Source organism: Sitophilus oryzae, unplaced genomic scaffold (genome assembly GCF_002938485.1).
Source record: "Sitophilus oryzae breed Bouriz unplaced genomic scaffold, Soryzae_2.0 scaffold_172_pilon_pilon, whole genome shotgun sequence".
Taxonomy (NCBI): domain Eukaryota; kingdom Metazoa; phylum Arthropoda; class Insecta; order Coleoptera; family Curculionidae; genus Sitophilus; species Sitophilus oryzae.
In genome coordinates this window covers 9471238-9615416 of record NW_022146424.1, presented here as the reverse complement: position 1 = coordinate 9615416, position 144179 = coordinate 9471238, and the positions used below count along the sequence as shown (strand labels likewise).

Here is a 144179-nt window from a genome sequence, read left to right as displayed (position 1 = left end):
CCCTGCGTACGCAATTAACTGCTTGGCGCTTGGAGTTAACGAGTACTTACAACAAGCGACGGGCGAAAAACCGTATTTTTAAATATGAGTGATATTTCGCTCGAGTGATCACTCGGTTATTGCAATCGCTTGAAACTCGAGTACTCGATTATTGAAATTAATCGGGTTTTCTCATCACTATTTACAACCACATATTCATAATATGCACAACTGAGGAGTCATTTTATAGTTGTTTTTTAATATTTTTGTTTCTTATTATTTATTTTAATTTTGCTTCAAAATGTTTAAACCATTTTGTTTGTTTTTTTAGTGTAATCGTAAAATATCTATCTCTATCTATTCGGCCTCTTCGGTCCATCGCTGGACTAAGGCCTCCCCAAATCTCTTCCACTCTTCCCTCTCTGTCACCGTGCTCATCCATCTTGTGCCTGCATGTTTCCTCAGATCGTCCGCCCATCTCATCTGGGGTCTTCCTCTACTTCTTCTATTCTCCCAGGGCCTCCAGTTTACGATGCATTTGTTCCATCGATCATCCTTCTGTCTGACATTGTGACCGGCAAACTTCCCTTTCAATTTTGCTACTTCACTTCTAAAATCCCTTACTTTAGTTTTTCCTCTGATCCACTCATTCCTTTTTCTATATGCCAGCCTTATATGAAGCATTTGTCTTTTCATAGGTCTTTGAGATTTTGTTACCTTATCCATATTTGATTTTGTCAGTGTCCAGGTCTAGGATCCGTAAGTAAGTACAGGGAGTACACATTGATTATATACTTTGGTAAAATATATAGTGTCTTAAAATATACAGTGTCCAAATATAAAGCAGAGGACAGACTTCGCTCGCACCGGGTGGCGTAAAACATTTGAACGAATCCTTTTCTCATGCTAACATTGCCATCGTTCTTTTTAGAAAACTTTTTAGAACTGCCTGTTCACCGCAAATTTTCCCACAGTATAGAGGGTGTCCCAATATTCCGTGGACATAGAACTACTACGTTTTTTTGGAATCGAAATTTTTTGATTAAGAAGCTTCCAGATTATGGAAGCGCATAAAATTTTGTATGCTCCAATAATCTAGTTGGCGAAAATATGGTATTTTATGTTAGTATCACAAATTATATTTGACGATAGCTTCATGAAAAGCTTAAAAACTTTTGGGTTTATCTTTGATTGATGCCCTCTAACGGACAAACGAAGCACTGGAAAAATAAACTCTCGAATTATGTTTCTCAAAAACTATGCGATGTAGTGATTTTTATAAGAGATAAACATGTAGTAAATACTAGAGGGACCATTCTACGAAAAGTAAATTTGTTTTCGGTGGAGTTGAAAAGTATTTATACTAAAATTTATATAGGGATGGGGTAGTTTTCACCCTTCCCGTACTTTTTCTTGATTTTTGTGAAAGCCATATGTTAAAGCACTTAGCAAAAGACGACACCCAAAATCTCATTCAAATCGGAATAAAGGTTCCTAAAATATCTGAAAAGATGTGTTTATTTTTTTAAAGTTTGATACCCCCTTGCGGACAAACGAAGCACTTTTGTATAGAGGTAAAATAAATAAAGGTACCCAATAAACTTATTTTAATTCCAAAAATACGTAGAAGTTCTATGTGTACGGAATATTGGGACACCCTGTTATTTCCCTAGACCATACATATAATTTCTTAACCTCTGATATCGGCACTAAAGGGATGCAAATATAGAAAAAATCCCGTAGCTCTCAATATTTTCTAGAAATAAATCAATATTTTTAAATTTTTCAAACTTGAATAACTCGGTTATTTCGGACTTATTTGAAAAACGGCAAAGAGATAATACGTTTCTTTTATCGAGATCTACCAGCTCTGAAAATATTTGCACTATTTCAGATTCACCCTGTATTATAGCCAGGTCCTGTTGCAAGATTGTTGCTTTATCCAAAACGAAATTTGTGGTTGAACGAACAAAAAAAGTGCCGTGAATTGTTTCGGTGGTGGTTGAAAGTGCCTGGAATTGTTTCGAGAAAATTATGTTGTAGAATGTAGAATATAGAAGTAGGAGAGGAGTTAATCACCGCGACCTTACAGATATATTGTGTGTTCTCATTTCTTGAGTTAGAACGAGTTATAACTCATCATACAGTCTCAGGGCTTTAAAAAATAAGCCAGTATTTGAAACGGCTCCACAGAGGCCAGCTCTCCATCATCGACAACAGCCGTACCAAATTTCATGGCACGAACGGTCGTCGTCTCGGCGCACTCAGTGTTAAGGTGTTCTGGTGTTTCCCCATTTTCCCCACAGAATCTGCATTCGCCGTTGTTTCTCAGCTTCAGCCTACTGAGGTGTTCGTTGAGGAGGCAGTGTCCTGTTAGAAACCCCGTGGACAATCCGAAGATTGATTTTTCTCGGTGGTAAGTTCTGAGGAAATTTTTCGAGTGTCTTAGCCCGTTTGAGGACTCCCATTTCAGGTTACGGAAGGAGTCATCTAGATTCTTCAGTTCTGCTTTTAGTTGGTTTCCGCTTGGAAAACAAAACGGTTCTGGTCCAATTAGTGGAGTGCTCGCTGCTTTTCTAGCTAGGGTGCTTGGCGAGCGGGCACCTAGAGTAGGAGGACTTTATTTTCTTTGCCTAATTTGTTCAGCTTCTCTTGCCATTCTTTGGCCAACTTCGAATTGATGGTTACTGAGTTGATCGCGTTTAGTGCTGCTTGACTATCGAATAAGATGGCTATTTCCTGTTTTCGATAGTTCCTATATCTACCTAAATTATGTTTAAAAAATCAATATTATTGATAAGTTATGACTCTCTATGTATACTTATATCTCTTAGTCCTATTCCATTTATTAAAAATATCATGGAATTGCGATGTATTCGTCTCTTCGCGCTAATGAAAATGCAAGCAAATAGTGAAAGTAGTTTTTTGAATCGTCCGTCGTGGATCCCTCGCTGACTAACATATTTTTTTCTTAGGTGCCAATTGCGTAAAGGGTTAATGAATCTAATAAACAAGCAAAAAGATGCCTTTTAATCCGTACAAACGTTTCGAAATGACCACTAATTAAGTCATATTTATAATAGGTTGCGTGCGTGAATTCTCTTTATTTAAAGATGTGTCTCGTTAGTCAAGATCGTGAGAAACAGTATTTTTTTCATATATGTAGCCATATTTATAACAATAAATCATGGAATTAATTTATACATGTAGCTTCGAACAAATTCACTAGCTTAAATTTTGTAGTGAAAAAGAACAACTGTTATTATGAAATTTAAACTAGAAGTTACACCCACAGGGTCCTGTAACAATGTTGAATTTCTTATAAGGTTCTATGGAGTGTACAGGTGGTGTGTCTCTACACTCCATATAAGGTTCAAAACAATGCGTTTTCATTATTACTAAGTATTATACAGGGTGGTCCAAACTGTATTCCGGAAACTTCGGCAGTGTTTTCTGTAGATAAAAATAAGTAAAAAAGTTCGTATACCTAAATTGTATGTCCTAAAATGCTTAGTTTCTGAGATACAGGGTATAGAAGTTTCATTTTTATTTCAATTTTTTCTAAATAATTTCTGATAACGTCAATATTTGTTACATGTTTTTTAACTGTTTTGAAGAGTAATAATTTTTCCAAAAAACTAGTGCGTGAAATAATATACATTTCCTTGATTTTTTAGGTAAAAAATGTCTCTTGGTAAAAATCGCTACGAGCAACCGTTCTCAAGATATTTAGGATGGGAATTGTCAATACCTCTCATCATTGACATAAATTAAACATGTTGACTAAATAGATTTAGACTGAAATCCTAAATTTGAAATGTTTTTGTGCCAAAAGTTCAACAGAAACTGTTTTATCATCATTTTTTCGAAGAAAAATTTTTGATTAAATTAAAAAAAAGTAAATTCCCAAAAACATCATTTGAGACAAATAACTATCTACTCAACATTTCCATTCTAAATATCTTGAGAACGGTTGCTCGTAGCGATACTAAAAGACTTTTTTACGTAAAAATCATTGAAATGTATATTTTTTCACGCAGTAGTTTTATACGGTACATTACAAATAGGAGTGATATTGATATCAGAAACAAATTTCTCAAAACTAAACGTTCTCTAACCCAGTGTGAGTACATATTATCAAAGCAAACCCTTTGAAGGCGGGTATAAAAGGTCAAATAACTCACAATCTTTAAGTTGTTTAATTTAAATTTTAATGCTTAAATAGCAAGGGGGGCGACATGTTCCGGGAATTTAAACTATTCCCATCATCAGGCCCAAAAGCTAAAACAATTACAGAGGTCAAATTTATAAAATACAATCACAACAAGTTAAAAAGTCAAATTTTTTTTATAAAGTCAAAAAGTTATATCTATCACAAAAATTGTTCATTCACAGATAACAATATGGTATGCTAAATTTGAAAAACTAAAAAGAACTAGACCAAAATCATAAGGTGAGGGGAGCCGTATAATCAGCTATAATTAGATAAATTGAAAGAAAAAATCATTGAACAAGGCAATATTCAAATCATACCTCAATGCACAATTCAAAGAAATTTACTTAAGCATTAGTTAAATGTATTTTGAGTGATATATTTTTTATTTATTTTTTGTATTAGTAATGTAAGTTGAGAGTAAATTATTTCAATCTGTATATGCTGATATTCAATTTTGTAGGATAATTTTTTTTAGTTATGTTAGTTAGGAACAAGTTAAGAATTATGTTTATTTTTTTAATTAGTATATGTTGAATTTTAATTTATATTTCAAATTTATATATTGTAGAAAATTAATATTTATGAAATGAACAAAATTCTTACAGCTTTAGTGTATATTAATAAATAATATTTTATTGCTTTTAGCACTCCCACAACCGGTTTCTGGGCCTACCCTTCTTCTTTTTACTTTTTATTTTTTTTTAAATTTTTTCTCTACTTTCGATTTTTCGAAATTAGAAAAAATACACAGCTAAAGGCAAGAAAATATTATTCATTAATATACACTAAAGCTGTAAGAATTTTGTTCATTTCATATATTTGAGCGGGCCGAAAAACGCTCTTTACCATCTTTTGACGGGAGATGCACTAATATCTCACCGACACTTTACGACATCGTCTGTTGATATAGAAGAAGTTTTGCTTGCCGTATCGGTGAGAACCAGCCCCTGGACAGTCCACCTGATGAAGGGTAGGCCCAGAAACCGGTTGTGGGAGTGGAGCTTGGTTCCCCCCTTTACGACAAGCAAAACAATTTTCTTTTTAATTTTTAATTTTTTTTTTCTTAATTTTTTCTCTACTTTCGATTTTTCGAAATTAGAAAATATACACAGCTAAAGGCAAAAAAATATTATTTATTAATTAATATTTATTTTAGTTTAATTTTAGAAATTTAATATTTATTTTAATTTATATATGTACAAGAATTATTTTTTATTTTAATTTAATTACACTTGTGTTCTTTAAAATAAAAGCATACTCACACAAAAGTCAACCTAGGAAGTACAACCACTCGGAAGAAATAAAATTAGTTGGAACTGTTAACATTTACACAACTCTCTCATTGTAATTATAAATTGTATAACTCTTCAAGAAGGAAGCCTTTCGTTGTAATACGAAATTTCTCATGTTAAAAAACTCCCAGACAACAATTTTCATCCAAATATTCACTATACTTCAGAAATTATTTGGAAAAAATCGAAATAAAAATAAAACTTCTACACATTATATCTCCGAAACTAAGCATTTTAGGACATACATTTATACGAACTTTTTTACTTATTTATGCTCCCGAAGTTCGGAATACAGTTCGGACCACCCTGTAAAATGTAAGAAACTCAATCATATTCAAATTTAGAACTCCTCCACACTCCATTTTATCTAAAATAGAAATTTATTAAATTACAAACCAAAACAATGTAAACTACCAGATCACATGCAAAACTTGGATACTTAAAACGGACATTATAAGGAAACTGCAGGTCGCCCAACGCTCAGTGGAACGAAATTATGCTGGAAATAACCAAGAAAGACCGTAAAAGAAGTGAGTAGATACGACAAAAGACTCAGGTAATAGATGTCACATACACAGAATCAAATCCCTCAAGTGGCAATGGTCAGGACACATGGCAATAAGGACGGACAACCGATCGACCACAAAAATTACAACATGGTACCCACGAGGAATTACGAGACTTAGAATAAGACTAAACCAAAGATGGGATCATCTTCTTCTTCTTATAGTACCATCTTCTTTTAATGAAGGTTGGCAACAATCGCGGTGAAACACTGTCTATCCTGTGCAGCTCGAAACCGTTCGTGTGAGTTCAGTCCAGTCCAGTCTCGTAAGTTTTTCAACCAAGAGTGCTTGCGTCTCCCAAGTCCTCTTCTGCCTTCTACCTTTCCTTCTATAATCAACTGCAGAAGCTTTGCTCTGTTATTGCGCATGACATGGCCCAGGTATGCTGTCTTTCGTTTTTTTATATTTGCAAGTAATGCCCTTTCCTTGTTAACCTCCCAAGAACCTCTTCATTGCGTATATGATCTGTCCTGGGTATTTTCAAGAGTCTTTTCCAGATCCACATTTCAAAAGCTTCCAACCGTCTCATGGTGTTCATTTTAATTGTCCATGTCTCACAGCCGTTTAAGAGGATTGAGTATACATAACAATCGACAAAACGCAGACGTATGTTGATGTTGAGTGATCGGTTACATAATAGGTTTCTCATTTTGTTAAACGTTGATCTAGCTTGTTCTATACGCGATGTATCTTCTAAGTCGGGGTCAAGGTTCGATGTTAGCCAGGATCCCAGGTACTTGAACTTATTTACCGTGTCTACGCATTGTCCGTATACTCGTATGTTGGGTGGTGGAATATTTCTCCTACTAACGACCATTAGCTTGGTTTTTGCCGTGTTTATTTTAAGGCCCAATGGATCTCCTACCCGAACTATGTCGTCTAGAAGTTCTTGAAGAGCCTCAGGGTTGTCAGCGATAATCGCGGTATCGTCTGCATACCTAAGGTTGCGACGACATAATTATTAATTGGGACGCCATTTATTTTTATGCCAATGCCTTTATCTTGTAGGGCCTTATCGAATATATACCCGAGTATATATTAAACAATAGGATAGGGAGACAGTACACATCCCTGACGAACTCCACGTTGTACTGGTATTTTGTCTGTTTCGTCTTGACCTAACCTTATGTATGCTGTCTGATTCCAATATAGTGGTTTTAAGAATTGGATATCGTTCTTGTCTAGACCTTTTTCTTGCAAGATGTTAAACAGAACTGCGTGTTCTACTTTATCAAAGGCCTTTTCGTAGTCGATGAAACAAATGTATACGTCTTTTTGTTGGTCTCTACATTTCTGTAAGAGAACAGACAGGTCAAACATTGCTTCCCTGGTCCCCATTCCTTCTTGAAAGCCAAATTGACCAATGAATGAAATCAATTTCACATTTTTTGAATATTGTGTGTTGAATTATTTTAAGAAGTATTTATAAAAAATGGCTCATTAGGCTTATTAATCTGAAGTGTTCGCATCTTTTTGCGATGTTATTTTTTGGGGTAGGGACAAAAATTCACTTCAGTCAATCTTGTGGGATCTCACTGCTTTTGTAGATTTGGTTTAACAGTCTAGTTAGGATAGGGATGTTTTCTTCACTTATCAACTTGAGCATCTCAACATGTACTTCATCCGGGCCGCAGGCATTTCCTACTTTACTCTCTCCACTTCTGAAGTTAAGATATCAGGGTGCCTCTTCAAATCCATTTTTGATGTTGAAAACTCTAGGGATTTGCGGTGCGAACAGTTTTCCCACATATTGTTCCCAGTGCTTGCAAACTTGATTTGCTTACATTATAGGTTGATTGTTATTACCTACTAATTTGTTTGTAAAGCATTGTCTTCCTTATCCTGTCAATTCTTTGACTTTCTTATACACTGCAAAATAGTCGTGTCTTTGTTCTAGTTCTTCCACCTCCATACATTTTCTTTTCATCCATTGTTCCTTTGCATCCTTAATCATACTTCTTATTTGTTTATCTATTTTTTTGTACATAGATGTGTTTTTATTCTTGTATGATCTTCTCTTATCCATCATCCGTAGTATTTCCTCGGTCATCCATTCTTTTTTTTTTTGTTTCTTTTGGGCCTATGACTTCTTTTTCTATGGCGACAATTGTGTTCTTCAGGGTGTCCCAATCTTGCTCAATACGATTTCCAAAATCGTGGGTGTTTATGGCTGCTAATTTCTGATTTACTATGCCTTTGACCTCAAATTGTTTAGGTAAATGTCGAAGCTTGGTAATATCAAATGGGATCATAACATTAGGAAATTTGCAGGGATAACTTGGGCCCGCATATCAAACAATAGACAACCAATGGGCCCAGCTACAAAGAGAGTATCTAGATATGCAAGGGAGGCTACACCATAACTGGAAATGGTTGATTATCCAGCATATTCATAAATTATGAATGATGATGATGTTTATAATATTGTTAATTACATTTATTTATTTTCAGGTCTTGTTCAATAGTCATTATCTCTTATTAGCTTATTTATTAAATCCGTAAACATCCGTTGAATTAAAGTCACATCATAGATTCGAGAGTCTAAGTTCTCGCAACACGTTTGAAGTACCCATATACAAGAATCAAAAGAGAACTGGCGATGAATTTATGCAATCGAAAATTATACTGAGTGTTTACCTTCGTTTCTTTGATAATCTCATCTCGATAATTTACCCTCATTTTTCATCATACCTGTTTAATTAAATTATAAAATATTAATTATATTTGTAGATATTACAAAATCACACATAATGTTTTCCCAATTTATACAGGGTGTCATAAAAATATCGGTGTGGGTAATTCTACAGATAAAAATAAGACAAAAAATTCCTATAAACATATGCCCTAAAACGCTTCCCGAGGAAGTTACAGCTCTCAAAAAAGTAAATAAAAATTATACATTATAATATGAAAATTGATCAACCGTTTTTCTTCAAACTTAGTACTCTTACACACGTTTTAATGCCAAACCGAATGGCGATAGTGTAAAGTTCCGTAACAGCCGTAGGGTTTCCATACGTCCGGATTTTTAAAGTGTCCGGGGCGGTCTGGCCCGGATTTGGAAAAGCGTCTGGGACACCTGACTGCGAAAATAATTTGACTTAGTAAAATATATTACAGTTATAGTTGAATTAAATTCTCAGTTACTCAGTTACATTACTGTATATTTTAGTCTCTACGATGCTACAGCTCAGGGCCGTATCTAGACCAAAATTTCGGGGGGGGTTTGGCCTTGGGGGGTGTAAAACAGCTGCTAGGAAAAAAGCATAATAAAAAAATCGCTTTGGGCTACACTCAAATCTTAAATGAAAATAAAATTTTAAAAAAGTAACAGGTAAAAATTATTAATCTTAAAGGATATACTGGTCTTTTCCCTGGAAAAACGATTGACTACCTCTTCGATATCGATATTTATTTCTCTATGTACGCTTAATAGAGCAAGTCCTGTCAATCGCTCCTGACCTGTAGAGTTACGTAGGAAGTCCTTCAATCGTCTTATGCCGCTCCGAGCGCTCATCAACTACCGAACGCTCGTGATCGGACTTCGCCTTTCCATCCACACATGCGGGCTCTGATAGCAACAACATAGAGATGAGCGCTCGTTCTCGTAGCCGATCGAGTCGCCGAACTCCGACTTCCTCATCCACAAACATAGGAAATCGGCGAAGCCCCGATCGGAGATCGCCGAATACCGCATGCGCGGTTGCGGCATTAGGGTTGAAAAAGACCTTTCTGGTGTAGCTGTTGACGCTAGTACAGTTGCTAGGATCATTAATAAAATGTATATATTTGGAAATATACACTGGTTACACTCCGATTATCGTTTCGATGGCGTTTTTAGGTCGGTCGACTGCAGGTAGCTGCTTCCATTTTTCCCGTCACAAGTCTAGTTCTGCCGCTAAAGTGTCATAGTCCAAGAATTCTTTGTCTAATAGCAGAACAATAACAAATGTTAATCACGTTAATGACCAGCAAAACACACAACATTCAAAATCTTGTCCTTGTCAAACTTTTGCTGTTTTAAACACTTGAATGTTGAAAGTCGAAAATCGAAAATAACATTTGCTTTCAAAGTGGAAAAGTGAGGTTAAGGTGTATAATGTATATTCATCAATGACTAAAGAATACAAGGACAAATAGCACCCGAGACCAAACTGTGACCATTCTTCCAAACAGTGCCGTGGCACATATTTTACTTAACATTGCCGCTTGAAGGGATATTTATATATTTGATATTATATGTTTTCACTACGCCTATGGTGTATCGGGTAGTATCATACTAATTAATTACGAAAAAAACGTATTAAAATGTTGACAAAAGGTACATAACTAGTATCGACGTATAGTACATATCAAGTACATATAATATCAGAAAAATAATTATCGAATTCAATAAAAAAAACGCTAAAAAGGTGTAGGGGACTAATTATTTCCCTATAAAACGTAACTTCTGGCTCTTTCTTATCATTGCGCCTTTTACACTTGAAAGCTGAACAAATTACCATTGTAATAAAGTTTATACAAAGTTCACTACACACAACCAACTATTAAAAATCGCTAAAATTGTCGCTGATGACCAGCTGATATTCATTCGTTATGTCTAAAAAAGTTGGCGTCTAAGGTCACAAATTCTGCTGCAGCCCGTATATGGGCGTTACATGTCCTTGTATTCTTTAGTCATTGATATTCATCCATCTTCTTCTTCTTCTTTTTTGTTTCATTCTTACTTACTTAATGATCATTACTTTTTAAAAATTTTCGGCCATAATTTCGGGGGGGGTTGAACCCCCAAAACACCCCCCCAGATACGGCCCTGCTACAGCTCTACTTAACCGACGCATTTTCGAAAGTACCCATTTCTATACTTTTGCGCCCAAATTTTTCGCTTTTGGTGCACTACTGAAAAATTAATGTTTATTTGGTTTAATATTTTGTTGATTCCGGGGCTATTATTTGCGTCCTGTAAAAGTTTATAAATAAATTTATAGTTAATTTTTTGCGGCGGCGTATTTCAGAGCTCTTTCTTCAGACTTTGTCCGGAAACCCTACCTGAAAAAGTAATTTTTATTAAGGTAGAGAATATTTAGAGTATTGATTGAGCTTGATTTACAAATATATTCTTATATTGAGTAACTAAATATAGCAAAATATAATATAATAATAGCTCCCGTATATAGCGTTTAACGCCTTGGGAGTAGCAAGGTACAGCTTGCCATACTAGAGCCGTTCGGTATACAAGGAAGGTAATGTGGCTAGCACTACGCTTCTACCGCCTATTATTACCTCAGGATTGTGAATCCCAAGTACTCATTTAAGGCTGAGTCGACCTAGGTACCCAAACTGAAAAAAATGATGAAATGCCGGGTGTGTCGAACACACTACCTTCAGATTGGTAGACGAGAGCCTGTACCTCTATGCCACCGGGCACCTTAATAATAATAAATAATATAGCAAAATAAAACACTAAATCACTACAATACACAATGTTAGCATGATGATCAAGACAATCATCAGCATATGATCAGTCTTGATCATCTGCTGATGCTATGTGTAAAAGTAAAATTGTTTTGGTGTATTGTGGTGATGTAGTGTTTTATTTTGCTGTGTAACACCAAAGGTTCCAACACCCAACTGTAATAATTAAATATAGGAACTACATATTTATAATACCACTGTCTTATTAGTCCATTTTTACGCGGTCCCATCTTAAGCCATACCCTATTTGGTACGAGACAATACTTGACAAAGTACTTGGTACCGACAATATTTGGCAAACATTTGTCATTTGCATACAGGATCCGGCGGTAGTGCGTCGTATATATAGCTTTTAGTTACGTAATCGAGGGCGCGATTTTCAAATTCATTGTTGCCAACCATGGCAATATATTCGTCGCCGGGTTGACTAACTGGAATTTAAATTTCCCGCTGGGGATTCACGTGGTAGCTCTGCTGTAAAAAATGTCAAGTTGCCACATTTATTTATTTCTTGACACTGTCATTCGTTTTAACACTTTAGTTTTGTATTACGAGTTTTTGGTTTAAAATAATTGGGTTGTGATATTTGAGCTTAAAAATATTTACTAGCAGACCTTGCAGTCCAACGTTGTTCTTTTTAGAACCTCTTTTAGTACGAAGTGGTACAATATGGCTTAATAGCCGTAAAAAACTCATCCCAACTTTATTAGTATATTTTGAACGAGAAAGCGGTAGTAATGGCCCTTTATGTCCGTTAAGTGCTGTTAAGGAGGTGAATTTTTTGATGTAAAGAATAACTGTTTATATATTTATAATTAATTTATTTTTGTTACCTAAAATATTTTAATTAACCAACTTGAAGCCGTTTTTGAATGAGGCAAATGCCTAATGTATAGATAATACAATTTGCCATTAACAAAATCATAGGTTGATGAATTAATGAATGTTGGCATTTGCCTGGTTTTGCATTCTTACCTGTTCAATTTTAATTTAAAAATAATAGTTACATTTTTTCTTATATAATGGTTAAAATCGGCTTGTTCAAAGCTGTTCAAATTTGGCATGTGCATTCAGAATACCTAGACCTTTAAAAAACTATTACTTGCCTGTTAAAGGTCTGTTCTCAGAAGAATCCCTGACTAGTCAGCACGTTTCTCATTGGTTAAAATGCCTAGAAACCTGATTGTTAGTCTGGTTTCTACACATTTCAACCAATAAGAAACGCGCTGACTAGTCAGGGATTCTTCTGAGAACAGTGCCTAAATCAACAGGGGTAGTTCCAAATTTTCATGCGATCTCTAATATTTCGATAACTCGACTATGTCGCTTATTTATTTAGATTTTCTACAGATTTGAAATTCTGAAAAAAATAATAATTTTACACTTAATGAGCTATAAATTTTTAAATTACATTTTTGCCATTTTCGTGCAATTTCCTATACAAAATTGTCAGGAATTAACAAACAAAAGCTTCAAAATTAATACTTAGTTCAACCTTTCCGCTACATTAGTGAAAGCAAACATCCTTTTTTCTTTTCGCCAAGCATTTAGCCGTTAAGACATAAATATTCAATTCCACCCAACATCACAATGATTAGCACGGATTTCTTTTAGTAGCCATAAAAATTCTTTGAACAACATATCTGCAACGTCAATACATAGTACACTATTAATCATAGAGGATAACAATAAAAAAAACGAAATCACCATAATAAGGAAAGCGTTTAAAGTTTGAAAAATAGGTTAATAGTTCTGTGGTTATAGTTGATGTTGCGAGAAAATTTTTTTCGTGATTTAACAATTATCTAACTTTATTATTGTCGGATTAAAAACTCTATTGAATCGTTACTACTCGTATATTGCATCAAATAATATTCTATATCGTCCATACAAAGATAGTTAAAAAATAAGTCTAAAATTATATTTACTGGCATCCCAGAAACACGCCCTTGAGGTTTTTTTACTAAAAAAATAGGTGCGAATGTTTGAAGTGACACTTCTTCTTACTTCTGTCTGTCTGTCTATCCATTTGCCCGTCTGTCCATCTGATAACTTCATTCGGGTACCTCTACAGTAAGTCTGTCCGTTCTGTAGCTATGGGGTATCCGTGAGAGGAGAAACGATATTTTCTGGATCTTTTTCGTAAAAAATTAGACGACGCCTCCCATCAATAAAAATTCGACTCGACAAATTTGCAAGTAGCCAATAAAATGAGTGGGCGGAACGATTTGCGGTGACGTACTCGTCAAGTCGACGTATAAAATATATTGCTGTTTATTTAAATGTTTTTGTCCGCATTTCTTTCGTAGACACAGATCCAGCAGACGTACTGTATCCACGTGCCAAGTTTGGTTCCAATCGCCACATAATTAAGAAAAATCCTGATAATTTCGTCCAGTTAAAGGCACCGCATCGGTTCGAAACGTGAAGGCGTCATCCTGTGGCCCGTCCCCAATTATGCCGAAAATGACCCACAGTTTTCTTCAATATCAAATCCTTAGTCCCACCCTGATGAAGATGTGAACGAAACGTCGTATCCGAACTTTGCATGGTGGGACCATAGATAAGTGAGTAGGATAGATTGGAGACTCCCTAACGAAAACCGAAATCTCTGTTTTGCGCCATCTGTCGGGTTGAAAGCATACTACCCGGGATACTTTCGGCGGGATTTTTGATTTTATATTTAGCTTTTAGTTAATAAATTAGTAAGTCCAGTTTTCTAACCACCGGTAAACTTCAGAGTGGCAATAAAACTTAACATTTACTATACTAAATGTTAAGTTAAACTGCCATTCTAAGGTGAATCGAAAAGTATATGACCGGACGTTAGCTGTTTTTTATTTCTTTTAAACACCAATACAGGTGAAAGAAACAAACATCCATTAGTTTTAGTGGGTAATTTTTTATGGGAAGGATTGTGCAAAATAATTACTGTTAAGAGTTGCCTTGCAAAAGTTTTAGCGGCACTTTAACCTTTAAGGTATGTTTAAGAAACACAAATAAACAATAACAAATGAATAATAATTTTTAATCAAACTACACTATAAAAACCCTCGTTCGCATACACTAGATATATTTTAAAGATTTCACAAATAAAGAAACAGTTTATAACTACTGACTAACTGGCGATTTATAAAATCGCCGACTGCGGTAACGACAAATTAATGGTACCGTTACGACTAAGAAATTAACACACAGGAACACTAATATCGATTTATAAACGCCGCGCCGCGCCGGCGCCGTCTGTAGTACCGATACCGCTGCTTGCCGGTACAACAGAAGAAATTTACCAAAACAGAAAACGACACACGTGGCCACACGGATCAGCTGGGACTTGGCTTCTTTCTTTGAATTTCCACAAGTTGACAGATGACACTATTACAGAGCACTGTTGGCATAAAGTAGCGATACAAGCGCCTCAGACGGCCAGAAAGCCAAAAAAATTGTTCACATAGCCTATCCACCAAAATTCCATAAACTTTTGACGTTTCTTATGTCAAAACTAACTGTCACAGTGACACGTGTCGTACACGGTAAAGTTGGCCTTGGTACAAACTATCATACCAAATTTCAATTAAATCGGACGATTTTTTTGATTTGATTCATTGGTGATGGGGTTTCGTAGTCCACAAAACGTCGGGACGCGTCGTCAAAATATCATGAAAAGATGGGTTCTTTGAGCGCCGTCTACATTCCGAGTTTTAGCCCCTAGCTCACATAGCGCCCGAGTTACGACGCTGCAAGTTTGTTACCACTTTTCCTCTCGCGTTTCGTGTGTCACGGCCTTGTATATTTACTCCCATCGCGCGTAAAGAAGTTTGACTTCAAAAAATGTTGAAAATTTTATATTTTTCTTGACATTTTCCGGAAAATATTGAAAAACTTTTGAGTGTCCCTTGTTCAGTTTCCGGAAATTTGTTTATAGTGCTTCTAAACAAATGTCTAATGTCTATACCTCTGTGCCGGATTCATCTCTTCAAAAAAGTCCTCTGTGTATTTTGCCACTTACACTGTAAGAAAATCTACAAAATAAAATAGTTATTTTTTGTAAACACTGCTGCGCAATCTAACGGAGATCAACTTGTCAGTAGTGATTTACTAATAAACAAATTTGCCTAAAGCTTCATTCAGAACCTCCCAATTAGTGGAATAAATTAGTGGTTTCATCGAAAAAAAGCGAAGCGTCGAAAAACCGACTGGAGATGGCTCGCGATAAGCTGTTTCCGCGCAAAGCGCGCGCAACTTGTAAACACGCACCAATAGAGGCTAATAGGGGTGCGCGTGCCGCGCGTTCGTGGCGCAGCGCGCTAATTTATACGTACCTTTATACGTACCATTATAAAACAATAAACTTTTGATTTCTAACCAAAATTTTTCTTGACGGGTGATAATAAAAGGCCAAAATGACATGCCTCGCAAATTTTGAAGTATAATTTTATTAGCGGAAAAGTCAAAAGTTTATTAACTTTTTCCGATAATTGAAAATTACTACCACTAATTATGACGTTCTGAATGCTTACATTAAAATTAGGTGAACAAGCTTCTACGTCTAATTGAAACTACTAATTTATTCCACTGATTTCGAGGTTCTAAATGAAGCTTAACGGACAAAAAAATACTGAACGAAAGTATATCTCTTCCAGTCGTCGGAAGCAAAAAAAAAATCACAAAGAACAAAGAAAAACTATTTAAAATATCTAATACAGTGTGTCCCAGAAATAAGTGCAAATATTTTAATTGGTAGTATATTTCGGCCCCAGAAACACATCCATGAGTTTTTTTTGCGCGAAAAAAAATTGATGAAAATTCTATATTTTTCTTCACATTTTCCGGGAAATTCCGGGCGTCGAATAAGCTGAAAAACCTCGTGAAAAAACTGGCTATCGGTTATCGCCAGCGGTATCCAAAATGTTGACATTATTTTTTTAAAATTTTCAAAGTTAAATACATCGGCTATTTTCAATTTATTTTAAAAATGGTAAAGAGAAAAGATGTTTCTTCTGACAAAATATACCACCCCTTAAAATATCTGCACTTATTGCTGGGACACCCTGTATAGTTCTATGGTTATACTCGATGTTACATATGACTTGTTATTTTCAATTATTTTTATTTTATATGTGGCGAAATACTCAGAAGACATTTTTGAAAAGTATTCAAATTTAACAATTTTCTCAAATAAAAAATAATTACTAAACATAAATAATCTGTAATAAAATGTTGCGTTGTCACCATTTTCTATTTCTCAAAATTCGCCAATCGTTTAGCATCCTATTTTTCTCTATTTTTAAAACCTCGCAAACCCGCGATGAAGAAATTTATGTGGACAGGTTTGTTTTGTTTATTAACGCCATTTTTATACCATCACTAAAAACTTATTACAAATTAGCAGCTAGTTGCTAATAGATATAATTAAAATGTTATTGACAAATATTTTCAACGAAAGTAACTAGGTATATAATAATTTGTTTTTTAGGTTTTTGAACTTTTCAAAATGTAATGAACTTAACATTAATATAAAGTTTACTGTAAACTTTGTTAATAATATGTTTGAGAGCCATAAATTTATCACGGACTTGTCTTATGTCACGAGATTTATATAGACCAGGCCGTCCTCTGATGTTAAAAAAATATAATTGAAAAGTTTTCAATAAAAATTAATACTATTTTTTGGCGTGTTAGATATTTCGATTTACTTAAATACCTATAATATTTGCATTTCTGAAGAATTTTTTTTTCTAATTCCTTTCAAGAAAATAGCTTACTTCGGGTTTTTCTTATTACCGATTCTGAACTGGGCTAGAACTGTGATACGCATGCATAGAAGGAAATATGTAGAATTTATTTCCTTGGCGCATGCGTTGCAGTGTTCTAGGACGGTTCAGAATCGATAATAACAGGAACCCGAACAAAACTATTATCGACTGGTTTGAAAATCCCTTCCGGGTAAGGACGGGATTTTCGAACCATTTTCAAACCAGTAAACCGGGTAACGTATGCATCATCTATAACGCATATTGAGGGAAATTCGTACAGAATGGACTACTGCAATTTGAATCTAAATCGACCAACGATTATCATGAAGAAATGACATCTGATGTTTTTGAGGATTACTTTTCCCAAATGATTACATTACTTTCAGAAAACCTGCTTCGGTTGTGAGCTTTAGAGGTGGGAATTCTAGTTCCTTGGGAGGAACTAGTTCCTTAGTTCTAGTTCGTCCAGAGGAACAGTTCCTTGAACTAGGTCTTTAGTTCACAATAGTTCCCGACTAACATTGACATCCCCGTTGCTTACTAATGGGTTTCGTTGTCAGTCAGAACTATTCACAATATGATCTGTATAATTTTTATAACGTACGAAATATAACGAGACGTGTAATTGCGTATGTTTAAATAAAAACATATAGGTACGTTTTATTGCAGATAAAAAAAATAAAAAACAAACTCAAGTCAGAGTTTAAAAAACTATAACACAAATTAATTGGAGCAAATAATACGAAAAATAGCATTTTTCCTCATTTCAAGCTTTTTGTTTTTGTCTCAAAATTCAGAATATCTGCTTCTTTTTATAAGATATTTCTTAATTTTAGGGACCTAAAGTGAAACATTTTCATAAAATATTCAAAGAACAAACTAAAATCAAAAACAGTATCCACGACAATTTGCTGTGGTAATTACGCCGGCCGGCTCTGGCCATAGACAATACCGAATCCATCATCATCGCTTTGTATTATATCTCGGATCTGCTGACTGAATAGATTCCCGTGAACTAGTCTTTTAATTAGTTCCTCTAGTTCCTTTCGGTCTGGGACAGGTAACATACGGCTGGCAATCTCGCCTAGCATCGGGCGAAGATCGCGCTGGCCGATCCGTACGTAAACTAGTCTTTTATTTAGTTCCTCTAGGTCCGGATCCGATAACGTACCCAGTCCCGCCTAGCATCGGTATACGATCGCGCTGGCCGATCCGTCGCCGTCGCATATTATTATATATCTATCACAGTCTCGATCCCGGAATAGATCCTGAGGAACTAGTTCATTGAGAAACCGGGAACTAAGTTCCTTTCATTCCGGGGTCGGGATAGTTCATTGGAACTAGTTCGTTCACGAACTACACACCTCTAGTCAGCTTACCATTGTGAATTAAATCTCATCGAACTTATATGGGCACCAATAAAAACATTTATAGCTCGGAATAACACAACGTTTAAGGTAAAAGATGTCCGAGAACTTATGAATATGTCGATAACATAAATCTCTGCCGAAAATTAGACAAATTCCATAAACAACGTCATAAAAGAGGAGCAAAAATTTGGGATCACAATCTCTTGGAGGAGACAGTAGACGACTCTGACTTCAGCGAGGATGATTTATAATTACATATTATGTATTTTAATTATTGTAAATACCTAACATTAATTGAAATGTTTTTCTAACACGTGACATTTATTTAACAATAAAAACTTTAGATTTATTTACTAATATGTACGATAATTGAGTGTACTCGTATAATCCAGTGTTACTGAAGATTCCAATGACGTGTAAATAAATATTTGAATTGTCATTATCATATTATCTTACCGTTGTGTAACAAAATATATTTTAACAAAACTTAAAATAAATCTTAAAACCCTAATACCCGACAAAACTGTCGGTCACCAGAGTTGAACCTGCGGTCAGTACCTAAATATCTTTATTACCCTACTAGCGTATACCAGCGACTTCGTTCGCGTCGAATTAATCATTTGTAATGGTGATGATAAAGCAAAGCAAGAATTTCCATTAACATACAAACTGGATAAAATTTTCTCACATTTATGTCAGGATGAGAAAAAAACAATATGGCGATATTATTATATAACTTGGTAATATTTGAGGGGTAGTTTCATCTCGTTGGAATTTGACTTTCGAAAAATCCGTTTGCCAAAAATAAGCAATTTACGTCAAGCAGTTTAAGCAGAATCGTGGTTAAGAAATTACCCAACTTTTTGGAACACACTGTGATTTTTTAAAAAATTTCAAAATATGTAAAAAAACCAAATAAATTATGCTTGTCCAAGCGTTTTCCCGAAAGACTAGCAGTTTTTTAAATAACAAATATTGTAATATTTGAGGGGCGATTTCACCCTCTTGGAATTTGAGATTCGAGAAACCCCCCCTTATCGAACCTTTACATCCTAGAGTCAATCCGTTTGCCAAAAATCAGCTTTAAACGTCAAGCAGTTTAAGCAGAATCGTGATTACTCAATGGTCATATTTTATGAAACACGTTGTATAAATTTATAAAAAATCTTAAAATATGTAAAATAACAAAATAAAATATACGTGTTTAAGAGTTTTTCCGAAAAACTCACCGGTTTTTAAATAAAAAATATTTTAATATTTGAGGGATAGTTTCACCCCCTTAGAATTCGAGTTTCGAAAAATTTCTTCTTATCGAACATCTACACTCTAAAGTCAATCTGTTTTCCAAAAATCAGCTTTTTACGTCAAGCACTTTAAGCAGGATCGTGATTAATCAATGACCAGATTTTTCGAAACACCCTGTATACATTTTTAAAAATCTTAAAATATGTAAAAAAACAAAATAAAATATACGTGTTTAAGCATTTTTTCGGAAACTTAACTGTTTTTTAAATAAAAAATATTGTAATATTTGAGGGGTGGTTTCACCCTCTTGGAACTGGAATTTCGAAAAATCCCTTCTTATCGAACCTCTACACCTTAGAATCAACCTGTATGCCAAAATTGAGCTTTTTACGTTGAGTGGTTTGAGCAGGATCGTGATTAATCAGTATGTCAGTCACTTAAGGATTTTATATATTAGTATAGATTGTTAACGCACCGGATGTGTACATCTACAAACGTGTTAAAGTTGTCTGAATTTCATTGGAAGATATACCCTTAAAATGAAATTGGTCCCATCTTTTGGCATGTCAACTTGTACACAAGAAAACGCCTTTTGCATTTATAATGAGAGTCTTGTGCTCTCACGCCTTTAGAAATAGAGTATAGTCCTTTCCACTAAATCCTATGACATTTAACTTTAAAATCAAGAAATTTAATAGCTATTTATGTAACAAGTTGCAAAATGAATGTGTTTTAAACACGGGACGCAAAATTCAATGCGGGACAATGCGTCGAGTGCTTAAAACACTCTTTTCGCAACGAATTTCATACAAGATTTTTTGTGAAAGCGGATAATTTGAGATTTTTATGCTATTTTTATTATTTATTTTTAAACATTTTTTAAAATGTTCTGGTAATTGGTAAAGGCATTGTTTATGCATTGTTTAATGACAAAGTTCTCTCAGGTTCAAAATGGGTTCAACGTCGCCGTATTTCCTAAAAAGTTTCGTAAAAAAATGAGTGATAATGGAGTCTTTGGATATTTAACAAGCTGCTGAAACTAGTGCCCGAGAAGTCAAAAAACTTATACGAGACCACCTACAACAAGTTTGAAACCTGGGTCAAAGAAAAACATGTTGAGAATTTCACAGAAAAGGTATTGTTAGCCTATTTCCTGAAGTTATCCACTACCTTAAAGCCGTCAACTCTGTGGTGTAAATATTCGATGCTCCGCGCCATGATTTACCTGAACACTGCAGAAACGTATATATTAGCAAATACACAAACCTTATTGCATTTTTAAAAAGAAAAGCCTCCAGATATCAAGCAAAGAAATCAAAAGTATTTACAAAACTGGAAATAAAACGGTTTATGAAAGAAGCCGATGACAAAGAATTCCTGTTAGTTAAAGTTGTCTTAATCGTTGGAGTATTTGAAGCATGTAGGAGGGAAAAAATCACGTTTTTGATCGTAGATACCATTAAAGATTGTCAGTCATTTATTAGTGTAAAGATTCCAAATAAAAAAACTCATTTTCTAAGAGTATTTACGATAACTGAGGGACCAATAGATGGTATCAATTTTTTACATGTATTTCGTAAGTACGCAAAACTTCGACCACTCAATGTGACACATCAATGATTTTTCTTGACGTATCGAAAAAAGCAATGCTGTACCCTGCCAGTTGGAATCAATACAATGAGGAAGATGCATATATTTTATTTTTCGCCAGAAACTGTTCAATTTATTAGAATAAATATGTGTAAATGCAAAAAAAAAACTTTTTTCTTGAAACCAGTACCACAATTTTATAAAACGGGCCATTAAAATACTATGGATAATGCAAACGACGCCTCGCGAATTGAAACGATATTCTATTGGTCTGACGTCACCAGCCGTTCTCGTCGACGCGCGATGGCCAGCAGCAGCCAGACGTGTTCTGTTTATGTACGTATTTAGGTGGCGTACTAAGATATTTTTGTTGCTTTTAGCGTTGATTGAAGAAGCTTTTTATGCTTTTATTGTGCAGTTATTATTTGTGTGTTGTGTGGTCTGAAAATTTTTTAAGTAATGGCAGATTTCGGTTTTGTAAAAGCACAATCAGATAACTTGCCAAAAGTCGATGCTTTTACAATATGTTGGCTGCTTTTATAAATACAAATTCTTAATTTATTGGTGCTGAATTATGAGGAAAAAAAACAGAGAGGTTTGTAACATTTATTCTTTGTAGTACTGAGGCATATTTAAGTACATATAAGTAGGTACCTAGTGTTACGAACTTTTGTATAGTTATAAATTAATGTTATAAACTTATTTTTTAGATCAGGTAGGGAGACGTATGGAGATAATGCTGTAGGTTATGTGGAAGGGTGAAAAGAGAAAACTATTTGTTTAGTACGTGGAAAAATAACTCCAGAGCATAGCGTGAAAAAGAAAGTTTTTTTTATATATTCACACCCCCCTTACCCCTTAAATTGAATTTTTTTATCAGTAATGAAACTATTATACAAGGTGTCCCATAAGCAAACGTCAAAATTAAGTTACTTTTAGTGAAACACTCTATATATTTTTGGATTCTTCGGAAATTTCTAGATATTCTAGATATATTTCATGTATAATATCCTATACCTATCTTCAAATGTTTACGAAATATTGACAGTTGAAAAGCGGCCACTTTCCTTTGACACTTTGGCAAGCTCTATAATCTAAGTCAAGAGAGATCGAGGATAAAGGTTTGCACATTTCTACTCTAGTTTTTCATAAGCTATCTAATAACACTAACTTTAACTTTTAGTCCGCTTAAATTCGCCCGCTTAAATTCGAAGTTAGTATCATTCGGTAGCTTATGAAAAACTAGGATAGGAATATGCAAACCATTTTCCCCGATCTTATTTGGTTTAGATTTTAGAGCTTGTCAAAGTGTTAAAATGACCGCTTTTCAACTGTTAATATTTCGTAAACAGTTGAAGATAAGTATAGGAAATTATACACGAAAAATACCTACAATTTTCTGGAACAACTTTTTTGAGACACCCTGTATAACTAGAATTATTTTTAAAAGAGAGTATATGAAAAACCATGCAACTTTTGTATTTAATGTTTTCTTCTAAATCTTGCAGTTAAGGCTGTAGGTGGGTGTCAAAATATAATGAATAACCCTCTACATTCAAATTTCATATACTTATGTAAGACAATATACATAAATATATAAACTTACATCAAAATGATCGTCACAACAATAAATCGTAGAAATAGAGGATAATTCCACGTTTTTATTTTCATCTCTTCTTCCTTCTGCCTTCTACCATTTTTTTCTGTTTTCGCTCTCATCCATTACTATTTATAAATATCACTAATTACTAATTATGTATTAATTGACACAAATAACTAAAATTTTGACTCGGATTCAATAGCGTTTAAAAGCAAACTGTGTAAAATAAACACGCGGGTGGCTCCACTCAACCAGAAGAACGGCGGGTGACGTCACAGCGGCAAGGCGCGGTAAAGAGCGCTTGCCCGGCCATTTAAATTAACAATATTTAATTATTTTATATTAGAGGCATTTCTTAACCGATATCAACGATTTTTTTTTCTTCAATTTGTAATTATATGAACTATTTTTTAAAACCATTATTTAAACACATGCATTTTCCTCATTGGAGGTTTGGCCAAAATGCCAAAAAATATGCGCAGCTCTGCAACAATGCTGGCAGATTCAGGAGCGGACATAACAGTTTTAAAGCGACATGGAGGATGGCGATCAAGCTCCGTTGCTGAAGGTTACCTACATTGAAAGTTCAATTGAACAGAAAACCGAAATAACAAAAAGAATCATGGGACAGAAAGATACGCCAAATAAGAAATTAAAAGCAGTTCACGTAGAAGCAGAAGCTACCAGCATTGCCAGTGCAAGAAATTTACTTATTCCGACTCCTACAACTTCCATTTCTCTTAGAAACGAAAAGTTGGATGCCTCTTGTATTCACTTTAATAATTTAAATAATTGTACCTTTAAGATTTATAATAAATAAATATTTTCATTGTTTCTAACGTTTCATTTTTTACTTTAAGGTACTAACAAACGTACTAGTTCCTAAACAAGTGTCACTTTTAGATACTAGTGCCTAAAGAATGTCATTTCGAATCTCAAATAAATATCAAAAACTGTTAATTTCGAAACACTTTCACAAAAATTAATTAAAAAAACTTTTAAAATGTTTCTAGTTAATTTATATCTTTCCCTAACGAATAATTATCCGACAAACACAATAAAGAATACACCAAAAACAATCAAAAACGTGGTGATGATTAATTACATTGTTCTTATAGCTTCTTCAGTCTAGAAACAAATTTATTGCAAAACGACTAATTTATTTTTCATTTCCTACGCTAAATTATTCAAATATGCCACTAATACACTTGGAAATCTTTTAGATATTTAAATCAAGAAGAATCTCACGTCTGGCGAGCTGAATACATTATGTAACATTGCGATTTTATTTTGATTTTTTTACTTAATATTGTGGCGCATCTTTCGTAACACTGACACTGCATGGGTATATTCATGTAATGGGTGTTTTATTGGTACCGGTGGATTTACGCGATGGTGTTGCGTTTCTTACGCTCACCGCAAATGGTCAACAGAAGAAATACGACTCGGTATAATGTGCCATTACTACCGGATTCGATGGCCGATAGAGGTTATTATCCCATTGAGAGTTCAATTTTCTGAAGTGATAACAAATCAGGACGAAATATTATATTGAAGTAAATAATTTTATTAGTATAATACGCATAATTGGGTAGGTGTCTTGACTGAAAACTGTCCCACAAGGGTAAACCTCCTGAGATGGAAGATTTCCAACAACGAATACTGCAGAGAATGCGAAGAGGAAGAAGAAACCATAGAGCACTTGCTGTGCCACTGTCTGACACTGGAATACCGACGATTTAAACTTTGGGGCGTGGTTTTTTTGTAGGGACTACAGGAAGTAGTAAAAGCCAGCATTAGCGACATCTGTAACTTTGGAAAGAGCTGGAAGTCTGTGGCTGGAAGCAGGGGGGTGACAGTAAACCGGAAAATTGGAAAAAGTTGTGGCGCGGTTCTACCCAGGCAGAAAGCATGGCCTTCTAGACTGTCCGAGACTGTCCTAGACAAAAATCTGAATATTTCTAATATTTCTATATGATTTCTGTCAATTTCTGCTACGGAACATTTTTATGCACGTCGGCGTCCTGTTCTTTTGTCTTTTGTCTGTGTGTCAGCGTCAGCTCCCGAGGCCTCTGGCAAGGTCGGGCGCCATTTTAATTTTTGCCGTTTAGATTTGATTGGAAGTTTGTTTCTAATATTTCGGCTGAAATTTATAAGTACAAAGATGTTTTTTGATATAAAGTTCCTTGTTAACACTTTAATAAAGTATATATGATATTAATTACATGAAGAAAATGATGAAATCGACGTTTCTGCGTGTAGTAGGTATGGGCCATATTATATGTAAAAATAGGTAATATATTACTGTTTTTAATATTTTTTTAGCTTCAAACCCAAGGATCTTGGGATATTCTTTGCCAAGGATTTTTCCGTATCTCTACTTTAAAGACTGATCGGTGATTTTGAGCAATTGAAAGCAAGTTATACAAGGTAAATTATGATTATTGAACTATTATTAGCCTACATTAATTTTCTACAAGATGAACAGAAATGCGTAATTACATATCACAGGTACCTATTATGTATTTTCATAGCAATAATGCTATAAATCTATGTATGTAGATTATTTTTAAAATACAAATGAGGTATTAGATGTATATGTATTATATTTTTTATTCATTTTATTTTCATTCAAGTCCTGTTTGATTTAATTCACAAAAGTGAAAAGTTTTTGATTCCAGGTTTTGTGTGGGTTCCGGTTGCCTTTTTCCTGCTTCCAGTTATTTAGTTTTATGCCCGTGAAGCTGTGAAAACATTTATTTATCTTCAAGTTTCTGTAAGTCAATGCACTGTTACTTTACTAATTCACTTTAACACAGCATCTCTGATATTATTTAAATATTTGATATTGATACAGTAGTTTATTGGTTTATAACTCTTTAATTGTGTTGATTTGCATATTTACATTGTTCTAAATTCCAAATAAATATTTTTGAGTAATTTTGTTGTATTATTTACTACTAGAAAGAGTAAAAAGTATATTAACCCTCATTTAAACCTCCTGAACAGCCCGCCATTAAAAACCGCAAACGGAAATAAATTTCATAAAATTGAAATTGTCCCAGCCGCCATACCTGAAAATTAGTTACCCAGGCAGCCACGCTGTTTCCATAATTTAACATTGACTTGACACTTCTTCTTGTATTTATTATTTTATGGCTGGAAGTGCTTTAACGCAAATCAAGAATGAGAGGAAGGTTTGGTACAATAATACAGGGGTATCGCAATGTGCCCAAGGCCTCCGAGTGAGGGATCAAACAGAATCTCAAACCCTAGCAACCTAACCTAACCTAAATAAGTTTATTTAAACAAATTATAAAATCGATTTTCGTCTTATTATATGGCATATAATAACACAGCTTATTATTTGGCATATGATTCATATCATTCACTCATTCACGGCCATGGTAGACGTTTATGGAGAACTGGTGATTTGGATTTTTGCACAAAAGCACCTGTTCCATCTGTCTAAACTGATTTCAATATTACAGTGTTGCCGCTTCATACTAAAAGTGGAAGCATCTCTGATACTTCAAATAGAACACATTTTTGAATAAAAGAAAATATGTTTAAGTGGGCAACGCTGTGCCGATCAAGCTTAATCACGTGACTAAATGTTTATTTCAATGACTGAAGAATACAAGGACATTTAACCTTCTATTCTTTGGTCATGGAATTAGACATCCGAGACCAAATTGCTACTATACTTCCAAACAGTGCCGTGGTACATACATATTTTTCTTAACATAGCTGCTTGAGGCTATATTTATAAAAAATGTCTATACCTATGTGGCGGATTCATCTCTCCAAAAAAAATCTTTATGGGTATTTCGCCACTGCACTGCAAGAAAATGTACAAAATAAAATAGTTATTTTTTGTAAACAGTTCTGCGTTAAACCTAAACGGACGCTGCTTGTCAGAAGTTATGTTTACAGTAATACAAATTTGCCTAACAAAGAAAAAAATGCTTAACGTTTCGGAAAGTTATCTCTTTCCGTCGTCGGAATCAAAAAAATACAAAGAATAAAGAAAAAAAACTATTTAAAATATTTAAATTCGATTATTCGAGAACACTTTACTTTTTTAAAACAGATACGTCTACAAGAAACCGTTGATGTTCTGTTAAAATGGCATTATATCAAGTTAAACTTCAAAATTAACAATTACTACCTGATAACAATTACTTAATAAGGCAAAAACCAAAAAGCCCCAAACTTTCTGTATGATTATTTTTAAATTTTACGTATGTTATGTTTATTTATGTTATGTTCTTTAAAATCAAAGAAGCGATTGCCATACATTACTAACATCTACAGATGCATGAGCAATACATTCATTTTTATTAGATTGAATTAAAAAAGCCTCTTTTATTTTTCTTTTAGAGGCTATCGCTTCTTTCATTATAATTTTGGCGTTATTAAAATTTATTCTGTGCCCTGTCTTAAGCATTTTTTTCTTTGTTAAGCAAATTTGTATTACTGTAAACATAACTTCTGACAAGAAGCGTCCGTTTAGGTTTAACGCCAGAAGTGTTTACAAAAAATAACTATTTTATTTTGTAGATTTTCTTGCAGTGCAGTGGCGAAATACCCATAAAGAATTTTTTTGGAGAGGCTATATTTATATTTGTGATAAATGTTTTGACTACGCCTATGGTGTATGCGATGGTATCATACCTTTGTATCATACTAATTAATTACGAAAAAAACGTATTAAAATGTTAACAAAAGGTACAAAACTAGTAAATATCGACGTATAGCACATATCAAGTACATATAATAGAAGCAGAAAAATATATAGCATCAGATAGCATCAGAAAAATAATTATTCAATAAAAAAAAGCTGAAAACGTGGAGTGGGTTGTTTATTTACCTATGAAACGTAACTCCTGGCTCTTTCTTATCGCTGCGGCTTTTACACTTAAAAACTGAATAACCAATCACCATTGTAATAAAGTTTATTTAAAGTTCACTACACACAAACTATTAAAAATCGCTAAAATTGTCGCTGGTGACCAGCCGATGAGTCATTCGTTACATCCAAAAAAATGGCGTCTAACATCACAAATTCTCCTACAATCCGTATATGGACGTTACTTGTCCTTGTATTCTTTAGTCACTGGTTTATTTGGTATGATCTATACATAACAGACGTGTTTGATGCTTTCAAAAATTTATAATTGCTTTATTACTTCATAAAGAAACATGTCAGATGTAACTTAACCGTTAATATAGAAGATGTGAGAAAATAAAAGAAAGCTAATCAACCTATAAAAAAAATGTTTATAATTAATATAGTGTAGGCAAGGTCGCATCTTCACGATGATTTCTCTGAATTTTCCCTTTTTGCATAAAACATTGACTAACAAAGGTCTAGGCCCACATTAAATTGATAAATTATAGCTAACCTAACATTACAGGACATAATAATTTGTATTTACATATAATAAATTGTTAAAGAAATTGACAAAATGCTAATATCTGATCTTTCCTAAACTATCTTTCAAATAAACATAAGATAATATATGTCTTTTGCGTTTTTCTCAGAGTATTTATATTTTTTATTTCTTTATTAATATAAATTATTATTATTACCACACACAATGACTCGTATAATAACGCATACTAGTGTGCATTCTTAACACATTATACAGGGTGGTCCGAACTGTATTCCGGAAACTTCGGCAGCATATTCTGCAGACAAAAATAAGTAAAAATGTTCGTATAGGTGTATGTTCAAAAATGCTTAGTTTTGGAGATACAGGGTGTTGAAGTTTTATTTTTAATTCGATTTTTTCCAAATAATTTCTGCAGCAACGTCAATATTTGGATTAAAATTGGTGTCTGGGAGTTTTTTGACATGAGAAATTTGATTTTGATGTCAATATGACTATTACTAGTAGAGGGCGCTACCTACGTATTTTTTAAATAGTTTGAAGAGTAATAACTTTTCGTCCGTACCTGTATAAAACTACTGAGTAAAAAATATACATTTACGACGCGTTTTACGTAAAAAAGGTCTCTTGGTAAAAATCGCTACGAGTAATGGTTTTTGAGATATTTGGAATCGAAATTATGAATACCTGTTACCACTGACATAAATTAAACATGTTAACTAAATAGTTATTAGACTGAGATCATAAATTTGAAATGTTTTTGTACCAAAAGTTCAACAAAAAGTGTTTTATCATCATTTTTTTGCAGAAAAAATAGGATTAATTAAAAAAATAAATTTCCCAAATTTTATTATTTCAGTGAAATAACTACTTATACTCAACGTGTTTATTTTTCGTCAATAATAGCATGTATTGACTATTTCCATTCCAAATATCTTGAGAACGGTTGCTCGTAGCGATTTTTACAAAGAGATATTTTTTACGTAAAAAAGCACAGATATGTATATTTTTTCGGTAGTTTTATACAGCTACGGATAAAAAGTTATTACGCTTCAAAACAGTTAAAACACATGTAGGTGGCGCCCTCTACAAGTAGGAGTGATATTGAAAAAAAAATCAAATTCCTCATGTTAAAAAACTCTTATATACCAATTTTCATCTAAATATTGACGTTACTTCAGAAATTATTTGGAAAAAATCGAAATAAAAATGAAATTTCTACACCCTGTATCCCCGAAACTAAGCATTTTAGGACATACATTTATACGAACTTTTTTACCTATTTTTATCTGCAGAATATGCTGCCGAAGTTTCCGGAATACAATTCGGACCACCCTGTATACAGGGTGCTACAAATTCGAGGTACGAGCATTGGTATCTTGGAAACTCTAATAGATACGAAGATGGTTAAATTGGGACAAAGTTGCGCCTTGGGATGTTCGCCAACATGCTATCAAAAAAGTTTCAAAAATTTCAAGGATTGCTGAATTTTTTGAGAAAAACGGATTTTTTGAAAATCAATTTCACTTTTTCCTGTCCCGTTACTTTTTAGAGAATCAAAAAACTAATTCCACATTCTCATAGCCAGTTTATCAGGGCTATATGTTAATATTTTTAGATTTTCAAATTAGCTGATAATTTGTGAGATACATAGACCAAGTTATTTTTTTTAAATACGGACCTGCATTTTTTATTTGATGTATTAAAAGAATTCAGTCTCCTGAGTACAACGATATGCCACACTTTATATTTTTTTGGATACTTCAACAACAACAAAACTGTAATTATTATTTAAAATAATTTCCAACTCTGGATTTTTAAATTATTTAACCTGATTATATTCATCGCAACAATAATGGCGGGCGTTAATTAACATTGTATAAGGAAAATCGAGCCAATTGAAAGATTCAAATAAATAATATCCAGGTCAGCAATTTAAAATATATTATTTTTAACTTTTTTTGTGAATTTGGAATCTCAATGTAAGATCTAATAATATTGTCTAATAATATTAATCGTAGTTCTTATAAATATATCAACTTCTACAAACAAGTTTCTAATGCTCTACATGTTTGAAAGGGTTTATTTAATTACCACCCTCCGTATTTATTTATTTCTTTATTTACCTCGCTGGCCATTATACTGCTCTACCATTTTCAATCCATCTTCTGGGGAAATAATTTGATTGTTTATATTATACTAGCGTGTACCAGCGACTTCGTTCGCGTCGAATTAATCATTTGTAATGGTGATGATAAAGCAAAGCAAGAATTTCCATTAACATACAAACTGGATAACATTTTCTCACATTTATGTCAGCATGAGAAAAAACAATATGGCGATAGTATTATATAACTTGGTAATATTTGAGGGGTAGTTTCATCTCGTTGGAATTTGACTTTCGAAAAATCCGTTTGCAAAAAATAAGCTTTTTACGTCAAGCAGTTTAAGCAGAATCGTGGTTAAGAAATTACCCAACTTTTTGGAACACCCTGTATGATTTTTTAAAAAATTTCAAATATGTAAAAAAAAACAAATAAATTATGCTTGTCCAAGCGTTTTTCCGAAAGATTAACCGTTTTTTAAACAACAAATATTGTAATATTTGAGGGGCGTTTTTACCCTCTTGGAATTTGAGATTCGAGAAACCCCTCCTTATCAAACCTCTACACCCCACAGTCAATCCGTTTGCCAAAAATCAGTTTTAAACGTCAAGCAGTTTAAGCAGAATCGTGATTACTCAATGGTCATATTTTATGAAACACCCTGTATAAATTAATAAAAAATCTTAAAATATGTAAAACAACAAAATGAAATATACGTGTTTAAGAGTTTTTCCGAAAAACTCACCGGTTTTTAAATAAAATATATTTTAATATTTAAGGGATAGTTTGACCCCTTTAGAATTCGAGTTTCGAAAAATACCTTCATATCGAACCTCTACACCCTAAAGTCAATCTGTTTTCCAAAAATCAGCTTTTTACGTCAAGCGCTTTAAGCAGAATCGTGGTTAAGAAATTACCCAACTTTTTGGAACACCCTGTATGATTTTTTGAAAAATTTCAAAATATGTAAAAAAACCAAATAAATTATGCTTGTCCAAGCGTTTTCCCGAAAGACTAACAGTTTTTTAAATAACAAATATTGTAATATTTGAGGGGCGTTTTCTCCCACTTGGAATTTGCGATTCGAGAAACCCCTCCTTATAGAACCTCTACACCCCACAGTCAATCAGTTTGCCAAAAATCAGTTTTAGACGTCAAGCAGTTTAAGCAGAATCGTGATTACTCAATGGTTATATTTTATGAAACACTCTGTATAAATTAATAAAAAATCTTAAAATATGTAAAATAACAAAATAAAATATACGTGTTTAAGAGTTTTTTCGAAAAACTCACCGGTTTTTAAATAAAAAATATTTTAATATATGAGGGATAGTTTCACCCCCTTAGAATTCGAGTTTCAAAAAATCCCTTCTTATCGAACCTCTACACCCTAAAGTCAATCTGTTTTCCAAAAATCAGCTTTTTACGTCAAGCGCTTTAAACGGGATTGTGATTAATCAATGACCAGATTTTTCGAAACACCCTGTATGCATTTTTAAAAAATCTTAAAATATGTAAAAAAACAAAATAAAATATACGTGTTTAAGCGTTTTTTCGGAAACTAGACCGTTTTTTAAATAAAAAATACTGTAATATTTGAGGGGTGGTTTCACCCTCTTGGAACTGAAATTTCGAAAAATCCCTTCTTATCGAACCTCTACACCCTAGAATCAACCTGTATGCCAAAATTGAGCTTCTTAGTGGTTTGAGCAGGATCGTGATTAATCAGTATGTCAGTCACTTAAGGATTTTATATATTAGTATAGATTATCTTTATATTATTTATTTTATATTATTTTTTATTTTATTCTATTTGATTTTCCGTATTGAATGTTTTATCTCGTGATTGTTTGTGTCATTGTTAAGTTTTAAAACTCATCAATATTGTAACAATGAATAGATTAAATATTAAAAAAAACAGAGCCGGACTTGAAGTTAGTTTAAATAAATTGTGTTTAAATGACCGAAACAAAAAAATATTAAGTGTGGCATATCATTGTACTCAGGAGACCGAATTCTTTCAAAATCTGATATAAAAAATTCAGGTCCATATCTGAGTGTACATAATAAGGTACCGTCTTTTCCAAGCTCAACATTTTTCGTTAGACACTACTTGGTTATAGACTTCTCCTGTACATACACGATGGGTACCGTGTTATCTAAGCCTAAAACAGAACCTCACACATAAATTACCCATAACAAATTCCCATTATTAGCCATCGACAAACACATACGAAAAAAATACCTTTAGACCGATAGATCAGATAATAGTAAAAGTAAGGATTTTCGAGTGAAGGTACCGAGATGCGTGGTTTCTGGTACCGCACGCCGGGTACAGACAGCGTCTATCGGCGGGGATTCGCTACTATTTAAGAACACGGGCGCATCTTCTTCTCATCGTTTGACCGTTGTTGGTGTCATCGTCGCCATGAAACCTTTTCTGGTACGTAACAACCCTTATCGTCACCGAAACTGAATTTAAGTGAATGCTCGTGGTTTGGTGCTTGATTTCTGACAGAACAAAGCTCGTGTTAGACGGATAACAAACAAAAATAAAAAAAGATAATTTGCATATTATAGTAATATGTTAAACCTACAGTGTATTAGAAAAAAACTTGTAAGTACTGTCTATAGTTTTGTGGCCAAGTTTCTAATTACCTAAATTTACTTATTAGAAATTCTACTAAAATTTATAATTATTTACTCCACGTAGAACAGATAAATAAACTGTTGATGTATTATATGATACGCTCTAAATAATATATATAATATTACTATAAAGTAGTTTTAAAAAGTATCGTTACTATTATCCTTACGAAAAATGGTATTAATCATTCATAGAATCAATTTGTATACCCAGAACAGATAAATTATCTGTTCTGAAAAATATTATCTGTTCTAAATATCAAATATTCTATTTCAATCTCAATAGTTTTGGAGACATCATTTATTTTATTTGGAAAATTATTTATAGAACAGATAAAATTATCTGTTCAATACCAGAAATGATGGAAATTTATCATTGTTCTAGTGACAATTCTAAATTCTGATTTAAAAAATAGTTATCTCTCTATACTAAAGAATTAAAATCTGTTCTGTAATAGTGTAAAATTTTACTATATTCTTAAATTTATAGTTGTTATATACAGTGTGTCCCCGGTTTATGTTTAAAAAATATTATTCTTGACATTTTGAGCAAACTGCATTTTTCATAAAAAAATTGCTTGTTCTAAAATGGTTAATCCCGCTTATACTTTTCTAAAATTATATATCGTTTTTGAGAAAATATTAAAAACATAAAAATATACTAGAATTTGTTATCAATAACAATATAACAATCTATCAAACAATGAAATCAAAATTATATTACCATAGAAACGCCTTTTGATTTCTCGGATATTTTTATTTATTTAGGACGTTTTATTTTCTTTAAAATGGTACGGAAATTTGGAAAAGTAAAATAACGGGATTAAAACCATTTTAGAACAAGCAAAATTTTTTATAAAAAGAACTGAGATCTTTCATATCATTCTTTCGTATTTTTCGGTTCTCTCATATATCTTTCCTATAATATTTTTTTATGATAATTTTTTGTACAAGAGTAGCTTTTTGAGTACAATGTGTAAGGCTAAAGTGTTTTATTGAAAATAGTTACACTGCAGTAAACAAATAACAAATACGTTGGATACAAAATTTCTATTAATATTTTTATTAAGGAAATATAGGTCGAAAAATAATAAAATGGTCAAAATAAGACTGCAGGTTGTTGTTGTGGATAATTAATTTATTCAATTCAATTATCATTTATTACTTATTGTTATTTCTTCAAATTTTTATAAAAACATACAGGGTGAGTTGAATAAGTGCAAATATTTTTAGGGGTAGTATAATTCGACCCCAGAAACACGATTAAGAGGTTTTTGTCGCGTTGAAAATTTGGAACTTTTTGAAAAAAATTTTGGAAATATTTGTAGTTAAAAAACATAATTTCTTGATAATATGGCAACATAGAGAGTAGATTAAATTTACGAGAAAAAAAAGCAGAAAAGATCCAGCGGTTCTCAAAATTTAAGCAAACAATATTTTTTTTTAAATTTTGAAAGTAACATAATTCGGTTATTTTGGACTTATTTTAAAAACGGTAAAGAGAAAATATTACTACTTTTATCGAGATCTACCAGCCCTAAAAATATTTGCACTTATTTAAGACTCGCCCTGTATAGGAACAGATAATATTGTCAGAATGCCAGAACAGACAATTTATTTGATCTGAGCAGGTATTTTACTTCTGTTCAAGATATAAATAAAAATCTCGGAGCAAAATAATGGACAGTACTTCCATAAATTTTTATTTAACGCCATAAGAATTTTATTATTCTCTATATTAATAATCTGTTTTAGTTATGTTTTCAATTTAAGTGTAAATATTGTAATATCAAGGATTTTTTTAACTGGGTATTTCTAATGCATCAAAAAATGAAGATCGATGTAAAATTATATGGGAAATGTCATCGATCGTCATTTCGAATTTCGAAGCCAACTGGACGCTGTTTTTTTTTCGATCATACGGTATTAAACAACATGACGTCACAATATACCATAGCATACAATTTGTGTACGTATCGTAATAGAGAGATTATAGTTGGAGAGCCGGGTGCAAAAACATGCGAGAGTTTTCTGAAGGCTCCAAAGATATTTAAACTCTGTTAGGTTGAGTTTAAATATCTTTGGAAGGCTCATATTTTCAAAATCAATTGCATTTTAGTGTCTCAAAATATTTTATTTTTTTTTTGGATTTGTGACTATCTATTATTGATATTTAAATATAAATATTATGAGAAAGATATATTTTAAAACATGTAGTTACATGCATAAAGCAGTTTTTACATTAATTATTTTGTTTTGTGTGAAAATATCGATATATATTGAGTTAAAGACCTGTCTATACGCGCGCTGTTACCTGTGCTGTCACTATTCTCACTTCCATCAGCTGCTGACGGGGTTCCATTATCGACGAATTCGATGAATTCACTATTACCTCGCAAAGTTTCAGTCTTCAGAAATCACTCTGAGTGACAATTTTTTTTTGACAACCCGTTTAAGGTCGGGCTGACGCTTTGTGTCCCCATGCTGCTCTGTCTGACTGTTATTTTTTTGTTTTTCATTGCATTCAAATGTTATCTACAAATTTTCAGCCTTCAGAAAACAGTCTGAAGTTGTTAATTAGAATTACACCTTTCCGCGCTTCTCAGGCGCCAGGTGTTCCGGAACTGGAACTGCTGACTGTACCTTTGCATTTTAACACTAAAATGCATTCGATGTTGAAAATCTGAGCCTTCAGAAAACTCTTGCATGTTTTTGCACCCAGCTCTTGGACTATTAGCAATAAACGATGGCAAGTACCGACATAAAGTAAAGTAAAAGTGATTTTCACATAAAGCACATTTCCCTGAGCACGCCGTTTATGGCACCGATTTAACGATAAAAGAAAACAAACCCACATTAGCGTGTTTGCTTGAAGCATCACCACATCGGCGTTACATAATCTTCTATTTAATTTGGTCTGATGCCACTTGTGGATTTCCCTTAAACTGTTAGCACCAATTAACAAGGATGTAATAAATCGAAAGTTAAAAGGTCTATTTTGGAGTTATTTGCTTTAGAAATATGAGGTTGATTGTTAGAATTATTCTGCCTAAATATTGGCGAATGACTATAATTTCTTCTTTGTCTTGTTAAGTCGTTTTAAGTTGTAAAAGAATCGATTTGTTTGTTTTTAAATCAATAAAATTTGATATACAGGGTGAGTCTTAAATAAGTGCAAATATTTTCAGGGCTGGTAGATCTCGATAAAAGAAACATGTTTTCTCTTTACCATTTTTCAAATAGGTCCAAAATAACCGAGTTATTTAAGTTTGAAAATTAAAAAATGACTTTTTTTGGAAAAATTTTGAGAGCCACCGGATTTTTTCTGTATTTGTATCCTTTTTAGTGCCGTAACCAAGATGTCTTTGGCCGTAACCATAGAGTAAAGCTGTAACTATGATAATATCAGAGATTAAGAAATTATACCGTGGGAAAATTGGTGAACGGGCAGTCCTAAAAAGTTTTCGAAAAATGTACAGGGTTATTTAAAAGAAAATTCACGATTTTCAGTATTTTTTTTGCAAAAAAACCATAGGCGTGTTCCTGGGATCGAAATATACTACCCCTGAAAATATTTTGCAATTTTTTTATTACTTATGTATTTCTTCTTTTCTACTAAATAAAGTCCTTTATTATTATTATTATTATTATTATTTAAGACTCACCCTGTATTTCTAGTTCTGCTTACAAAATTTTCTTCATCTTTGCAAAATTCTATCTCAAGCAGTCAAAATTGTCTTCTTTTGTTATAAATAAGGTGATACGAGTATCAACAAAACAACAAAGTCGGGTTTGATTAAAATTAATTAAAAGGTAATTATTACTCTATTAAATAATTCTTTAAAAGCTGCTAAAATATATTTATTAAATAGTAGTAGCCCAAATTTCTTGAAGCGTTATCAGCTAGGCGTTATCAGAACGCGGGACATAGGAAATCCCATGTTAATTTTGGAAAGGTCAAATATTATCTCCCTAGATAGTTTTATGCAAAAATTCTATTAGACTTTTTTGAAGAGGCGTTAAAATTGTAGTGTTGTCTAGAATTTCGTTTTATTTGGAATAGGCGTCTAAAATTCGTCCAACCTTCAAATTATATAAAATTATAATACGGCCCAGAGAAGTCTACAATTAAAATACTAGCAAAAATATGATTTTGTCGGTGTCAAATTCGATGTCACATTTTGTTTACAAAAATTTGTGTGGTTCTGAAAGAGTGGTTAATATTTTTCTGAATTGGAATGATCATTTACAAAAGAATTAGTTGAACTGAGAATAGTATTCGCGGTCTATCACTTGTTTGCTGTTCAATACTAGATTACTCTCGGGCCTTGCTCATACCACATACATCCACAATAACATAAGAAATAATCGAAGTATTTGTAACAAAGCAACTTTATTAAACAACTAAACTATTTAATAAAATGTTCACAATCCCTCATTCACAGTCAAACAATACCCGAAATGATTGTAAAATTCACGCCTCGCAATAAAAAGCTGTTAAGGGGAGAATCTTTAGCATTCCACCGATATATCGTTTTCAGTTCATCTAAATTTCTGTATCTAATATGCCCGTCAAGACGGGTTTTGAGTGTGCTCTACAGGAAGAAGTCATTCGGCGAAAGATCCTCTTGTCTTTTCCTACTGTATCTCCAAAAGACGGGAGTCAATATTTTTCTTCTCTTCAACACGAAGAAGAATATTCAAGTCTTTGTTGTATTTCTTCCTGTTTATTATTTTTGTCTTCACACTTGTATGTGCTTAAAACAATATGTAAATTTGACAACGACAAAATCACACTTTTGCTGGTATTTTAATTGTAGCTTTCTCTGGGCCGTATTATAAATTTTACTAATTTGAAGGCAGATTTTTGCAAATAACTTTTAAATGCCAAGTCTAAATAAAACGAAATTCTAGACAAAAATACAACTTTAACGCCTCTCCAAGAAAGTCTAGAACAACTTTTGCATAACATTTTGTGGGGATATAACATTTGATCTTTTCAAAATTTCCATGGGATTTCCTATGTCCCGCCTTCCGATGGATCACACGGCATAAATCTACAAAGAAAAAATGTGTTTAAAGTGAAGTACAAAATAAAAAAAGCGATAGCCCACAATGAACTCGCCACAAGAGTATACAGGGTGCTACAAATTCGAGGTACGAGCATTGGTATCTCGGAAATCAAAAAAGTTTTTAAAAATTACAAGGATTGCTGAGTTTTTTGGAAAAAACGGATTTTTTGAAAACTAATTTTATTTTTTCCTGTCGTTACTTTTAAGGAAATCAAAAAACTAATTGCACATTCTCATAGCCACTTTATTAAGGCTATCTGGTAGTATGTTTAGATTTTCAAATTAGCTGATATTTTGTGAGATACGGAGGCCAACTTATTTTTTTTTAATAACGGACCTGTATTTTTTATTTCAGATTTTGAAAGAATTCAGTCTTCTGAGTACAATGCCATACTTTATACTTTCTTTTTGTTTTGGGTACCTTAACACCAACAAAAGTATTTAATTATTATTTAAAAAAATTTCAAATCCGACTCTGTTTTTTAAATGATTTAATCTGATTACATTCATCGCAATAATATTGATCAGTGATAATTAACATTGAATAAGGAAAATTGAGCCAACTGAAATATGAAAATAAATAATATCCAGATCAGCAATTTAAAAATATTATTTTTAACTTTTCTTATTGTGAATTTGAAATTCTCAGTGTACGATCTAATAATTTGCATAATATTAATCGTAGTTATTATGAATAAAGTAACTTCTACAAACTAGTTAGTTAGTAACTGCCGAGATGTGTTGATTTCTCACTTTTTTGTAAAATTTGGACCTGTCGAATTACTTGACGTCATCAGACGGTCCAAGTACCTCGCTGGTTATTTATACTGCTCTACCATTCCCATTCCATCTTCCGGGGAAATTATTTGATTGTTAATATTACATTTTATTTATATTATTTTTTATTATTTTATTGCATTTCATTTTCCGTATTCAACCCACATCACTATTAAGTTTGAAAGCTTATCAATATTGTAACGATGAATATATTAAATATTAAAAAAAAACAGAGCCGGACTTGAAATTATGTAGTTTAAATAATTGTGTGCAAATTTCCAAAACAAAAAAAATATTAAGTGTGGCATATCATTGTACTCAGGAGAGCGAGTTCTTTCAAAATCTGATATAAAAAATGCAGGTCCGTATTAAAAAAAATTAAGTTGGCCTCTGTATCTCACAAATTTTCAGCTGATTTGAAAATCTAAAAATACTGTCAGATAGTCCTAATAAAGTGGCTATGAGAATGTGCAATTAGTTTTTTGATTTTCTAAAAAGTATCGACAGGAAAAAATAAAATTGATTTTCAAAAATATCCGTTTTTTTCAAAAAACTCAGCAATCCTTGAAATTTTTAAAACTTTTTTGATGGCATCTTGGTAAACATCTCAAAGCGCAACTTTGCCCCAATTTAACCATGTTCGTATCTATTACGGTTACCGAGTTACCAATGCTCGTACCTCGAATTTGTAGCACCCTGTATACATTATTTTTAATGTATTTCCATAGATTTAGGAAGAACAGATATCACATTTTACATTTTAACCCGATCAAACAATCGAAGGTTGACTACGTACTGTAAAAACCAACTGAGATAGAGAAGGCGACATTGCCACATCTCAAATTTGCGCCTATCTACTTAGTTTGATTTGCAGAAAAGGTGACTTTAAAACCTTCACCGGATATCAATAAATCTCAATTTTGTAATTAAATTAATAGTTTATTTTTAAAGAAGCATGCGTAATAATATGTTATTAACCAGAGGATATATGCGTTACTATTAAAGGACATGTTTACTGTTTAATGTGCTGAAACGTCTAGAACTATTGGCAACGTCGCTGCTAATCTTCCAGAATGAAATGAGCCGTCCGTCCCACCACCCCTCGCGACGGCCCTTGGTCCGTTATAGCGTACTACGTTTATCTTACGGTATGTTTGAAGTCGGAATCAAGTTCGAAGTGAACTTTTCAGTGTTTTTCAGTAGTTTTTGCTTTTGTTTAACGTACTTTTGAATCTGGGAATTTTCAATATGGTACGACAGTGTCAAATGTGTGGAAAAATAAGCTCAAATTACCCGAATTTGTCTTTTCACAGGTAGGTATTGTTTCCGCCGCGCCATAATCGCCGTACATAAGCGTCTCACAAGGGAGCCTCTCACAATTAAAATAATTTTTAATTATATTTGTTGAATTTTGAGCTATTTAAACAAGAACGTAGTAGCCGGTAATTATAATTCGTCTCAATTACTACTTAACTGTTGTAGATCATAACAAATTTGAATATAAACGTTGCATTTGAAACTTTATTATAAGCCAGAAAGTGACATTTTTTTTCTTAAAATTGCGTCATATTTTGGTCATTATATACGATATTCTAAAGGAATTTTGCTCAACAAATAAACAAAGGTGTTTACTCGCCCTTTTTACATTTTATTGCATTATTATATCTGCCCCTTCGGCCTCGTTTAAATTTTTACCACCGTACAAATACTTCTTCCTAGAGTTATTTGTACGGTGTGTTTATCTTTTTTAGAATGGGACCAACTGTAAACAATTCTTAGGCTACTAGTTTTATACATACCTATATACAGAGTGACCCAGGCCTCCAAAAAAGCTTTTTACCTATTACGTTTTTGGTTTGTAATTTTTATTTTAATTTTTTACATAAGATGGGGGCCATTGTAACGCACATTTTCAAAATATTTTTGTCAACATACAGGGTGATTCTCGGGGTGATTCAAACCGCAATATATATGCTTAATACAGTTCATGAAGATTGGGACATTTAACTAAAATTTGATTGTCTGATGAAGCTACCTTTAAAAGTAATGGATTTGTAAATAAACGTAATATTCATTATTAAGCGACAGAAATCCCATACTGTAGCACACAGATTTGATACTTTTAGTGATAAATGCCTTCTATTGAGAGACTAAAAGGTAATTGTCTCGTATCAGAGCCATCATAATACAAGAAGAAGACCGAAAGAGTCAAATATTGTCTTATATTTTCAAAAAAACACAATTTTCTCATTAAATATTTATTTTGGGTATAGGAAGTTATTAATAATACAAGATTAAACATCTATTACACAGTACTTTACAGGAAGCTATCGATTGCGAACTAACTAAATCGTTACTAGTTACTAATTTTAAAAAGTTCTTTTTAAGATCAAAAAAGGTAAAACTAAAACCTAAATTATCATTTGAGATTAAATGGGAAGTTCTAAATAATGTTGCCTATTTTAAACAAGAAAAAATTATTTATAAGTTTTATAACATCTCTAATTAAATTTGGACGAAAATAATATTTCTGTTTGCTGTAGGTAATTTCTCAGGAAAATACGTAAATAAAAATGACTTTTAAGTCAAAAAAGTCAAAAGGACAAGTTAGTCCAAAAAGGACTGTCCTTTTCAAAAAAGGACAGGTGGCAACCCTAGGTATTTCTGGAATGGAAATTTAATGGCAAATCTACAACTTTAGTTTGAAAATATGTTCCGGCCACCTATGTTTACAAAAATGTCTAAAATGTGCTTTACCATTGCCTCCATATTCTGGAAAAAAAATTGAAAGAAAAGTCACCAACCACAAATCTAATATAGAACTGTTTCGGAAGCCTGAGTCACCCTGTGAATATTCAAAAGTAACTGAAAGTTTATATAGAATTAACTGAAAGTTTAAATTGAAAATGGACGTTGGAGCGATTTTCGAAAACTACCTACTAATGTTTCAACATAAGTATATGTGGGATATTAATTATATTATTATATTAGACCTTATAATAAAACTCACCTGACGAAAAAGTGTTAATGTAGTATATTAATATGGAGTAAACATTTTACTAATTACTTTACTTTTACTTTACTAATTAAATTCGTTCCAAAAAACGATACGCCACTGGCCATTAGAACAATCCAAATGAGCCTAGTTGCCGGGGTCGGAAATTTTAGACTTCTCTGTCTCTTCTGTCCTTGTTTGACACATTGGAATGTTTCATACACTACCAACGAGTATTTATGAATGAGATGTTCGGTCTATATTTATAATGTCTTTGTGTATTTCTTATAACACTTTAATTTATGTTATGCAAAAACCATTTTTAATGATATTTTTTCAAATATTTATTTTGAATCAAATTGTTAATCTATTATTACAAATTGTTTTAAACATATAGGTTGTAAAAGTCCTAATGCAGTATACTAATTATTTACTTAGCAAGTAAGTGCACATTAATATATTAACAAACAGCGATAAATATATAACAAAGCCCATATTTAGAAATCCGCACCTATATAATAAACAGCGCCGTTTAGTAACTCGACCTGACGAAGTTTCGCATGACTGATGCGAACGGGGGAATTTAAGACAAATTGTTCTTCATCTCTCGAATAATAACGTTTTTATTATTTGAGATGTTACGAAAATCACAGTTCCCACGATTTCTCGTTGCCAAGAGATCCAATGAGATTTTGCTCACATTCTATTAATCTTCTCTTGACTGCTTAATTTATTTTTTTAAACTACATATTGTATTTAAATTGCTCCCCTTTTTTCTTAATTTTGTTGTTATTATTTACGTAATAAGAAGTTACTACTTTCTTGACATATACAGGATGTCTCAACATTTCGTAGACAGACCACCACTATGTTTTTCTGAATCAAAAGAAGTTAATTAGACACAATTTATCAGCATATATAAGTTCTTTTGTCCGTTAGAGGATATCAAGAAAAAAAAATAAACCAATCCATTTTAATAACCAGTATACTTTGATTTGAAAGAAATTGGTATGTCTGTATTTTGTTAGGAACTTTTGACTTCACAAAAATCCAGATAGCTTCCACTCCTATATAAATTCTACTAGAAACTTCATCGACAACTGATATTTTTTTCGTTAAAATAGTCTCCTTCTAGTAATTACTATAACAGGCGATAATAATATATTTGGGGAAAATGTTGAAGGTTATTGGTCACTCTACTGGGTGCGTCTGAAAATCCCCCTATAACTTTAAGGCTCATTAGCATATTTCGAAAAAGCATTTTTTACGAATAATTTAGTACCACACACTTGGTATTTCGGGTCAAATTGTTGTTGTGAACTGCATGTTACAATTTCAAATAAACCATATTATGCAAAAATGTCAAAAGTTGACATATGATATGTCATTCTATTCACAGTGTCATTTTTTCTCGAAGATAGTCATTTTTTCATTTTTTCGTCGAATAAAGTAGAAATATACCGAGGGTGCCATTTGAAAATCAAAAGTTGTAGTCGTTTCCGGTAAAACAGGAAGTGACCGAAAACAATTGAATACGTCAATCAATACTAATTTATGTCATATGCTAACATACCAAATCTCGTTTTTTTAACTGAAAAAATAAAAAAGTTATAGGGGTGAGCCACTTTTGAGACGCACCCGGTATATAATAAATCTTTGAAAATATGTTGCATACATTTTAAATTAATTAACATCAGAGTTTATTTTTATTGTTGCTGTTTAACGGATGAAATAAAAACACTTTTGTATAGGGATAACCCAAAAATTCATGTACGTCATTTTTCGGGTTTTAAAATTAAATTTAATCTCCATAGATATTTATTTGTCTTTTTTTTCTATTGTTCTTTTTTTAGTATTTTATTTTTTTTTGTCACAAAGGATTAGACATGATTTAGCACAGTTCTTTATTTACAATTTACAAGTTAAAGCTCTAGTGTTTTTGCTTTATTTTCTGTCACATTATAAAGAATAATACTTGTTTATTATTCTGTAGTTAAATCAAATTGTAAATAATAATACAACCATCCAAAAGATCGAATTTAAAATAATCTGTTATAATTTGCCCTCTCCTTAAGAGGGAAGTTATTGTTTTCAAAAAAAAAGAAGAAACTAGATCTGAAAGGAATCAATATAAGACAGAAAACTAAAATAAAAATCAAATAAAATAGGATTGTCAAAACAAACGAAATACTAGGTTTACTATACATATATGATTCCTGCTTATCAAGGGGTTTTACAATTTATACCTCCTGGCATCTATCGTTGTCATAAAAAATTGTGTATTTAGAGTTATACAGTTTATTTCTTTTGCACTTGCTGATGAGCTTGAGAATTACAAATATTCTAATATAATAAATCTTTAAAAGATAGTTTATTTTGGTCCTATGTAAAACCAACAATACAAAAAATCAAATTTAAAATAATTTATTACAAAACCAACGGTTTGATTATATTTTGCTTGTATACGTTCGGTCAAAACATATCAGTGTATATTATTACTTTTTAAATTGTCATTATGTATATATTTTGACAAAAAATTTTAACATTTGGTATTTTCAAATCAAAGCACCTTTGGAATTAAACCGCAATTCTACTCCAAGCCTGGCTCATTTTGGAATTAATTTGTCTTAATAGTAATAATAATATACATAAGCCACAGCTAGCTAGGGCGGGGCAACTCCCCAAGTAGCCCCACCGTAAATACGCCCATGCTCCGTATATTAAAGAATACAATAGTAACCCAATTAATATAACTACTTCCTGAAAGTATTAGTAATGCCTCACATAATTGTATGTTTATTGTTTAAGCTTATATAAGGTGTTAACTTGTCAACAAAATTACTTGTCCTATATATTGTATAGAAAAATTAAGAAACATTGAATTTCAATTTGCTCAAACATTTCCTGAAAATATCAGTAATGTACATCCTGCATATTTAAGCTTTTATAACCTGTTAATGTGTCAAAAGAAATTACTTATGCTAATAATTTTGATAGATGAAAGAGAGAAGAAAACGTTTAATTTTCATCTCTAATATTAAACGATCGAAAATAGAAAGTTTCGTCATATCGAACAATGAAGTCTCCTCTTTATGTGCTTCTCTAACTGTCGCGCTTACTTTGTTCAAGTAATACTAATTGGCCATTCAAGTGGTGAAAATAGAAATCTAATACGTGATTCTCTGTCTACGTGTGTATTCTTCAGTCAAATTTACGAGTAATGCACGAAAACGTACATATTTTTTATAAACTTAAATCACTTTCTTTTCTATGACAAAACGGAACGGGCTAGCTAGGAAGCCAGTATAGGTACTCTTGTCGTGACCTCCTCGTGCTTTTACTCGTGACCTATTGACTGTCAAGCGCACGAAAAACAGGTACCGAACAGTAACAGGTAGCAAGTAGACTTGATGCATGGTGCATGTATACCTATAGATCATGTCAGACTGCAATCGAAATATCATTGCAATTATTATGAAACATAAATGCATATATTTGAAAATATAATATAAGACTAGAATAGCGTTAACATAATGCCGTTAATACTATTTTATTAGAATAGCAGAAAGGTAGACATCAGAAACTATAGACCAATAAGCCTATTACCAGTAACAATCAGGATATTCACAAAAATAATAAACAGAAAAACAAAACACATTAGATCTTACACAACCATGGGAGCAAGCAGACTTTAAAAGAATACGAACTTCCACTAGGCATAGCGTTTAAACTTCGAGAAGGCTTTCGACTCGATATATACTAAGGCGATAATAGAAGCCCAAACGAAACAAGGAAATAGACATGCCTTATACATATTATAGAAACTCTTGACAATATACAGGGGGTTTCAAAAAACATGGCCATCTCTCTTTGGGAGATTCCTCACGTAAAAATAACATTTATGTTTCATATCAATATAGGTCCCATTCTACTTTGTTTCGTAGCTACAGGGTGTTAGTCTTAATATTTTTTCGATTTATTATAATTTTCTGCAGATAAAAATAAGTAAAAAAGTTCATATAAATGTATGTCCTAAAATGCTTAGTTTCGGAGATACAGGGTGTAGAAGTTTCATTTTTATTTCGATTTTTTTCAAATAATTTCTGAAGTAACATCAATATTTGGATGAAATTTGGTGTCTAGGAGTTTTTTGACATGAGAAATTTGATTTTGATGTCAAAATAGCTCCTATTTGTAGAGGGCGCCACCTACATGTATTTTAACTGTTTGAAGAGTAATAACTTTTCGTCCGTACCTGTATAAAACTACTGACTGAAAAAATATACATTTCCATGACTTTCCACGTAAAAAATGTCTCTTGGTAAAAATCGCTACGAGCAACCGTTCTCAAGATATTTAAAATTGAAATAGTCAATACATGTCTTTATTGACAAAAAATAAGCACACGTTGAGTATAGTTATTTGACGGAAATAATAAATTTTTAATTTTTTAAATTAATCATAAAATTTTTTGCAAAAAATTGATGATTTAACAGTTTCTGTTGAACTTTTGGCACAAAAATTGTCAAATTTATGATTTCAGTCTAATAACTATTTAGTCAACATATTGAATTTATGTCAATGATAACAGGTATTGATAATTTTGATTCCAAATATCTCGAGAACCATTACTCGTAACGATTTTTACCAAGAGACCTTTTTTATGTAAAAAAAGTGGTAAATGTATATTTTTTTACTCAGTAGTTTTATACAGGAACGGACTAAAAGTTATTACTCTTCAAACCAGTTAAAAATATGTAGGTCACGTCCTCTACAAGTCGCGCCCTCTACGAGTCCTATTGACATCAAAATCAAATTTCTCATGTCAAAAAACTCCCAGGCACCAATTTTCATCCAAATATTAAAGTTACTTGAGAAATTATTTGGAAAAAATTGAAATAAAAATGAAACTTCTACACCCTGTATCTCCAAAACTAAATATTTTAGGATATACATTTATGTAAACTTTTTTACTTATTTTTATCTGCAGAATATACTGCCGAAGTTTCCGAAATACAATTCGGACCACCCTGTATATATTTATAAATAGATGCCATATCTGGAATATCCATACATTCATCGCTAAAGATATTATTATTGTTAGATATAAAAGCGCTTCTTTAAATTTACGTTTTTTTCAATGATTTTCAACTCTTTTAACATACGTATCTTCTTTGTTTACAGCTGCTCTCAGCTCTAATTGCGCTTGCCAGCGCACGTCCTGAAGCTGGTTACAGCTACAGCCCCCCTAGCACTTCGTACGGAACGCCATCAGGAGGTGGTGGAGGTGGATTCTCTAGTTCGGGAGGTGGATACTCCGGTGGAGGTGGTGGTAAGTCATTGTTACACTATAATTGATTATTATAATAACAACACACCAACGTATAGTAGAGTAGACCATATTGAGAAAATCTAAACAAAAATATAATTTGATAAATATAATAAGCGTTGAATGTTAGATACTTTGATTAATATTAATCACCAACTGAGCGTCTGTGGGGGCCATTAAATAAAGTTTGTGTAAGATATTGGAAATGTTTTAATTCATTTATTATGTTCTTTCAATGAAAGTAGGTTTCTATATATATATATATATATTGTACCGTTGAAATTGTTTTAGGTGGATTTGGCGGAGGCGGAGGCGGAGGTGGAGGATTTGGTGGAGGTTTCGGAGGTGGCGCCGGAGGCGGATTTGGCGGAGGCGCTGGAGGTGGATTCGGCGGAGGAGCAGGAGGTGGATTCGGAGGAGGTAAGTATTTTCTTAACAAAAAAAACTTCCATAATATAGTTTTATTCTCTGTATATTTTATTGCGCTGTAGCTTCTCTGTTATGTTAAATACTTTAAACACAATTTTGCAAATTTATGTTCAGATATATAGTTGAAACCAAACTAAGGTCTTGGTCTTGATCTTGGTTTTGAACTTGCCTCAAGAGTCTTGCCAATCTTGCTTGTTTTTAATAATTTTTATTAGAGGTACTTTCGACATAGAAAAAAAACTTGAAATGAATAGCATTCGACTTGCAAGACCAACACGATGATCGAAAAAAACGGCGTCAGCGATAGTTATGGAATGAAAATCGCTGTCTTTTTATATGTAAAATTATATATCATCTTGTAAATAGTAGTGATGAGCGAGACTGGTCTTTGTCTTGCAGTCTTGATCTTGGACTAGAAGACCAAACCCAAGACCAGCGTTAGACCTGCAAGACCAAGACCAAGACCGACAGGTGCAAAATTGCACAACAATTGCAATGCAAACATTTACGCAAAACCAAGACAGGGCATGCAAGACTCTTGCGTTCTTGCATTTTCCTATACATTTTTTATTTACTCGCATTTTTCTTTATTTTAGAACGAGCAATTTTTCTTATAAAGTATCTATTTGTCTCAAAATGTTAATAATAAAAAAGTTTTTCCTTTTTTAAAAACGATCCGGGGACATACTCTATATCGTACGATCAATAGATCAATATTAAAAAAAACATGGGCATATGAAGATAGTAATCTAAAAACTTTTAATATCTAATATATATTCTTTTAATACGTAATTACCAATAAACTCAGTTATGTGTAATAACATGTTAAAAAAGGTAAAACGCACGTTTAAGTAAAATAATTCGAGTGTTAACACAGAACTCAACTCTAAAGTATACACATAGGATGGTTCGACATTACACTGACAACGCGGCATTTAAAAACAGCAGTATAAACTATAAATACAGTATAAATCATAAATACACAAGATGATTCATTATTAGATTGAAAAATTTCAAGAAGTGATACATAAACTGGATTTTTTCAAATTACCGTTTAAAAATATTCACGCATATATGCGAAACTACATATTATATTATAAATTGTCGTTGTAGTGTCGTTGAACAAATACTTACTATTCAGAAACAGACATTTTCAGAAAAACATTGTTTCTTTCTTTAAAGTTTTATTAAATTAACTACATTAAGTTACTTGAAAAAACATTTTTGTAAAGATTTTCTACGTAGAAATTACCTTTAGTAAAAATGTAAACAAAAGTACAAGACCTGCAAGAGTCTTTGACCAAGACCAAGGTGAGTCTTGATCTTTGGCCAAACCAAACCAAGCCAAGTGGACACCGTTTTCTTTCGATCATACAGTACTTTGAACACAATTGTGCAAATTTGTCTTCTTCTTCTTCTTGTAGGGCCATTACTGTCCTGTTAATTCTGTCAATTGCCTTATTGTGACTTTAATATCCAGCTGCTATACCTACCTTTTTAGAATCCTACCAACCAGTCTTGTTGTTACTGATTTTTGTGTTTTGCTCTATGTGGCAATTCAATCTGGACTCATCCTTTCTACGTGATCTCTCCAACAGGCACCTTGGTCTTACCTATTTGACAATGTCCTGCACTCCCAACTCTCTTAGTTAAATTTGTATATAAATAGTCAGAAGACATTTATCTCCTTAGATCATAATGGCATGTCGGCCTAGCCGCTTTCGCTTCTAAATTGATTTTTAATTTCTTGTAAATTAAATATTTCTGATTCTAGGCGCTGGAGGTGGTTTCGGAGGCGGCGGAGGTGGAGGCGGCGGATTCGGAGGCGGATTCGGAGCCGGTGGCGGCGGTGGTACCACCATTCAGAAGCATATTTACGTTCACGTACCCCCACCAGAACCAGAAGACTTCAGACCACCCAAGACCATTCCTGTAGCCCAGGCCCAGAAGCACTACAAAATCATCTTCATTAAGGTAACTATTTATTTTTTATTACAAATTTTAGTTAATCACAATGACGACTCAAAAATAGACCAGAATGAGAACTGACGACTCAAATATAGCACTTTTCAAAATATTTATAATTTTTTCAATTGCATTTTTATAAAACAATTTGTAGAAGTTCATACTTCCTGATAAAGAAATAGATCTGCAAATTTACTAGTTGAAAAATTTGCCTTTTAAGAATTCTTTTTAAGAATCTAGTAAGAATCTTTATTAGAAAATAACATTTATATATATGTATATACTTTTAGAAATATTAAGATAATAATCAGAGACTGTTCACAACCAGCTTACCGATTTACACTCATTTTAATGTACATACCGGCTGGTACTGAAAAAGCTGTGATAATATTAAATACGAAAAAGAAAAAGTAAAAACCAGATATTAAAAAGTTTTATATATCACTGTTCAGTAGTATAATTAAGACGATTTGTAATCTTTAGGCACCAAGTGCACCAACACCAACTGCTCCAGTCATCCCAGTGCAACCACAGAACGAAGAAAAGACCTTGGTCTACGTTTTGGTGAAGAGGCCAGAAGAAGCACCAGAAATCAACATCCCAACCCCAGCTCCCACTCAACCAAGCAAACCAGAAGTTTACTTCATCAGATACAAGACCCAGGTAAGCAATTCTCGTTTAAAATGCCAAGTAATTACACTTCGCTAATAATAAAATAATTAGACTTTTAATGTCTGAAATGAATTAGAATCAGACAATTCAAGACAACTACTTTACAACCAATATATCTATCTGAGAATTAGACGTTTATACCGTATGATCGAATAAAAACCGTGTCAGCGATGGCTATGAAATGATGATCGATGACATTTCCCATATAATTTTACATATAAAATGACAGCGATCTTTTATTCGATCATACGGTATTATTATTATTAGACAACAAATATACAAGTTCATACCAAATAAACTTTTAATCACGTGATTAAGCTTGACCGGCACCAGTGTTGCCCACTTTTATATATTTTCTTTTAATCAAAATATTTTAGAAAACAAAAATAAATTAATTATAAATATATAAACAGTTATTATTTACATCAACAAAACTCACTTTCTTAACAGCACTTAAGGGACAGAAAGGGCCATTACTACCGCTTTCCCGTTCAAAATATTCTAATAAAGTTGCGATGAGTTTTTTACGGCTAATAAGCTATCTTGTACCACTTCGCACGAAAAGAGTTTCTAAAAAGAACAATGTTCGACTGCAAGGTCTGCCATTAAACATTTTTAAGCTTAAAGTATCACAACACTATTTATTTAAACAAAAACTCGTACTACAAAACTAAAGTTTCAAATCAAATGACAATGTCAGGAAATAAATAAATAAATGCGGCAACTTGGCATTTTTTACAGCAGAGCTACCACCTGAATCCCCAGCGCGAAATTTAAATTCCACTTAGTCAGCACGGCGCCGAATATGTCCATGGTTGGCAAGAGTGAATTTAAAAATCGCGCCCTCGATTACGTAACTAAAAGTTTAATTGATATGAAATATATATTATCTTCGTTTATTATTTTATTAAAAAAGGAATACATAGAAAAATAAGTGATTCTATTTCAAAATACTCTTACTATACTTATGAATATAAAGAGATACTTACGTTAGGTTTAATATCAGTTTCTTCTTGAAACCTCTGGTCGATTTCGATATACTTTTAAAGAATTGTATATATTTATTACCAATTTTAAATGTTTTAAACACTATTTGTTACACGTAAAATACTATTTTTAGCTTTAAAAAATATTTTTTTAATTTATTGCTTTTTTAACACAGTATTGCTTTTTTTCTTGCACAGTCTTTAATTCACCTGAAGATTTAAACACTTACTTTGTTAATGTGGCTAAAAATTTAGTGAACACCATAACTCTTTCTGATGATTCACTTTCATATCTCCCCAAAGCAAATGAGAATTTACACATTTTCTTCTTCATGCCCGTAGATGCCGTTTCTTCTTCACGCCCGTAGATGAGCTCCGTAGTACAATTAATAGTATTAAAAACAAATCCTCATCTGGGACTGATGGGCTTACTCTCAAAATGTTCTCTAAACTTCCTGAATGCACATTAAACCATCTTACTACTTTAATTAACGAGTCATTCCAAAAAGGAGTTTTTCCAAACTGCCTTAAGACAGCAATAATTATTCCTCTGTATAAAGGAGGTGATAAAGATGAAGCTTTAAAGAACTATCGCCCAATTGCACTCCTGACCACATTATCTAAGATCATTGAAAGATTGGTTAAAAAAAGGTTTCTATCTTTTCTCCTTAAATATAAAATACTTACTACCCATCAATTTGGATTGGAAGTAACAGTTGCACAAATGATGCCATGTTCGACCTTTTTAATAATGTATACTCTAGCCTGAATAACCATCACTCTACAGCTACAATTTTCTGTGATTTCTCTAAGGCTTTCGATTGTGTAAATCATAATATCTTAATTAACAAATTGCAATACTATGGTTTCAGGGGAGTGCCGCTCTAATGGCTTAAGTCATATCTTGGCAACAGAAGGCAGCTTGTGAGGACTGCTTGTGAGGACATCTACGTTCTATGTCTTCTTGTAAGCCTATAGAATGTGGTGTCTCTCAGGGTTCAGTACCTGGCCCTATTTTGTTTTTGGTGTTTATCAACGACATTGCAAATCTAGACATTAGCGGTAAAATCTGCCTCTTTGCGGACGATACTAGTTTCACTTGGAGCGGCCCAGATGTTGCGGCACTATATGATACTATATCCAGTGACTTACGCACTATTAAGTCTTGGTGCGATTTTAATCTCTTATGCTTCAACCAATCAAAAACTAAAGCTTTGTCATATAAAAGTACTATACAACCTTTTGTACTTAATAACACCACTATTGACTGATATCGTGGACTCTGTGAAGTTCTTAGGACTTGTAGACAACTCGTTAAAATGGGACTTTCACATCGAAGCTCTATCAAAAGAAACTAAGCGCTGCCTGTTTTGCGCTAAGATCAGTTTCTAAGGAACTTAACTTCTCAACCTCTAGAATAGCCTATTATGCCCTTTTTGAGTCACATCTTCGTTATACCCTTCCATTCAGGGGGTACTTGCTGCGCAACAAAATTTGATCGTGTTTTCAGACTTCAAAAAGAGCAGTTCGATATTTATTGGGACTGAACAGTAGAACTCACTGCCAGAATTTCTTTAAAAATTTGAAAATACTGACTCTTCCTTCTTTATTCATTTTTGAATCCGTTTGCTTAATCCGCAAGCACATATCTGCTATTCCCGAAAGGCCATCTCATAACTATCCACTTAGGTATGCAGAGCACGATCTTTATCTGCCAACCCCGAGCTTAGAACTAGTTAAAGGTTCAATACTGTACAATGCCAAAAAATGTACAATCATTTGCCTTTGAATATCAAGACGCTTTCATTCTTTCCCGCATTTCGCAAAGCTCTAAAATCATACTTACTGGAGAGAGATGGTTAATTATGAACAATTTTGAATTTTAAAATTTTGATCATCTCACACACTGGTCAAGGGTCAAGTATTTAATATTTTATAACTCTAAAATCATATCTATTTACTGTGTACTGTTCTAAAATTGTCCATGTATATTCTTTTGTAATTTCAAAGACTTAAATTTTTTTTGAATTGTATTATTTGAATTGTGTTTTTGTTGTTTGTATTTTTTGTGATTTTGTTGTTTGTGAGTGCTTTGTCGATCAAGCTGTTTTGGATTTTTGTACAATAAAGCGTTGTTTGTTTGTTTTGTTTGTTAACATTTCAAACTACGCTTTTTCAAACATGTCTTGCAAATCCTACAATTTAATAGCTGTTAGTAAGAAGTTTCAGTTATCACTTGCTCTCCACAGAGTGTCTCAAAAATACAATTCCTTACTTTTTTTCCGTTCCTGTATATGATAGAAAAAGGAATCGTTTAAAAATGATCATAAGTCGTATGTATCTGTGAAGAATTAAGCTACAATTTTTTTTTTAAATAAGATGTCGAAATCGCTTAGATGATTATATTTATACCTATACCAATCCAATCAAACAAAATTATTGGTAGGTGGATTATATGTATATATTTATAACCAATGCAATTTCCGCAAGATTATAATCAAACAATTTTCGATTATTTGAATAGAACCAAGGAAAATTTTAAATAGATTTGGTTATTTCACTTTTTACTATCGAATGATTCAATTCATGAATTTCTCTTTTCACCAAATTGGTCAAGATGTTCGTGCAGCCATTAGCTTCCTTATTATGTTACGCGTACATCTTCATTTTTGTCCTTTTTGACGCTGTATCAGCCTTACAGAGAATGCAGAATACCCGTTGATGATCGCTTTTGCCATAAACAGATACTAGCTTGCATATACGGATGTATTTTGCATCGGGTAAATTGAAATAATCGATTAAACAACTCTTACTTTATTCTAAATACGCATAAGAATTTACTTTTGGTTTTTCTTTATTGGTGAAATACTTAAAAGAAAGTGTTTGAAATATTTGTTTATATCTTATGATGACACAAAATATACAGAGGAATGTTTGCATTCTGTTTGTTAGAGCTTAAATACCTGACGGTCTGTGTTTTAATATTTTTGGCTTAAATACCTATTTGTTTATCTACATAAAAAGTTGTTTTTTTTTAATTTTATTTTTTTGAACGGATTTCACTTACCGAGTTCACTTGTCCCGCTTTGCTTGTCCAGAATTTCCAACAAATTGTATCGAAATTTTTATTGGGCAGTACTAATTATTTTCTAGTTTGATCAAATTGACTTCGACTTCGATTTTTCATCCAGAGACTGTTAAAGCAAATATATAATATGTAATGATCTAATGTACAAAAGTAAAGAGGTGAAGTAAAGATTTCAGTTAACGTCTCCTTTTTGCTGCTAGGGCTAAGCTGGACGGGGCCTACTTTAAGCGGAATCCGAATCGCGGTCCTCGCTCGCGTGCCATATCATGGTCAGTGGCCTACCGACTTAGGAAGTGTCTAAATTAACTCTTACTCACGAGATATCCGATCTCATCCGGCCTCGAATGAACCGGCGTGAATGAGCAGTGTGTATCAATAGATTTTACACTTTTCCCTTTGTCAACAGCACGATACAGAGTTTCGAACCGGTCACCTTTCCATCCACCAGTATCGCCGTACGTCGCTTAACTTCGGTGTTCTAATGGGAACCGGTGTTTCGACGTAGCTAGGCCGGTGCCTTGTCTAATGTATACAGGGTGCTACAAATTCGATGTAGCTATCTCGGAAACCGTAATAGATACGAAGATGGTTAAATTAGGGCAAAGTCGCTTAGGCTGTTCACCAAGATACCACCAAAAAATCTTAAAAATTTCAAGATTGCTGAGTTTTTGGAAAAAACGGTTTTTTTGAATATCCATTTTTTTTCCTGTCGTTACGTTTTAGAAAATCAAGAAACTAATTGCACATTTTCATAGCTACTGATAGTATTTTTAGATTTTCAAATTAGCTGCTAATTTGTGAGATACAGAGGCCAACTCAATTTTTTTAAATACGGACCTGCATTTTTATTTCAGATTCTGAAAGAACTCAGTCTTCTGAGTACAATGATATGCCACACTTTACATGTTTTTCTGTTTTGGGTACCTTAACAACAACAAAACTATTTAATTGTTATTTAAAATAATTTCAAGTCCGACTCTGTTTTTTTTTTGATCTCATTATATTCATCGCAACAATTTTGGTCAGCGCTAATTAACATTGAATAAGGAAAATCGAGCCAATTGGAAGATTCAAATAAATTATATCCAGGTCAGCAATTTAAAGATATTATTTTTTTAACTTTTTTATTGTGAATTTGAAATCTCAGTGTGCGATCTAATAATATGCGTAATATTAATCATAGTTATCATAAGTAAATCAACTTCTACAAACTAGTTTCTAATGTTCTACATGTTCGAAAGGGTTACCAGTTACCATCCTCCCTATTGCACAAATGTATTTTTCGTTCAATTTTATTTATAGCTCTTTGAACTTTCTTCTTATACTTCAGAATGCATTTTGTACTCTTTATTGGAAATGTTGAGATGTATTGATTTCACTTTTACAAATGACGTTAAGTAATATATTCATTTGTATATTATTTTTTTATTATTTTATTGCATTTTATTTTCCATATTTAATGTTATACCCCACATAATTTTAAGTTTGAAAGCTTATTAATATTGTAATGATGAATAGATTAAGATAATAGTTTGGTTTGGTTTGGTTTGGTAAAATCTGCCTCTTTGCGGACGATACTAGTTTCACTTGGAGCGGCCCAGATGTTGCGGCACTATATGATACTATATCCAGTGACTTACGCACTATTAAGTCTTGGTGCGATTTTAATCTCTTATGCTTCAACCAATCAAAAACTAAAGCTTTGTCATATAAAAAGTACTATACAACCTTTTGTACTTAATAACACCACTATTGACTGATATCGTGGACTCTGTGAAGTTCTTAGGACTTGTAGACAACTCGTTAAAATGGGACTTTCACATCGAAGCTCTATCAAAGAAACTAAGCGCTGCCTGTTTTGCGCTAAGATCAGTTTCTAAGGAACTTAACTTCTCAACCTCTAGAATAGCCTATTATGCCCTTTATTTCATTTGTATATTATTTTTTATTATTTTATTGCATTTTATTTTCCATATTTAATGTTATACCCCACATAATTTTAAGTTTGAAAGCTTATTAATATTGTAATGATGAATAGATTAAGATAATAGTTAAGATAATAATTAGAAAAAAATAAGATGGCCTCTGTATCTCACAAATTATCAGCTAATTTGAAAATCTAAAAATACTGTCAGATAGCCCTTATAAAGTGGCTATGAGAATGCGCAATTAGTTTTTTGATTTTTTTAAAAGTAACGACAGGAAAAAATAAAATTCATTTTCAAAAAATCCGTTTTTTCCAAATAACTTAGCAATTCTTGAAATTATTAAAACTTTTTTGATGGCATCTTGGTGAACATCCCAAGGTGCAACTTTGCCCCAATTTAACCATCTTCGCATCTATTACGGTTACTGAGATACCAGTGCTCGTACCTCGAATTTGTAGCACCCTGTATAATGTATAAACAACTGTATGTATCATTCAATGTAAGAAAAAAGAGTAAGTTCATTTTGATTATCTGTATTAGCTCTCTACTCAAAAATATGTCCATATCAAGTAAATCAAATTTTGTTTTTCGAGAATCTCGCATCCTGTGAGAAATGATCTAAAATATACAGGATATGTTAACGATTTTAGAAAATATCATCCGAGACATAAATTTGGTGCACTAAATAAAAAGAAATAAACGTCACAGATACATTTGTTTCTATATTTTTAAATTTTTATCACACGAAATTTGCATAGAAAATGCTTAGACGACAATTATTACCTATATGACACACAGCGAACTCAGTGTCATCGATGCTCACTGGTCGAATATTCAACCGCTTACGTTAACTATTAAATAAATAAATAAATAAATAAATAAATGCCTTTATTGTCAATTTTTTTTTCAATTTGTAGACAAAGGTAAACTAACAAACAAAGTAAAAAAACAAGGTACACAAACAAACAAACAAAAGATAATACAAAACATTATACAAATAATATTGTCAGTCTTATTGTTAAAATAAACATTTATAAATGTTTATAATGTCAAAGAACAAAAAAATAAAAATAATATTCCAAAATATTTAGCTATAGTTTATAGTAAAATATCAATGACCTCTAAATAAATTAATTTCGATGTCATTAGTAAATATAGTAATAGCAAACATTAGACCAGTGTTTACAAGATCAAATTTGATTTTCAAAATATAATTCATTTACGGCGTAGAAAGCCTTGTCTAGTAAATAAGAGTTCAATGCTTTGCGAAATAAAAAAAATGATGTTATGGATTTGATTTCAAATGGCAGGTGATTGTGCATTTTTTTCGAGTTGTATAATATTGAACTTTTAACTAACTCTGAGCGTGGGGTAGGTAGATAAAGATCTTGCTCCGCGTTCCTGAGTGGATAAGTGTGAGATGACCTTTCTTGAGAAACTGATACATGTTTACGTATTAAGCAAACGGATTCAAATATAAATAAGGAAGGAAGAGTCAATATTTTTAATTTTTTAAAAAAGTCCCGGCAATGAGTTCTGCTGTTTAGTCCCAGTGAATATCGAACAGCTCTCTTCTGGAGCCTGAAAATGCTGTCAAATTGAGTCGCACAACACGTACCCCAGAATGGAAGGGCATACCTGAGGTGCGACTTAAAAAGTGCATAATAAACAGTTCTAGCCACTGACAAGCTAAGCTCCTTAGAAACAGACCTTAATGCAAAACAGGCAGAGCTCAATTTTTTCGACAAAGCTTCGATATGTATGTCCCATTTCAGAGAATTGTGCACAACAAGCCCTAAGAATTTTACAGATTTGACGACGTCAATGGTGGTGTTGTTAAGTACAAAAGGCTGCAACGAGTTTTTATACGACAAAGCTTTAGTTTTAGAAATGTTGAGACTCAGGAGGTTCGAATCGCACCAAGATTTAATGGTGATTAAGTCATTTGATACAATCCTATGAAGTGCCGTGATGTCCTTGTTGCTCCAAGTGAAGCTAGTGTCGTCCGCAAAAAGACATATTTTGCCACTGATGTTTATGTTAGCAATGTCGTTAATAAAAAGAAGAAACAAAATAGGGCCTAGTACTGAGCCTTGTGGTACTCCACATTCTATTGGCTTGCTAGAAGACAACGAGGTATCCACCCTCACAAGTTGACTTCTGTTGCTCAGATACGACTTAAACCATTCGAGAGATGATCCCCTGAACCCATTGTGCTGCAGTTTATTAATTAAGATCTTATAATTTACACAATCGAACGCGTTAGAAAAATCACAGAAAATTGTTGCTGTAGAATGATGGTTGTTTAGGCTGGAGTAAACTTTATTAAGGAGGGAGTTCACATAGCGTCATTTGTGGACTTGTTGCTTAGAAATCCAAATTGATATTCAGTAAGTATTTTGTACTTAAACAGAAAAGATACCAGCCTTCTTTTAACCAACCTTTCTAGGATCTTAGATAGCGTTGGAAGGAGTGCAATTGGGCGATAGTTAGAAGCTTCATCTTTGTCTCCTCCTTTATGCAGAGGAATGATTATTGCCGTCTTAAGTCATTTTGGAAAAATACCATTTTGGAACGACATGTTTATTAAAGTTGTTAGGTGATTCAGAGTGCTTTCTGGCAGATTCAAAAACATTTTTAAAGTTAGCCCCTCGGTCCCAGAAGAGGATTTATTTTTGATGTTATTAATTGTACTGCGAAGCTCTTCTAAAACTACGGGCGAAAAAAAGAAACTGTGTAAGTTTACAATATCATTAGAGAGATAAGAAAGTGGATCATGAGGAGGACATATGGTATTAGTTAAGTTTTTCGCTACATTTACAAAGTAATCGTTAAGGTTCTCAGGTGAGGTAGAGATATTGCTAGACGAAGAAGCTTTGTTTCTCAACTCATTCACAATAGACCATGTTTCTTTAGCAACATTACCAGAATTGACTATTTTTCTATTATAATAAAGGTCCTTAGCGGCTCTTATAGTCTTATGATAAATTTTTCTGTATAGTTTTATGTAATTGTGGAAGAAGAGACTGTCTGAGAATTTTTTTAAGTGAGATAATGAATGCATATTTTTAGAAGATATGCGTAGACCTTTAGTGGTCCAAGGTTTATTATGCTTATTTTTTATAGGCCCTAGACTGGTTAATGTTTTTACGAAAATAGAAAATTCGGTGTCGACATCATAAGAGCTAGTATCCCAGTTGGTTGTTTTACATAAGTGACTGAACTTTTGAGTATTCTTTTCTGAAAAAAATACGGCATAATTTACGAGGGGCATTTTTGATTTTGAACTCCATCGAAAATTCAGTTAAAACTGCTTCATGATCAGAGAGACCCGAGCTAAAGACGTTGCAGGCGATGGAGTTAGGATCAAAAGGTGACACAACATACTCTATTTACAACATAGTCTACTATATTCGCGCCAATTCGGCCAACGTATAGATATGGTTGATTAAATGGTCAAAGCGCGCATAGAAATAAGCATAGCAAACAAACTGGGCGATAATACACTTCCACGCGACTGATTAGTTGGTTAAATTAAAGTGGTCGATTTAGACCATCAACCTATACAGGGTTAAGTCTAATTGATTTTCTGTGATAGGTTATTCAGTAGATTGTCTAGCCGGCAACAAATAAACAGTTTGGAACAATTTTTTATAAATACCACCGTTGATTTCAGTTAAAAACTAACTAATTTCTTTGTTGTTTTCAGAAAACCGCCGTTGGTGGTGGTGGTGGATTCGGAGGTGGCGCTGGAGGTGGATTTGGAGGTGGAGCCGGTGGTGGATTTGGCGGAGGAGCCGGAGGTGGCGGTGGATTTGGAGGTGGCATTGGCGGAGGTATGTATTTCAGAACATAATAAATAAATATAGTGAATGCCAGGAGCAAGAAGCAGAAAGTAACATCATATAAAAAAGAAGACATTCCATCACAACACTGGAAATAGAAGAAGAATAATATATTGGGGACTGCTAATACTAATACACAGCTCAGGATCTGTACTACCAGAAATCGACAAGAATTTAATAGAATAGAGTACATAATAGATATGGAATAAATCCAATCATATTCAAGTCTAGAATGCCACTTTATTTAAAGAAGAAAACATTGGACCGATCAGTGTACTACCAGTCATGAACTATGTATGCGAAACCTGGAAACTTAAAACGGACATTATAAGGAAGCTGCAGGTCGCACACTCGATGGAATGAAATATGCTGGGAATAACCAAGAAAGACCGTAAAAGATTAGAGTAGATACGACATAAAACCCAGGTAATACATGTCATCCACAGAGTCAGGTGGCAAATAGGCAGGGCACCTGCCAAGAAGGACGGACAATGGTCAACATTGGATGGATGGATCCAGGGGTGGATGGGCCATATGGGAAAACGGGAAAATTCCCGGTGGGCCGCTGGAAAGATGGGCCGGTGGGCTGGCCGCCGGTCCCGATCAGAGCTCAAAAAAAGATTGGATTAACAAAATTTAAATGGTTAATCTTCTAACTAAAGTGACGTAAGATTCTTAGAGCCTCAATAACTAACTAATCAATTTGCATCAGTATAATCGTCAGTTGCTTTTAAACATAAAAACCAATTTGTAAAATAACTATTGTAAGATGTCTCTGAGACACTTATAATTTTAATAAACATCTGTTGTTTGTTAATTCGGTTTGAAAATTTTTGTTATACAAGGTGACTTTATAAGTGCAAATATTTTCAGGGCTGGTAGATCTCAATAAAAGGAACATAGTATATATTCTCTTTACCGTGTTTCAAATAAGTCCAACCGAGTTATTAAGGTTTGAAAATTAAAAAGAAAAGATTTTTTTTAAAAAAAAAATTAGCCACTTCAATTTTTCGGTATTTGCATCCCTTTTCGTGCCGTAATATCAGAGATTAAGAAACCGTGTATACCGTGGGAAAATTTGCGGTGATCAGGAAGTTCTAAAAAGTTTTCTAAAATACACAGGAAAATTTAAAAAAAATGCATGATTTTTATCATCTTTCTTTGCAAAAGAAACCTCATAAACGTGTTCTTGGGGTCGAAATATACCACCACCGAAAATATTTGCATTTATTTAAGACTCACCCTGTATAGTTTTACCACTATTTTTTATTAATAACTAATAAATATGACTGACTGACAGCAGAAAAAAGAATGAATAGCATTAGGTAAATTTAAATAGTCTCGATCTAAGTGTATACTAAGAATACTGTAACACGTAGATTGGCAACTGGGGACCTCGGTGCAATATTTTTCGAGCTCCCCTTTGTAAAAGATTGACGAATTTGACGCGAACTCTGCGGTTGGCAGAGAAAACATGTGATGGCTATCTCTACACTTCAGCAGTCTAAATTGTTGTTGAAAATGTTGCTAAAATTAATTTACTAAAAATTACTGAGCCAGCAGAGAAGAGTTAAATAAGGTTTAAACTAGATTAGAAAATAAAATATTATGAATATTATGGACTGTAACATAGCTCAGGACACATTTATGTCCACTGCCTAGGTCTTGTTCTTTTTCGTTGTCATGGCATTATCATATAAGATGCCAAATGCAGAAATATATAGGAAAGTGATAAGAACTAATATAATAACCTAAAAAATGCAGCAGTTTTAATTTTAATGGCGACCGCGGTTCATTCAGTTAAAAACACGTATACACGACGAGGCTGCTGCTCTACCAGAAAAGAGAGAACTTCTTTCTACATTGTGTAAGAAAGTATATACCTGAAAAACTAAAAACAATGTATTTTACAAAGGATTGGGCCAGCTGAACTGAATGAGTCAGGAAGTCTTAAAGTTTTTCAAAATCGTGACTCAAAATCGTAGCCTATTCAAGATCAAATTACCTTTATCGATATAATGGAAATAAAGTAGTAGAACCCTGTAAAATTGATCTTTGTGAAAATTTGATCAAGACAATTTCAATTTTTTTAAAAAACTGGAGGCAAAAGAGCTTTTTTTGTGTGAGCGAAAAACACCCTTACTTATATATTAATAATTAATATGTTTCTTCGTTATGGCCATTTTGTTTTTGTGGATTTGGGCCGGTTGCTTGTTATTCCCGGGCCGGTTTCCACTTCCCCATCCACTCCTGGATCACAAAAATTACAGCATGATGCCCACGTAGATTTAAGAGACCTAGAAGAAGACCAAACTTGAGATCGGACCGGGATATTAGGAAATTAGCAGGGATAAGTTGGGCCTGCATAACCAGCAATAGACAACAATGATTCCAATTACAAAGAGATTATATAAATATGCGAGGGAGAGATCATTGGAAATAGTTGAATAAGTTAAAATGCAAAAAATTATGATGATGAATATGTGAAAACCATTAATATATACAAAAATGTTATAAACAAGAAATAAACGGTAAAACAGAGAAACAGTATTAAAAAACATAAAAATAGATAAAAAAATAATATTAATAAGAGTGTTTTTTATTTTTTGGCAATATTTTCTTGATCATTCTTTTTTTTCTTGTTTATTAATGGTTTTTTACTTATTATTTAGTGTTTTTTTCTGTCTGACGTCACTTCCCGCTCGTTGCTTCTGGAATAGAAATCCACTTCTTCTTCTACTTGAACTACTAAAAAAACTTTTACACAAAATAATTAATTAAAATATATTTTTAATAGGTGACGGAATTGGAGGAGGCCATGGAGGTGGCATTGGAGGTGGCATCGGAGGAGGTAAGATTGATCTCCTTAGTTTTTCTTGTACATCGAACGATTTTCGAGAAAAAAAAATTAATCAATTACATTGCATACCGTATGCTGCATCGGAATACTGGACATTCCCATGTAATTGGCTCCCTTGTTAATTTTACAGCCGACTGGTATATAGGTTTTTAAATATCTGCGTATGCTGAATATTGAATTTTGAACGAGCCGATTTTAAGTAATTTAAGAAAAACTGTATCTATATTTAAATTAACACTGAACAGGTAACAATGAAAAATCAGGTAACATGCAAATGCCAACGTACCTTAAAGCCCCGTTCTCGGAACTATGAATTTTGTACAAATCTCATTGGTTCATTTGACATGTCGATGTTACGGTTAAGGTCCGATGTCCGGTTAATGTCGACATTACCCGGTTAATCTCGAGAATAACATACAACAAAACAGCCAAAAACGTAAACAAAACCAAACATTAACCTGTTAATGTCGACATTAACCGGACATCGGACTTTAACCGTAACATCGACAATACAAAGTTCTGAGAACGGGGCTTAAGTATGGTCATCCTATAATTTTGTCAATGTCAAATTGTATTCATTATATTTTCTAAACGTTAGACTTTTGCTTCATTTGAACCATTTTTAAATTACAAAAATACATTTCGGGGACACTAAGCGTAGGTACTATAATGTAGTAATGTTTAATGCTTATCGGCTCTACCAAAAATGTTCAAATTTGGCTTGTGTTAGTTAGGTTAGGTCATAAGCAGACCTTATGGTAATATACAGTTTTTTAAGAAATCTATTTACGATTTAGCTGTAAAATCAGGAGTAAAGCCAATATTTGAACAGTTCTAAATTTGTATGCGATTTCCTATACCGGGTGTTGCATCGTCGAGCGGGACATAGGAAATCCCATGTAAATTTTAATGGGGTCAATTATTGGCTTCCCTAATTATTTTAGAGAATAATTCTATTTAGGTTTATTGAAGAGCACTAAAACCCACATTCAAAAGAATAACTTTAGATATTTTTGATTAGCCCGTTTACGAGTTATCGCCAATTTATTTTTAAATATTTCTCCTTTCTTATGGCCCTGTATTTACTTATGAGCACAAGTCAAGGTTAAAGATAACTGTCAAATGAAGTTGTCATTTCACAAATTTATCTATTTAGTGTTATTATTATTATTAAAAACTCATACCTACATCGAAAATATTAACCATGAATTACACTACCGAAGAAAAAGTATTGATGATTAAATGGTATTATCAAGGAAATAGTTATCAAAATGTGTCGGACATGTTTGCTGCTCTGTATCCGAATAGACCGATACCTGGAAAATCTACAATCGCAAGGAATATCCAGAGATTTGAGACCAAAGGTACCCTAATAAATAACTGCAGATGTGAAGCAAGGCAGGAACAAAAAGAAGATGCAAGAAATGATACCGACTTGGAAGTTTTATTGTGCGTGGAAGGGAACGATGGAAAGATCAGCACAAGGAAACTTGAGGATGAAATAGATCACACTACAGCGTTTCGAATTTTGAAACGACATAAATACTAGTCCTTCAAATATGAAAAGCCCCAAGAGCTATGAGATGGGGACGAAATACGGCGGCAGGCGTTTTGTTTTGATATGATGGAAAGAGCAAACACGGATAGGGAATTTTTAAAAAACATATGTTTCACTGACAAATGCACGTTTACCTTAAATAATGAACCCAATGTTCAAAATTATCGATATTGGAACAAAGAAAACCAACACAGGTTTGTCGAAACAAGGACGCAATATCCACAGAGAGTAAATGTTTGGGCAGGGATATTCGGACACAATATTATTTCTTACGTTAAATTTAAATGCAGAATATTATTTGGAACTACTCGAAAATCATATTTTACCTGCTTTACATGATGCCGCTAGGGAAAATCAGAAAGTTTGGTACCAATTGGATGGCTGCCCGGTACATAGTACCCTGGCTGTTCTGGAATATTTAGACAACAGTTTTAACGGAAACGTTACTGGTCTAAATCATACAGTAAATTGGCCAGCAAGGTCTCCTGATATTTCGCCAAATGATTTCTTTCTCTGGGGCCATTTAAAAAACAGGATATACAAGGATAAAAAATACCCAAATCTAGACGAGTTAAAAAATGCTATTTCTCCGAATGCAATAGAATTTCAGTTTACCAACTAGCGAATGTAAGAAGAGAATTTTATGATCGCCTGGGTTATTGTCTAGCAGTCGTTGGAGGAATATTTGAACATCTTCTTAAATCCTAAAATTCAAACAATTTAATAGTACCTAAATTACTAAGTTATTGAATATTGTAATAATACTATAATTAACCTTGTAATTGATTACTTTATTTTACGTTAATTCATATTAATTTTTATTTATAAATATATCTTTAAGATTTCCGATGTAGGAATGAGTTTTCAATAATAATAAAGCACTAAATGGATAAATTTCTGAAATGACAACATCATTTGACAGTTATCTTTTACCTTGACTGGTGCTTATAAGTAAATACAAGTCCATAAGAAAGGAGAAATATTTAAAAAGAAATCGGCGATAACTCGTAAACGAGCTAATCAAAAACATCTAAAGTTATTCCTGTGAATGTGGGTTTTAGTGCTCTTCAATAAACCTTAATAGAATTATTCTCTAAAATAATTAGTGAAGCCAATAATTGACCCCATTAAAATTTACATGGGATTTCCTATGTCCCGTCCGACGATGCAACACCCAGTATGTTTCCAACGCGGATTGGTTTGGCACCACCTGGTCGCATACTCTTTTTCTCATTATTTCAAGAAAATAGGCCTTCAAATACGAATACTTGCATTTTTGATATGAGTTACTTGGAAAGATCTAAAAACGAATTGTGAAAGATACTTTTAAATCCGCCTCCGAGAAGGGGTGAAATAAAGAAATAAACTTATTTTTTCGAAATTTCGGAGAAACTGTAAGGACTGGAAAAAAAGTTTAAAAAAAGTGGTAGAGCGTCCAATTTTACAGAAATGGTTTCTATATTTTTTTTGCTCAGATCAAAATATAATAATATAACCGAGATATGGTGGCTAGAAGCGAGGGGAGGATAGTAGAAATTTTAAAAAAATTATAAGTTGCTGAAAAATTCATATATTTAACATTTTTATTCAATTTGCTTTATCCGAAATTTCTAAAAAATAATTTTATTTATTTATTTCGCCCCTTCTCAGGGGTGAATTTAAAACAATCTTTGACAATTCGTTTTTAGATTTTTCAAAGTAACTTATATCAAAAATTCAAGCCAAACCAAACTTCTTATTTGAAGGCCTATTTTCTTGGACTACATACTACATGCTTTATTTAAACACATTTAAACTTTGACGAAATAACTTTCTGCGATTTTTTCACATATTTGATATGACTTCACTGGGTGGTTAAGCACTGAAAATTACTTAAAAGCACGTTTTGTTAGTGACCCTTAATTAGAGATGAGCAAAACTGCGATTCTCCAATCGCAATTTAAACTGCGATTGCGATTTTTAAATCCCAGCGACTATAACCTGCGATTGCGTTTTTAATATTTAAATATTATACTAGGTATATATAGTTAATAATAATCAGTAGTTTGGTTTTTAATTTTTTTTAACATCTGCAACACAGTATAGGTATGAAAACTTTATAGTATATGCTGCAACTGATTGGCAACTAAATCTAATTCTTTACCCAATTCTTAAAAAATCTAAAAGAATTATTTTTTTAACATTGCTGACCTTTATAACTTTTTTAATTTTTTCAGATAAAAAAAATATTTGGTACGTTGGTATATGACATAAATCAGGATTGATTGATGTATTCAATTGATTTGTATTCAATCCTGTTTCACCATAAGTAACTATAATTTTTAATTTTTTAATGATACCCTCGGTATTTTTCAAGGTATTTTTAGTTTACGTTATTTGATAGAAAAATACATGACATTCTAGATTGAAATTTAAAATACGATTTTTTTAAGCGAAAATGTTAAAAGTTTCAATATGATATGCCATTCTATTCAGAGTATCATTTTCTATCGAATAAAGTAAAAAAATACCGAGTTAAAAATCAAAAGTTGTAGTAATTTCCGCTAAAAAAAAAAGTGTCCAAAAATAATTGAATACCGTCAATTAATCCTTATTTATGTCGTATACTAACATAAAAAAGTTATAGAGGTGAACCACTATTGAGAAACACCCGGTATATTATGATCGTGTAATATAAATATAAATAATATAAACATAAATAAATATAAAAAATAATATCTTCTCTATCAATAAATAATATCAGAGAAAAAATTCAATCACAGTTTACTATAACGACAAAAGACCACAAAATTACCTTCGCAACAACATTGCTATCCGCAACTCCTAAAAATTCAAACTCGAGGATAGAAATCACAGTCCCATTTTACAAAAATTACAATCGTAGCAAAAAATCAAATCGCAGCAATATCGCAAATCACTAGTAATACTTGCGATTGTGATTTTAAAATCGCTGCGATTATATCGCAGTCTGCGATTTTTTGCTCATCTCTATCTTTATATTTTTTATAAGATTCTAAAACTATAATGATTCATATTTATTTTCAGGAATTGGTGGAGGCAGTGGCGGCGGTGTATCCTCCAGCTACGGCCCACCCGGAAAATCCGGTGGCTATTAAACCCCATCAACGCAAACGTGACCTTGGGTGCGCGGTGTGGCGGGCGCCCCTGACTTATCGGTCTCTTCACCCCCTCCCCACACAAATCGTACGCATCACTCATCGTTCATTATGACCCGTAGGAGATACAGGGACCCCATGGGAGCGCCCCCGTACCCCCAACCCCCCATTTTTTAGTCAATAGTGAGCCTTTAAGTATTTTTTCTCATTTTTTTGCTTGATTTTTTCCGGCGTGGAAATTATTCGGCAACCGCTACGCCACTGGAGCTTCAGCCACCCCACTTCGCGTTTTTAAGACTTCGATTGGTCGCCGTATGCCCGTATTTTCCCTTTGCGAGGGAGGGATCGGCTGGGGCAGTGGCGTATCGTGGATTTTGTACATATTATTATAATTATTCGTGCAGTGTGTATTTTATTGTGTATATTTTATATATAATATATTTTTTTATATATATTTTTGTATATTTCTGTGAATAAAATACGGTGACAAATAAATGTATTTAAAAAAAATATATAGTTTTATATTATTTTATAATGACAGTTGGATATAAATGATATTTATTAATAGCAAGATTAATTCTTTATTGCAGAAATAACAATACAATAATTATTTGCAAAAAGAACAAAAAACAATAAAAAAGACAAAGTTCAGTTCCTATCATGTGAACCAATTATTTCTAACCTATTGTTATATAAATAATTACTCTAAAAATACAAAGATAGAATATTAAATAGATATTTTATTATGTTCTTTATACAGGGTGAGTCCTAAATAAGTACAAATGAGGCGTCAAGTAGCAAAACCCGCCTTATTCCACAAACGTTGTTAGCAAAAATTGTTTTAGCAAATATTTGAAGCGTTAATTTACCAAAAACGTGTCCATTGAGTGCTGTCATTTTATATATAAATTTTTATGGGAAATGTCATCGATCGTCATTTTCTAGCCAACTGGACGCCGTTTTTCTTTTTCGATCATACGGTATTTGCATCCAACAACAAGCAAACTTGATTTATTAAATATACAGTACGTCTGTCCGTTCTGTAGCTACGGGGTATCCGTGAGAAGGGAAACGATATTCTCTCGATGTTTTTCGTAAGAAATTAGACGACGTGTCCCACCAATAAAAATTCGACAAATTTGCAAGTAGCCAATAAAATGAGTGGGCGGAGCGATTTGCGGTGACGTACTCGTCAAGTCGACGTATAAAATATATTGCTGTTTATTTAAATGTTTTTTGTCCGCATTCCTTTCATAGACACAGATCCAGCAGCCGAACTGTACTATTTTATTAAAATTAAGTAAGGATTTGAAAAGACGCCAGTAGTTATGGTATTATACTTGTGTAAAAAGCTTAGGAAAAAATGCGGGATTTGTAACAATTATGACAATAAAAAGCAAATATACATGAATAAGATAATTTTGCTGCAGTAACGCAATTTATTGTAGTGAATTTTATATAGGAACGGGCAACGTTTACTGCAGTTTGGGATTATGATTATGTAGATTTCGGGATCCACTATTAATATATGTCATTAGGCCACTTTTTTAAAAAATGGATAAGACAGGTTTTGCAACTTGACGCCTCAAATATTTTCAGGGCTAGTAGATTACGATAAAAGAAACATATTTTCTCTTTAATGACGTGTTTCAAATAAGTCCAAAATAATCAAGTTGTTTTTCTTTAAAATAAAAAAAAAACATTTTTTGCTTAGATTGTGGGAATCCAATTGCCATCATCCATCATCAAGATATTACGTATTTAAACTAAAAATTTAAAAAAAATCTTATATCCGTGTATCGGGAGCTAATAGTCCCTAATATGGGTTTTTAGACCAATCTAATCTGATAGATCAAGTCTGCGGAAGAAAACTGCGTTTGCTCATCACTACTGGGACTGGGCTTGCTACAATGTACAAAGAGCACAGACAAAGAGTATTAAGATATTCTTTGCTTACTATCATCACCTTTCCATCACGGTCTGCTAACGACATCTCTCCATAATATACGAAACGACCAACGGTAGATTTCTATAAGAGATTTCTTTTAGTCTATGATGAACAGAATCTAGAGATAGCGCTCTAGACGTCGAAAATAATATATTTATTTATTTATTTATCGTATGGCTCATACGTATGCAAGAAAACCAGACACTTAAACATAGACATAAAATAAACTACAATGTAAATGAAAACATTACAATGTAAATATAAAAAATAACAAGTATATTATAAAAAGACAACATAAAAAACGAACACTATATATTATCACCTTGATGCCCTATCCATTCCAAAGCTGATGGAAAAGCCTCCAGAAAGTCCCTCCAGTCTTCACCATAAGCGCGTAGGTTGCACTCTCTAGTTATGTGATGGATGGTTTGGTGAGGGGATCCACAATCACATTCTGGGGAAAGTATTTTTCCCCACTTATAAAGGGAATCAGCACATCTTCCATGGCCAGAGTGTATCCTATTCAAAGTTGACCATGTTTTCATGTTTAGATCGGTACCCGGTGTCTGGCAATAGTTTTTTGAACCAGGAGTATAGGTGCGCATCGGCTATTTCTCTCCATAACTGAAGCCAATGTTCTCGATAATTGTAGTTCCTGTTTTTTAGTTGTTCAGCAGTTCGCAAAGGTGGATTCCTCGACTTAAGTCTATTCACCTGTAAAGCAGGAAGTGTTTCATGAACAGGTAGCGTTGGGGTAGCTATTATTTTATCAAATTCTCTAAGAAGAGCTTCGTTTCTGCGTAGATTTGGAGGTAGGATGTTACTCAGAACTGGAAGCCAGTAACTAGGTGTGCAACTGATTGTCCCTGTAATCAGCCGCATGGTGTTGTTCAGCTGTCTGTCTACGAGATTTTTGTGGTGGCTGTTCAACCACACGGTGACACGGGTGCACAATACTCTGCCACACTGAATACCAGACCAAGGGCGGAGATCCGAAGTGTAGTTGCTTTTGCACCCCAAGAAGTACCACAAAGTTTTTGTATAATGTTGTTTCGTGTTCTGATTTTCCCAGAAACATTTTCTAGGTGTTTTCGAAATGAGAGTGTACGGTCTAGAGTAAAATATTTTGGATATTTGTTATTACGCAGAGTGGTGTTACCAAACTGGACGCTTATTTAAGTATTCCCCAGCTTGTTATTAAGATGGAAGGTAGCCACTTCTGTCTTATTTGCACTGGGTTGAAGTCTCCATTTTATAAAATAGGCATTCAAAAATGCGAGATCCTTTGTAAGCGTTTCTTGGGTTAAAATAATATAGAAGGATCTTTCTGGAATCCATTTTTGTGAGTAAATAGTCTACTGTATTTTTTAGTCATGTAATTAGCTAGTTAAGTGTTTTTTTATCGTATGTTTAGGGCAACGACCCAGCTACGTCGAAACACCGGTTCCCATTAGAACACCGAAGTTAAGCGACGTAAGGCGATACTAGTGGATGGACGGGTGACCGGTTCGAAACTCTGTATCGTGCTGTTGTCCAATAAAGGCAAAAGTGTAAAATCTATTGACACACACTGCCCATTCACGCCGGTTCGAGGCCGGATGAGATCGGATATCTCGTGAGTAAGAGTCGATTTAGACACTTGCCAAGTCGGTAGGCCATTGACCGTGATATGGCTGAGGACCGCGGTTCGGATTCCGCGTAAACAAAGTAGACCCCGTCCAAATTAGCCCTGGCAGCAAAAAGGAGACGTTAACTGAAATATTTACTTTACTTTACTTTTATCGTATGTTTAAATATAAAAACCAACAAAATCCGTAAAAATATAGTCAAAAAAAAACGGCGTCAGGGTTCGCTTGGAAATTAGGATCGTTGTTATTTTATATCTAAAATTATATGGCGAATGACATTGATCGTCGTTTACAGGCAACCTCGACTCAGTTTTTTTTTCGATTATACTGTATTTGTACATAAGATCTAAGATTATACATATGATTAATATGTTTCGTTAAAACTTTGTCAACTAAAATATATAATTAAAGGCAAATCCAAATGCAACTTAGTGGGTGTTAAAATCCCGATTTTACAGTATCTACAAAATAGTAATAGTACGGAATTTCCTTGCATTTATCTACTTATGTCTGTATGTCATCATCTTCAGCTTATTCAACCATTACCAATTATGGTGTAGCCTCCCTCACATATAGGGATAAAATCTTTGTAATTGGGCCCGTTGTTGTCTACTGTTGGTTATGCGGGCCCAAGTTATCACCGTTAATTTCCTATTCACCTATATTTCCCATATCAGGTTTAGTCTTCTTCTAGAGTTCTTAATTCTCCGTGGGTACCCATGCTGTAATTTTTGTGGTCCATCTGTCCATCCTTCTTACCAAGTATCCTGCCTATTGCCACTTGAGGGATTTGATTCTGTGGATGACATCTATTATCTCTGGGTCTTTTGTTGCATCCACTCTATTTTTTTTTTTTTCGTTCTTTCTTGGTTATTTCCTTATTCCCTTAACTGGAATTTCGTTATAATGTCCATTTTAAGTGTCCATGTTTTGCATGCATAGGTTTTTGATAGTACACATTCGTTGAATGTTTTCTTCTTTAGATTAAATGGCATTCTAGAATTGAATATGATTGAGTTTCTTTCATACTTGGACTTCATGCTAACTTAATTATTCTGTTGATTTCTGGTAGTAGAGATCCTGAGCTGTGTATTACTTGTTTCAAATATATATATTCTTCTACTATTTCCAGTGTTGTGTTATTTATTAGAATGTCTTTTCTGTCTACTTGTTAGTTGTACATTACTTTAGTTTTTGCTAAATTCATTTTGAGACCTTCTTTATTGCTAGCTGTTTTAAGTTTGTTAATTTGTGCTAGTAGTTCTACAAGATTGGCAAGTAAGACTATCTTATCAGCGAATCTTAGATGTTTAAGATATTTTCCATATATTTTAAATCCTTTGTCGTTTAGTCAACGGAAAATTTCTTCTAACGTTGCTGTAACAGCTTTGGGAATATCGCGTCTCCCTGTCGTACTCTTTTGCAAGGGAATTCTGGGGCTATTTCATATATCATTACTCTTTGTATATATTGGTTAGAGTTTCTATAAGGCCTGTCCATACCTTGTTTCGTTAGGGCTACTATTATTGCATTTGGGTATATCAAAAGCTTTCTCGAAGTCTATAAAAGCTATAGCTATAATGGAAGCTCGTTATTCTTTTGTTAGATTAATAGTTTCTTACTATGTATTTAGCTTTAAATAAAACTATACGATATTTAATACATAAAAATATAATTCATTTTTACTAACAAACACAGGTATAAAAATGTCAATATAAAAAAGACCTATCTATCTATAACTTTTCTATATAAAATAACAAAATATATACATATTACAGCTACACAAAATAGAACACACACTAGGATAATTATTAGTGATAATGCATCTTAACACCATTTATTAAAAATCATTTGTCACCATGATTTTTTTATATTTTTCCCTAACTTAAAATCTAGTACTTATACTGAGTATCTTTACAAAAATATAGTATTGGTAAAAAATATATAAACGTATAATTAAATCAATATAAAAAATATATTTACTATCTACATTTATGGAAATAGGTGAATTTTATTGGCAATTTTATGTTGGATTTTTCCAAAGGCTTTTGGGAAATAGTAGGAGAAGACTTTGTAATTTTCACAAACCACGTAATTTTTTCTAAATTTGATATGTGAAAATATTCCCCTAATTTTCTTAAGGCCTTTTTTTTAAAGCTTAATAAGGTCCACCACCATTACCATTACCATTACCGCTGGGTGGGCCATATTTTGAAGATGGTGGTCCAGCTGGTTGGCCGCTTGCTGGATATGGACCTTCGGCTTCCTTTTGCTGGAAGGATTAAATAATAAATTAATAAAACTTAATTATAACTAATTCAACGCTGATTATGTGTTATTCTGTGACAAAGTAAAAGAGTCTAAAAATATTTTTATAAACATGCATATTAGTTTTGTTTGGCATATTCCACATTTGAAGAATTGTATAATTTTAATTGAGGTTATTTTATGATATTTTTTTGTTTATTTTGTAATTGGTTTTATGCAAAGTGTATAGATCAAGAAAGACATTGTGCCAAAACTTTAATTACAATGAGAATATTGTGAATCTTAGAAAATTTATATGGGAAATGTCATCGGTCGTCATTTTCCAGCCAACTGGACGCCGTTTTTTTTTCGTTCATACTGTATATGCATAATATAATTATTATATGCATAAATACCGTATGATCGAAAAAAATGGCGTCCAGTTGGCTGGGAAATGACGATCGATGACATTTCCCATATAAATTTATATATAAAATGACAGCGATCTTCATTTCATAGCCATCGCTGACGCCGTTTTTTCTCGATCATACGGTATATGTTACTAGTAAACCAATCGATTATAAAATTCGTTTAGAGTTAAGTTTTTATTTTTGCATTTATTTACAAGTGAATTTATAAAAACATTAAGCAAAATAAAAAGTATTATTAATATCAATTAAACTTTTAGGCTGTATTCCGTTGTAAAGCCAGGCGAACCAGACCGGTAAACTACCGTAAAGAACGGTCCCTGAAAAACAACGGTTTGATACTGAACGGTTTGGTAAAATACTAGAAACGTCAAATGTTGACGTTTTCTAAATTTCAATACCACTATTATAAAATTTATCTTTTATGCATTTTTAATGTACCTATTCTCTGCTTTTACGTTTGCTTCTTCTTTTCAATGGAGTTTAATATTGAAAAGTACTTTATTAATAAACTGTTAAACTCGTTAGACAGCTCAAGTGAAGATTTGCAGGTCCAATATTAAAACAGATCAATAAAAAATAAACAAATCTAATCAATATTTATATTTTTATAGCTTACAAAAGATTCACGATTACTTGTCTTGTTTTTTATGTTTTCTTTAAATGTTCCTGACTTTGAGAAACAATGGCTGCATGATAAGTTTAAATGGTCCTAAAAAATCATTCTATTTAGTTAATTAAATGTATTTACCTTTACAGCCTATCTCCATTGATTTTGGATGTAAATACAAAATATTACAAATTTTAGAAACTAAATAAGAATTTCACTCGAACTTCCAATATTTGCTTGACTTCTGTCACATAAATGACATTGATTGACAAATAAAACCAGAAAAAAAACAGCCTTCTCCCGCTGGTTATGGTGACAGTTATAACCGAATTTTTCAGGAACCGTGTTCCGTGATAAGAAAACTTTCAGGAAACCGATAGAAACGGAACATAAAACCATAACCAAGGTAAGCAAAAGATAAACACCCTTAGTTACGAAATCGAGCGCGCGATTTTTGAATTCATTGTTGCCAATCATTGACATATTCGGCGCCGTGACTAATTGGAATTTAAATTTTGCGCTGGGGATTCAGGTGGTAGCTCTGCTGTAAAAAATGTCAAGTTGCTACATTTATTTATTTATTTGCTGACATTGTCATTCGTTTTGACACTTTAATTTTCTATTACGAGTTTTTGGTATAAATAGTGTTGTGATACCTTAAGCTTGAAAATGTTTACTAGCAGCCCTTACAGTCGAACATTGTTCTTTTTAAAACCTCTTTTTTGTGCGAAGTGTACAGGGTGGTCGAAATTGGTCTGTTTTAACAGAGAAAACCTATTTCCTGACAAGATAGAGCAAAGCCGACATAGATGTCATGGGCTCGATTTCTGAGACACGTTTAATGACATAAACCGCCTGTTGATATTTTTACTGCCAACTAAGATACGGGGTCTTTTTGAATTTTTTACCATTTGGAAACTTGTCCATAACTTTTGTATTTCGCGGAATAATAAAATTCTGTAAAAACGTTCTTAATGCACTTTTTTAAGCATAATCCATTGGCATAGCTAGTTTTTCTCTAGAGTTGCTCTTTTTGTCAAAAATAAAAAAAAATATAATTATTTAAATGGAAATCATAGTTGGCAACGATATGAAGGTATGGTTATTTATTTCTAAGAATGAGAGAAATATTAGGTTTTTTATCTTTATATCGAAGCGGGCCGTGATTTTGTGTTGATCTAGTTACCCAATTATTTTGTATCACAATTTAATATTCTATAGTATTATTTATTTGCATAATTAAAGACTTTTGAAAAGGTAAATCAACATTCTATATTAGTATTACTAATTACAATTTAAAACGCCATGGCAAAGGTTTGTTTACAACCTAACCTAACAGAACTATTAAATGGAGAATTTAGAGTGAACTGGATTGGAACAAGGGCCTCATATCTTAGCCTGCTAGGTCCTATGATTTAACTTCTTTCGACTTTTTTATGGAGGAAATTAGAAGTCCTAATATATAAAAACCATTTGGACGAGAGAAGAATTGGGTACAGAAGGCTACTAGGCAAGTTTTTGGACTTGTTGTACCAGTTCGCCTAATAAATCGATGTAACTCTCTTTAAAAGATGTTTATTGTGTATTTAACAAGCAGGTGCTCAGTTTGAACATCTTTAATGATTTTTTTTAAAAAACTACAGGGTTGTTCACCACATACGACACGGAGTATTGTAGCTAAACGATTAGATTTTTACAAATTGTAAGTTTTGGGTTCGTTGAAGGACTATTAGAGCTACAATTTAAAAATATTTTTACAAGATACAGAGTGTCCCAAATAAGTAAAAAATATTATACTTGTATTTTTTTAAATGGAACACCCTGTATATTATTCTATTTTTGGATTCTACGATTGAAATAAAGGTAAATTTGATTAAGGTTTATCACTCTTAAACCTTACCGTTTTTGAAATATTTTCAATTTTATGAAATTGCAGTAAAAATTTTAAGGCTTCATTTCTCCAAAGGTATCAAAGTTTTTAATACTAAATATTTACTGAAGATTATTTATTAATCATATATTGTTTTGCAATAATAAAAATTTTACAACCTTATACAGAGTGTCCAAAAATTTATATTAAATAATTACTAGCTTTAAACAGCAATAACTTGTTTAATTTAAATGGAATACTATATATATTTTTCGTGAATCAGATGCACAATGTAACTGTCTATCAAATTGTATTATACTATTTTTTACCCATCTCTTCAAGTGTTCGTAGAAAATGCATTTTCTTTTAATTTAGACCTCATTTATCACTATACATGGAATATTGACATTTCAGATTTTTTTAAAGCAACATATATGTACAAAATGTATTGCAAGCCCATTGGTATACAAAAAAAAACTATTTAAATCTTTGTAAAAGAGTATACCTATTAAATTAATGAAATTTATTAATTCATTAATTAAATATACCTACCACCATTATTTCCGACCAAAAATTAGTCAATTACATACTTTTAAATTGTTTTAATTAATAAAGTATTCTAAATAAATGTGAATTTGGCTCAGAAATCAATATAATAATAAGTTATGAAAATGAACGTCTCTGTTTTTATAACAAAGCATTCGTAAAAAAATGTGTTACTTTTTACCAGACTGTCTAATACACACACAAAATTCAGTTTTTTACTATTTGGAGTATTTATTATTAATCAATGTAGACAGTCAATTAATGTAGTTTGAATACTGGGATCATATTAATTGGTCCTTTTTAACAAACAATATTTAAACAGTTTTTTTTTTATTTTTTAATGAAATAAGAGAACTATATCGACAATAGTAGTATCTGTACTCTTTGAAAATTTGTTACATCTTTAAAAATAATCTAAAATGGCAATATTTCATAGGTATACTGATAAGTGAGGTCTAAATTATAAGAAAATGCATTTTCTACGAAAACTTGAAGAAATGGGTAAAAAATGGTATAATACAATTTGATAGACAATTACATTGTGCATCTGATTCACGTAAAATATATGGGGTGTTCTATTTAAATTAAACAAGTTATTGCCGTTTAAAGCTAGTAATTAATTAATATAAATTTTTGGACACTCTGTATAAGGTAGTAAAATTTTTATTATTGCAACACAATATCTGATCAATATATAATCTCCAGTAAATATTTAGTATTAAAAACTTTGATACTCTTGGAGAAATGAAGCCTTAAAATTTTTACTGCAATTTCATAAAATTGAAAATATTTCAAAAACGGTAAGGTTTAAGTGTGAGAAACCTTAATCAAATTTACCTTTATTTCAATCGTAGAATCTAAAAATCGAATAATATACAGGGTGTTCCATTTAAAAAACTACAACTATAATATTTTTAACTTATTTGGGACACTCTGTATCTTGTAAAAATATTTTTAAATTGTACCTCTAATAGTCCTTCAAGGAACCCAGAACTTACAATTTGTAAAAATCTAATCGTTTAGCTACAATACTCCGTGTCGTATGTGGTGAACAACCCTGTATATTAGTCACTCCTCCATTATAGTCCTATTTTTCAATTTACCTTTTCAAAAGTCTTTAATTATGTAGATAAATAATAATATACTTACAATATAAAATTGTAAAAAAATAATTAGGCAAATAGGTCAACACAAAATCAAGACCCGGCCGCTTCGATATAAAGACAAAAAACACTATTATTTCTCTCATTATACCCATAACTTTACATCGTTGGAAAGGATTAAACGCCAGCATTTTTTTAAGTTCATATCCAACTATGATTTTCATTTAAAAAATTATATTTTTTATTATTTCTAAAAAAAGAGCAAGCATAGAAAAAAAACTGACTACGCCACTGGATTGTTCTTAAAAAAGTGCCTTAAGAACGTTTTACAGAATTTTATTATTCCGCGAAATAAAAAAGTTATGGGCAATTTTCAAAATGGTAAAAAAATCAAAAAGACCCCGTCTCTCAGTTGGCAGCGAAAATATCAACAGGTGGTTTATGCCATTAAACGTGTCTCAGAAATCGAGTCCATTACATCTATGTAGGTTTTGCTCTATTTATCTAGGAAATAGGTTTTATTTGTTAAAACAGACCAATTTCGACCACCCTGTACAAGATGGCTTAATAGCTGTAAAAAACTCATCGAAACTTTATTAGAATATTTTGAACGGGAAAGCGGTAGTATTGGCCCTTTATGTCCCTTAAGAGCTGTTAAGAAGGTGAGTTTTGTTGATATAAATAATTATTGTTTATATATTTATAATTAATTTATTTTAGTTTCCTCAAATATTTTAATTAAAAATATATATATAAAGTGGGCAACGCTGTGCCGGTCAAGCTTAGTCAAGTGACTAAAAGTTTGTTTAGTATGAACTGTATGTATTTTCTTCAAAATTTATATGACTGTGAATTTTGAGTAGACAATATTTTCCCATAAAGTAACATCAACAGTTAAATCTCTTGACAGTTATAAACTTAATGCAATCTATAAAACAATCAAAATTTTTCGATTTGATGATTTTAACACATTTTATACCCTTTTCTTCATTTAAAATGAGTATAACTAGTTCAGACAACTTACCGTTTTGTATCGGATGAAGTAAACTTCTGGTTTGCTTGGTTGAGTTGGAGCAGGCGTAGGAATAGTAATTTCTGGTGCTTCTTCTGGTTTCTTAACCAACACGTACACCAAAGTCTTTTCTTCGTTTTGAGGTTGAACTGGAATGACTGGTGCAGTTGGAGTTGGTGGAGTTGGAGCCTAAAAACCAAACATGAGTTGAATTTAATAAAATAACAAGTGGTTTGTTTGGAACAGAAACAAACTAGGACAGAAAATAGAACCAGAAATATAATCCATTTAATTCAAAAATAAAAAATATTTTTTAAATCTTCACTTAGGTAAGTTAGATTTAGATTACGAATTAGATTTTACGTTAAAGTCATTAAAATTAACGTCATTTCAGTAGCGTACACGATGCATCATCCTTGTGTAATTACAAGAAAACCATGATTTTATAAAAAAACATCTACGCTTTTCACATGCACTTATTTAAATAACAAAGGCATTATTCAAATTAATTATTATAATCTGTTTGTTGAAGTTTTTTATCCGCTGAATATACTGTGAGATTAACTAATTTTCTTTTTGCATAATTAGAGCATAAAAACTACAACATCTTTGTTATGTAATGTTAAGTAAAGAAGAATAGAAATTAACCCGTTCATTTTTGATCAATTTTTCCATAGGTTTATTTTTCTTTCTATGATATTGGGTACGGTATTTGATGTATTAAAACTGTCCCTTCTTATTAAAATCTTCTTCATTAAGTTGTCTGCCATTAATTGTTAAGAACCTATAATATAAATTTATGGTATTGTTAGAATCAAATTGTAGAAAAAATATATTATTAAAAATCGTTATTGGAAAAAATAATTATTTTTATCACATTTTAAAAATCCAGTAAATAATAAGCTTGGTAATATTTATTTCGGTAGTATAATACAGAGTGTCTCAGAAATAAGTGCAGATATTTTAAGGGGTAGTAGAACTGGTCAAACAGAAACATCTTTCCTCTTTATCATTTTTAAAATAAATAACCGAGTTATTTAACTTTAAAAATTAAAAAAAAAATAATGGCGACATTTTGAGAACCGCTGGCGATGGCCGGCTATTAAGGGGTTTTCACGAGGTTTTTCAGCGTATTTGACGCCTCAAGTGATTAAACAAGTGGCACTAAAAAGTTTTTTAAATTTTCCCGGAAAATGTCAAGAAAAATATAAAATTTTCAACAATTTTTTTTTGCAAAAAAACTAATAGGCGTTTTTCTGGGGCCGAAATATACTACCAGTTAAAGTATTTGCACTTATTTCTGGGACACCCTGTATATATGTTGATTTAATTTAATAAGTCTATCAAAGATTATCTATATATAAACAAAAACATCTTCGGAAGAATTTTTAGAAAGCAATTTTTACGACTAACAAAGCCAAATAGATGCACAAAAATTAAAATCCATATATACAAAACACTTATTCGGTTTAATGATTATATGTAAAATATGCTCAAATTATTAAATTGTACTTGAATTATTGTATTTACGCTATATAAAGTAACCAAAAATGTATGTCAACAGAAATATTCTAAATTCTAACTGAACGTGTGTGTCTTCATTCCATGATTTTATGTGACAGTTCTGTAGCCTTCTCCCTTGACAGTGATTCTTCTGTATTAATCATTGTTTGCTTTTAAAAAATGCCAGTGAAAAGTTAAACAGATGGGGTTCTTGTTACGATGGTACTCTTGACCATCCACATGAAGATATCGATGTTCTGTGTTCTCTCTGGCATTTTAAAACACTATTTTTGCAAAAGATGTGCTTAGCAATTTAAAGATTATCGTTATAATGATGTTCCTAATAGCATTTTTAACATCAATGGTGTATATTGTTCTTAATGCCATCTTCCACCACTTTGTCAAGGCATGGATGGCTTTCTAAAATAGCGTTAAAAACTGAAGTTAAGAAGGTAGTTGGTAAAATATAAGATAAAGTAGTAAAATAAGAAAATATTGGTAAAATGGTGCTCTTGGTGGTGCTCTCCCACTCAAATCGGAAGGCATATATATGGCTTCTTTTATACCTTTTGGCATTTTAACTCATATTTTAGTTAAATAAATTAACAAACTAAAGAGATATGTTTCATCATCTACTTTAACCTTTATTTTTGACGAAGAAGTCGTGAAAGAGTTAAGAACTTCGTTGAGTTTTCAACCCTACTGTTCTCCTTCTTTTCTATGGCTATGGTCAAACCTTGGGTCAAACGTATCCGCGATTTTCTCTTTTTCTGACCATTATTATCGTATTTTGTTAATAAAATTGTTTCAAGATGTCATCTGATGTATGCACTTGGTACATTTTGTGGAGCATGTCGCTCAACACGTTCCCTAGGTCCCTAGTAAGTGGCCTGCTTTAAACAATCGATTGATGAGTATTATTACACTGTATTTGATTAAATTTTTAGAGGTGGCCTGAACCACTGGGACCTTTTCAGATCTTTTGTGGTCCTCTTCTGATCCTTAGGTTACACTATTCAGTCATATCCTTTTCAAAATATTTAGCAACTTGGAGACTCCATATAGGTATCTGTGAGTGGTCTATCATTGCATATTACAGAGAACCGCACATTTGCCAGGCTGTCGACACCAAATGTGTTTTGTCGTTTCTTCTTCAGATTGGCAGAACCTGGACATGGCTTCGTCCATCAATACCATTAGCTCTAGATGTCTATTCAGCTTACAACGCCCTGTTAGCAGACCCACTACAGCTTTGACTGTCTTTCTGTCTTTGTTTATCAGCTGAATTTTATAGTAGCCGTGAATTTTAGCGAATGTTCTACTCAGAACTTCTTGGCCTGTCTCTGCTCTGATGAATTTCTCCACCATTTTTACACCACCTGGTATTTTAATCTTAACAAATTGAAAATATTTTTATATTTAAAAAACAATTATTAAGTACTGAAAAAATATATTGTTAACAAAACATACCTTGATGAAGATGATTTTATAGTGTTTCTGGGCTGGTGCTACTTCGATAGGTTTCCTCGGTTTGGGCTGCTCTTTCTCTGGAGGGGGCACATGGACGTAGACATGTTTCTGGACAATTCCTGGAGCTGGAGCCCCGTATTCGGTGGGAGGTGCAGGGGGGCCATAATTCGAAGAGGGAGGAGCGCCGTAGCTGTCACTTGGACCGCTGGGGGCCGACGGGTAATTGTAGCCCTGAGGATGGGCCCAGGCTGCCACCAGCAACGTTGCTAATACCTAAAAAATGTTAAAAATTATTAGGAGAAGGAAAATTTTATCTCATGCGTCATTTTATAAATATAATATGAGAATTATCTCTTCTTTGGCGGTTATTATTTTATAAAAGATTTCTAGAAATTATAAGCCATATTATATTAGATTGAAACGCAGAATGAATGAATCTAAGACTATATTTTAAATTAATTTTACGTTTGACAAATTCTAGGCCCAAATATACAGGGTGAGTTTTAAATAGGTGCAAATATTTTTAGGGTTAGTATATATTTCGACCCCTAGAAAGAGGATTACGATGTTTTATTCGCGGAAAATAATTTGAGAAAATTTGGAATTCTTTGAAAAAAATTATTATTATTTTTTGGTTATTTTTTAGTTTTTAGTTATAAAAAACAATTTCTTTATAATATGGCAACATAGGTAGTAGATTAGATTAACAAGAAAGAAAACCTTGAAAAAATCCAGTGGCTCTCAAAATTTTAGCATAAAATGATTTTTTGCAAATTTTCAGAGTAAAATAACTCAGTTATTTTGGATTTATTTGAAAAACGGTAAAGACAAAATATGTTTCTTTTATCGAGATCTGCCAGCCTTGAAAATATTTGCACTTATTTAAGACTCACCCTGTATAGTGAATTAAAACAGATTTGAAATTCACTATACAGGGTGAGTCTTACATAAGTCTTAAAAAAAGAAACATAATATTATCTCTTTACCGTTTTTCAAATAAGTCTAAAATAACCGAGTTATTTAAGTTTGAAGATGAAAAATTAAAAAAGAAATGAAAAAAAAATGATCCATTTTTAAAAAGAATTGAGAGTCGCCGGATTTTTTCTGTATTTGCATCCATTTTAGTGCCGTAACCATAGAGTAAAGCCATAACCATGGTAATATCAGAGATTAAGAAATTATACGGTGGGAAAATTTGCGGTAAAATAGTAGTTCTGAATAGTTTTCTAAAATATACAGGAAAATTTAAAAGAAAATGCACGATTTTCGACATTTTTTTGCAAAAAAATCCATATACGTGTTTCTAGGATCGAAATATACGACCCCTAAAAATATTTGTCTTGGTTTTTGCACGTATTTCCCGTTTTTTAGAAGGGTTTTCTACAAAGGTCTTCCTATTACCTGTCACGCAAAACTGACAGGCAAAACAATAAGTGTAAACCAGTGTAAACAGGTCTTTATGCATGTCTATTAGAATTATGTGGGTATACCAACCCATCATAAAAACAAACAAGGCCGCAGAAGCGAAAACAGTACTGTCGAAACTAGACGATTTCTTAGCACAACGGCCTTGCTCGTTAATAATTCAAATTAACCTAGTGGTACCTTTTCTAGTTACGAGAGGACATAATTGTTATTCAATAGCGATGGGGCGATTGGGAAACAAGCGGCGGTACCTCTTTCTAATGGTACTTCAATAGTTTTATTTGGGTTAGCGAACTATTAGTCGATCAGGGCTTTGTTACCCATCCAACTGACTCGTTTTAATATCTGGTACACGACATGTTTTTAGATAACACAGAATTCACTACCAGGTGTTAACAAGGATGATCATCATTTTCGAAAAGTTACATTTTCGATTTAATTCCTGAGATTCATACTGTATTCTTTTTTTTACAAAAATACTAAGAAAAAAGGATCTTTCTCAAACAGTCAGGTAAGAAGGATTAAAAAGTAACGTATACACTGGAAGTTTAACTTGCTTGAAATTTTGAGGGTAAAAGTTACTATAAGTGCGACATATTTTAATGCTAAAAAGTGTCGACATATTCACCAGGGACGTGCATATGGGATGGGTTATCACTAGAATATGTTTCTAAAAAAATATGTGTGCCACCGACTTTTTTCCTTCTTATTAGCAAAATTGTTTAGACCGTTAAATGCAGATTAGAAGTTCCTTTGAGATCTTAAGGCCTCTTGAGATTTTGTCGATTTCGGTCTCCTTGATGAGATAAACGCATTTAATTTAATTTGCCTTAATCCAATTCTAATAGCAACTTTTAAAGAACTTTAATGTCATTAAATTGGCAAAATGTTAAATAAGTACTCATTGACTCTTCATTAAAAAATATGAAAAAAAGTTCCTTTAAATATGGGTGCGGAAATGCTTCTAAATTTTTATTAAAAAAATAAGCTTTTTGTAAATTATCTTTAATGCCATTATTTTTGGGGGAATTTGCTGCACGTAGTACTGTACATCAGTCTTATAAATTTTAATAAAATGTAGTAATAAATTACATTAAATAAATAATTTATTAAATTTATTTTAAGTTTAATTTTATTAATTGTGAAACGGACAAAATATCAAGATACAACTACAGATAACACATTATGTTATCTGTGATACAACTTTTTAATTGGTATTAAATGGCCTACACAATTTTGCTAATAAGAGGAGAATTTGCTAAAAAGTCAGTGGCACACATGTTTTTTTTTAATGTTTTTTTTTAGAAAAATATTTAAGTGATAACCCATATGCACGTTTCTGGTGAATTTGTCGACACTTTTTAGCATTAAAATATGTAGCACTTATAGTAATTGTTATCCTTAAATTTCATTCGAATTGCTAACAGCACTTAGAAGAAAATTATAATAAATTGAAAAAAATAAGATTTTAACCTGTCCAATGTTGATGTCCAGACCAATGTTGAAATGAAAAATATATCTTATTTTTACGTAAGGAATGAGAGATGGCACATTTTTTTTGAAACATCCTGTATGTAGAAGTGGCTTTAAAGTACGTATGTAGTAGTGTAAAGTATACGCAGCCAATTTTTTTTAATAACGTACTAATACCCTTTTCTGTAATAACAAAATTTCAAGCAAAACATAGAAACGGAATACAGCCTTTAATGTCCTTTTAATAAGTTTCATTAGAGACAAATACATCAATATAGTTAACCATAACATTTTGAAACCAATAATTTTCTTTGTCCTAATTAACATATGAGATTTAAATTACAGTAACAATAGAAATCAAGTTTATGTATTTTTACGTAACCGAATGAATCCTTTTAACACTTTGCGCACCAAAATAGTGAAAGTAAGAGTCATTACAAATCCTTTAATTGCATCTGATGTCCTATTTGCTTTGAATACCTAGTAAAGCTACATTACAAAAATGTGCTGTTAAAAAGGTTAATTTATTTTTATTACGTGATTAGGAAAGCTGAGGAAGTCTCGCGTAAAACAAATATTCTTCTTCTTCTCTGGATTTGGGCACTTGCTAGTAACATCATTTCAGTCAGCACTTTAAAGCATTGGAAAAATAGATTTGATCATCTAATGTTTTAGTGTCTTGTCCTGGCCAGTTAGAAAATGCTCAAATCGTATTTTTAATCGTATCTCAATTTTTTCAAATGGAACGAGGGTGGCTCATTAGCATATTTGGAAAAAGCATTTTTTACGAATAATTTGATACCATACACCTGATATTTCAAATCAAATTTTCGTTAGGAACCGCAAGATATAATTTCAAATAAACCATATGCGAAAATGTCAAAAGTTGACATATGATATGTCATTCTATTCAGAGTGACATTTTCTATCGAATAAAGTAAGAAAATATCGGGGGTGCCATTTAAAAATCAAAAGTTGTAGTCATTTCCGGTGAAACCGGATGCGCCACTTTTGAGACGGACCCGGTATACCACCCCTGAAAATATTTGCACTTATTTAAGACTCACTCTGTATAGAAAAACACCCGATGTTGTCCATTTACATTAATTAACAAAACTAGACAAATTTTAAATATGTTTGTGATGTTTGTCTCAATTAGGTAAACCTAAATAAATTTGATATCATTTTCAAAACATATCTATTCCAGTGACGAGTATATAAAGTCATCCAACGAGTCAGGGAAATTTTTGAGAGTCCACATCCAAAAAATTATAGAAATACAATAATTTATCTCTGAATTGAAATGACAGACAACTGACACAGTCAGTAAACCTCTCGATGGATAGGCTTTAGTTAAGGAAGTTACGCACTGAATACTCGACAAGAATCATTAACATTTCTTGATAATATTGCAACATAGGTGTAGTAGATTAAATTTACAAGAAAGAAAACATCAAAAAGATCCAGCGATTCTCAAAATTTAAGCAAAAAAATATCTTGTTTTGAAATTTTCAAAGGGCAATTCCATGTACGACGTTAATTTTCTTATATATTTTAAGTGATTAAATTACTGAAAAAACTCTCATCATACGCCTCATAAAGAATCAAATTTCTTAAAAAAATATCTTATATTATCTAAGTTAGCCAGATTTCGCGAAAAAAATTAGGGATAAATTATTAGAATTAGTTTGCAAAAAATCTTTAATAATTGCATTTTATATGAAGAGTTGCCATGGAAAAACAAAAGGACGCTAGCTCTGGGCCTGGTGCGCGTCATTTACTGTTGTTGTCAAGCGTTTGTGTACTGGTGTATTTTTGTGCCAAATATAAGTAAAAATGACTTTAATTTAATTACAAATATAGCTCAACTTTTTGTCCCGTGAGTAATCAAAAAAGAAAAGTTTTTAAATTTTTGTCGTTATTTCTATAGAAACCCCGTATAAAGGGAATCAAACTTATAGTATATTGGCTAACATGTATTGTCAATATAACTTAGTTTTTTAAGATTCTTGGAAATATATTTTTTTAAATTTGTTTAAACTGTCCCATGAGTAATCAGTTAAAAGTTACAGCATAACATTTTGCTGTAAACATGCTTTTTTAAAGAAATGCGTTTATTATTTTACCAAAAATGTGAAAAAACATTATTTTACTAACATTACAAGACTTATCGCCAGTTTTATTACTTATTACTTAATATCGTCTTTTTATTTAAATAATTGTTGAAAATATCAATACATTGACAGTCATAGGTTCTTTTTATTTAAGGATGGCAAAAATTAAGAATCATGAGAGGCAGACACGAGTTAGGAGTCACGTTAAAAAGTATTGAGACAAAATTAATGCGGACAATAATTTAAGGCAAGCGTATCTTAAAAAACATGCCGAAAATTAAAAAATTAAAAATTGAAAATTAATATAATTGAAAATTAAAAATTATAAATTAATAGAATTGAAAATTAATATAATCCTAATAAATTCCGATTAAATTGAAGCAGCTAAAATTAAATTAGATGAAAAATGGAATCTAGTTACAAGAGCACCAAATACAACAAGTTTTCATAGTTTTAGGAATTTTAGTAATTATCAAATTGAGGTTTGAAAGGTGTTTAATTCCAAGCACTAAAATATTGTTCAATGTTATTCTATTTAGTTATCAAATATTATGTTATTTGTTTGAATCTAAATAAAAATTTATATTAAAATCGTAGTGTCCCGTGAGTAATGTCTCGTGAGTAATCAACAAATTATTTATATCCCAAATATATCTGTATCTTGTAATACAGCTATAGCAAATTAATTTTAAGTTCAGCACATGTAAGTTCCTAATTCCACTTAATGTATTTTATTTTGTATAGGTTCAGAGAAAAAAGCTATTAAAAACAAAATTTTAAAAATCCAAATTTTTTGATGTCCCGTGACTAATCATATATTTTTATTAATGTTTTAATCACTATACATTTCCATATCTTGTTCTGTATCACAACAGTAATTTAAATCATTGTCTGTGAAAATAATAACCTAATGCTTTACCTAGCCCATATGAGGGACAAAATACACTTTCTTAAAATTTTGTTGTTATTCAAAATGTCCCGTGAGTAATCATGGAATTGCCCCAAAGTAAAATAACTCAGTTATTTTCGACTTATACATTTGAAAAACTGTAAAGAGAAAATATGTCTCTTTTATCGAGATCTACCAGCCCTACAGCACTTATTTAAAACTCACCCTGTATATCCCGTAGTGCAGTAAAACCGTGCATCAGGGAAAACCAGAATATCCACTGGAGAAACAGACAAGGATACAGGCATAGCAAGGCTTTTATCTAAGGACCTAATTTTAAACGACAAAGAACTGGCTAATATTCAGCAGGGATATAGTGCTGATTACAACAGGTTCTACCTGAACAAGCTCAACCTGTATCAAGGAAGTCTTTGCTGCAGACTGCGATAAAGATCCTGAAACAACAGATCAACAATGTCACTGCGAGGCTCTGGATCGCAAGCGACACTTTTTATTTTGGAAAGCTAGGCTAAAACCGGAGGAAATATGCCCCCATCCTATCAAGGACCTGTACCAGCAGGTGCATGGTACTGGTATAGGAGCCTGGGTGCAGTAAAAATGATATTATTAATTAAATTAATTAATACAATCGTTATCAAAGAATTTTGAAAAACGATGACAGTCAATTTGGTATTTTTATTGATGACTTTTATTTGAAATATCTGAACAAAATGATTTTTTCTATTGCAGTAAAAGCTAAATATCGAGGAAATATATTTAATATTGCAAAATTATTATACTTAAAAAATAAAATAGATATATCTGGCTATAAGAGAGTAGACTTACTAATAAAGAGTTACAGAACATGAATTAGAAATTTCGAATCCGAATGAATTTTATAATTACTGTTTTCTTCTTCGCAAAGATCGGTTATTTCTTCTATGTTCGAACAATGAACGTTATGTAATATTAAATGTTATGATTCTTTTAAAAAGATAAAGAAATATTAACGATAAAATAGAAATAGAGAAAGATACCTACCTACTTATCTTTATATTTAGGTAAGTTTAGGACATATCATAGAACATATCAAACAAATATAATAAATCTTCATAGAACATAAAATATACCATTTTCTACAGATATATTAGATATAGAATATGTCCAAACCAATATCAGTCGAACAAAGGAATACGAACTTCCACTAGGCACAGCCTTTATAGACTTTGAGAAGGTTTTCGAATCAAAATATCCTAAGGCAATAATAGCTCTAGCGAAACAAGGTATTGACAGGCCTTATATAGAAAGTCTCGCCAATATATACAAAGAAGCCAAAGCAAGAGTAATAATATACAAAAACAAGAGTAAACACCGCTTATAGCGACACTAGAAGAAATCTTCTGTCAACTGGACTGGACCAACAAAGGATTAAAAATAGATGGAGAATTTTTTAACCACCTAAGATTCGCTGATGATTTGCCAATACTCCTGAAGAACTACAAGCACAAATTAACGAACTAAATACAGCCAGCAATAAAGTAGGTCTCAAAATAAATTTAGCAAAAACTAAAGTAATGTACAGGGTGAGTCAACGATAGAGTAAAGTCCATTATCTAATTTGTTTCAAGGTTTACAAAAAAATGTTTAATATAAAAGTTATAGGGATAGTTAAGATACACATTTTAAAATTATTATAGAGTATACAAGGTGCTTCAAAAAAGTGTGGCGGCTATAAAATATGTTTTTTTAAAGGCAACACCCAATTTTTTATTTTATTTTTAGATTCTGCGTAAAATTCCATAACTTTTTTATATATAATGTTATATACCTAAAATTAATAGTTTTTGTAATATTTCAATTTATTTAAACAAATGTTAAATTGCAGTGTGGTAAAAAATTGTCAGTGGTGCCATTGTTTCTGAAGTTGGAGTACCAAAATTTGGTAGGAAAGTTTTATAGAGATGAAAAAATATATATATGTAAAGATATTTTAGTTAAATGATACAGGGTGTTCAAAATATATTTATGAATTTCAACTATTTAAAATTAAAAAATCTCAAATTTTTTAAATGGGACACCCTATATATTATCATTTTTTCTGATACATTTTACAAAACTCTTCAACTTTTATTAAGTATGTCAAACACCTGTTTTTAATAGTTTGCCATTTTAGTCCCATTTTTTTCTATTTTACCTATATTTTTAATACAATTACCCTATAAAATCAGAGTTGCCATGACAAAACAAAAATATTTATTACTTACCTTTAACAAATAGCTTCATAATTAGTTACAATTGCTGGTATTAGTTAAAATTAATTAACTTTACTCAAATAAACTAAATCGCAGTAGTGAATTTCTTGGTGTATTTTTATATTATGAAAGACGACACTTGGGATTTTTAGTCAGGGCAAATAGCCACAGATTAGGGTAATACTAGATTACCTAATTGCTGAAGACTACTGATATAGCAATTTTCTTCGACATACAGTAAAGTTTTCTCGTAGTAATTCTGGTTTATAATTCATTTGGTAAAGCCAATATTACTACTGCCGCGAAACCGTCCCATTACACACTGAAGATGTTTTCTAGGTAATATATATCTATTCTTATAGTAGTTAGCAAAATACTATATAATCTATAGTATTGAACCAAAAAAATGTGGTTTTCTAGGCTTGTCCGTGTATATCAGTCACATTGACTAATTCATTTCAAGAAAATCTGTAACTATTATCTCTACCATTTATACTTATTACAACAAATTAAACTAAAATTCAAATTGTGTTCTTAACTTGCTTAACAGACATGAAATTGTAATAGTTATTACTTTTTATCATGGCGACTATGATGTTATAGCGCAATTGTATTAAAAATATGGGTAAAAATAGAAAAAATTGGAATAAATCGCAAACTAATAAAAATAGGTATATGACATACTTAATAAAAGTTGAAGAGTTTTGTAAAATCTATCAGAAAAAATTATAATATATAGAGTGTACCATTTAAGAAAATTGAAATTTCTTAATTTTAAGTAGTTGAAATTCATAAATATATTTTGAACACCCTGTAACATCTAACTAAAATATCTTTACATAGGTCTTTTTCTATATCTCTATAAAATTCTCCTACCAAATGTTAGTTGTCCAACTTCAGAATCAATGCCATCAATGACAATTTTTTATTACACTGCAATCTAACATTTGTTTAAACAAATTTAAATATAACAAAAACTATTAATTTTAGGTATATAACATTGTAAATAAAAAAGTTATGAAATTTTACGCAGAATCCAAAAATGAAATAAAAAATAGGGTGTTGCATTTAAAAAAAACATATGTTATATTCGCCACACTTTTTTGAAGCACCCTGTATACTGTATAATAATTTTAAAATGTGTATCTTAACCATCTCTACAACTTTTATATTTAATATTTTTTGTAAACCTCGAAACAAATGAGATAATGGACTTTACTCTATCGTTGACTCACCTTGTACAATGAACTATTGGAAAGAAAAGACATTGTAATAAATAACATAACACTGGAAATAGTAGAGGAATATATATATTTGGAACAACTAATACACAGCTCGGGATCGCTACTACCAGAGATCAACAGAAGAATTAAGTTAGCTTGGAGTATTTATGGAAAAAAATCATATTCAAATCTAGAATCTAAATAACGAATATCTAAAGAAGAGAATATTCCACTTTATCTAAAGAAGAGAACATTCCACCAATGTGCACTACCAGTTACAACATATGCATGCGAAACCTGGACGCTTAAAACTGCACGTCGCACAACGCTCATTGGAATGAAATATGCTGGGAATAACCAAAAAAGACCGCAAAAGAATAAAGTGGATACGACAAAAAACCCAGACAAAAAAGCCAGACAATTAATAAATGTCATCCACAGAATCAAATCCCTCAAGTGGCAATGGGCAGGACACCTGGCAAGAAGGAGGCGCAAAAGATGGACCACAAAAATTACAGCATGGTACCCACGAGGAATTAGGAGACCAAAAAACACAAACCTGATATGCGACCATGATAGGTAATTAGCAGGGATAACTTGGGCCCGCACAGCCAACAATAGACAACAATGAGCCCAACTACAAAGAGAGTATCTACATGGGCGCCGGAAGAATGAAATTTAGGGGGGGGGGGCAAGGTAAAAATGAATAAAAAATTGAAACACATTTTTGGTAATTATTGGGAAAACTGGAAATCGTCCGATTTTCACCAAAATTGGTATACACCCTATTTTGAAGTCGTAGACTACGAATCTGAACTTTTTCCTTTCGGCGTCTCTCAGAAAAACGGAAAATAATTCAATATCGAATTTTTCTTAATTTCTCATATTTTTAAGGTTTTCTAGCACATATTTGGTTAGGTATTCAATAATCAATGGTGTTTTTGCTATTTTCTGTCGCTTTTTTAACCAATTCTATGCATAATAGAGGAAAAATTGCTAAAATAAATTTGTAAACAATCTGAAAATGTTAGGTTATAGCTTTGTTCGGGTTCTTGTTATTACCAATTCTGAACCGTCCTAGAACTCTGCAGCGTATGCGCAAATGAAATAATGTCTTCATGTTTCCTTCTGCGCATACGCATCACAGTTCTAGGACGGTTCAGAATCTGTAATAAGAGAAACCCGAAGTAAGCTTATGTGTTTCTGGCATTTAAAGCAATGTTGCTAAACCTAAATTTAGCGTGCTTTTTTCGCTCATTCTGGAATTACGAAAGGGGGTCGCCAGAAGAACGTCTCCTTCCCATAAGTGCTATTTTACCAACGAGATCTGACTAGTTATACCATCGCAGTTGCACGAAAGAGTTTTTGATTGCATTGGTTACAACTTTCATGCGGAGGGTGTTAATCTTTTGTTGTTATATTATATCAAAAATAACCCCCCCGCAAAGAAGTTAAAACCAATGCAATCAAAACTCTTCCGCGTAACTTTGTGGATATAGGTGTATATTTAATTATTGTCGATCTCATAATAGGTAATTTATTTAATATCCCTAACCGCCCGAAAAAATAGAAGATATGGCAACGATGTAAATTTTCAAATTTTTAGATTAGGTCTAGAATATATTTGTCTCTCTCATTACAAAGGAGAGAGAAAGAAGGATATATCAAATGTCAAACTTCCATCTGGTCTCAATTTTCTTTGTTATTTTGTTAAGAAAAGTGTTTTTCAGTAAAATATTGGACATTTTTCTATCCCCAATCAAATGTGGCTTTTAGATAAACTATAATATAATGAAAATATAGTGAAATTATTACTTTATAGGGCCGAAATAAAGAAAAATTCAATGTTGAAATAATTTTCCGTTTTTCTGAAAAACGGTAAGAGGTCGCCAAGAAAAAAATAGATTCGTAATCTACGACCTCAAAATAGTGTGTATAATAATTTTGGTGAAAATCGGACGATTTCCAGTTTTCCTAATAATTACTACATTTTTTATTATTTTACAGGTAACACCTAAATATTTCATAATAATAATTATTTTTTTACAGATGGATGTAAGAAGATAGCTTTTATTTTTATTGTTTCAGTGATCCAGGGGGGGGCAAATGCCCCCTCTTGCCCCCCCTGTCCGGCGCCCATGAGTATCTAAATATATGGGGGCGTGGGGGAGGCTATACCATAATTGGAAGTGGTTGAATAAACTGAAACTGATGATGATGATGCTGTCCGATATATTTCTAATCTCTATTATTTTGTTAACTATAACGTATTTTTAATAATTTTCATTCGTATTATGAACTTATAATAGAGCAATAGATTTAAACTTACATGTATCATGTATGTAATAATAAAATTAATTGATTTTAGTAATTTTCATATTAGTAAGAATCAGCAAACAAAAAACACGTTTTAAAGAAGAGAACTAAAATACGATTAAAAATAAAAAATCTAAACTATTTTCTCCAAAACATTATTGTAGAGGAATGTAGTTTATTGTATTTTAAAATAAACACATATATTATTATTTCTCTCTGACGGATAATTACCTCTAATTGTTTTCTTGCTCGACTTCGTCCGCACAATATAAAATATAAAAGTAACATTTAGTTCTTCCCGCCCAGGAAGTTCTGTTGAACTTGTAGTAACAATGAAAGAAATTTCTTTATAAATTCTTATGTTAAATAATTTAAATTTTTGAATAGAAGGTTCCTGGTTTTTCATTTCGGCGATATTTTGAAACACATAATTACTTTTTAAACGTTCTGTGTACAAGAAGACCCACAAAATCTATACTTTCATTTATTTGTGTGTTGTTAGTGATGTAATAAACATAATAACCTAATCTTTAGGCTCGTAATTTTGATTGACAACATTAATTATAAAAAATGTCTATACCTATGTGGCGGATTCATTGCAGTGGCATTCATTTATACCAAGGAATATTTTTATTTCTAATTATATAATTATATAATACAGGGTGAGTTTTAAGGAGGAGGTAATTGTAAATATTTTCACGCTTGGTAGATCTCGATAAAAGAAACCTCTTTACGGTTTTTCATATATATAAGTCGGTTCAGAACGTTCTACGACGTTTTCCGACACCTAACCTCCACTCTTCTCTATTTAGTCAGAGATCATCAGGTATTTCTCTATTTTCCAGTTCTTTATCCACACCCTCCCTCCAGCTTACTCGTGGCCTTCCTCTTTTATTTCTGCCTCGCGGTGTCCACAGTAAAATTTGTTTTGGTATTCTGTGGTCGGGCATTCGTTGCACATGACCAAACCATATGAGTTGTTTTGTTCTTATGTCGTCCACAATTGTGTGTTCTGCTCCCATAATCTCTCTTACTCTGTCGTTGGTTATTTTTTCTCTTTTCGATTTTCCAGCAGATCTCTTCCAGTAATCCATTTCGGTCGCTAATTGCATGTTCTCAGTTCTGCTTTTCAACTGCCATACTTCGCTTCCGTAAGTTATTATGTTTTTCACTACGGTATTATATATGTTCTTCTTATTAGCTTTAGAAATTCCTTGATCCCACAGTACACCATTCAACATAGATATTGCCCTCCCGCCTTGCATCATTCGATCTTTTATACCCTCATCGAGTTTTCCATCGTTAGTTATTTTTAATCCAAGATATTTATATTTGTCACAGTTTTTTATCACGCTTCCATCCTCTAAGACTATGTTCTCTTGTAGTCCTCCTACAGTCATACATTGAGTTTTTGTGATATTTACCTCCAACCCCCATTTCTTATACTCCTCTATCAGCTTCCTTGCCATATATTCGAGGTCTTCGTAGTCTTGGGCTAGGACTATCTGGTCGTCCGCAAAAAATAGGGTGTATAGGGTGTCCTCATTTATTAGGGGGATTCCCATTCCTCTACACTTAAGCATCCATCTTTTTAGTGCTTGTTGCAAGTATATTTTCATATTCCCATTGCAACTTTTCCTGCGCTATAAGTTGATGTTATTAGTTTTCCAGTCTGACGTTTCTTTTCGGAGATACCATCATCAACTTTATTTTGTTAAATACGGACCTGTATTTTTAATTTAATTTTTAAAATCTTATCTCTTAAATAAAATTATATATTTATATTATAAGAAGCTATGTGTTGAAGATGGTTATACGGATCACTTTGATTGATGTGTATAAATGAAACATTTATTGGGTAATCCATTACGATTATTGTTAGTTCCCAGTAGTTAATACGTAGGAAAAAAATCGTGGGTGTTTGGGAAGGCTCGAAAGAAAACAGTTATGTTTATTGTCGCTTCTTAATTTGTTTTGGTGCTGAAGAAGCGACAATATAGTCGCGAAACGTCGCAAAAAACATAATTGTTTACTTTCAAGCCTTCCCAAACACCCACGATTTTTTTTTTCTGTTTATTGGGTAAGATAGATATATTATTGTATTGCATAATCATTTAAAAAATTATTAAAAATTTTGATCCGTATATTTAAAAAATACAAAGTTGATGATAGTTGCTAAGGAACAAAATATCAAATTATAAATCTATAATAACATCAACTAGAGTAGGAAATGGATAGCAACGGAATAGAATCCTGAATCATAACTTTGTATAGAGTTAAGCAAGGTGCAACTTTTCTCCTACTTCAGTCATCTCTTTTATCTCTTCTGGCTTACGTGATCCATGTAGTCTGCATTCTTCTATGGGTCACCTTGTATACACGCATGTTTTGAACTAGATTATTCGCTAGTCGATGATACGACACGGGATGCATTTTAAAGCTTAGTAATAACTAATGTATTATTACTTTCACTACTTTGGTGCGCAAAGTGTTAAAAGCATTCCTTCTGTTATGTAAATACGCATAAGCTTCAGATTTCTATTGTTGTCGTAATTCAAATATAATATATCCTGTATTTATTCAGTTACAGGGTGTTCGATTTAGAATTGAGGCGTCAAGTTAGAATACGCAAATATTTGAAGCAATATTTTACAAAAAAACGTGCCCTTTGAGTGGAAAGTGGAATCATTGTTTTGTATCCTATATGTTTATGTCAATTCTCTATTTTAACGTCAATTTATAATTAATGACATATAGAAATCGGCGAGACAAAAATTATTCATATCTTTCATTTCAAAGGCCAACAGGACAACGTTTTTTTATTGTTACTTGTATTAATGTACAAGATCAAACCAAACTAAAAAATTTTATAATCAAGTGTGTTCTGTATGAATAAATCTTATTGGAAATACAGGGTAAGTAAAAAAAAAGTACCTACAAATATTTTAGGGGTGGTATACAGGGTGTCCCAATATACCCTGGACATAGAACTATTACGTATTTATGGAATCGAAATAAGTTCATTGGACACAATTTACCTCTATGCAAAAGTGCTTCGTTTGTCCGCTAGAGGGCATCAAACTTTAAAAAAAATAAACACATTTCTTCAGATATTTTAAGGGCCGTTATTACTACTTGAATGAGATTTTGGTGTCTATGTTTTGCTAAGTGCTTTAACATTTGGCTTTCACAAAAAATAGAAAAGGTACGGGAAGGGTTAAAAATACCCTCATCCCTATCCATAAATTTTAGCAAAAAAAACAAACTTAACCCGAACGTTATATAATTTAAAAATTATCAATTTTTTTAAGCTTGATATGAAGCATATCATCAAATATAATTTGTGATGCTAACATAAAATTCCATATTTTTGCTATCTAGATTATTATTAGAGCATAATAGATTTTGATATGACAAAAAACATTTTTTGGAAGTCAATTTTGGAAAAATAATTATTTTCTTCAAAAAATATGCACGGTGACGTTTTTTACAAGAGACAAAAAATGTAGTAAATACTAGAAGGACCATTTTCCGAAAAGAATTTTCCCTTCGTCGGTGGAGTTGGAAAATATTTATACTAAAATTTATGTAGGGGTGGGGGTAGTTTCCACCTTTCCCGTACTTTTTATTCAATTTTATGAACGTCAAATGTTAGAGCACTTAGCAAAACATAGACACCTAAAATTTCATTCAAATCGGAATAACGGTTCTTAAAATATCTGAAAAAATGTGTTAATTTTTTTAAAGTTTGATGCCCTCTAGCGCACAAACGACGCACTTTTGTATAGAGATAAATGGTGTCCAATGAACTTATTTTATTTCCAAAAATACGTAGTAGTTCGATGTCTAAGGAATATTGAGACACCCTGTATTTTGACCCCAGAAATAGGTCTACGAGTGTCTTTTCGCGACATTTTTTTTTAAATAGGCATTAAAAATAGGGCCCTAAAAATATTTGCACTTCTTTAAGACTCACCCTGTATATCATTTAATCATACAACTCTTTGGTCGTATGATACCTGATAAAAAATCGGCGTAACGGCGGCGTGTGAAATGACGATAAGTAAAATTTTCGATAATAAAAATGGTCGCCGGATTTGTAACTAGTTCAAGCATTTACTTGGACTAATTACAACCATATTCGTGATTAAAATATTGTTTATATTCCAATACCGGATCGTCAGCTGAAAATAAATCTGTACGTACCACGAAATTCCTCATCCTAATCACTTTTTTACCACCCAAGAACTACTGAATAATGATAGGTCGGGCCTCATTATTTATACCGAGGAACAAAAGGGGGTTAGAACGGGCGAAAACGGGGGCGAGCGGGGGGCCACGCTAGAATTCAAGAACAAGATCACCGAAAGTGAAAATGCGCGCCCGAGTGTCTTCTTCGCGCTAGAGGAGGGCAAATTTATTATTAACTTTTGTTTTTATTGTTGTTTGCGTATGTAATTTACGAAGATCGATCGAGTCCATTTCACTAGTCCGAAAAAGTAGCAAAATAAGCGTTCGGCATTTAACGTTATATGTAAAACTGGCTAGGTATTTTTACACAAATGAAGAAGGAATTTAAAGGTAAAGGATTATGCTATATCCGTATTGTAGCACATTTTGAGACAACTTCTTTATTTTTAAGATTTTGATGGTCAAACGTTAAAAAATATTCCTTATGTTTGGACTAAATTTTCTCGAAAATAAAAACATAATTTAAAATTCCGTTACAATACGGAAATAGATTGAAGTTTGGTGATTACAGTGATATATAATTCATATGATTTTGTAACAAATTGCTCGCTATTTTATGGCAAAAGCTGAAGCTCTGCAAACCTTAATCAAGCCTTAATCAAAGCACGTGTGTTTGGAACCGGACCACCGTAGTAGTAACATAGGCAGAACCGGACGAATTAAGCAGAACGCACATTATCGCGGAACGGAATGGATCGGAACGGATCGCAATAGAACGGAAATTTTAAAAAGTATATAATTAAGTTAGAGGCCGCACACTACCGCGGATCGGAGCCGCGAGGAATGGATCGGAACGGAAGGGAATCGCTGGGATTGCTTGCCGAGCGAATTTTTTCCGTTGTTCCACAGCCCCCTCCGGTTTTTGGAAAATAAAACTATGTACATACTTACTTTAATGGCAACGCCAACTTTTCTTCTGCACTTATAGCTTTTCGAAAAGTCGTATCTTGTTTCTGAATGTCTAGATTTTTTAACAAATCGTAAAATTTTTCGCTAGACATCCGGAAGTACTCGTCTTCTAATAGGTCTGGGAATAGATGATGAACTTCGCCATATTCTTGCAATTTCAAGGTTATTTCATGGACCCATTTGCGTTTTTTTGTGAATTTCTCTTTCAACTTCTTCTTCTTCTTCTTCTAAAAATACACACAATGTCACAAATTCTTCGTCTAAAGCAAATACGTTTAAATAAAATATACGACGGCCTCCCCATAAGAGCAATGAGAGGATTTACGTCCCGGTATTGAAGGAGGACAGAAAATCGAGTCGAATAGTTTCAAGACATAGGTTCATCCTTGTTTAGTCAAACCTCCTACAACACAAGGATAGACTTATGTAGGAAATGCATTGAAATTCTATAGCCATCCTTCAATATCGGGACAGGAATTTAAGCGGTACCCTCCGTATACTTTATTTTAAACTTGTATGTTTGTAAGAAGGGATTTGTATGGTTTTAAATTTGTATTTGGTCTGAAGAAGCCATCGCAAAAGAACAACACACACTAAAACTTAAACCAAGCCAGTCTAGTCGTAAATTACTCAAATATGTACAAATACATTTTCCGAGGAAGTCCGCTCTAATGTGCGATGAGGCAAAATTTCCATTCCATTCCGTTCCGATCCGATACGTTCCGAACTATTCCGTTCCGCGATAATGTGCGTCCTGCTTTAGCGTATACCCGTCCGCCGGATAAAAATCAGGCGAAAAAATGCGATAAAATAAGAATAGGTAGATATGTGATGAGAATGTTTCAGAGTTTGTATTTATTCGTGTTTTAATAGCCAAAACGAATACATAGATTCTCGCGACAGTTCTCGTGTAAAATTTATTTTTTAAGTAAAATAATGGATGTTTACGAAGTTCGTGAGAAAATTCAAATTGTAAAATGGTATTTCCAAAATAGGTCTTATCGGGATAACATCCGCGCAGGACGCGCGTACGGTCCGCTTCATCTAAAAGCGCTGTTTTCAATATAGCTCATCCGGACGGAGCATACGCGACCCATGTGAAATCGTTAAATAAACTCATGGTACTTGCTCGAAGTCGCGGACGCTCCGCTCCATCTGAAAACGCTGTAAGATTTTTTGTTTTAAATAAACATGATAGTAAAGAATAAACGACTGCTGCGATTTATTTTCTTGAAAATGTTGTGTTCAGTAGTAAAATCACGATTGACCGGTAAATTTCCAATCGATCCAAAAAAATTAAAAAATGCCTTATGTTGGATGAACAAATGCACAGAGGGGAAGAATTATTGCTCTCATTGAACAAGGAATCCCCAAAGAGACGTAGCAGACATAGTAAGCGTAGTTACCCATTGTATTAAAAACATATGCAAAGTACTTGAAACTTGGAAGTAGGAACAAACAAGAACAGACCCAGACAAGGTCGTCAAAGAGTTACAACTAAACAACAAGACCGCCTTGTGTGCCAAATTGCTAGAAGAAATTCCAATGTTTCTCATCCAGAGCTACAAAAACAACTTCTGGCAGCTACAGGTGTGAACGTTTCAGTTCAAATCATAAGAAAAAGTCTTCGTGCTCGAGTGTTGTACAGTTAGGAGAGAGTTACGAGCCCCACAGATATCTCGTAAAAATAAAATTAACCGGCTAAATTGGTGCCTTCGACATCAAAACTGGAGAACTGAAAATTGGCAAAATGTTCTTTTTTCGGATGAGATCAGGATTGGCCATTCAGATGACCATTGAATTCGAGTTCTCAGAGCTCCAGGAAAACGAGTGAGACACCAGGTTGCCAAATCTGTACCAAGATATAAAGGAGGAACGGTAATGTTCTGGGGAGGTTATGCTGGGAGCAAAAAACCATTTTTATCACTTCAACTCGCTTTAACGTCTCGGAGGTATGTTGATTTAGTGCTAGAGCAAATCGTTAGTCTTTGGAGAGCTGCAATTGAGGATAATATTAACTTCGTGCACGATAGTGCACCTTCTCATACCAGCAGTGACTAGAGAATGTCTTGCAACGGAAGGTGTCATAGTCTTGGACTGACCTGCATGTTCACAAGATTTAAATCCTATTGAACACTTGTGAGACCAGATCAAAAGAATTAAAGGTCGTCATTAGAGGTCGTCGAAACAATCCAGGAAATCTCGCACAGCTTATTGATGCAGCATTAGCAGAATGGGAAAACACACCCCAATATAAGGTTGATAATTTAATAAGAAGCATGCCGGCGCGGATAGAAGCTTGCATAAGGGCTAGAGGTGTCAACAAGGTGTCAAGGGCTAGAGGTGTCAACATTTTATGGATCCATGTGTAGATAACCAGGAGATTCGGGATATATTGCTGGCTGCATTAGTGCATTATGTGTATATGTTTGTAATAACGATAATATCTGTAGTTAATAGTGTGTCGTTATTCAATAAAAGTTTAACAAGTTTTGCGTTTCCTCCTGGTTTATTCTTAATACGAGTCCCTGTGTTCTGAACAATAGTACAACTCTCTTCAGTCCTTCGCTCTACGAGAGAGTATGGTGCCATCATGTGTTGATTCCCCTCACTTCCTCGGACCAAGTTGTTCGACACTGCGCCATATGTGAAACTTCGGGGAGGCTGTGGCCCACTAGGGTTTTGACTTGGTCTACCCACCTCTTAGGTGACCTTCCACGTGATCGTCTTCCCTCCACCTTCCCCTCCACCATCAGTGTCTCAATTGAGGTGCTACTCCTGGCAATATGGCCAAAATAATATCGGAGGATTGACTGATTTAATCTGGTAACCAGCCGTGTCTCAATTTTTAGTTCCTCTATAATGGAAATGTTTGTTCGATGAGCCGTTCGTGGTATTCGCAGCAGCCGTCGATATACCCACATCTCCAAGGCATTTATTCTTTGCTTATCACTTTCCCTCAGTGTCCATGTTTCGGAGCCATACATAGCTATGGGGAATATGAGGGAGTTTGCAATGCGCAGTTTAGTTCTTCGTGTGATTGCTGAAGTCTTCCATATCTTAGTCAGCTTTGTTGTTGCATTCCTCGCCATTGCCACTCTGCGCCTGATTTCAGCCTCGCATCCTCCAGAATTTGCTATCACGGAGCCTAAATAGTTGAACTGGCTCACAACCTCGTATCCAGCTACGGTTCGGACATCAGGTTGGTTATTGCGGAGGCGGTCAACAATCATCGTCTTAGTTTTCCCCTTGTTTAGTTCCAAGCCATATTCTGCACTAATAGAGCACAGTGCAGTCATGACTTCCTGCAACTCTTCTTTGCTGGCAGCTATAATCACGGTATCATCCGCGTATCTCAGGTTGTTTATCCTCCTGCCCCCCACGGATATTCCACCGTTTCATTCTTCTATTACTCGACGCATGATATATTCACTGTAGATATTAAACAGGATTGGCGAGAGTATACATCCCTGTCTCACACCTGCGATAACGTGTTATTGAAACCACTCGATAACGTATTATTAGCTCTGATCTTAGCATCGTTGTTCTTGTAGAGCTGTTTGACTAAATAAGTGAGGTGAGGTGGAGTGCCCATTTCTAGTAAGATAGTCCAAAGTTTATTCCATTTTACCTTATCAAACGCCTTGGAGTAGTCCACGAAGCACAGGTACATCTCGATATTGTATTCTCTGGCTTTTTTATAATATAAATAGTACATACAACACAGTGCTTCAATTGAACGAACCGTATTCTAAGAGGTAAATCGAATCTCACAATTCATTTTTGACACTCGTTTAAGTAACCACTCGTTCAATCTTTGCCCACCTCTAGTTTCCACACATTATTCCATCAAATGCGAAATAGGCAGAAGATGGTGGGATGGTGATGTATATTTTTTAGCCGTCTAGTCTAGTTTTATTTACAGGGTCGCCGTTTTTTGCCCTTCCGGAATTTAGCTAAAACAATCTGGCAACCCTAATTGTGTCTATTGTAAATATCTGACTGATTTGCATTTATATGTTATAAAAATACTCAATTCGTATACACTCTACTGTCACAAAAATACTCTTCCAATAATCTGATGAAAAGCTTATCTGGTCAGTAGGACATACAAGGAAATAATTTGAAATGAGATATTCTTTAAGACTTTCTCCATATTTTTTGCTTATGAGTTATTTATTGTAATGGTTTCTAATTGCTAATTAAACCTCTTCAGTTATCTAAGAAAATTTAATCAAAACAAGTGTGACAAGTTATTACAGCACTATAAAGATTAACTTTAATCACAAACTAATGCGGCCACATCTATTCAGTACCCGCGGGTCATCTTCGTGCCATGCAGCAGTCAGAGTACCAATCTCAAACGTTATTTTATTTAAACAAAGCTTCAATGGAGCTAAAAAGTCGACTTGTTACGTATGATAAGCAAGTATGTAGATATACCGTGTGCGTCCCGAAAGTTGCTGTTGTGTATAACTTTTTATTTTTTCAGATTAAAAAACAGATTTGGTATATTAGTATATGACATATGACATAAATTAGGATTGATTGACGTATTCAATTGGTTTTGGTCATTTCATGTTTCACCGGAAATTTTTCACCAACTTTTGATTTTTATAGGGTACCCTCGGTATATTTCTACTTTATTCGACAGAAAATGACACTTTGAATAGAATGACATATCTTATGCCAACTTTTAATATTTTCGCATAAAGTTTATTTGAAATTGTAAATGGGGTTCATATAACGACAATTTGGCTCGAAATACCAAGTGTGTGGTATTCGTAAAAAATGTTATTCGTAAAAAATGCCGTTTCTAAATATTCCAATAAGCGACCCTTGTTCCATTTGAAAAAATTAAAATTTTATTAAAAATACGATTTTGGCATCTTGTCATGTCAAAAGCTGACATATGATATGTCATTCTATTTGGAGTGCCATTTTCTATCCATTTAAAAATCAAAAGTTGTCGTAATTTCCAATGAAACAGGAACTGACCAAAAACAATTATTGAATACCGTCAATTATTCCTAATTTATGTCATAAACTAACATACCAAATCTCGTTTTTTTATCTCAACAAAAATTTATAGGGTTGAGTTATTTTCGAGACGCACCCGGTATACACACATTTTTATGTAAATGATTCTATGATAAAGTCGACAGAGCTTACGAATAGGTTGTATTTAGGTATTATTTAGGTATTTTTATAAGTTGTTCCATTTATATAAAAAAACTTATTATAATTATTCAAATATTGATTATTAAAATTATTCAAATAAAATGTTTAAAGAACCATTTTATTTGTCAATGAATTTTTACATTTGGGGGTTGGAAGCTTTGGTGTTACAACAGCAAAATAAAACAATAATTCACCACAACACATCAAAACATTTTACTTCTGCACTTTTTAAGGACGCGCGTTTCGCTAACCATGTTAGCATCATCAGCAGATGATTAAAACTAGTAAGGTGTTTTGTTGTTTTGTGGTGTTCAATTTGCACCAAATTTTTACTAAGTACGGTATTTTTAAGAATTTTACAAATATTCTGGTTGTTAAAAAAATGGCTCAACTTTCGTTTAGCTGAAATCTGTTATATAAAAAATGACTTTATATATGCGTTCTAGAAGGCGGTAGGAGTACAAATATACAAAAATTTTCCTGCGGAAATGCGTCATTTTCATTTTTCGGACTTTAGTATAGCCGAAATCTGTTACATCAAAACTAGTTTTCGGGGTGTGTTTAGACATTTTTCTAAACATAAAAACACGAAAAAGTGCCTGCGGAAATTTTTTATTTTTATTTTACATAAAAAAATGCTTTGACTTTAGAATAGCCGAAATCAGTTACATGAAAAATGAACTTATATTTGTTTTATACGAGCTTTTACGAGCAAAGAAATACAAAAAAATTCCTGTGGAAATGTGTCAATGTCATTTTGTGCACTTTGTTTTTCATACATTTTTCAGTTTAGAAGCTAAAAGGCAAAAATATATTTATTTTTTATATAACTGATTTCAGCTATTCTAAAGTCTAATAAATTTCCTTAGAAAATGAAAACAGCTTATTTCCGCAGGAAAATTTTTGTGTTTATATGTTCAAAAAAATATTAAAAATAAAACGCAAAATGTATTTTTTTTATACCAGATTTCAGTTATTCTAAAGTGCGAAATTTGGAAATTACGCATTTCCGCAGGAAAATTTGTATTTTCCGTGGTTCACAGTAGCTTTTTAAAGACAATCTTTTTTCTAATAACTGATTTCAGCTAAACGAAAGTTGACCCAAAAAAATTATAGATAAATGAAAAATAAAGTTTTCAACAATATTTTATTTTCAATTTATATAAATACTATTACAAACTACGTTGTGTATCTCCCTCCAGCATTAATCAACTTATCTAAAGACATAACACGTTCTTCGTAAGTTCTAAGTAAGTCGTTTTGCCCTTGATTATCCCTTTTTGTTTTTTGATTACTTAAATCCATAGTGACTTCGTTTTTCGTTTCGTTGTTAACGACTGGTTCGTGAAAAATAATTGGAGGATTGACAACGTTTTCCGAAGTTTCTGATGCCTCTGCTTCAATATTTTCCCCTGTCATCGATTGAAAACCTGAAATAATGAAATATTAGAAAAATTTTAAGCAAATATCAACTCATAAGGATATCAAAAGATATGGCTTAGATATGTTTAAATAAAAAACATTTTTAAAAACTTATGAAGGAATTAATTTATATTAAGATTCTTTCTTATATCATGTACAAGGGTGTAGAATAGTGCTTTTTTTCAGATACCTGTTAAGTGGGCAACAGACAAATGAAAACATTTTGTGATCCCAAACCGTAGCTTGACTTTTTCCAAACATTTTAATTTTTTATTTATTTCTTTGATACCTGAATTATAAAAAAAATTATAGAAAAGCTGGATTTTGACAAATTTAATCTTAATTAAACGTTTTCCAACCTAGTGTGAGTGCATATCAATGTAAAACCTCTGACGATGGGTAGGTGACTCAAAAAACTCACAATCTTTTAGGATGTTTATTTCAAAATTTAATTTGATTTAAAATTAGGGCGACATGTTTCGGGATTCATGATTTCATTAACAATGTTCAATTAACATTATCACAGCACCAGACTTAGACGTTGATCCTTGTCGAAAATGAAAAATATTAAATAAAATATTATAAGACTGTGTTTAAGAATTATGGTATAAGCCTTTATTGATTAGAACAACAACAAAGGGTTTTTCTTTTGAGAAATTGGATTGGTTTGCAATTACAATGAGTACAATTGTTTAATTAATTTTAACAATCCAATTGTTTTATTTTTTCCGAGTGGTATGGCTTCCTGGTGTGACTTTTGTCTTTCTGGGCCTGAGGATTGAATTAAATGAATCCCGAATTATGTCGTCCCAATTTTAAATCAAATTAAATTTTGAAATAAACATCCTAGAAGATTGTGGGTTTTTTGAGTCCCCTACCCCTCGTCAGAGGTTTTACATTAAATTTAATCTTATTTGACCTGAATTATTGTGTTGATAATTGTTTATGACGCTTTAAATTTAGAAGAATACATAAATTTATGTACTGTAAAGAGCATGTCATACCATTCTCTCATCAGTGTTGGAGAAAACTTTTGATAATATACAATACCCGCCTTCGCGTAACTGATTGTGTTTACTACTTTTTGAATACTTTCTTCCAAAAGAAGTTCAAACTAGTGATGGGATAACTCGAGCGAAAATTCGCTCGAGTACTCGATTATTGAAATGACTGACATCGCTCGATTATGAACGAACGATGCAAGTGGCGAGTACCAAGCGACGAACGCAAGCGATCCTAGAATGAAATAAATTGAAATCCGATTTTAATGTGACATACTGGATAAAAAGCCGAGCGAATTTTCTACATACATTGCAAGTACCAAATTTATTCGACGCTGTATATACCAGGTGCGTCTCAAAAGTTGCTCACCCCTATAACTTTTTTATTTTTTTAGATAAAAAAATGAGATTAGTTAGTATATGGCATAAATTAGGATTGATTGACGCATTCAATTGTTTTCTGACACTTCCTGTTTCACCGGAAATGACTACAATTTTTGATTTTTAAATGGTACTCTCGGTATTTTTTTTTACTTTTTTCGATAGAAAATGACAGTCTAAATAGAATGACGTATCATATGTCAACTTTTGACATATTCGCTCAAAAACAAATGTTATTTTAAATCTCAATCTAGAGTGCCATGTCTGTGTTAAAACACTAATTAATCAAGGAGCCTTGGAAAAATAGATTTGATCGTCTAATGTTTTTAGTGTCTTGTCCTGGCCGGTTAAAAGATGCCCAAATCGTATTTTTGTCCATATCTCAATTTTTTTCAAATGGAACGAGGGTGGCTCGTTTTTTTTGAAAAATATTTTTTTACGAATAATTTGATACCACACACTTGCTACTTCGAGTCAAATCGTCGTTATGAACCGCATGTTACAATTTCAAATAAACCATATGCGAAAATGTCAAAAGTTGAAATGTTCGATATGTCATTTTATTCAGAGTGTCATTTTCTACCGAATAAAGTAAAAAAATACCGAGGGTGCCATTTAAAAATCATAAGTTGCAGTCATTTCCGGTGAAACCGGAAGTGACCGAAAACAATTGAATATGTCAATCAATCCTAATTTATGTCATATACTAACATACCAAATTTTGTTGTTTCATCTAAAAAAATAAAAAAGTTACAGGGGTGAGTCACTTTTGAGACGCACCCGGTATATTTATCCGTTGCGTATCTGAGGGACAAAATTTTACGACCTACATCGGCAATGCTTCGAAATAAACTAAATCAAGCAATCAAGCGATCAAGCGAATCGCTCGCTGCTTACTACTTGCCGTTCATTACCGAAAGAATATGTGCCCTGCGCACGCAACTTACTGCTTGGCGCTTGGCGTTAACGAGTACTTACAACATGCGACGGGTGAAAACCGTATTTTTAAATACGAGTGATATATCTCTCGAGTGATCACTCGGTTATTGCAATCGCTTGATACTCGAGTACTCGATTATTGAAATTAATCGGTTTTTCCCTTTGAATAAGAAGACTAAGGAAGGAGCATAATGCTATCCATGTATTCATGCATGGTGGGCGGAAAAGGCACCATAAAAGCTCTCTAGGGTGGGGATCCTTGACAGTTCTGTTTGACGATTCATTTGACACATTTGAATTTGATTTGAAATTTTGTGGATTTGTCAGTCTTTACGGAGCTTATTTTATGTTATTTATTATTTATTCTACTACTGATAGTTGTATAAAGGTAGTAAATCTAGATGGAAATTGTGGCAGAACTTAAATTAACAGTGACACTATCGCGATTTATCGAAAAAGACTCTAAAATAGTTGGTTGTGTAGCGTGCGGTAGATCTCGGCAAAATTGAGTGAAATAATGGAACAACTTTTCGCTAGTAAGTGACTATATAATATACATACGTGTAGTAAACCGATCATTTATGAAATTCACTTAAATTAACTAAATTATATATTTTTCTTGCATTTTAGCTTTTATTTATTACTTGTCAAAGATTAGATGTCAAAGAATTTAGATACGTTAATTTGACTTACCTGCTTCAGTAGCGTATCGGATGTTTGTGTTAATAAATACTTATTATAACTTATCTATTTTTATTAGAATTATATATTTTTATAACAATTTTAATAACTACCAACATTTATTCACAAAGTAAAATAAAACAACAAATTATTGAGTCTACCCCACGTCTACCCTACATCATAGTTTTACATTTTTTAAATAAAATTAGAACGACACTGATAAACCGGAATTTAAGTCGGCCATATTTGAGGCCCATCGCGGTGTACCTAAGATTTTTGATATGCTCCTTCCTTAGTCTTCTTATTCAAAGGTTTTTCCCATCACTAGATCAAACTCTAAAAAACTTAAAACAATTTAAATTTTTACCAAAAAAAATGGCTTATGGATTTGAATTCATATCAGTTTAGAATTGCTACTTTTTAAATTAGGAAAGCGGTTGTGCCATTCTCTTCAATCAGGAAGATGAACTATAATAAGGCTGCGTTTTTTTCTCTATCTTTATACAGGTTGTTTCAAAAACATGTGCCATTTCTCGTGGGAAGATTCGATCCCCACGTAAAATTAAGATTTATTTTTATATTGGTCTGATTCTGCTTTGTTTCTTAGCTACAGGGGGTTAAAGTCTTAATTTTTTTCCGATTTATTATAATTTTGTAAATGCTATTAGCGAATCAAATAAAATTTTGAGGGTAAAAGTTACTATAAGTGCTACATATTTTAATGCTAAAAAGTGTCGAGAGATTAACCAGGGACCTGTGACCTGTTATATGGGCTATCACTGGAATATTTTTCCAAAAAAAAACATGTGCGCCACTGATATTTCTCTTGTTAGCAAAATTGTGTAAGCCCTTTAATGTCGATTAAAAGTTTTATCTTGATATTTTGTCTCTTTGGTGAGAAAACCGCAATTTTATTAATTATTTTTATGTAGGGAATCTCTTCAACATGTTTTTTGAAACACCCTGTATATCTCCTGGAGATCGACGCCTCGCAGACAATAAAATCATTTTTATGAGATAAATTTATGTTTATAGTATGTTTAATTTTATTATTATTGTTGTTATATACCTCCTACGTTGAACTCTATAAATCTTCTAAACAAATTCTCAAACAAAGCATTCGGTTCGGCTGACGCCGGAAGCCATCTCAAGGCGGTACTACCAATTTTCACGCCGTAATCCAACAATGTTCGTAACAGTTCTATGTTTTCCGTGGTGTACAAGGATGCCAAAAATCGTACGATTCTTGTTTTCAAATTAAGCAACCGTAATATGGCTAGGATTTTTCTCGATACCAGGTCCACGAGCCATTGCGAAAGATTGGTTGCTACATCTTGAGAATCTTCGGATGGGCTGCTGGTGAATGGAATTGCCGAGGACAGAGGTACTAGTACGGCAATAATTATTACCTAGAGAAAATTATATATTTAGATAAAGATAGAGTGGCTAAAAAAATTACAATAAATGAAAAAAAAAGTGCTGAAAAAAGTTGATGTTGAATTAATTCAGTCGGTGGGTATACCTAAAAACTATCGAGGACGTTCAATACAATTTTTTGTGTATGCATTAGTCAAGAGGTTCCCAATCTGTTTTCTCTCATTAACCACTTTCAAAATTTTACATGTTTCGGTAAACCCCTCCTGCTAAATTTCCCTTATTTTTCCAAAACTCATCAATGTGCTACATATTTGCAGAGTAGTAGTCGTCAAGGTAGTAAAAATAAAAAAAATGCTTGTATTATATAAGAAAACATTGGACCAATATGTACTACCTACATATGTCATGACCTATGCATGCAAAACCTGGACACAAAAACGGATGTTATAAAAAAACTGCAGGTCGCACAATGCTCAATGGAACGAAGTATGTTAGGAATAACCAAGAGAGAACGTAAAAGAATAGAGTGGATACGACCAGGTAATAGTGTCATCCACAGAGTCAAATCCCTCAAATAGCACTGAGCAAGACAAGCTCTGAGCTTGCAAGCACTGAGCTTGACAGTTCTGTCAAGAAGAACGGACAAAAGATAGACCACAAAACTTATGGACAGCATGATACCATAGTATATGGAAACTAGTAGTTTTACTCCTTGTCAAATCCTTTGTTCTTTTTCTGCCACTGTATATGACCTTGTTCTCGCCTCCGTAGCCGACGACGTAGCTGTATAGTCGTGGTCTATTAACTAGGCAAAGTATAGACGTGGCACTCGCCATAGTTTCACAGATATGTATTTAGGAAAATATGAGTTCACAATAAAATAAAATAAAAAAAATGATCATCGAGTAAAAACTTGCTTGAAAACAGAATATTTTCACATTTCGTGTAGGTAACAATTCTTCTGTATCTGACAATCTTCTGATGGGAAGAAATGCGGAAAAAATATAAATGACATATTTTGTATTATTATCTATTTCAGAGATTTTCTACGACTTTTTTTTATTTAAAGCAAGTTTAATTTTCTGTAGATACTGGATTCGGCATAAAATTATGCTATAGCACACTGTCTTTATTTAAAGTACACTGCGGTGTTGCCAATCTATTTCTTATTTACTAAAACTTTGGTTATAAACATTATATACGAAAAGTGGTAAAAAACTAGAGTGAATATAACTTTATTAATACTTTGCTATGTTTTCTTAAACATGAAGGATATCGGAATAAATTCGTGTAGAAAAATTTCTTTATCGTATACAGGATATTTTTTATGGCGTCACCAAAATCGTAATATTTAAAAAATGTTGTATCTCATTTTTTTTAAATGCAACACCTTGTATATTATTCTTCTTTCAGATGTAGAATTAAAAGGTGAACATTTTTTGACAAGACAAGATAGACAAAGATCATATTAGGTGGCTTTGAAAAAAATTTACTGTTGAAAGAGCCATATGTAATATAATACTGCGAATCTCTGCGACAGCGGTAAAAATTTAGAAACACTTTAAATCAATAAAAAAATGTTCACTTTTTAATTCTGCATCTGACAGAAAAATAATATACAGAATGTCGCATTTAAAAAAGTTGAGATATACCATTTTAAATATTGCGATTTTGGTGACGCCATAAAAAAATACCCAATATAGAATAATGTATATGGAATGATGTAAAATAATAAAAAAAATCAAACTAACTTTACCATAACTTTTTTTGTGACACCCTGTATATAACAAAATATTTTAGGATACACCTCTTTATAAACCTTGAAACATATGAATAAAACTTTTTTCACATCTTCGACAACGACGACAATATTGGACTTCCTCGCACTAATGGGCCACCCTGTATATTTACGGTGGTTTAAAGCTAGGTGTGGCACTTTTCTTCCCTCAAATATAAACTCAATATTTTGTCTATAATATTTTGAAAATATTGTTATATATTATGACCACTTATAATAAAAAATAAATAAAAAAAACATGAAAAAATACAGTCCACTAAATTTATAAGAGATTATGCTATTATAAAATTCTTTCAATTAAAAAATATGAATAATTTGCGGAGACTTTAGATGTACAAAATATTTACTCTAAAATTGTTTCAAAAACCAATTTATATAAATTACCTCGTAAATTATTATTGAAATGAAAATTTTATGGAAAATCCTGACCAAAAAATATTTTCATGCGCATATTTGAGACAACCTGTATATCTAAAAAACTATTTTTAAAATCTGCACACATGCTAAAAAAATAATAACATTTAATTAATTACATAATATCTCAGCTTCTAAAATAAACAAATATAATTAAATGTTAATTGATAATTACTATCAGCTTGCCGATTTACATCCGATGCAAATCTAAAAAGACTCAAAGAACAAATTTTTGAATTATTTCCACAATTAATAGCAGCGCACAGTAAGGCACTCATTTTTTGTCAATCCGTCCCTGTGCTCGGACGCAACGCTCGAACCTCACAGCTCGACGGACCGAATTCAACTGAAACGCTTTGCAACCTGCCAGCTTGCAAAAACTGGCAGAAAATATTTGCCAGAGTGCAACTACTCTTTTCCTTAAACTATGATGATACCCACGAGGAATTAAGAGACCTAGAGGAAGACCGAACCTGAGATGGGACCATGATATCAGGAGATTAGCAGGGATAACTTGGGCCCGCATAGCCAACAATAGAGAACAATGGGCCCAACTACAAAGAGATTATGTGAGGGAGGCTACATCATAATTAGAAATGGTTGAATAAGCTGAAAATGATGATGATGATGATGATATTTATCAAAATATTATGTGTGATTACAGACTAATTAAAATTAAACATTAAAAACGTACTGCAGCTCCAACAATGGAAATCAACAATTACAAAAAATAGTTATATTTCTAATTGCAGTTTTTACAAGTAATAGTAGCTGACATTGAAATACATTACTCAGAAAAATTAAAGGAAGTTTTTGAGACAAGAAAATTATTACTAAAACAGGCTTAAGGTTGTCGCCCACTAGACCGCGGCGCGACGCGGCGCGGCGCCATGTGGGATATTCTTTTGTCTGCTTGCCATGTATTTAAATGGAGCAACGCACATTATGGCGCGCAGCGTCGAAGCGCGCCGCGGAATTTCCGTCAAGAAGTTCTCTAGCAACCTTTTTCCGTCTCCCGCGTTTCGGCGCGGTGCTATGTGCGTACTCACAACAGAAATAATTTTGCATCTCGAGTCTCTTTACTGGCTTTTTGACTAGGAACTAGTGGTGCGTATCAATGGTAGAATTGCATTTTGAAAGGTAAATTAGGCAAACAGATTTTTAAAAAGGAATATGATATTTTTTTTAGTTTTCCTTCACTAGAGACAGATGGACGAAATGTTTTTCTATCAAAGATTTAATATAATTGAGGGGTGTAGAAGCAAAACCGGCAATCTCCACTTTTGGAGAAAAGTGACAATCTCCAATTTTTAAATTCTAATTCCCTAAATATATAAAAAAGATTAGGGTATTTTCATCACATAACTAATATAAGAATATATAAACAAGGCTAATATACACATCAGAATAAATAAGAATTATCAAAAGCCGTCAGCTATAAGCGATTCATTATTGCATCATTAGTAATTTGTCTCTTCTGAAAAAATATGATGACTAGAGATACCCGGTGTTATGCTTCTAAAACCCTTAATTGAGGAGTTCGTAAAATGTTTCCTTTACATTTTGTAATACTGAAAAAAATGCTCTTGTCTTTTATTAAATCAGGAAAAAGATGGTAAAATTCTCCAAACTTCTTTCTTTGAGTCCAAACTTTTCTTTTCTTCTTCACCTGCTCTTCCTCTTCCTCTGTTAGAAGAGCACAAAAAATACGCTTTCGTTTGTACTTGAACTCATTGCTTTAAAAACTAAACTACAGTAAGTAAAAAACACTTCGACTAACTAAATAGCGTTTCCGCGTTTCAAAAGCGCGCTATAGTGGGCGCAGTCCCTTCGCAGCCGGAAAAAATCTCTTCCCAGCGCCGCGCCGCGCCGCGTTCTAGTGGACGACAACCTTTATCCATATGCCGGCCTAAATAAAAAAAAATCACACAAGTCCGTGGACCAAAAAAAAAGGACAATATTTGCGGTATTATTTTTTTCGATATACTCTATTTTAATTTTAAAACAATAGTTTTAATAGTATAATACCGTATGATCGAAAAAAAAATGGCGTCCAGTTGGCTTGAAAATGACGATCGATTAGAATGTCCCCATATAATTTTATATACATATAAAATAACAGCAATCATTCGTAGCCATCATAGACATTTCATAGCCATCCCGCCGTTTTTTTTTCGATCATATTGTACTTTATTGATATGTTTCTAAAAATATCTCTTGATGGCAATCAAAACCAAACCCTACAGTCTAATAATAATAACGTTATTTATATCATAAATACGAGAAGAATGGAGTTTATGTAGTAAAGATAGAAGATACCATTTTTTCTTGTGGAGGGTGTGCTCACCTTCGTTCCGAACTCGATACCACCACAAAAATATAAACATTATTTTAAGATGTTAATGAATAAAAACAACTTACCCCAAGTATCACTTTATTCATGTTGGCTTTAGTTCACTACAAATGTCTCAAGAAAAGTAGCTCAAAATCATATGTACTTTAAATAATGCTTACCATTAAGAATAGATTATTGCTGTAAACCTGGAATATTTTTTGATTAATTGATTTTTAACATGTTTAAAATTTTGCAAGTGAAAGTGGAATTTTCTTAGAAAATTATGAATAAATTGGATGATTTTTATTAATTTAACAATTAAACCATTCTGTGCAGTAACTTTAGTAGTTTTGGGTTATTCCAAGAAAGATGGATAAACCTATAATAATAATCCTATGGAAATTAAAAATTATGTGGTATCATCAAAAAAACGCCGTCAAATTACCTTCGAAAATGATAATAATTTTATATGCAAATCAAATATTTGCTGTAGTTTTTTAGTAAAAAATGTATGAGATTTAAATAAAAGCATGCGTGCTATTATCTAATACTTTTAAAAAGTTTTATCACATTTACCCTGTTACATACACGAAAATGCATTGCTTAAAGTCTACATAAAAAAAATAACAAAATTAGGACAATAAAAAATCAGACACTTATGAAAAAGCGTTAATGCCTGAAATGCTTTTAGACATTAATGCAACCATTAGTTCAATTAGCATAATAGAAAAAAGTTTTGTATTATCTGACCTTCAAGATATCTTTTACTTTTACCCAATTGTCTTTGAAAGCATGGACAGATACTCAGAGCAAATGTAATAAAGATTTAGATTCCATGGCTTAATGTTAAACCATGCTGCTATTTTATTTTTTACTTCATAACTGCATGATTTCTCAGATACCAAATAGTCAAAGACACCTATTACGACTATGCGCATTATAAAGCCGGAGTCTCATGCATCCGAAATCCGATGACACGACGATCCGACGGTGCTCCTATTGGTTGAAATATTTTGACACCAATTTTTATCCGATATTTTTAACTAATCGTCCGACGTCGTATAAAGTTAAATTTTGTTTAACTTTTGTACGATATCGTGTGTTTTTTAACCTCACTTTTTTTGAAAACATTGGTTTTTAAAATCAAGTTTAGTGGGAAGTGGGCAATTTCGGGATATTTGGCGAGGAAGTTATTTTTATAAGTGTTTCTAAAATAATACATGGAATAATACCTAATAATAATACATAGGAATGACAGGTCTAAATGTCAAAACTGTCAAATTTCGGAACGAACTTTCGGATATATGTTTAACGGCTTTTTTTATTTCACACGATAACTTCAAATTTCGGATGTCGTACCATCGGATTTCGGATGCATGAGACTCCGGCTTAATTCATATAACAACGGATTATGTTCTATAAAGCCCTGTCCAGACATAACGTTTCACCTGTCAGTTTTGCTTGTTCTGTCAAAACGTCAAGTAAAACCTTGTGTGTAGACAAATAACAGTCGGTTTGAATTTGAACCGCATTAAGACAGAAGAAGGTCTAATAGTAATAATTAATATGGACATATTACAACATTTTTAATAAGCAACTTTTAAAAATTCAATATTTTTGCATCGATTCACAAAATAAAGTAATGTTACAAAAATTTTCTGTTTTCCGTTTTACCTCACATGCAAAATTGACAGGTAAAACGGAGCTTTAGTCCCTTCTCCATAAAAGTCTGATAAACAAGACCCTAACAGTACTTTGCCAACAATGACATAAACTACAATGCGCATTAAACACTCATTAAGTGTGACGAGTAACTTGTGACGATCAACTTGTAACGACCACCTCTTATGACGACTAACACGCTGAATAAATAAAAATAAAAAAATTGAAAAAAAAATAGAAAAATAGAAAGCTATAGGAACTACCATCAAGGCCAAGCAGCAAAAGAGACGTTGCAACACCGTGAGGACTGCACTACAGCTCGAAGACTGTGGCCAGACTGGCCAGTGGTAGATAGCAAAAAGGCAAAACAACTACTAGAGCACAAAAAGAACCTAGTATGCATAATTGTAGGTGTCATCACTGGAATCTGCCCCACAGGGGTAAACCTCGTGAGATGGATGATTTCCAACGACAACTACTGCAGAGAATGCGGAGAGGAAGAAGAAACCATAGAGCATCTGCTATGGCATCTGCTGTGCCGGCACTGGAATGCCGACGCTTTAAAACTTTAGGGCAAGGTTTTTGGAGCTTTGAATAAGAAGACTAAGGAAGGAGCATAATGCTATCCATGTATTCATGCATGGTGGGCGGAAAAGCCACCATAAAAGCTCTCTAGGGTGGGGATCCTTGACAGTTCTGTTTGACGATTCATTTGACACATTTGAATTTGATTTGAAATTTTGTGGATTTGCCAGTCTTTACGGAGCTTATTTTATGTTATTTATTATTTATTCTACTACTGATAGTTGTATAAAGGTAGTAAATCTAGATGGAAATTGGGCAGAACTTAAATTAACAGTGACACTATCGCCATTTATCGAAAAAGTAAAAACTAAATAAACTCTAAAATAGTTGGTTGTGTAGCGTGCGGTAGATCTCGGCAAAAATTGAGTGAAATAATGGAACAACTTTTCGCTAGTAAGTGACTATATAATATACATACGTGTAGTAAAGCGATCATTTATGAAATTCACTTAAATTAACTAAATTATATATTTTTCTTGCATTTTAGCTTTCATTTATTACTTGTCAAAGATTAGATGTCAAAGAATTTAGATACGTTAATTTGACTTACCTGCTTCAATAGCGTATCGGATGTTTGTGGTAATAAATACTTATTATAACTTATCTATTTTTATTAGAATTATATATTTTTATAACAATTTTAATAACTACCAACATTTATTCACAACATAAAATAAAACAACAAATTATTGAGTCTACCCCACGTCTACCCTACACCATAGTTTTACATTTTTTAAATAAAATTAGAACGACACTGATAAACCGGAATTTAAGTCGGCCATATTTGTGGCCCATCGCGGTGTACCTAAGATTTTTGATATGCTCCTTCCTTAGTCTTCTTATTCAAAGTTTTGGAGGGACTAGAGGAAGCAGCAGAAGCCAACATCAGCGACATCGGCAACTTTGCAAAGAGCTGGAACTGCTTTAACGCAAAGAAAGAATGAGAGGAAGAAGTTTGGTACAATAATACAGAGATATCGCAATGGGCCCAAGGCCTCCGAGTGAGGGATCAAACATGATCCTAAACCCCAGCAACTTAATCTAACCTAAACACTCATTAAAAGTATTTATTTATTATATTTTATATTTTATCTAAAATACTGAATTAATGTAGAAAAAAATAATTTAACACACCAAATCACCACTCTGAGTAAAAACATCAGAGACATTCTATTTTTCTTCGTGTCAAGTTGCATCAATAATGCAAAATTTATGACAAACAACTCTTTTTTGCATTGAGCTATTAATAATACGAAAATATGCGGACCTTGATTTGGCAACATAGGTATTAAAACATTTGATTGCAATTTTTTTACTAAAATATTCAGCTTAAAAAAGCTAAAATACTATGTTAGGTGTAACAAAAAAAATGCACCAAATACAATAACAATAAAATCCGTAAATACAGTAATATCATGGATAATTAAATAAATATTAGAATATTTTGCAAAAACTATTATTGCAGTTAAAATGGCATTTAATTATTTAATTATTGAAAATACAAATAAGCATTAAATTTTAAGATAATTTCAGATTCTATAGTATTTCCAAAGAGAGTATTTCCAAATTCAATTGGAAGTACTGGTACTCCTAATTCCTTTTGCCAACAGTGCTCAATCGATTCCAATTGACTTCAGAATAACTATATCACTATTCACTGTTCCACAAGAAGAATACAAGCCGAAATCATAATAGCTATAAGATTCCCCGATTCACGACCAACTAATCTGTTTGTATGCTAACCACAGGTTGTTCATTATCAGTCAGTCATTATAAGATAAGCGGATATCTAGAATAGCTACCTAATTCTGATTATTTAGAATCCTTAGATTGACGGTTTTATCTCAAAAAAAACGTATTTTTTGGTAGTGGTAGCACAATTTTTTCTAAGGTTTTGGAACTCCAAAGTATTGAATCACGCCCGCCAATGCTCTTGTCTAATTTTCAGTTATTAGCTTATCTTTCTTCTCCCTATTTTGTAAATGAGTATATTTATTAAAAATCGATATTTTATTTATGTTAACACCAAATGATACGAATCTAAAAAATTGGCGCAGGGAGGCACGTATAGTCGTCCATACTGAAATAAGTTAATAAAAAGTTGGTAGGCAGATCTTTTAGTTTCAAAGTAGAGGAATTTTTCTATTTTTTTTTATCTCAAAAACTGCGACTTTGACTGATTTTGATGTTATTACAAATTTTGTTGCAAATATTATTCCTAATCTTAAATTGAAAACCGCCTCCCATACCCCCTTACCAACCCCTCACCCCCACCAAGAACTAATGGCCAGATTATCGGGTGCCACAGTATTTTTGTGCCAAATTTGATTAAAATCGGTTTAGCGGTTTTTGAGATATCGTGTTACAGACAGACGAACAGACAGACGATTTGCCGATCTTAATAGCCTACCATACCTGTTGGTATGGTCGGCTAAAAATTATATTTTATTTTTAAATAGGCGGATCTTCTCGAAACAAAATCTCCTTTAACATAAATATTTTCATCTCTAATTCCACCTGTTAACTCTTTAAAATATATTTATTCATTGTACCGGAGGATTTATTGATCCGATAAAGACAATTCGACTTTGCGACATTAATTTGGGTATCAATATTCAAATCGCGCATCGAAACAAATTATGGTATCGTGAAAATATTCAAAGGAAGAAAGTGAACTCGGCCTTGCCGTTCATAGTATCAACCATATCGCAATTAATTTTTAAGCTTATTGTCTAGTCAAAGGACTGGCATAAGTAATTTGCCACTATAATATACTGTCGCAATTCAAAGATTAATTTTGCGAATAATACGATTAGACTTATTGGCAAAATTAATCGATCTTCTAATTGTTTTAATTTTAATAAGAAAATAACTTTATACCTTTACTTTTAGAGATATATTTGCTAGAGCTTTACTATTGGTCCTCATCAACAAACCTATGTACCTATATATAGCATTTATTGTTTTTCCAGTGGCACACTTGGTATTTCGCGAGTCAAATTGTTACATTTATGGCCATAACACTCTAAATTAAAATTTAAAATGCTATTTTTTAATAGAAAATGTCAAAAGTTGATATATCATTCTATTAAGAATGTGAAATGAAATATAAATATATAAGGGTGTCATTTAAAAATCAAAAATTGTAGTCATTTCCGGTGAAACAGGAAGTGACCGAAAATAACTGAATACGTCAATCCATCCTAATTTAAGCCATACACTGACATACCAAATCTCGTTTTTTTATCTGAAAAAATAAATTACAGCGGTAAGTCACTATTGAGACGCACCCGGTATATCCTATTTAAAACGACCGAATGACGTATTGAAAGCAGACTAATTTTCAATAAAATTTTAATTGTATCCTTATGAACATCCTGTACAATACTACGGAAGCGCTGAGGGGCCAGCTGAGTTCTTTTTATATATGACTATAGTCAGATAACAACGGACTATAGTCAGATAATAAATGACTATAGTCAGATAATAACTGACTATAGTCAGATAATATTTGTACAGTTTTAGACGCTCCTGGATATGTTAAGCATGCGCAGTATATTTCGCAACAGGTGGTTTTCACGTGGATTTCATTAGCTGTTCAAAAAGAAGCGAATAAGCTTGCGCTGTTTAGCTTACGATTTCGGGCCTACTTTTCAGAGGATATCCCGTTGATACTAGGGATCCATAATACAGATCGATGCCGGTATAGACTATTTTCTCGCAGAAAAATGTGCATATTTTCCACATGTTCGTTCTCAGTTCCCATGTCCGACCGCACTGTTTGAAGACACCCTTTCAATGCTTAATCAGCCTCCAAAAAAAAACAGCCATAACTTTTAGATTATTGGTCGTAGGAGAAGCTCTAACCTAAACAATTTTTGTGGAAAACATGTCTATGCATCAATTTATTCCAATACCATAGGGCTTTAATTTATCGTGGATTCCCACAATGTGCAAGATAAAATTTGGCCCATAGCCATTGTACTGCCTTCGTCTCAATCTTCCTCGTTTTCTAGCTGCTACCCCACATGGGCCAAGAACTTTGAGTAAGATGACGTATCCATGTAAAGAACCTGATCCACTTACGCTTCCCAACATGTATTTTACTTTAGGCTTGAAACAGCATGAATTCTCGCTATACATAACATTTATCTAAGTCATCGTTCTTTAAAAAGATTCCTTCGCAATCTCAACTTATACCGCAAGAAACATTATTCCAATTCCAATGCACTATCGCAGTTTATAAGGAATGAATTAAGTGGATCAGGTTCTTTACATGGATACAGATGCCTTCATCTTCGTTGTATTCAAGCTGGCTTCACAATAAAACAAGAAACAGTTCGTATCTTACTCAAAGTGCTTGACCCGTGTGAGATATCAGCTAGAAAATGAGGAAAATTGAGACGAAGGCAGTACAATGGGCTATGGGCCAAATTTATCTGGGACATGGATTCCTATGATAAATTAAAGCCCTATGATTGGAATAAATGAATGCATAGACAGGTTTTACAAAAAAATTGTTTGGGTTAGAGCTTCTCCTACGACCAATAATCCAAAAGTTATTGCTGGTTTTTTTTGGAGGCTGTTAAAGAATTGAAAGGGTGTCCCTTAACAGTGCGGTCGGACATGGGAACTGAGAACGGACATGTGAAAAATATGCAAATTTTTCTGCGAGAAAATAGTCTATACCGGCATCAACCTGTATTATAGATCCCTAGTATCAACGGGATAGCCTCTGAAAAGTAGGCCCGAAATCGTAAACTAAACAGCGCAAGCTTATTCGCTTCTTTTTGACCAGCTAATGAAATCCACGTGAAAACCACCTGTTGCGAAATATACTGCTCATGCTTAACATACCCAGGAGCTTCTAAAACTGTACAAATATTATCTGACTATAGTCAGTTATTATCTGACTATAGTCATTTATTATCTGACTATAGTCAGTTATGATCTGACTATAGTTATTTGTTATCTGACTATAGTCGGTTGTTATCTGACTATAGTCGGTTTTATCTGACTATAGTCATATAAAAAAAGAACTCAGCTGGCCCCTCAGCGCTTCCGTACAATACAATGCATTTATAGAAGGAGAAATTAAATTATTACATATAAAAATATTAAATAAAAGCTCTCAAACTCTTTGCAAAAAATGACATAAATTCATTCTAAAATACAAAATACAAAATGTTTAATTACTTATTTTGCAAATAAAAACATTTCAATATCTATTGAAATTAAGTATAGAACATTATAACATCCAAAATGTGTTTAGAATTTAACATTTCACTTTTGAATTTTTATAGGCATCTAGGTATTTCTTGTTACATAACAATGATATATAAGGTTCGTTTATATTACATGAAAAGGCTATAATATTTATGTAGGTAAACTAAGAAATGACGAAAACACTGAAAAACGGCAATGAGTATTTTCCTGGTTAGACTGTTAATTTGTGTTGATTATTTAATTTATTTATACTTTTATTGGTTTGATTAATAAAATATAATAGAAGTTACTTTGAATACCTATTTAGAAACTAAAAATTATTACAAAATAATTCTTGTATAAAAATATTTTTTTTTTCAAATGTCACAAAAGTTTTAATTATTGCGACGTGATGGACGTGATTGACAATATCAAAAAGTAATTTTAAGGCATAATGTGTCAAATTCAACGAGCGTAACCATAGTTTCCCTATATAATTCCATACGTAGAGGTATGTCTTTTAAAAGTTTTTATATTATTTGGAACGTTTGAAATTGTTGGTTTGGTTTGAAAAATTATTTGTGGCGTTTGAAAAAAATAACATGTTCTGTTCGGAGTAAAAATGACTTTTTGTGCCTCGGCTGTATGTCGAAAGTCTAACGTACAGCGCACAGCCTTGCTGTAAATAGTGTCATTTTTACTCCTAATAAAACAATATACTATTTTTTTTCAAAAGTCACAAAAGTATTAAGTTTTGCGACGTGATTGACAATGTAAAAATTTCATTTTAACGCCTAAGCATAAAAGTAAAGCACTTTGACTCCTAAGCACAAAAGTACGAAAATATATTATTAAACTGACATAAAGTGTCAAATTCAACGAGCCCCTCCACCCATAACCATAGCTTCTCGAAATACAGAGTCTTAAATCAGTGCAAATATTTTCAGGGCTGGTAGATCTCGATAAAAGAAACATATTTTCTCTTTACCATTTTTCAGATAAGTCCAAAATAACCGAGTTATTTAAGTTTGAAAATTTAAAAAAAAATGATTTTTTTTTAAATTTTGAAAATCGAACTCACTGACGACCAGGTCGCAACGACCTGGCCGTCGGCTGGCCGGATGTATTGCGTTTTTAGCTGCGGCCAGATAAACGATCAGTTTCAACAGAGTTGTCAAATCTAACGATTTTTTACGTTTTACCAATTAGAAAATATTGTTTCAGAAATGTTAAAATATCCGATTTAACTAAAAAGCGAAGTTACTATTACTATTTATTACAACAACCGAACCAAAACCAAACAAAAAAGCATTGTGTACGCGCGACCGACAAAAAGGGAGATATTCTGTTTCTTTTTTCTACTGATATGGCGCCCTTATCGACTTTAGAAACTCAAAGGTATAATAAGAGGTATCATACCAACTATAAATAGAGTAGGTATGTCATATAAAAATGTTTTGAGTTTTTACTAGAATCGACCCTTGATAAAAAAAAAGGGATTAGATTTAAGTTTACCTTTGATCCAGTCTGTATATTATTTCTTTGGATTTTCTGCACGTGTGCAAAAACTACACTAAAACACTATATCTTATAGAAAATAAAATATTATGCCTTGAATTTGAGGGATTTCATCTGACAAATTATTAATTTGGAAGAAAACCGGCAACAAGCGGCAGAAAATAATAATATTTCCGTGCAGTCTTCTGGTCGCAACGACCAACGGACGGCCAGGACGTTACTGTGCGCTATATCATTTGATTTAAGGGTATACCTTTGATCCAGTCTGTATACTATTTCTTTGGATTTTCTGCACGTGTGAAAAAACTACACTAAAACACTATCTTATAGAAAATAAAATATTGTGCCTTGAATTTGAGGGATTTCATCTGAAAAATTATTGATTTGAAAGAAAACCGGCAACAAGCGGCAGAAAATAATAATATTTCCGTGCAGTCTTCTGGTCGCAACGGCCAATGGACGGCCAGGACGTTAGTGTGCGCTATCTCATTTGATTTAATGGTTTTAGAGGTAGGTGCGGCCTGGCCGGTGCGACCTGGTCGGCAGTGTGTTTGAGCCCTTAGTGCCGTAACCATGGAGTAAAGTCGTAACGATAGTAATATCATGGTAATATCAGAGATTAAGAAATTATACCGTGGGAGAATTTGCGGTGAACAGGCAGTTCTAAAAAGTTTTCGAAAAATATACAGGGAAATTTAAAAGAAAATGCACGATTTTCAACATCTTTTTTTGCGAAAAAAAACTCATAGACGACTGGAGTCGAAATATACCACCCCTGAAAATATGTGCACTTATTTAAGACTCACCCTGTATAATTACATACGGTGTTCTCTAAGGTATTATTTTTAAATCTTTTTATATTATTTGGAAGGTTTGAAATTGTTTAAAAAGTTATTTGTGGCGTTTGAAAAAAATAGCATGTGCTATTCGGAGTAAAAATGACTTTTTGTGGCTCGCCTGCATGTCAAACGTACAGCCTCGCCACGAAAAATGCCATTTTTACTCATAATAAAAACAATATACCATATGATCGAATAAAAACGGCGTCAGCGATGGCTATGAAATGACGATCGATGACATTGCCCATATAATTTTACATATAAAATCACAGCGATCTTCATTTCATAGCCATCGCTGACGCCGTTTTTATTCCATCCTACGGTACTATTAGCCCCAAATAACATTTTTTTAATTGAATATCGCTTTTAATAAGAATATTCCTAAAATAACTAACAAAAAATAAAACTAGTATATTTGACATTTAATTAAATGAAAAAGAGGATGATAGAAAAATAATAATACAATAAATTAATAATACAAAAAAGTTTTATTCATATACAATATGCCCCAGAATATCTTTACAAGAGGAACGCTTTTTCATTACTGGCATTTTCAGAAAAATGCATTCTTCATAAAAAAATTTGCTTGTTCTAAAACGGTTAATCCCCGTTTATACTTAAGTAAAAAAGTTTTCCTCTTGCAAAGAGAATCCCACATATCATATTTTAATTCATTTCAATAAATAATTACGTCAAAATAACTAAAATAAGATTATTTTATACAAATTCAATTAATTTACGTTTACTAAAATTCTACTACATAGGAACATTTATTTATAAGTAAAATAATGAAATTAACTAATTAATTAATAAATATTTTATAAATACATTGTAAAAATATTCTATAATAAATAAATAATAAAAAAAATAATAATTTTCAGAAAAAAATAGTTAAATGCGATATTCCTAATGTTATTTTTTATTTACAGAGTTAATTACCTATTTATTAACAAACAAAAAGCACAACATAAAAACTGGGAAATATAGTCTGTCCAGCGAAAGAGTTATTACACAAAGAAGGATAATCGATGTCATATTTAATCAAATATAGTGTTTTTTCGTCATTTTTTAGGATACACCATGTATACTGAAATCATATACCGTATGATCGAATAAAAACGGCGTCAGCGATGGCTATGAAATGAAGATCGCTGTCATTTTATATGTAAAATTATATGGGAAATGTCATCGATCGTCATTTCCAAGCCAACTGGACGCCGTTTTTTTTTCGATTATACGGTATTAATCTCTGGACAAACTATACTTACCTAAGATCATAAACATACTAAAATGCAGACTCTCTAACATATATTCTATTATGGGTTTCTCTCATATATAACTTCATCGTTTCTTTCATTGTGTAATTGACTAACAACAATATTCTTCTTTTTATTGATTGGTCGCTTGATTATTTTCACCAAAACCATATTTTTCTTTGAACCGCTTTGAATATTATCATCAGAACTATCATCTATTTCTACATCGACAGGTATATCTGAACGAGATCTATCAACAGAGTTTGGAACTCCTTCAACTTTTCTTAAGTTTGGTCTTCACTGATATACACTGGCATGTATTTTTTTAGATTGCTTGACAGTATTTGTCGTATTTAAAATTTCAGTATAGTTAGAATTAACTTTTTTTCTGCCAAAATTACGAACAGCATTATGAGATATAGTTCGCCTTAATGGTATATCTGTTCTGTTTAAAGTATTTAGTTGGTTTATTTTAGAGTTCTCAAATGTATTAATTTTCTTGGCTGTTAATGATAATGCTTTTGATTTTTGAGGAGTTCCGTACTTTCTGACAAAGTATCGAGATTTTGGCTTTAATGTTGTGGCCTCTTTCTTCAAATCTTCTTCAAAATTTACTGTGCCATGATCTAAAGAATGTGGAACAGTTTTGGTTTGATCTTTATACTCGTCCTTTGTATTTTTGTAATCTTTGTATTGATCAAATATCAAGCTAGAAGAATTTTGGGATTTTCCTTCTAAAAATTTAATAATTTCAGTCTGTATGTGTTGATTTGAATATGTTTGATTCGATATTTTTGGTACTATTCTAAACACAAATAATTTTTCTCTGTTGGGCAATCTTCTCTTAATAATGTTATGTAAAATTCTTGAATCTAATTTGTTATTAGTGTTCTTAAAAACTTTTGCATTTATAACAGATTCAGTTGATGGTATTTTTGATAGCCCAAACGTAGCTTGCATTGAAGTATTTTCCCCATTAAGAGGTACCTCATAAAAATATTGTTTGATTGCTGCACTTGTTAAATTTGTACGAGGACTAAGCGTGTTATGTTTGTTATATATTTGAACATTATTTTGAGATAAGACCTTTTCTATGTCTTTTGTAGAACCTGTAGTTATCTCTCTATTAAAATTAGATCTAGAATCAAGTTTTGGAAGGCTTATATTTGCATCTTCCTTTGCTGATTTATACAAAAAATTTTGAGAAACTTGTTGAGCATTTTCAGCAAAGTCTTTTACGGTAATTAGTTCATTCTTTTTAGTTGAGTTAAATGTAGGCAAGAATTTATCAAAACTATTATTCAATGCATCTAAATGTGTATATTTTGAATCAGGGATATTAAAAGCAAATGTGTTAGAAAGATTATTTTTGGGCAATAAATTTTGGTATTGATTTAACTGAGTTACGTTTAAAAATATTTGTTTGTTAATGTTAGGGAGTTGTTGATCATGGTGTAAAGCGAGTTCTTTAGAAACACTTGAATCTGTGAGAGGAGCAGAAATACTATCAACTTTATTATAAACATTTTTATGTTCGAAATTAGTTTGTAAATTCGAAAAATTATTGCTGCTTTCTTTTAACGTATAAGAGACTGCCTTACCAATAGGTTGATTACCTTCAATATATTCATAATTAAAAAGAACATTTTTATTGATTCCTATTTTTGGTAATTCATCAATTTTGTTTTGATGTTGTGAACCATTCAGTACTGGTATAAAATAAGAATCAGTAATATCAAATTTAGGAAGAGTTTGCCCTACTCTGCTACTTGATGTTGTCATATGAAAAGTTTTGGATTCATCTAACTTAGGCAAAATATTATGAAATTTAGTTTTTGATTGATCATTTGACACCTTTAAATCTGCATTTTTCTGGTTAAGAATATTAAAAGAAAATAGTTTCGAAACATTATTTTTTGGCAATAATGTTTGATACTGACTTAATTGACTTGTGTTTAAAAATACTTGTTTGTTAGTTTTAGGAAGTAGTTTATTATTATAAGCCTCTTCAATAACAACCGTTGAATCTTTGATAGGAATAGAAATATTATTTTTTTTGGTATAAACATTTTTATGTTCAAAATTAGATTGTGAATTCGAGAAATTATTGCCATTTCCTTTTAATGTATAAGAAATTACTTTACCTATTGGTTTATCATCTATAACATATTGATAATCGAAAAGAACTTTTTTATCATCTATTATTGGTAATTCACCAATTTTGTTTTGATATTGTGAACCATTCAGTATGGGTATAAAATAAGAATCAGTAATATCAAATATAGGAAGAGTTTGCCCTACTCTGCTACTTGGTGTTGTTATATGAAAAGTTTTGGATTCATCTAACTTAGGCAAAAATTTATCAAATTTAGTTTTTGAATGATCATTTGAAACATTTAAATCTGCATTTTTCTGATTTAGAATATTAAAAGAAAATAGTTTTGATACATTATTTTTTGGCAATAATATTTGATATTGACTTAATTGACTTGTGTTTAAAAATACTTGTTTGTTAGTTTTAGGAAGTAGTTTATTATTATAAGCTTCTTCAATAACAACCGTTGAATCTTTGACAGGAATAGAAATATTATTTTCTTTGGTATAAACATTTTTATGTTCAAAATTAGATTGTGAATTCGAGAAATTATTGCCATTTCCTTTTAATGTATAAGAAATTACTTTACCTATTGGTTTATTATCTATAACATATTGATAATTGAAAAGAACTTTTTTATCATCTATTATTGGTAATTCACCAATTTTCTTTTGATATTGTGAACCATTCAGTATGGGTATAAAATAAGAATCAGTAATATCAAATTTAGGAAGAGTTTGCCCTACTCTGCTACTTGGTGTTGTCATATGAAAAGTTTTGGATTCATCTAACTTAGGCAAAAATTTATCAAATTTGGTTTTTGAATGATCATTTGAAACATTTAAATCTGCATTTTTCTGATTTAGAATATTAAAAGAAAATAGTTTTGATACATTATTTTTTGGCAATAAAGTTTGATACTGACTTACGTTTAAAAATATTTGTTTGTTAGTTTTAGGAATTAGTTCATCGTGGTGTGAAGCTTCAATAACCTGTGAACCCTTGGTAGGAACAGAAATATTATCTTCTTTGGTATGAACGTTTCTATGATCAAAATTAGTTTGTGAATCCGAAAAATTATTACTATTTCCTTTTAATCTATAAGAAATTACGTTACCAATTGGTTTATTGTCTACAACATATTGATATTCAAAAAGAACTTTTTTATTGTTATCTGTCATTGGTGATTCATAAATTTTGTTTTGATATTGTGAATTTAGTATTGGCATAAAATAAGAATCAGAAATAGCAGATTTAGGAAGAGTTTGCCATACTCTGTTAGTTGATGGTGTCATATGAAATGTTTCGGTTCCATCTAACTTAGGCAGAAATTTATCAAATTTTGTTTTTGAATGATCATTTGACACGTTTAAATCTGTATTTTTCTGATTAAGAATATTAAACGAAAATGATTTTGAAATATTATTTTTTGGCAATAAAGTTTGATATTGATTAACTTGACTATTGTGTGAAAATATTTGTTTATTTATTCTAGGAAGCAGTTTATCATAGTTCGAATCTTGTTTAACAACTACAGAATCTACGCTAGGCAAAGAAATATGAACTCTTTTGGTATTAATATTTGTATGTATTAAATTAGGTTTTGGCTGTGAAACTGTATTGCTATTTGTTTTTAATATGTAAGAAATTGCCTTACCGATGGGTTTATTATCTACAACATATTGATATTCGAATATTTTATGCTTACTCGAAGTATCTGTCACTTTTTGGCTTAAATTATTTGATTTAAATGACTTTAAATTTGTTTTAGGCAATTCATTAAAGATACGCTGTTTAAATAGTTCATCTTCTTTAACCACAGGTTTGTAATTATCAAAAATAGTAAAATTTGGTTTCTTAAAAGCTTCTTTTAATATATTAGGTGTTTCTTCATCCTCAAAGTTTGGTAGGCCATAGCGTGGAATATGACTGACGTTATCTAGAGTTGGAGATGCATATTCTTTAGGCACACCATATGTATCATGGACTTTAAATCCTGTACCTGCATCAGTTGCAGAAGACTTCGGGTTTACTCTATCTTCAGTTTGTTTGTTGTGTGGAATAAGACTCAAGTTATCTAGTGCTGGAAATACATATGCTTTTGGCACACCATATGCATTATGGACTTTAAATTCTGTACCTGCATCAGCTGTAGAAGACTTCGAGTTTACTCTATCTTCAATTGGTTTATCGTTATTTAGCAAAAGTATGTTCAGATCATGCTTTGCCAAAAACCTGTTAAAATCTCTAGATTTCTGTATCTTATCTGACGTTGAAACATCAGGAATACCGTAAGTTAAATGAGGTTCTTTAACCGAACTGTTTTCAATACCTGTCTCTTCACGTTCACAGTCAGTATCATCTTGAACTCTAAAATATACATCCCCTTGTCTGCTACCCTCAAAAAATCTGTCCGCCAGTGATCTCGAAGGGTCTGAGTTACCAAAAACTGATGAGAATATAGGATTTCTTGCAATAGATCTTTTAGAACGAGAAAGACTCTCGTTATTGGCACCATCTTGAAAAATTTCTTCGTTGTTTGAATTTTCCACATCAACCATGTGGGCTTTATTTAAAATAGATCCTTCCATAAGTCTTGTGAGATTATTCTTTATTTCTGCGATTCTTAAAGCTGCTATTTGTTTACCCAGCAAACTGTAAGGCCTGAAAATATGTTTCTTGTCCACATCAGGCCTTGTTAACTTTCTGGTGGGCTTAAAAAGTGGTACTCTTGATTCTGGATCAACCTGATGATGGCGTTCTTTGAACGTGTACAACTGTTCTGCTTTGGGTAGTGGTACGGAACTACCAAATCCAGTTCTATGTTGTAACGAGTTTTCTTTAAGAAATTTAGTTTGTACATCAAGGGAATGTGATTGCCTGGACAGCATTGTATTATTCCAGATCTCAATCTCATCTGGACTACGAAAATCTTCAACTGACCTGGATTCTTTAGGTCCCAAATAGAAAAATAATCTTCTGACTGTTTTTTCTTCGTCTGTGTCATTCCAGCCACTTGGAGGAGTAAAATTTTCATTCTTGGCGATGTTGGGAAGTAAATCGTACTTGTATGCTCTTTCTGAGAGCCTTAGGTTTTCCCTAAAATTGTCGAATATCTTTTGAAATTCGTCTATGTTATACTTTATACCATTTTTTACTATAAAAACATCACCATTATCCAATATATTGAGTTTTTTTAATTTTAATCTGTTGTTAGTATTTTGAGGTGTTCCTAGTTGAGCTGCAGAACTAGAACCTTGCTCCCAAGTAATAATGTTTCCATTGTAAGTAGTGTTTTTTGGTTTGTAGTACTCGTTCCACGGTTGGAGAATAGGATTCTTCTGAATTTCTTCTGGATGATGATGTTCTTTCTCATTAGGGTCATCATTGCTCTCAACAAATGATGTAATTATGTTTTCCAATTCACCAAAGAGTATGTCCTTCAAAGATTCTGTATTATTTGCATTTATCTGCAGATTGTTTGTCTCTTCTTTAACATCTATTGCTGATGCCATCAGTGCAATAGATATAAGTGCTGTGAAGATCTAAATAAAAGAATATAAATATTATTAAAACGCGTAAGCTTTATAACAGATTCTTTAATAGTACTTAGGCAAAACCTCTATAGACACATTAAAGTGTCTATTCAGGGCACAGGATGGTCCAGTTTTCAAAAAAATCTTTATGTTTAGAATTTCCAATTAAAATTTAGCTCTGATCTTTTTTAGAAAATATGTGGGCAACGACAGTGCATATTATAAAAATATTTTCATAGATATAATATAGAGTGATTGAAATATATTTCTACACTAAAGTTGCAGTTTTTAAACAGCAAGCTGTATATAAAAGCAGCATATATATGTATGTATATCTAATTTTCTCTATATAATTTTACCACCCTATATCTCAAAAGGTAAAAGGTTTATCTAAGAACAAACTTAAACAGAGCATGTCTTTACGGAACATCCTATATGTACTGATTATAGAGAGTGAGTCATAAGTGCAAATATTTTGAGGGCTGGTAGATCTTGATAAAAGAAATCTATTTTCTCTTTACCGTTCAAATAAGTCCAAAATAACAGAGTTATTTTATTTGAAAATTTGTTTAAATTTTGAGAACCACTGGATCTTTTCTGGGTTTTCTTTTTTGTAAATTTAATCTACCTATGTTGCCAAATTATCAAGATATTTTGTCTTTTTAACTAAAAATTTAAAAAATTCACAAAATTTTTTTCAAAAAATTCCAAATTTTCAATTTGTTTTTTTTTTCGCGAAAAAAATGTCATTCTGGACTCGAATTACACCATCCCTAAAAATACTTGCACTTATTTAAGACTCACCCTGTCTATTATCATATACCGTATAATAGAAACAAAAGGCCATTCAGTTAACTTATTAGAAATAACGATCAATGACATACATACAAAATCATAACGATCTTCAAAATACTATAATGTCATATTCTGTACCGAGTAGCTTTTTTCGTTTTCCTGTTATTACCGATTCTGAACCGTCCTAGAATTGTGATGCGTATGCGCAGAAGGAAATATGAAGACATTATTTCATTTGCGCATGCGCTGGAGAGTTCTAGGACGATTCAGAATCGATAATAACAGGAAAACGAATAGACCTAGTAGTTTCTGAAATATGTATGACCATTTGTAAAGAAAATTTACCACTTATTTTGAAGAGCTATTAGATTGAAACTGCAAGTGTTGATATATATATACAGGGTACAATGATATATACAGGGTAAGTCAAAACTAAATTATGTATTTTGTATCATAAGCGAACAGAGTTTTTAACATCTTTGTTTTTATTAAGCACTTAAAAAACAATGCTTGCTGAGAAAACTATTTAATTTTTTGAAAATATAACACAATACTTGTCTGTTTGGCTCATTTAATAGTAGGGTTTTGTCAAAAGTAATATTACTATCTACAAAAGAGTAGACTAAAACTAAAAAAAATGATTAAATCCATAATGAAATTTTCATTTGGCAAATTAATAAATACAATTTATTGTATTGATGAGATGGAAATATTCATTTGAAAACGGAAAATTAATTATTTCCAATTAAAAATAAAAATAGGTAATTCGAAATTTTGTAATTATGGAGAGATGGTCATATTTGAAAAACCATTTGACATAGTATGTAACATTTAACATAGTATACGTTTGCCCAGAAAATTTAATAACAAAAGATGCAATTTCAGTTAAAAAAAAATCACCCTGTATATTCATAAAAATATTAAAATGTACTTGCATTGCTGGTATACAGGGTGAGTCTTAAACAAATGCATATATTTTTTAGGTAGTATATTTCGACCCCAGAAACACGTGTATGATTAATAAAAATTTGGAATTTTTTGAAAAAAAATTGGATTTTTTTTTAGTTTTGAGTTAAAAACCATAATTTCTTGATAATATGGCAACATAGGTAGTCGATTAAATTTACAAAGAAAACACAGAAAAGATCCAGTGGTTCTCAAAATTTAAGCAAAAAAAATATATTTTTTAATTTTCAATATAAAATAACTCGGTTATTTTAGACTTATTTTGGAGAACGATAAAAAGAAAATCTGTTTCTTTTATCTAGATCTACCAGCCCTGAAAATATTTGCACTTATTTAAGACTCGCCCTATATTTTATAAAAAAATTAAGTTATTAATAAAATAAGTAAATAAAAAAAAATAATAAATTAAGTAAAAATTTTAAACCAGAAACCTTTTGAGCTTTTCCGTCATCATCCTGTATGATCTTATTTACTCACATGGATGGTACAAAATTAAAAAAGTGTACTTATCACATTTACTTTTTCAAAAATATAATATGAATCTATGAATTATTTTTTTAGATAATATATATTTGAAATTATAAGGCAATAAGAGTTCAAAAATAGTTAAAGAAAACTTACCTTTAAATTATACATCGTTATCTAGATTAATACACTAGGGACAAACTACAAACACGTTGTCACCAAACTATCCTCCACATTACTAAATAACTTTCCACCGAACCTTTAAGGCACAGTAAGGTAGTTTAAATTTAATTGCCTCTAGTTATTCCAAATATTTTGCATTTTGCAAATTACCTAACTTTCTTTTGACAATAATTATTAACTTGACCCTTGATGATTCACTCAGAACGGAAATAATCCTATTATTCGTTTATTACAAGGTAATAGAGTTATAAAATACCAACCATTGTGAATTATTTAGAAATCTATATTAAAGTTGCGCCTACACATAGCGTTTTACCTGTCAATCTTACATGTTCAGTCAAAACGTATCAACTAAAACTTGTGCATAGACGAAAAACCGGTCCATTTTACTTGAACTGAACAGTTTTATAACAATATACTTTTATTTTGCCTAAAAAAAATATAAGTAAATTTGCAAAAAATAATTTGGATATATTACAGTATCTTTAATAAGCGACTTTTAAAAATGTAATATTTTTGTATAGTTTCACAAAATAACATTATTTTACATAATATTTAATGATTATTACCAAACGATCCTATTTTACAAATTAGCTTGGTGTGTTTATGAATAAAATTTAAACCATAAATACTCTATTTTGTAGTAAATTTTCCTGTTTTTTTTCTTTCGTTTCACCATCACACAAAAATAAGAATCTTTTTTTTTTGTAAGATAGTACTGATAGAGTGCTATCAGGTGGTCGGATGTCTTCTTCGAGAAGAAATGCAAAATTTATAATGGTAAACAGTTTAATATACAGGGTGAGTCTTAAATAAGTGCAAATATTTTCAGGGCTGGTAAATCTCCATAAAAGAACCATATTTTCTCGTTACCATTTTTCAGGTAAGTCCAAAATAACCGAGTTCTTTAAGTTTGAAAATTTAAAAAAAAATATTTTTTTTTTTAAATTTGAGAGCCACCGGATTTTTTCTGTATTTACATCCCTTTTAGTGCCGTAACCATGGAGTAAAGCCGTAACTATGGTAATATCAGAGATTAAGAAATTATACCGTGGGAAAATTCGCGGTGAACAGGCAGTTCTAAAAAGTTTTCGAAAAATACACAGGGAAATTTAAAAGAAAATGCACGATTTTCAACATCTTTTTTTGCGAAAAAAACCTTATAAACATGTTCCTGAGGTCGAAATATACCACCCCTGAAAATATTTGCACTTATTTAAGACTCACCCTGTATATCATCACTTTAAAACAAATAATAAAAGTATAAAATCAGCATTAGTAAACAGAAAAAAACTACGACAAAGACTGGTAATTGTTTCAGAGATATTAATAAATATTAAACAAAAAAACAAAAAAGAAACAAGACTAAAAGAAATGTCCTGAAATCAAAACTGTACTAGATAATTTACTATAGTTGGTCTGTGCTTATCTTGCTATAAATATTGTAAGCTTTAACCATACAGGGTGTTCAAAATCCTATGGCAAAATTTCTAAAATATAAAATAATTTTTCTTCGTCTGTTTAAATGGAACACCCTGTATATTTTTTTTGTTAGATGGAGAATTAAAAAACGAACATTTTTCGTATTTAAAGTATTTTAAAATGTTGGCGGTTGCACAAATATTCGCGTTTCTCTCAACGGTAAAATATCAGACAAAAATCATTAGGTAGCTTTGATAAAAAATTACTGTTGAAACCCCCATATGTAATATAATATTACGAATATCCACAAAACCGTTAAAAATTTTTAAATGCTTCATCGTACAAAGGAATAATATACAAGGCGTTCCATTTAAAAATACGAAGAAAAACTATTTTAAATTTTAGAAAGTTTGGCGTAGAATTTTGAACATACCGTATGATTTAAGATTACGACATTTATACCAAAGTAAGTATAGACCATCTAAAGTAAATACCTAATATAGTTTTGGTTTCAGGATAGTTCTTGTATTTTTAATAATCTTTTTAAGAAAGGCCGAAAAATATATATTTTTTATTTATTTATGAATATCTCTGGAACTTTCGTAATATCTGTGATAATATATTTACTCATATCTTAGGATTATATAAAGTCATCTGAAAGAAAGCCAAAAATGCAATAATATACAGAGCGTTCCATTTAAAAAAAAAGCATCCCGATCCACTTACCGTTTTTTTGAACCACCCTGTAGAAGTTAAAATATTTTCCTGAAATATATCCTAATACATACTTTAGGTTTGAACTTAAACAAAACTCCCAAGATTTTTATTCTAGGAGCTACAACAGTTGCCCGACACACTATAGCCGGACCCTGTGTATGTTGCTTATAAATTTTAGTATTAAGTTCTCAATAACATAATCTAAATTATAAAAAAAATTCTCTTTTTTACATCTCCACAAAAATAGCCTTTTTTAAACTCATTTATCAAATATTTTGTTTTATTATTAAATACCAAAGCTAACTGCATTCATTGTATAAATTAAAAAAAAAACGCAACACAAAATTGAATGCACTTTATTTACAAATCAACAAGCCTATACAAAATACAAATATTACAAATATATAATAATCAATATGGTCCATACCAGGGAACAGGTTTTATTTTAAACCCCCTTATCTCTTGATTCTGTGAGTGATTACCTCTCACCTTACCACTCCCTTCTAAAAAGTCTCGAGGAGGTTTGGTTTTCGGTAGACCATGTTCAGGAGCTACACTCTCCCAAGGTCCACCGAATATGCCACCTGGAAGAACACCCAGTGGCGGTATGTGGTAGTTCTCTGGAGCAGTACGTTCTTCATGGTACTGTACCTTCCTATGCTTCTTCCGTTCCCGATAACTTCCAAAAGGCTTTAAACGAGATTGAGTTGATATTTGAGCAGATTTATAAGGTATAGTTTCAGGATTAATTGGTGTTATAGCTTCTTGTGATCTCGGAAGACTTCGTTCAATGTGAGCTTTATGGTTAACTTCTGTTACGTATTCGTGAGGAACGCCATACTCTGAAGAAGGTTGAATAACGTTAATCTTATAAGAACTCGGTACATTCACATATGTTTGTGGTACATATTGAGAATTTAAAGTTGTTGCTTTAGTATGTTGATTATTATGTTGCCTATGCAATAATAATGTCTTTAGATTGTTAAAACTAGCTTGGTTTGAACGAGTTGCACCTCCTGAGATGACTGAACGCTCTGTAGCTAATAATAGACTCTTGCTTGCTGAAATTTTGTCACTATTCAAAGAATCGTGATGAAAAGATGAGGATGATAATTCATTGCCAAATAATTTATTAGATTTCTGTGTTGGAACTCCATACTCTGTAGAAATTTTTGGCTGGGTTGTGTGATTATTCTCACTCCACGATTCTAAGGTTTTTACCTTTGGTAACCCATACTCTTCTCTAATATCTGGATTTACCGGAGAACTTGTAGCTTCATTCTGAGCTTTTACAAGATATGGTGGATATTCTGAGTAATATGTATTACTTGCAATATCTAAAGATTTTACTTTGGGTAATCCATACTCATTTTTAATATTATTAATTATTGGTGAACCAGTAGCTTCTTCATGATCTGGTTCACTTAGTGGTGGATATTGTGGGTAATAATGTGGATTACTCTCTAGCTCTAAAGTTTTTACTTTTGGCAATCCATACTCCTCCCTAATATTGTGAGCTAATGGAAAACGTTTAGCTTCATCGTGAGCTATTAAAGAGTATGGTGGATATTCTGGGTAATTGTGAAGATTACTTGGTGCCTCTAAGGTTTTTACTTTTGGTAATCCATATACCGGAGAACTGGTAACTTGGTGGGTTGTAACAGGTAGTTGTGGATAGTCTGTCTGTAAGCTTTTTGTTTTTGGTAACCCATACTCATCACTAACACCGTGAACTTTATACACACCGACATAACCTAGAGCAGTGTTACTTCTAGACGCTTCCACTACATCAGTATCTGCATCTCCAGCTATTGCTGTAGAAACGGGAGTTTGTTCACTTGATGTTATAATATGTGGTGTATATTCTGGATAATAATGAGGCCGATACCAATCACCATGTCTACTACCTTGAAAAAATCTCTCAGTAAAAGATGTTGATGGATTGGCATTGTGAAACACTGACGAAAAGATTGGGTTATGGAATACAGATCGCTTATTTCTTGGATGATGTGGTGTCGGACTTACTGATGAGATGACAAACAGTAGCAGGAGTAGTTTCTAAAAATAATAAAAATGTGTTAATTTAACATAAGAGAAGATAAAGAACTATACAGGGTGGTGACAATCCCGATGCTCCAAATTGGCATCTCAGAAACTACGAGAGATACGAATTCGGTTAAATGGGACAACAGTTGCGTAATTAGAAGTGTGACAAACACCTATGAAGAAAACCCCGGTATCTTGATTAGTTTCGGATTTATGTCAAAAAAATGAAAATAATACGTTTATTTTAAATGACAATGTCTTCAGAACTAATATTGTATCTATTGCAACGTAAGGTGGTATTTTTATAGTTTTGACCTCGGCCAATTAAATGCCCTTTTCAGAAAATTTCAAGCAAAAAAACAGTCAAGTTTTTATTTTCTTATGGCAGCCATTTTAAATCTTTATACTATTAGATAAAGCGACAAAAAGTCTCTACGGTGGTATCTAATTTTTATTCATTATTATGTAAATTCACTAAAAAAATAGATTTTTTAAAAAATCGTCTAGTATCAAGTCTGCCTTGAAAATCCAATTGACACTTTATATGTCAGCAAGTTATTTTTTGTTTATTCTATTAAGCGTCAAATTTGGACGCACAAAATAATTATTATATTTAATAATTTTCTCTACATAATATACACATAATCACTTATACAACACTCGCGACTTATTTTACGGCTAGAAGTTTCCGGATTTATTTCAATCTGAGCTGGCACATTATTAAGTCTTTTAAAATATTGCCCTCTTGTTTTTTAAAGCTACCAGCAACTGCTAAATTTCCTGAAATCCTTGCGAAAGTAGTACGATGAGGCTGTGTCCTTTCAGGATACAATGTTCTATAACTTGCGGATGCCATATCGTAATTTCTATTTAAACATCATACATATCTCGTGTTTCCTCACTTGTGAACATATTGTTGACTGTTAATACATTTTACACTATCTACTATAAAATTTTGTGTCCAGAAATGACACTTAATAGAGTAAACAAAAATGAACTTGCTGTCATAAAAAGTGTCAATTCGATTTCCAAGGCAGACTTGATCTTAGGCGAATTTTTAAAAAATGTATTTTTTTAGTGAATTTACATAATAATGAGTAAAAATTAGATACCACCGTAGAGACTTTCTGTCGCTCTATCTAATAGTATAAAAATTGAAAATGGCGTCCATAAGAAAACAAAAACTTGCCTGTTGTGCGAAATCTAGAAATCTTAGAAATTTTCTGAAAACGGCATTTAATTGGCCGAGGTAAAATATATAAAACTACCAACTTACGTTGCAATAGATACAATAGTTCTGAACCTATTGTCATTTAAAATAAACGTATTATTTTCATTTTTTTAACATAAAACCAAAACTAATCAAGATACCGGGATTTTCTTCATAGGTGTTTGCCAAACTTGTAATTACGCAACTTTTGTCCCATTTAACCGAATTCGTATGTCTTGTAGTTTCTGAGATGCCAATGTTAAGCATCAAAATTGTCACCACCCTAAATAGTAGAATAAAAAAATAGCCACATATTTCCTTCGGGCATTCGTATCACAGTTCTAGGACGGTTCAGAATCGGTAATAAAAAAAAACAGAAGACCGAAAAAAACCGCGGCAGGGATGGCTATGTATCTATGTAGGATTGGCATTTCCAAGCCAATTGGACGCCGTTTTTTATCGATTATACGGTATAAACAAGTCTAGTAGTCCCTAAAAGGTCAGACAAATATATCTATACATTTAAAGAATACTTTCTAGTGGTTTATAACGTTATAAATTGAGTAAAATAGCATATTCATATCAAATATAGTTAAAAAACATTTTAAAAAAATGCTTACCATCCAATGGTCCATTTTTTAACACGTTAAACACCCAAAGATGGTTTGAAATAGACTAGTTTAAATAACCATTTCTCAAATATTTCAATGTCAACATAATGTTACCTGAAAAGACCGAAATTGTTCAATATCCAGTTGTGAATATTTTGGGGTATTTCTTCAAGGGACAAACAACTTTCGTTCAGGTAAGCATCATATAATTTAAAAGCTATTAACTTTATTAGGCTTGGGATGGCCCATGCTTTCGTAACGTGTATATCAATAGAAACAATTTGTTTATCTAAATATTAAATATTTTAAATAATACTACAAGGTTTCCAAAACTTTTTTTCATTTACACTTCCTGTCATTGTTAGGTGGAGTTAGGTATATACCTGGTGCGTCTCAAGAGTGGCTCACCCCTGTAACTTTTTTATTTTACCAGATAAAAAACGAGATTCGGTGTGTTAGTATATGACATAAATTAGGATTGTTTGACGTATTCAATTCTCTTCGACCACTTCCTGTTTCACCGGAAATAACTTTTGATTTAAAAAAAAACTCGGTATTTTTTTACTTTTATTCGATAGAAAATGACATTCTGAATAGAATGACATATCATATGTCAACTTTTGACATTTTTGCTTAAAACAAAATTGAATTGTAAATTTCAATCTAGAGTGCCATGGATGTGTTAAAAATATTAATTTTTAATCAAGGAGCCTTGGAAAAATAGATTTGATCGTCAAATGTTATTCGTACCTTGTCCTGGCCGGTTAAAAGATGCCCAAATCGTATTTTTAATCATATCTCAATTTTTTCAAACGGAACGAGGGTGGCTCATTAGCATATTTAGAAAAAGTATTTTTTACGAATAATTTGGTACCACACACTTGGTATTTCGAGTCAAATTGTCGTTATGAATCGCATGTTACAATTTCAAATTAACCATATTCAAAAATGTCAAAAGTTGACATATGATATGTCATTCTATTAAGAGTGTCATTTTTTATCGAATAAAGCAACAAAACACCTAGGGTACCATTTAAAAATCAAAAGTAGTAGTCATTTCCGGTGAAACAGGAAGTGACAGAAAACAATTGAATACGTCAACCAATCCTAATTTATGTCATATATTGAAATACCAAATCTAGTTTTTTAAACTGAAAAAAAAAGTTATAGGGGTGAGCAACTTTTGAAACGCACACGGTATAGTAAAATCTATTGCTTCTTTTATATATATAGGATCCTATATCTCCTACGCGAAGCAAAGGGCTTCAGTGAAAGCTCTCCATCGGGTTCTGTTTTTGGCAGTTGTTTTTGCTTCCTTCCATGTTGACCCTACTTGTTGAAGCTCATCCAGTATGGAACGTCTCCATGTTTGAGCAGGTCGTCCTTGCTTTCTTTTTCCTTGGGGATTCCACTCCAACGCTGATCTCGCTATATTACTATCAGGTTTCCGCAAAGTGTGACCTATCCAACCCCATTTTCTTTTGCGGATTTCAATGCCTACTTCTTGTTGGTTTGTAAGATGAAGCAGGTCGGTGTTACGTATAGTGTCTAGCCAAAAGATTTTAAGTATTTTCCGCAAGCAGCGATTGATAAATACCTGTGGACGGTTGTTGACAGCCATATAATAAAACTGGTATGACGTTGGAATTGAATATTCTTAATTTTGTTTGTATGGAGAGTTGACGGGAGGTCCAAACTGATTTTAGTTGGCCAAAGGCTCGCTGCGCCTTCCTGATCCTGCTGACAATATCCGCGTCTGCACCACCGTTTGCTGTTACAATACTTCCCAGGTAAGTAAACTCTGTTATATTCTCGACATGTTTGATTCCTACATTGAATGGAGTGTTGTTGTTTGTGTTAATGCGCATTGACTTTGTTTTGTCGATGTTTATGCTTAATCCTACTTTGTCTGCTTCTGTTTTTAGACGTCTGAGCATCATTTCCATGTCTTTGAAGGATTGCGTTGTGAGACAGATATCATCAGCATAATCAAGATCCGTCAGATGCGATGTCAGAGTCCATTGTACTCCCCTAATGTTTGCTGTGGCTTTAGTCAAAACGCTGTCGAGCACAATATTAAATAAAAGCGGCGATAATGTGCAACCCTGCTTTACTCCTGTCCCTAAGTTAAAACTGTCGCTGGTTCTACCGTTGTGCAGCACATTGCATTCTGTGTTTCTGTAGAGTTTCTTGATTATATTAATTAGTTTTCCGGAACACCTTTTCTTTTAGAGTTTTCCATACCATCGCATGGGGGATACTGTCAAAAGCTTTGACGAAATCTATAAATAATAAGAATAAAGGTGACCTAAATTCTATTGACTGCTCTATGATAATGCGCAATGTGTTAATATGGTCAATGCACGAGTGGTTCGATCGGAAACCAGCTTGGTTCTCTCTCAGAGTAGGCTCTATATAGGAGTTTAACCTTAAATGAACTATAGAGGATATTATCTTGTGAATGGTGTTTAACAAAACAATACCTCTCCAGTTGTCACAGTTAGTGGTATCTCCTTTTTTAGGGAGTTTAATAATGAGACCCTGTTTCCATTCATCTGGGATGATGTTAGATACCCAAGCTCGTGTAATTAGAGGATGCAGTATGTCTGCTGCTGTGCTAGGATCTGCTTTGAGGAGGCTTCTTTTATACATTATAAATAATATATTATATAGTACACCCAAATGTAAAAGAACTGGTACAGTATATTCAACGAGAAAATGTATGATTGCGTCAGTAGTTGTTCTCTCTCACTTTTGTTGGCTTAAAGCATGCTTAAAGCTTAAATTCGTCACTGTCGTTCATATCTTATTTAAAAAATTGTAGGTATATGTGCATTAATTTAAAAATAGATGCATTTTTTCTTAAATTACTTAAAATCGGCTTGTTCAAAATTATTCAAATTTTGCATATGGATTCTGCATACAAGTAGACATTTAGACAACCAATAATTTAAGACTTGGCTGTAAAATAAACAGGTTCCGAAATAAAACATCCAACAATGACAATATATTTTTATTTCTTTTCATTTAATTGTTTTAAGACACATTTGAACGACAGGTCCTACAGACCTATTGCTTTAAAATTTCAACATAGATACATATGTTTAAAAGTCGTTTTATATAAACACAGTAGTATTATTATTTCAAATTTTGATAAATCGCATCCAGATCCAAAAACAAAATTACTCTTAAATCTATGTATAATATATTATAATAATATCTTATTATTAATAATATAATTGCTTCTGGTATTGCTCAAATTTAATAATATTAATTTTACACAAAAAAGCATATACAGGGTGACCCAAACAAGAAAAATATTACATTTGCGTATTTATATCTTGTACTTGATTATAATTATTGTCAAATAGTCTCTATCTATCCCAATATCTATATAAGTAAATTCTTAGTTTATAATATATGACTTACCATTAAATATATATTTTTTGTGCCAAAATATATACGTTCTGATTTCTCTTCATCTTTTTATACATTAATATTTGTTTATGAACGGTTGCGATTTATCAAAATTACTGATTCTATCACAATAGTTCTTATTTCCTTTTGAAAATTAAAACTTTTTAAAAAATATACACATATTTATAGGTTAAAATGTTTCGTCCTTGTGTGATGCAGTATTTTCGTCATATGAGATTTAATTTATTTTACTAAAGTTGTGTTTTTAAGTTGATATATTTGGTTTAGATCTTGGAGGTTCTTCTAATTTCGCTTCTCTTTTAAAATAGATTTTACTATCTGGTCGATATCTGGTTACTTCCGCATCTTCTTTTTCCAATTCTGTCTCCAAAAGCTATAAAAAATATAATAATTATTTGTATTAGTGTACGATGTGTGTTTTTTTTACTTATTACTGATGATCTCAGTAATTATAACGTTTATTTTTATTTATAGGCTTGGTGCATTTCAGTTGATTTGAAAAAATTCCAACCGCAGCGCTATATACGGCAGAAATCAGAAATTTTCCCGGTTAAAGTCCACGTTGATCCCATAAAAATAATATTGAAATCGTGGCTTTGTCATAATATTTAAGTATTTTAGATTTTTGCTAGTGCAGTTATTGAAAGTATAAAAAAATAAGTGAAAAAGTAATTTCAAATGTTAATAAAATTGCCGAAAAATGTTAACGCGTAGAGGAGAGCGTAATTAGGGTGTTGTTGGGTGCATAACATTCAATAACTCAACATTCCCGGATATTCAACTCTCCCGAAACAACAATAGCTTTATAGTTTCTCACCGATTGATCAAAAGCAAAAATGGATTCAAGCAGTTCGACAAAACAAGTAAGTAAACAAAATGCTCGTTACATAATCAAAAAATTAAATAGACATATACTACGAGCCCTAACAACTATATGTTGGGACAAGGTCATATTATGGAATTATTGCCCTGGTTTTTCAAAATGACTGAAAAATATATGTTTAATTTTTTAAATATAAACATAGCCA

General features: G+C 32.3%; 4 protein-coding genes across 4 annotated transcripts in view; 1 reads left to right on the top strand and 3 right to left on the bottom strand.

Annotated features, from left to right (window-relative positions):
* Positions 1–33076: 33076 nt before the first annotated feature.
* LOC115881579 (glycine-rich cell wall structural protein) lies at positions 33077–68287 on the top strand. The gene is made up of 8 exons (XM_030899122.1): positions 33077–33207; positions 47265–47409; positions 47701–47829; positions 49613–49812; positions 50287–50466; positions 60187–60313; positions 63120–63173; positions 67786–68287. Exons 1-8 carry the CDS (start codon positions 33175–33177, stop codon positions 67854–67856), a joined length of 939 nt encoding a protein of 312 aa, XP_030754982.1. The 5' UTR covers positions 33077–33174; the 3' UTR covers positions 67857–68287.
* Positions 68288–73140: 4853 nt separating this feature from the next.
* LOC115881630 (vegetative cell wall protein gp1) lies at positions 73141–98150 on the bottom strand. Its single transcript, XM_030899187.1, has 4 exons — positions 98120–98150; positions 82222–82494; positions 79261–79437; positions 73141–73704 (listed from the first exon to the last, which is right to left on the bottom strand). Exons 1-4 carry the CDS (start codon positions 98132–98134, stop codon positions 73591–73593), a joined length of 579 nt encoding a protein of 192 aa, XP_030755047.1. The 5' UTR covers positions 98135–98150; the 3' UTR covers positions 73141–73590.
* A 38107-nt stretch (positions 98151–136257) lies between these two features.
* Positions 136258–140014, bottom strand: LOC115881576. The gene is made up of 2 exons (XM_030899119.1): positions 139723–140014; positions 136258–137904 (listed from the first exon to the last, which is right to left on the bottom strand). Exons 1-2 carry the CDS (start codon positions 139735–139737, stop codon positions 136258–136260), a joined length of 1662 nt encoding a protein of 553 aa, XP_030754979.1. The 5' UTR covers positions 139738–140014.
* A 2712-nt stretch (positions 140015–142726) lies between these two features.
* Positions 142727–144179, bottom strand: part of LOC115881588 — a 4168-nt gene continuing 2715 nt past the window's right edge. The window contains exon 2 of the mRNA XM_030899130.1: positions 142727–143524. Coding sequence (XP_030754990.1) covers positions 143396–143524 — 129 coding nt within the window. The 3' untranslated portion in view covers positions 142727–143395. The remainder of the gene's footprint in view (positions 143525–144179) is intronic.

What these genes read in the sequence shown, in the direction of transcription:
- LOC115881579 (XM_030899122.1), top strand. Translation starts at nt 33,175, where the DNA reads ATGTTAAACCTACAGTGTATTAGAAAAAAACTT. An exon ending in AGTGTATTAGAAAAAAACTT is followed by an intron (nt 33,208 to 47,264) that starts GTAAGTACTGTC and finishes CTTTGTTTACAG; the next exon opens with CTGCTCTCAGCTCTAATTGC. An exon ending in TGGATACTCCGGTGGAGGTG is followed by an intron (nt 47,410 to 47,700) that starts GTGGTAAGTCAT and finishes AAATTGTTTTAG; the next exon opens with GTGGATTTGGCGGAGGCGGA.
- LOC115881630 (XM_030899187.1), bottom strand. An exon ending in ATAAAATCATCTTCATCAAG is followed by an intron (nt 79,438 to 82,221) that starts GTATGTTTTGTT and finishes TTTGGTTTTTAG; the next exon opens with GCTCCAACTCCACCAACTCC. An exon ending in ACTTCATCCGATACAAAACG is followed by an intron (nt 73,705 to 79,260) that starts GTAAGTTGTCTG and finishes TAATCCTTCCAG; the next exon opens with CAAAAGGAAGCCGAAGGTCC.